We start from the raw sequence: 144179 nt of genomic DNA, 5'->3' as shown, positions 1-144179 counted from the left end.
GTATTGCGCATCAATCTAACCTGCACATGTCTGGACTGTGGGAGGGAACTGGAGCACGTGGAGAAAACCCGTGCAGACATGGGAAGAATGTGCAAACTTCACACAGACAGTTTCCCAAGGCTGGAATCGAACCTGGGTCCCTGGCGCTATGGGATAGCAGTACTAACCACTGTGCCACCATGCCACTATTCTCATAAGTCTACTCATTAATCATTCATTCATGGCTTAGTCATGTAACATCATTCTCAGTCTCAGGTTTTTAAAAGCAAAGAATGTTACTGTAGAATTATATGTTTAGGACTTAGCCAAGTGCTGTGTTAGCAAACTAAAAATGTCTGATTTGCAAATTTGTTCCTTATCAAAAGTAGTTCTCGCAGATGTGGCAGCTGTAGCATCAAACTCAAAAACCTGGATTTTCACAGACCTTTGAAAATGACGGGCAGGACCCAGCTGCGGATCTTCATGTTCACACATTTTCAACAGTTATTTCTTAACATTTCCCTCAGGACGCTTTATCAGTGCATGGCTGATTTCTAACAGCTATAATTATCTCAGCAGGGTGGTTCTGAACTCACAATTAGATTGACAGATAAAGAGTCTGTTGAAGCATTGGTTGCCTTTGCCATGGGCTTTGTTTGCTTTTATAGAAGATTTGACATTTGAAATTTTTAAACCTGCTTTGAATGGACTTTCATGAATAGGAAGTTATTTTACTATCAAATCAGTGTGATGAAGTCTGCACCAGCTTTTTAGAAGTTTATTTTATTTCAATACCACATGACTCCTGAGTTCTGCCCAGGGTGGATGCTGAATGAGTTGCCTTGAGTTGGCATGGAGGTATAAGGGACTATAAGTGTAGGTGGTGGCTTGAGTTAGCTTAAGTTGGAATGGGGTGTAAAGGGCCAAATGTGGGTAGGATGCATGAATTGGCATGGTTTGTTATGGAGAGTTAAAGACATCTTGGGGTGGGAGAGGTGAGTAGAATTTGTCGGGGCATGAGGTATGAGGGCTAGAAGACATAAAATCTTATAGCATAACTAGGACAAAGTCCCAGAGAATCAAGGATAAGCCTTCTAAACAACATGCCTCAGAACTGTTCTGCCTCTGTGGTCACTTATGTTCTGCTTCCAGGGTTGGCAGGGACAACTCTATCCTGCACATGACCCCTGAAGTGAAGGTCGTGATGTTTGAAAGGGTCTTTTTTCCTAAGGTAGGTACCACAAGTGTCCAACCAGAGCTATTGCCATTGATAATATGTTTTATTGAGCTTGTTAATTCTGTAGCATTTCACGGTGGCTCAGATCAGGTGAATCAGTTCTATTTGGAACAGTGTTTACAGATTAGAATGAATAGAAAGAAGTCATTTCTACATTTGTGCTGCTTATTCAAAACAAATCTCATCTCAGTGCCTCATTGTCTCCCCACAAGTCTGGACCCCCACAGTTCCCCTATTGAAAATATTTATATTATTTTTCCTTAAAAGATGCAATGGCCATTGCCTCAACCCCTCCTTATCACAAAATATTCCATGAATTAACAACCTATAAAGGAACTCTTAAACTCCCTCTTCACCCTCTCATTCAAATCAATGGCCCCTTCTCACTTCTGGCCAGAGAAGTGGTATTTCTCTATTCAATCTGATTTTAAAATCTACTATTAAACTTACCTTATCCTTTTTGACTCCAATGGAAATAATGCCAATATTGCTGGTCTCTTCCTATAAATATAATTTTTCACCCCTAGTATCATTCTGATTAATATATATTCTAGAATCTTTTTGGTTTAAATATTTGGGTACAGTGGCACAGTAGTTAGCATTGCTGCCTCACAGCACCAGGGAGTTCAAATTCGGTCTTGGGTAATTATTTGTGAGAAGTTTGCGCGTTCTCCCCTTGTCTGCATGGGTTTCCTCCGGGTTCTCTCGCTTCAGGTTTTATAAAGATGTGCAGGTTAGGTTGATTAGCCATACTCAGTTTTCCCTTGGTGTCAGGGAGATTAGCAGGGTAAATATGTGGGGTTACAGGGGTAGGATGGGATTGTGGTTGGTTCAGGCCTCTGCACTGTGGGATTCTATGATTCTATTATTTCAATATTATGGTGCCCAAAACTGTACATAGGACTTTGATTGTGGTTTAATTGTGGGTAATCATTTGCCTTATGTGTCTTCATCATTATTTCTTCACTCTTGTGCACTCTTCTGCCTCCAATTTTAAACATGGACTGCTTTTGAATTTTTCTGAAGGTTTTAGCTACCTAGTCGATGTTTTCAGGCAATGTTTTCTTTGAACCCATTGGGAAAATTTTAGAAAAGCTCTAAAAGTGGGCAGATAGAAGGCAAAAGTGTTAAAATTATGAGGCCTGAGCCCAACACACACACTTCTGAGCTTTAATGAGGGTGGGTTGGGGTAAGGGTGGTGGGAAGAGGGTATGAGTTACCAATTCATTCTCAGGTTGACATTGCTTTGTTGCCTCAATTTTATTCTTAACCCATGGAGCTTGGGTTTTCCATGGTTCTGCAACCAGGTGTACCAGTTTCCTCCCACAGTCTGAAAGATATATTGGTTAGGTGCATTGGCCATGCTCAATGGTCCCTGTCATTGTCCCGAACAGGCACCGGAGTTTGACGGTTAGGGGATTTTCGCAATAACTTCATTGCAGTGTTATTGTAAGCCTATTTATGACACTAATAAATAAACTTAAACATAAACACCAATAAGCAGCAACAATTAGGATTTAGATAGTGTCTTTAATACAGTAAAACATGACAAAGAGCATCACAGGGATATTGCAAAACAAGATTTGATGCCGGCATATGAAGATTTATTAGAAAAGTTGACTGAAAGGAAGCTGAAAGCGGACAGAGGAGGAAAGTGAGGTAGAGAAGTGGCAATGTTTCAGGTGGAAATTCCAGAGCTCAAGATAAGGCTGTTACTAGTGAAGTGAGTAAAATTGGGATGAGCAAGGAGCCAAAATTTGAGGAATGCGGATATCTCAGAGGAGTGTGGGATTATTACAGATTAAAGATATGGATAGACAAAGTCATGAAGGGAATTGTAAACAAGGGCGAAATGTTTAAATTGAGGCAGTTTCATGACCCATGTACAATGGGTCAGTGAGCACATGGATGACGGGTGAAAGGGATTTAGTATGAGCTATTACAGGGACAGCAAAGTTTTGGTTGACCTCAAGTTTACAGAGAGTTGAATATGTGAAAAGAGGCCTTGTAGTGCAAAGGGTAGCATCCCTCCCCTCTAAGCCAGAAATTTTGGACCTGAGTCCCAAAACATGGTTGGATAAGTTGATTATCAACCTGCCATTCATTGCATTATGCCTACGGCAGGCAATAAAAGCAGGCAAGTCTCCTGACAAACTAGAATCTGCAGAAGGCAAAGGCAAACCACTATGGCACCATGCAAAGGGACACGAATCGCAAATTCCATGGTCACCTACAGGCTCTTAGATCACAGTACCTAAAAGAAGACAGCGCATCTAACCTTGGGATAGATTAAGGCGAGGAGTTGAGGGGGGGAGGGGGGTGGGGAGGCTATAGAAGGGCAGAGAACTCAAAGGAAAGAGAATCTGATAAACAGATGTAGAGATTGAAATATGCGAGGATGAGAAATCACACAGTTCACAAGCTGAGGAAAAATTCAGTGATATTTTGATGAGAAAACTTTTATGGCACTTGGATAGGTGGTAAAGAATGAGATTTTTAAAATGGGAGGTGCAGGTTTAAAACAAGGTTAGATGCTCATTGGAGGAATAGGAGGATAAGTCAAGCTGTGATTTTATGTTGGCTATATCACCATGGCAATGGCCATGTCAGGACAAGTGGTGGGAGGTATAGTCAAGCATGGAGACTTAATCTATTGGGATAGATGTCATCACCTCTCAGCCAAGTTTCCATTAAGGCCATAATATTGATGCGATCGTTCTCAATAGGCACACAGATGACAAGGACTTTGTCTATAAGTGAATAGACTTTCTAGACGAAGTCTCTGAAAATAAAATATGACAAGCAAAGCAAAATCCCTGAAATAAATGCATTGTTTATGGGCCAGGGAAAGCAGATGTGTTTCCCACCGGCCCACCAGCTTATCTATTTACTTATCCCACCATCAAACCTCATGATGTGCCATCTCTGACTGTTCCCCAGTCAGGGACTGCTAAATACACCCCACACCCTGTGATCTCTGATGCCCTCGACCTGCCATTTCTGACTGCTAAAACCTCTCTCTGATATCTCACATTATCCAACAGCTAAACCACCCCCCATGGTCTCTGACTGATAAATACCCCACAATCTCTGACACCATCAGCCCTTCACCTTCTCCACTGTCAACCTGCCCCTGTGATCACTGACTGCTCACTTATCCATGATCTCTGACCACCACCTCACTCCTGTAGTCTCCCACTGCCCACACCTGTAATCTCTGGTTCCTCCCACCTACACCATTACCTCCAGATTGACACAGATCCCCACGCTCACCAACACGCCCCACTATCTTCGTGACTCACTAATGACCTGGCTTCTACTCCATGGCTTCTTTCATGCCCAAGAGGCAGTCAGCCTGTGGGGCAGAAATCCTTTTGAGAATTTTAAAAAGATGTTCTGCAGTCTCTTTCAGTAGAAGATCAGGGAAATCTATTCTTCCAGGCTTCCCATCCACAGATCTTCCACCTCATAGAATCCCTGCAATACAGGAGAAGACCGTTTGGCCTATTGAGTCTGTACTGACCACATCCTACCCAGGCCCTGTTCCCCTAACCCCAGCCATTTACCCTAGCTAGTCCTCTTGACACTAAGGGGCGATTTAGCATGGCCAATCAACCTAACTCGCACATCTTTGAACTGTAGGAGGAAACCGGAACACCCAAAGGAAACCCAGGCAGACAGAGAGAGATTGTGCAAACTCCACACAGACAGTAACTCGAGGCCGGAATTGAATCTGGGTCCATGGTGCTATGAGGCAGCAGTGCTAACCATTGTGCCACCTGTCCCCTTCAAGAGATTGGTGGATAGGTTTATGGACGAAAAGGGATTGGTTTAGATTAGTGGGTCAATGTTTTTTTTTAAAAATAAGACTGGTCGGCGCAACATTGTGGGCCGAAGGGCCTGTTCCGCGCTGTAATGTTCTATGTTCTATGTTCACTGTCCTGAGTAAATATTGGATCCGATGTCTTTTCCAAAATTATATGATCTTATATCTCCACATCAAATTGTGTCTTCCACCTGTTTGTCTATTCTACTAATGGGCGGCACAGTGGCACAGTGATAGCACTGCTGTCTCACAGCGCCAGAGGCCCAGGTTCGATTCCAGGTCATTGTCTGTGTGGAATTTGCACATTCTCCCGTTTCTACATGCCTCTGGATGCTCCGGTTTCCTCCCACACTCCAAACATGTGCGGGTTAGGTGGGATTGACTGTGCTAAATTGCCCCTTAGTGTCAGGGGGCTAGCTCAGGTCAATCCATGGAGTTATGGGGATGGGGCCTGGATGAGATTGTGGTCGGTGCAGACTCAATGGGCCGAATGGCCTCCTTCTGCAATGTAGGATTCTATGATTCAATAATCTATGTCTCTTGGAGTCTTTTATATTCTTCCTCACTATTTGTAAAATAACCTACTTCTGTCCCGGCAATATAATTTTATATAATGCTTCCTAAGTCTAAGTCTAAATCATTTCTAGATTCTAACAATACAAGTGGTTCCAGCACTGACCTGTGAGAAATACCACTTCCAACCCTACAGCAACAGCAGTTGCTATTTAGGGTCACACAGGATTAGATTTTGCACTGAGTGGGCTTCCGAAACCCCAGTATAAATGTCAGGGGTCAACCTGCCTCCAATTGGCCACCTAGCCCTGTTTTAATTTTTCAGGTGATGGCCCTTTAATGAGAGTTAGGCAGGACTTCCATCCATATTCAGGAGGGTGTCCCACCGCATAGAACTGGACAAAGAGAGGCCAGCAGCTCGGCACACTAGCGGGATTTTGCAGCCTCACTCCTCCCAAAACCATAAAATCCCACCCGAGGTCAATGGATGTTTCCATGGTCTGCCCCTTGCCTGCTCCAATTCCCATGGCAGGCAGGCCAATAAAATTCCAGCCTAGGAATGCTGGCACGAGAAGTGGGCACAGCTGGTAGACCAAGGAGGCAGGGTACAGCTGTGGACCCAGAGGATTTCACTGGGGCCTGACCTGATGAGGGGAGTGGAAGGGGGGGCAAATTAGACAAGGCAAGGGGGAAGGTGGACTCGGAGATGCAAAACTGTGGGGAGGGATATCAGGCTGACACTGAGGACCCAGCAAGAGGCCCCCCCCCCCCCCACTATGTGTTAGAGCAGAGAATTTAATATCAATAGATCCGTAGCCAAACTGCCCTTCGGGGGGGGGGGGGGAAACTGGAGGAGGGGAGAAACCAGTAGCTATTGAATCATGTTGACTACATGTTTAAAACAATCAACAATAAAGATTAATTGAAATTTAAAAGCATGTATAGGAAGGTTACTTTATTGTGCAGAATAAAATTGCTCATTAGAGGATTTTACTGGACATATGACCCCTTTTTCAAATAAGTAAAGAAGGCACCTGGTAATAAACTGTCGACTTTTTCCTATCCCCACGTCCGGTACTTTCAGATAATACGCTTTTTGCAGATTCCAGATCTTAGTTATCTCTCATTCTCTATAATCCCACTACTCATTTGGAATTAGCATTTGATCAAAACAACATAAAAAGCAAATCCCTTCCCCCACTCGAGTGAGGGATTTGTGGGCACTCATCTTCCCTTTCCCACAGCTAGCTGAACTGGCCTGACCACTTCTGCCTTTAGCCACTCTTCTTTAACTATTACCAATTAACATTGGCTTTCCCCTGTCATCAGATTAAAAGAATGTCGAGAGTTAAAGGATTCTTTGAGCGACTGAAGGAAACTTCACTTTGAAGCAGATTGTGGTAAAAGTACAAGAGCTGCAAACCTGATTAATCTGCACTGAGTACTGACACAAACTACTCAGAGCCTGCAGTAAGCACTGACTACAAATGCTGGTGCTAGGATTCAGAATGGAAAGCCAGAATCTACATAAATAAGGATATCTCTGAGATATTAATCCGCTTCTTAAGTCATTTGATGTTGTGACGTCCATTTATTAATGCAGTCTGTCTCTGTGCAGTTCAGTCATTTTTACCAGATCTCAATTCAGAGTGGGATACCAGTATGCGGTATTCAATCAAACTCCGCTTAGCCCTTTAATTAAATGAAAACAAACATTTGATATGCCTCATACAACAAGAGGCCAGAGTTTTACAGAAGAGAACATTTGTGCGATTGGCAGGTTCTTTGATCTTCACAGAAGTAGTCTGCAGCTTTTACCTTGCCTCCAGCTTAAAATGGAGTGACCTACGGGTGCAAGAAGAATTGGAAGTCAGGTCAAGAACAACTTTAGATTTTGTAATAAGTGACTTTCTTATTGGCATATGAGCATAATCTCACTTTCAAAGAAAGAATTTCAGTTCCTAGGGTCTAAGCTGTGTTACAGCTGAACTTTCTGAACAGAATATCATTCCAACACTTTATCCTATTATGTGCAACCTTCAGATAAAATAATATTTTTCCCCAGTGAAGTTTGGTGTATTGAATATGCATTTTGTTTTAAAAAACACATGGAAATGTAGCTTAGCATGAACCAGTGCAATGCTCTCCAAAGAGAATAGACTGGCTAAGAGTGTGAAAGCTGAGCAATGTAAATCAGAAAAAGTGCCATGTTCAATCCCAGTCTGTTCAGTTGACCTTGGCAGAAGAATTGTAGTGGGAACATTAACACCACTTTCAATGTCATGGACTAACGGGTAGCGAAATGACCCCATCGTCAAGTAACCTGCCAACAATCGCCATTACACAGACAAGGTACTGGAGGACAATCGGCTCTTGTGAAACTGTATCTCTGTATGAAACCCATGCTCTCAGAAAAGGAGAAAGAGAGGAAGTGGGTGAAAAGAAAATAGTCGAAAAAAATAAATCATCGTTTGAAAAGAGAGTCAGAGAGGAAGGGAGAAAATTGGAAGAAATGGAAAGAAAACACACATGGGTCCACTTCTTGTTAAAAAACACTAAACTAATAGACAGGTTGTTAGAATAGAAGTCATGATTTTCACTGCAAGGAACAGCTTGTATGAAGCCATCTATAAGTTGTAAAAACTTATTTAAATATTATATTCAAAAGTGGTACTTATATTAAATTACTGCACACTCAGCCATCGTTCCCATGGATCAAAAAAGAGCAAGAACAAGTCAGTTAAGTGTATTAGAATGTAAATACTGTTAATATTCTTTTTTTATTGTTCCAAACACACAAACATAGTAATTTATTTGATGTCTTGTTAACATCATCCTTGTTGTTATGACAAGTTCTAATTTAAATAAACATTAAGTAAAAGTATTTTTAACAGTGGATTATGAATTGCTTCACTCCCCAGTGAGCTGTGGAATTTTGCTTTCACAGAATATCAAAGGCTGTTGAAAGAAGCCACACCTCACATTTTTTGGCATTAATATTGCTTCCAAAAGCAGTGTTATGTCTTCTTGCATTTTAGTTTCCATATCACTTCAAACATTGCTTCAATAATATGACTGAAAAAAAGCTGTAATAGAAATATGGAAATATCATTATAATACTGTTTACACTTTCCATAAGTACAAATCTAACGTTCCAAAGCTCCTGACATTAACAAGGAAAGAGTTTAACTCTTTCCTCATATTGCTTCATGTAAGCTGATCTTCACCTACAATCTCCGACATTTCCTACCTTCCCCCACTGTCCTTTCCAGTACCATATTCAAGTTTTGTCTTTGATCAGCAAAGTTTGACTGAAAGTCAAAAAGGCCAAGTATGTATCAGATCTGAGCACATCATGTCCCTCCACTACATAGGTACACTTTCAATTGACCTCCTGGCAAAATTTCCCTCAGTTCAAACTGAGACCAATTCTAGTACATAAAATAAAGGCAAATACTGCAGAAGCTGGAATCTGAAACAAAAATAGAAATTGTTAGAAAATCACTAAGGGTCTGACAGCATCTGTGGAGAGGCCATTAAGCTAACATTTCGAGTCTGGATGACACTTTGTCAGAGCTCAAATTATTTCCAGGCCAGATTGAATGTACAGATTATGCTGGAAGATCTAAGCAGGTCTGACAGCATCTGTGGAGAGAGAATAAAGTCAACGGGCGGGATTTTACGGCCTCACTCTAGCAAGACCAGAAATTTCTGCCTGAGGTCAATGGACATTCCCGTTGTCCGCCCCTCGCCTGCTTATGGGTTGTCTCAACCTGCTGTTCTTAGAATTTAACCTTAAATTGAAATATTTATTTCACTGGTAAAAAGAAGAGATTTCCCAATTATTTATACGTCCAGCTCGGTGTCCATGTCGAGTGCAATCAATGATTCAGGTACCAATTGCACCCAAAATTGTGTTAATTTTAAGAAGTGTTTTTTGTCTCTCAGTACCAAATGTAAAATCTGCCATGAACCAACATAACTGGGCAAAGTTTTGGATGTATTTTTTATTAATTTGCATAAAAAATATTTGTCAATATGTTTAACCTTGGCGCAGTTTGATAATACAGTTGAAAATGGGTTTATCACAAAAATTGAACATTTTCACGAGAGTTTCTAGTTCATTTTAAATTTAAAATTTTGGACAGCTTTGTAGGCAGCACCAACATTTTTTAATATTAGGAACAGAGAATTTAAGAGCAGGAGTGGGCCTTTTGGTCATTCAGGCCTGCTCTGCTGTTCAATAAGATTATTACTAATCTGAGTTGGCCTCAACTCTTCCTGTCAGTCCAACATAACTCTGGACTCCATTATCAATCAAAAATTTATCTAACACAGCCTTGAATAAATTCAAAAACTCAGCTTCCACTGCTTTCTAGGGGAGATAATTCCAAATACTAAAGACCCTCTTAAAGAAAACAAAATCCTCCATCTCTGTCTTAAAAGGGAGAGCTCTTATTCTTAAACTTTGTTCCCTGGTTCTAGTCTCCCCTACAAGAGAGGTAGAAAGCATCCTTTCTGGTTGTATCAAAGCCTGGTACGGACCCCATGCATCCTGGATATAGTCTCTTCCAACTTCTTCCATCAGGGAAGATACAGAAATCTGAGGTCATGTACCAACCAACTCAAGAACAGCTTCTTCCCTGCTGCCATCAGACTTTTGAATGGACCTACCTTATATTATGTTGATCTTTGTCTACACCCTATCGGTTACTGCAACACTATATTCTGTGCCCTCTCCTTTCCTTCTCTATGAACAGTATGCTTTGTCTGTATAGTACATAAGAAACAATAATTTTCACTGTATCCCCATACATGTGACAATAATAAATCAAATCAAAGAGGCAACATCTTCTGGTATCCACCCTATTAATTTCCCTCAGGAACTAATATTTTTCAATAAGATCACCATTCATTCTTCTAAATTTCAATGGACATAGACCCAACCTGTTCCACCTTTCTTCATAAAATAAACCTTTCATCCCAGGAATTCATGCAGAAAATGGCAGAAACTCAATTGTGTTGAATGTAATTTCCGTTTAAAATTCTGCAATGTTTTACATTCTTTTGGTCAATTCCAAATTTTGTTGCAAAAATAATACAATTGAACTGAAGCTCCAGGTCCAGAAGCTTGGCTGAATAATGTATGGTTCACACTACCCCAGCAATATTGAGAAGGAAGATCATAGGATACAAAATAATAAATAGGTGCGAGAACAGCATTGAGGCAATATGAATAAACTGTTCGAGTTTCACAGTCACAGATCAATACATCATGAGAATCCCTTGGTTGAATTACTGTCTTGGATTTTCTCTGAAAGCTTATTTTAAACATACTTTACATATGCTTTTAGCAAAAATGTATAAACAGCTGCCAAAGAAACTGCACTAGTCAAGGTTACAGTGAATGAAGCCAGGAAACTGGAGCCTTTAGTCTGGGCGTGGGGTGTGGGAAAGAAACTAAACACCTGGAAAAATCTTATATCAGCCATTTTATACTGATCACCCCTGGGATCTCCCTTATCTTTCTACAAGAACATTAATGGAGGATTGAAATAAGTAATGGCAATGTGGATAATCCAATACGGCGCAACATCTGTAAAAGTGACCTTGATTCTTCCCCATTAACTGTTTTAGGATTTAAATGTGTTATTTTTTATCCCATCTACTTATCTCATATGGGTTCATATTTTTGCACACAGCACTCTTCAGCGTTTGTCAAGAACTCCATTAACTCCAAATTTTGACCAGCTTTGATTGTTTTGGCTTTAATTTGCTCAGCCTAAACAGTTGCCCCGAAGGTGACCTGCTGACTATGGTATATTAAACTTAGACTTTCAGCTAAGGAATCTGACATAAACCATAGTCGTAGGTGACGTTCATATGCAGGCTTCTGTAGGATTTGAAGTTGTCAATTTTGACAGGATAAATTAATATAGCCAGACGTGGCAAGAGGATGCAGCATTTTGAGAAAACATCCCTTTCAACGGCACAATTGAACACCTACTAGTGTTGAGGAAAAAGCAACATTGAACAGTGTCCCAAAAATGGGCAATCACCCCCTTTCTGCCATGGAGGACACTGGGAATGAGATGATTGGCAGGAGGCCCAATAAGTGTATGATGGCTGAGCTTCATTACTGTGCCTCCATTAAAAGGGGCCGGCACCATGCTGGCTCTATATTGGATGACCCACAGGCCAACCTGACCAGCAAGTCCAGGTGGGTATCAACCATGGAGTGAGGATGACTCGAGCAGCAAAAGCCCACACTCCTGTTTTTCCTTGTGGAACAGTGGTCAGTGTTCCTGCTTCAGAGGCTGGATTCAGGTCTCTTTCCAGGACTTTATGGCCAAGGAAGGTATATTCATAACGTGGACACACAAGTTGAGTATCAACGTGTCAATCCTTCCAACGTACACCAGAGCCAGCCATTAAGATCCGGAGAGATTCCTAGTCAGCCAACATGTGATGGAAAAAAAATAGGAGCCTCTATCCTTGCTACTCATAGCTCTAGACTGCAACATGATTGTAAAAATGAGTGTTGCCACAGCAACTCAAACTCCCTAGGAAGCTCATTGGCTGAATGACTGGTGTGGATCAGATTGGTGCTCAGAGCACAAAGTTTGACCCCTGTTGCAACTAGAATAGATTCAGGACCTGCCTTCTTGACCTACCCATGGTGGAGTTCATAATGATGTGGGTCCGACTTGCCTTCAGGTAAAGAACGAGCTATAATCACCAACTGGCCAACAAACTGGCTCCCATCCAAGGCACGGAACTTGTTTACATATTAAAAGAGCCCACTTCTCGTGGCAGGCTGATACTGGACTTGCCCTTTCTGGATGACATCAAGAGCAAAACACTGAGTTCTTTCTTGCAGTTTTCAGGATTCTATCACTCCATTTCCAACCAGCAGAGTAACCTCAACTTGCTGACCTTAACTATCCCACCAAAGGAAGAGGGAGAAGAGCGGTTTGCAGAATAAAGGCTATGGTAAATAAAGAAAAGTCTCACTCTTACACACTTCCTTTTATCCAGTTCCAGATTAGTAGTGAGAGCTTGCAGATCTGTGACCTGGTCAAATTTCTTAGCTGCAATATGTTGCATCCTTCAAGAATAACTCGAGAGAAGGAGAAAACAAGATGCAAGATTACTTATAAACTTAGTTATGTTATAAGTAGTCTCATTAACTATGCTTTGTGCGATAAAGTTGTTTGTTAGCATAATGAGTTTTACATACCCTCACCTGGAAGACCACTTTCCCCCTTTGGGAATTGTAGATCATTCTAATAGCATATTTGTCTATTGCTGTTTCTATTGTCCAAATGTTTCCTGCTACCCGCCACCAACCCCACCCCCCCCAGCAATTTTGATGGAAGTTTACATTTGTAAACAAGGTTTTGGTTGAAATTCCACCAAAGTGCCAGTCGTTGAGTGAGCAAGGCTCTGACAAAATTCCCAACGGGTGTAAAACTACCCACAGATAGTTCTTGGTATCTTCCAGTGATGGCAATTTTATTGCAATAAATTCATGATTGGGATTTACCTTTAATCTCCTGTTGGAGTATACTGGTAGTATCACTGTAGTTATTTTACTCCAGAGCCCTGTATTTCTCCCTTCCTTCAATTCATTCACAACTCATGTGATTGGAATCACAACTGTTTCATTCAGCCTTGGGGGAATCAATGCCCAGGAAAAAGAGTTCTTAGAAACACGAACAGGCTTAGACTTGATATCATATTCATTCCCTTTTCTTATACTGAAGGGTAACTTGGTGGGTGGTCAATTGGTAACTGATCTATTCAATTTAAAGGTTGTGGAGATTGCATTCCTAATCAGAAAGCAACATGAATGCATTGACTTTGTTGCTGTGGTTGTTTAACAATTTAAACATACATTGAGCAAAGAACTTTCGACCTGATTCAATTTAGTCAAGGCCAATTGTGCATGGGCCAATTAACGGGCAACCTGCTTAATAGATGGCAATTACACAATAATAAAATTATTAATGAAAATTTTCAGAGAGTAAAAATGACAAAGAAATGTGTCAAGAAAGGGTGTGGGATTGTCACTAGTGAGCTTTGGCAACAGCAATCCTCAGAGCTGGAGGGTTCAGAAAACAACAGCTCTGTGGAAGGAAGGACATCCTACAGGTGAGGCTGCTCGAAACGTGCTCATGTTTTGTCAAACATTTGTGCTGATCCAGACTTCTCTTTCCAGGAAAGAGCACACTAATAAACCACTAAAGGCACACAAATATAATGGGTGAAATTTTTCTAATAAAAGGTAAGGCTGGAATTTTCCAGCCATTCGCACCCTGCTGCCACTACCAGTGAGGATGGAGAATTTGGCACTCAGCCAAAACACCAATAACTGCAGCGGGACCAGAGAATCACACTGGCGTGAACAGCCAGAGAATCCTGCCCTAAGTATTTTAACAGAGAGAATACTGGAAAGGTCCACGTTGGTCCATCAGGCATGCTCTGGACCTCAATCATCCCACACATTTTTGGGACTGTGAGATGGGGAGTGCCCGCCAGTACTCCCCGTCTCACAGTGCACCGTACACTCCCCCCAGGGACATTGGAATTCCCCCCTACCCACCACCATGAGCAGAATGTTTCCCCACACCCTCTTCTACATGGATCGCTGGCACCTCGGCATTGGGACACTCCCAACGGGTCCCCTTTCATAACCCTAAACATGCCCCCTCACAATAGCTTCCCCATCATAGCCCCCTCATGTCCCAATCCATCATGACTCCCCCTTCATTTGGGATTTGAACTTGACCTCATCCCTCAAAGGTCTTTCCATAAGCAGAGAGAATACTCGCCCACCAGTGACCTGAGGACCTCTGGACCAGCCCAAGATCCTGCACCGTATAAGACCCCCCCCAACCCACACCATGGCAGTGGCTGACTTGCCCTTTTTCGCCCTGAAGGTTACTGCTAAGTGGTAATCACCTTCTCACTTGCCCTTGCAATCCATGGTGCCTGAACCACACTTCAAGGTACTAGCTGTGATTCACATCCCACCGGAGAGGTGGAAACGTTCCAGGAGGGGGGATCGATCGCGTGCCAAACTCACTAATGAGACTGAGATCCAATCAATCTCTTGCTAATCAGCCTCACCCCCTTTCTGGGGTGTGATCTGGTTCATGCCAGTAGAAGGGGACCGGGATGATTTCAAACTATTTGGTGCCGGGTGCAAAATTGATTTTTAGGCCCGCACTGTATTTTCCAGGATGGGTACGATCTGCAACATGCTCAGTAAGGTCAGAAAATCATCCCCAGTATAAGTGCCTAACTGACTATTATGTAAGAAGTCTCTTTATAAACATCCGAATCACAATGTTTGTTTTATGTGAAAAGCATGAAAAAGGACATGTCAGGGAGCCACTAATCACTGCTGAAGGCTCTCACAACATTGCCTGGGAAAGATCACAAGAACCTGTCTTCTCAGAGTCTCTTAGACAATGTTCCTTCCTAATCAATGCCATCAAACACAATTATTCAACTTTTCACTGATTTATTGTTTGCTTTGTGCAAATCAGTTGTTCTATAATCTATTCAAGCAACTGCATCTCAACAGTGTTCAGCACATTGAGATGTGTTAAGAATAGAAATATGCTACATAAATATAAGTTTGATGTTTATTTTGTTCCTGAGTGATTTTAATAATGAGATAATTTTCCAGCTAATCTATTAATACTAACAAATAATATTATTGAGGCCGAATGTACACATAATAAATGTGGCACCTCAAAAACAGCCACACACCCAGATTTCAGTCTCTTGGTGAGGTTTTAGATTAGTGCATAGGTCAAATGCAATGGTTAACAATCGTTGTTCTTCTATACGATCTTTATCATAAAATAAGAAATTCTGAGGCAAAAACAAGTCAAGCAATTATTGTACCTTTGCTAACAATATTAAGAATGTCTACCCTGGGGTGAGGAACAGCCATCACTACATCAGCTTTTCTGTTTACTGCACGTGTATCCATTCCAAATGAATGTAACTATCAAAGCAAAGTTGTACCTTCTTGGATCATTTACTTGCGGTTATTTGGTGCCAAGGGAGATTAATTAAATTAAGCTGTATTCTCAGAACTACCACCAATACACACAGCCTTGAAAACAGTGGAATGAATGGATCAAATGACTCTTTCTCATTTTAATGCTTCAGTTAGCTAGTTGTGTTTCTGTCCCCCCCAGTAAATGAGAATAAAAACTGCCAAATGGTTCAATATGTTTAAGTGTTATCATCCAGAAGTAACTGTTTACCCTTGGGCGTCTGAAGGAAAAAAATGGACCACAGTGTCATAGCCAGAATTGAACTGCAAAGAACATCAATGCTTTCTATCGATCAATAAAGCATATTAACATCATGCAAAGTTAGGAATAGAGTTGTGTTATGATTCCTCCTGCTGTGATCAAATAGTCTGCCTGGGCTAACATTCCAGGCTAAGACATAGAAAATAAATTGTAAAATTGACTGCACAGGGGTAATGTGTAGTTGTGATGGGAAAATACAGGAGACAAGGGTGAAGCACATTATAAACAATACAATTCAAGGTTAGTTAGAGAGGTTAATCTTTTAGAAATTATACCTGAAAATAACTTGCCCACGTGTCAAGACCAAAAGTATCAGTCCAATGGAACTGAATAACACTGTTCGAAAAAGCCACAAGTCTTCCGTTTTATAACACTGCGACTTTCAAATAGCTGTTTGTGCTCACTCAAATAGGATAATTGAGTTTGTCAGGACAAAAATACTGTGCTCAGGGAACACACCCCACCCAGCTCCAATGGGCCTGCTGACATTTCACACTCAATAGATTGTTGATAGGCAGCAGGCAGGCTTCTGTCTAACAACACTGCTGTGGCTAGAAGAGCTACTGCAGTGCCGTGCTGAGCCTCAGTCCTGGAACCACACCAGGAGTCCATGGATGGGAGGGAAGGGATTGCCCTGGAGCAAGCCCAGGGTTAGGATGGTGGAAGGTGGATCTCAATGTCAGGGCGTAGACTGGGGAGAGGGATTGCCAAAACTTCTAGTTCCCTGAAGGGGCCTTCAGAATGAGGCCTCTCCACCATCGCCATTTCCCTCCCAACAAGATCAAAACTAATATTTTCTACTCAGCATCCTGATCCATTCGGCATCAGCCAGCCTAAAAGTTGAGGCTGGGTGGGCAAAAACCACTTAAGGCCCTTCCTTTTTTGCAGACCATTGATTCCCTTTGAAGAAACTACAGCTTAGAGTTTATGAGAATATTGTGGTAGGAACGATAGAGGTACTTGAGATGCATTCAAGCATGAAGGGAAACGTAAATAAACACAGCTGACTCAAGGCTGAATGGAAATCCATTAATCTGTTAATGGAGGCCTTTTTCAAAGCACTGAATATTGAAATTAACTGAGATCAAATGTTTTAAATGCAATAGAGTTACAAAGGTTTTGGCTTGCTAGGAAGGCTGAGACTTCAAATCAAAGCTGTGTGAATACATTAATCTCACAACACCAGGTTAAAGTCCAACAGGTTTATTTGGTAGCAAAAACCAGTAGCTTTCGGAGTGCTTGCTGCTCCTTCATCAGGTGAGTCAGCAAGGAGCAGAAGGGGCAGCCAGCGTTCCGAAAGCTAGTGGCTTTTGCTACCAAATAAACCTGTTGGACTTTAACCTGGTGTTGTGAGACTTCTTACTGTGTTTACCCCAGTCCAATGCCAGCATCTCCCCAGCATGAATACATTAGGGCAGAGCACAGAGCTGTGGAGAATGGAACCCCCTCCCTCCCCCAACATGAAATTGACATGTCCTCTCTGCCAGAAGACTTCAAAGAGTTCTGCTCACACCCATAGCTTCTGACAGGAAAATGCCCACTACAGAATGGAGTGGTGCAGTGATTTAAAATCCTGCCACATGACCAGAAGGTACGGAGTCAAAGTGACCTGGTCACATCAAAATTTCCAAAGCTGACAGGCAGAAATGCAGATGTTGATCACAGGGTTACCAGAAATCAGCATACCAGGGGCGATCTTTAGGTCTGCCAGAGTTAAAAGGGTCAGTCCAGAGGCCCTCATTCCAAGGGGGAGAGGCGAGTTCTACCTCTTACCCTCAGCCTGGGTCTACTCAAATCCGAGGACCTTCGAGGGACCCTTCCTCTGCAGCCTGGGAGTGGCGGGGGGGAGGGGGGTGCAAATGGCCAGTGGACGTAGCTTCTTGACTCCCCACAGAGTCCAAGTCACCAGGCCAGAGTGTCAGTGCTGGGTGTCAGGGGGCAGCGCACTCCTGGCGTTGCCAAGACACATGGCCTGAAAGGGGCCTTAGTGGGAGTCTGTGGGTAGTGGGGGCCAACGTATGGGGGTTGTGGTCAAGGAGGCATAAATGTTCCCACGGTTTTATTTCAAAAAGGAAGGGTGTTCTTTGATGTACAGGTAAGTCAAGGCCTATGGAGCGCAGGCAGCAAAGTGGAGTTAAGAGCATAATCATTCCACAATGTGATCTTATTGAATAGTGTAGCAGGCTTGAGGGACCAAATGGCCTACTCCTGTTCTTACACTTCTTATGTGCTCTCTACTGTACCAGTCAGTACTTATCCCTCAATCAAACACATATTATCTGGTCATTATCACACTATCCACATCACATTTATGTCCATATTTATGTCTAGCTCCTTCTGTCAGTCTCAGTTCTGTACTGAAGCGTCTGGAATAAGGATTAGAATCCACTGCCCTCAGACTCAGGTTGTGATCAACCTATTACAGAGCTAAAATTGACACTGAGGCTGGATAGTATAGAGTGCCATTATCGCCATGCTAGTCCCTCACCAATGCCAATTAAAACTGAAAATCCACAATTTCTATTGGTCATGGGGCCTTGTTGAGCACAATTGATTGATGTGTTTTCCACAATACAATCGTGAATTGATGTCATTCACTCTTAAGTGTTATGGACTATAAAGTCCTAAGGTCACAGAAGGTGCTATATAAATGTAGGCCTTTCATATTTGCTTATTTTGAAATAAAACTATTAAACATATACATTCTAACTGATCGGTAATTTCTAAGCTAATTTGTTTTGCTCTGATTTTGCACTCTATTTGGCTGACAACTTAAATTACATGACCAGGTCTATTGTAGATATTTTCCAGATTTTTGCCGATTGCATGTGATGTTAGAATGATGTAAATAAAAGTATAGAATTAAATGTATAGTAAAATGTGACACTAATATTTTACCATGCATTGTTATGGAGTGGTTAAAATGCAGTGGGAGATAGGTTATTCATTGAGCAGGAAATTTTGCAATTGGACTTGAATCATAGAATCCCTACAGTGCAGAAGGAGGCCTTTCAGTCCATTGAGCCAACACCGACAACATTCCCACCTAGGCTCTATCCCTGTAAACCTCTCTATTTACCCTGTTAATCCCCCTGACTCTAGTGCACAATTTAGCATGGCCAATCAACCTAACCCACATAGCTTTGGACTGTGGGAGGAAACCAGAGCACACAAAGGAAACCCAAGCAGACATGGGGAGAATATGCAAACTCCACATAGACAGTGACCCAAGCTGGGAATTGGACCTGTGTCCCTGGCACTATGAGACAGCCGTGCTAACCACTGTGCCAACATGCTGCCCCAAACTGGACTTGCTTGGGTTCTGTTGCTGCTCTTGGGTTTATTCCCACAATCTCAATTGCTATAGTTTTACTTGGTGAAGTCAAGGATAATGTTACTCCATGACAGTTGTCTGTATGCTTGGTATGTTTAAGGTGATAGATGGGTTGCAGACTGAGTGGTTCGATTTGTCCTGCATGGTGTTGAGCTTCTTTAGTGTTGTTGGAGTTGCACTCAAGTGGACAGTATTCTATCACACTCCTAAATTGTGCCTTAAATAGTAGTGGACATGATAGAATCATCAGCATGAACATCATCAGATAGGAGAGGAACCAGGAAAAAGTGTGCTTTTATTTTAAAAGACTTCTGGGAGCAGGGAGCACTTAAGACTTCTGTTAGTGCTTCATTGAAAAATTATTTATACAGTATTTATGAAGTTTTGTGGATTGACATTACCTACATTTGTCTCATCATCAATATTTTAATGTCACCCAGTTGTGCTAAGCCCTGAGGAAGGTCTGCACATAATAGAATGTGCCTGTTTAACAAAAGGGAAGAAAGTCACTCAAGCTCCAGTATAAATGAGCAATCTTCCCTCTCAGATGTTTCTTTTGACATTCTTCCTAGGTAATGCATAACATCTTTTAAGGAAAAACAATGAAAAGTGCCCTTGATTCCCAGATTATGCCTGAAGTTCTGGATTACTTGGAAAATTGGATTGTCTGGTACAAAGCTATATCAGTGGCAAAACTAAATCTGTGTCAGTGCACCATTCCACAATCAATTATATCTTTCCTACTTAAATAAAAGGTGATAATAAACTGGCTGCCTTTAACACTGAGTTATTCCCGGCATGGTAAACAATCTCACAGCTGCTTTTCTTCAGGCATGTACCAGCTAAAATCGCACCAGAGTCTGTGTTATAATTGAACAGGTAACATGATACTGCCAGCTTTAAATTGTACTGAAGAAAAAGAAATAAATAAGAAGCAAATGGCCAAAAGTGAAAGATGCTAATTGATATTTACATGAACACAATACTGATCAATGGACAGTGAATTTACTTCAGATGTTGTGAATCACATAACACTGTGTAAATGGTTTCAACAATGTCAAATGAAAACAATGGTTAAGGTTATGTACTTTAAACACTGCTGTCATAAACTAAATTTTAGAATTGAAGACACCAGCCTCAAACTGGGGCTTGAAATTTTCATGGAGGATGTGACATAAGGGTAAAAAGAGCTTAAATTGAAAGGAAAAAAGTGGTCAGTCATCCTTTTTTAAACATTTCTTTAGCTTGATTTCCACCTTTTCTCCCTTCCGCTCTTTTGAAGGTCTGTGTTTATTTTTCTTGATGTAAAACTATATCTTTTACCTAGCCTTGGGCGATGGCCTAGTAGTATTATTGCTAGACTATTAATCCAGAAACTCAGCTAATATTCTGGGGGCCTGGGTTCGAATCCCACTACAGCAGAAAATATCTGGAATTAATAATCTAATGATGACCATGAAACAATTGTCAATTGTTGGAAAAACTCATCTAGTTCACTAATGTCCTTTAGGGAAGGAAATCTGCCGTCCTTACCTGGCCTGGCCTACATGTGATTCCAGAGCCACAGCAATATTTTTGACTCTCAAATTCCCTCCAAGAGCAACTAGGGATGGGCAATAAATACTGGCAACCAGTGACGTCGCTGAACAGCGAACATTAGGGATATAACAACCTTGTTCACTAACCAGGGATCTCTAATCCAAAATTTGCAAGTAAGGACAGAATAGGGATTGCCCCCAGAATCAAATCCCTGATAGAAACTCTCTCCCTAGGCTCTCACAATAGAGCATACTGTTGGCTTGGTAAGTACATCCTGGATTTTATGGAAGAGATTGTCAGCCAAGGAATTGCACTTGATCATTATACACTTTCTGGAGTCATGGAAACCTGTTTACCTGTAATATCCAGCAACTGGACAGCCTTCTGACACACACTGTCAAACTCATACACAAATAATGGCAACTGAATGTAGTGCCAGGTAATGACCTAACACCATGGAGCTTGATTTCAGCAAGGATTCAACAACTTTAGGAAAGGAAGGGAGGGCGGAAACAAGTAGCATTTCAGCAATAAAATGATTGTTACTATGGAACTTTGTTGGTAACTTGTACCATCATCACTTGAGTGACAAATAGTTGGAACCGATCACCTACATACTATAGACTCAAGTGATTTTCATTTCCATTGAGTTCAATGAAATTCAGATTAGCTGTGGTGCAATCTTAGCCAGATGATCTACTCAAAAGATGAAGATGAAAATGATACCCCATCTTTCAGCGTGGGTTTAATCTTTGCCAAGGGAGGGAATGAAAGTGAAGTGGTGGGGGGCGGGGGGGGGGGGGTACTCAAAGCCATTACATCGAGCCTCTGGAAAATATTCATTTATTTCAGAAGCTTGATATAATGGCTACGAATTTAGAAAATATTATTAATATTGAATAGAAAACCATCAGTATGAAATGGTGTGGGTTAATTGTAACATTGGCTGCAATGTTCATAAGTGGTATCCCAATAATACCAAATGCTTGGAATGTATTGTTTTGCCTTCTCTTACACTTGGAGCACTATTAACTCAAAGCTGACATCAATCTTGCATACACCAGCTGAACAACTGAACTAACAGAGCTTAAAAACAATCCAAACTTCAACAGTGAGTGTTTTTCATTTGTTCATGAGAGATGTGTATCATTGGCTGGGCCAGCATTTATTGCCCATCCCTGGGGCATTTGAGAGTCAATTACATTGCTGTGGGTCTGGAGTTGCATGTAGGCCAGACTGCGTAAGGGCAACAGATTTCCTTCCCCAAAGAATGTTAGTGAACCAGATGGGTTTGTATGACAATTGATATAGTGGCATTGTGGACAGTGAAGAAGGTTATCTAGGATTGCAATGGGATCTTGATCAGTTGGGCCTTTAGGCTGATGATGGCAGATGGAGTTGAATTTAGATAAATGTGAGATGATACATTTTGGTCAATCAAACCAGGGCAGGACTTAATCAGTTAATGGTAGGGCATTGGGGAGAGTTTTAGAACAAAGAGATCTAGGGGTACAGGCTCATAGTTCCTTAAAAGTGGAGTTACAGGTGGACAGAGTGGTAAAGAAGGCATTCGGCATGCTTGGTTTCATTTTTCAGAACACTGAATACAGGAGGTGGGATATCTTGTTGAAGTTGTACAAGACATTGGTAAGGCAACACTTGGAATATTGTGTACAGTTCTGGTCACTCTATTATAGAAAGGATATTATTAATCTAGAAAGAATGCAGAAAAGATTTACTAGGATTCTACCGGGACTTGATGGTTTGAGTTATAAAGAGATAGACTGGGACTTCTTTCCCTGGAGTGCAGGAGGCTTGGTAAAAACTGGGCAACATGGACAAGTTGGGCCAAAGGGCCTGTTTTCATGCTATAATCCTCTATAATTCTATGACTCTAATGGTTGCATTGTCATTAGATTTTTAATTCCAGATATTTAATAAATTCAAATTTCAACATCTGCCATGGTGGGATTTGAACTGGGGTCCCAATTGCTTTGAAAGCCATGATTGAAGCTGCCTTCATTATATCTGCAGTGCATTCAGATTGTAATCTTTCACCACATAAAGAAGTTTCCTCATGTCACCTTTGGTTCCTTGGCCAATCACCTTAAATCAATGTCCCCTGGTTCTCAACTCTTCAGCCAATGGAGACAATTTTCTCTGTATGCTTTGGCAAGCTCCTTCATGATTCGAACATGTCAAATCTCTTCCAACCTTCTCTTTAGAGAGAATAATTTGACCTTCTCCAGTCTATCCACGTCATTGAAGTCCTTCACTCTTTTACCATTCATATAAATCTTTCTGCATCCTCCATCAAGACTTTGCATCCTTCCTAAAGTATGGTGCCCAGAAATGAACACAATTCTCCAGTTGAGGGTGAATCAGCATTTTATAAAGATTCATCATTACTTCCTTATTTTTGTACTCCATGCTTCTATTCATAAACTGCAGCATTCCAATGTCTGTGTAACCAGTTTCTCAGTCTGCCATGCCACCTACAGTGAATTGTGCACATTTACCCCAGATCTTTCTGTTCCTGCATCCCCACTAAAATTGTGCCCTCTATGATACTTCTCCTCATTCTTTCTACCAAAATATATCAGTATAGTCTTCCCTGAATTAAATTTCATGTTATGTGTCCATCCACTCCACCAATCTGTCTCTGTCTTCTTGAAGTCTATCTTTCTCACAGTTCACAATACTTCCTAGTTTTGTGCCGTCTGGAAATGTTGAAGTTGTGCCCTGTATGCCCAGGTCTAGTCATTAATGTAGATTAAGAAAAGCAGTGCTTCTAGTACCAGCCCCTTGGGAATGTCACTGCATACCTTCCTCCAGTCACAAAATAACTATTACTGCCTGTTTCCTGGCACTCAGCCAATTTTGTATCTGTGCTACTATTTTCCCTCTTATTCCACAGTCTTCAACTTTGCTGGCAAGTCTTCCGCTTGGCACTTTATCAAACAGCTTTTGGAAGTCCATGTATTCCACATCAACCATATTTGCCTCTGTCACCTCATCAAAAAATTAATCAAGTTAGTTGAAAATGATTTGCCATGACGAGGTGAAGGGCTAGTGGTATTATCACTAGACAGTTAATCCAGAAACTCAGCTAATGTTCTAGGGACCCGGGTTTGAATCCCCCCATGGCAGATGGGGTTTAAATTCAATAAAAAAATCTGGAATTAAGAACCTACTGATGACCATGAAACCCTTGTCGACTGTTGGAAAAACCCATCTGGTTCACTAATGTCCTTCAGGGAAGGAAATCTGCCATTCTTACCTGGTCTGGCCTATATGAGACTCCAGAGCCACAGCAACTGCCCTGCCAACTAGGGATTGGGCAATAAATGCTGGTCAGTCAGCAATGCCCATGTCCCATGAATCAATAAAGAAAAATGTTAGTTTTCCAAGTGACTATAAAGTTTGTCTCAGATCATTTCCCAACACCTAGGTTTTTTTTAGAACGAGAACAATTACAATTCTCCAGTCATCTTGCACCACCACAGCATCTAAAGAGGATTTGAAGATAATGGCCATTTCCCCTGCAATTTTTATCTGTGCTCCCTTCAACATGCTTGAAAGCATTCTATCTGGTACTGGTGACTTATAGCCCAGCCTTTTTATTACTTTCTCAATTCTTAGCCCATCCAGTAACTCAACTGACTCCTCTTTCATTTTGACTTTGGTGGCATCTTCTTCCTTGGCAAAGACAGGCGCAAAGTGTTCATTTAGTCCCTCAGCCACCATGCATAGATCCTTATTTTAGCCCTTAAGTGGTGCCACCCCTGTTATTACTGTCTATATGGCTGTAAAAGACTTTAACATTCCCTTTTATGTTAATTGCCAGTCTCTTCTGACATTCTCTTTTTGTCTCTCTTCTTTCCCTTTTCACATCCTTTCTGAAATTTTTTATAGTCAGTTAAGTTCTCATTTTTCATGTTTGGTTTTATTTTTTGAAGTTCGTAGAACCATACAATCCAGAATGCAGAAGGAGGCCACTCGGCTCATCGAGTCTGCACTGACCATAATCCTACCCAGGGCCTATCCCCGTAACCCCATGCATTTACCTTAGCTAGTCCCTCCGACACTAAGGGGTAATTTAGCATGGCCAGTCAACCTAACCCACACATCTTTGGACTGCGGGAGGAAACCCACACAGACATGGGGATAATGTGCAAACTCCACACAGACAGTCACCCAAGCCAGGAATCAAACCCAGGTCCTTGGCACTGTGAGGTAGCTTGGAGGACCAAAATGCTAACCACTGTGCCACCATGAAGCCCATTCATGAATATGACCATTCATTCAGGCAGTTTTCATCTGTTTCAATTACTGCCTTGTATCACACGGCACTTTAAACCTACCATTAATCCTCTTGGCCAACCAGCTTTTAAAACCAAAACTAAACAGGGTCATTTTTACGTAGGAAGGTGGTAATTTTCAACATATTACTTGTATAAAAATGTATTTAGCTTTAATTATAATTATATTTGCATTCAATTTTATAAAGAGGATGGTTAGCTAAACTTGGCCTTTTATATATGACTGGAAAGGTTGTTCTCTATTTCTTCACCTAGTTTTCACATTTTTTTAAACAAAAAACCCCTTTCTTTTAACTTCCAGTTGGAAAATTTGTGTTACCACTTTAATGGGTACAGGGTTAAACATTTATCTCTGAAGTTTCTGAATTTGCATGTTTTTGTTCATCATAATATATAAAATATTGTAAATATGCCAGAAGTAAATATTATTAAAAAGGTGTGTGGTAGGCTTAGTACACACAATTAACCACATGAAATCCCATTCAATGATTCACCACAGATAGCTGTTTGTTCAGTCTAAACCTCCAACTCTTTTGAAATCTCTGACTCTCTTCCTCCAAGGTATTCAACTATCCACTTCAAAACCCTTCTCTTTCACTGCATCTTTGGGTGCCCCCACATCTTTCTCTTTCTGTTTTCCTTTTATCCAGTGAGTCAGATATACACACCTTAATTTGAAATGTTTCGTGACATCCGTACAAGGGAGGAATGTTACAGCAATAAGAGTTATTGTTGTTAAAACACCATTATTATAAATAAATTCTAATATATACAGCCAACTTTAAGAAAACATATCTGATCTCCGTTTTTTAAAAAGTAGGATTAAATAAATTGTTACACTGACCTTTCTTCTGGGTTTCCATTTATCTGAGACCACTGGAATGAAAGTCTATATTGTGTAGTACAAAGAACAAAGAACAGTACAGCACAGGAACAGGCTCTTCAACCTCCAAGCTTGTGCCTACCACATTGTCCTCTATAAAATATCTTTCAGCAATCTCAACACTGTTTCGACAGACTGTCAATTGATAGTAAATTGATGTCTCACTCCAAGAAGGCAGGCGATGGTCAGTATGGGAAGTGGAAAAAGCACTGTGGTGCAGTGGGGGAATGCTTCCCAGGTTGGGACTAGCTCACAAGGCCTGAAATTACACGTCAGATACTAATTTAGAAGGCCTTAATTCCATCCAAATAGCAGGAAGAAGCCAAGGGCATTTGTGTTGGAAGAGTCATGTGCTACAGAACAAGTTCAAGATCATACATATTAGGAATTTCCTTAAAGGTTCTCACAACCAGCTATTTTATACAGAAACCGTTCATTTTCCACCAAAGTTACTGCAGCCAATAAGGAGAACATACAAAACATATTCTTGTGATAGTTACATACGAAGTACAAGAGTTATACCTTTGTTTTGGAATAGTTGATGCTAATATTGGGTATGCAAGTTGGGAAACAATACAGGATTGATATTCATCATTTGTCTTTGAACTCATGGAAGGAATTGGTTCTGTTGAGTTGGGTGGGTTATTGTGTATGAGAGGAGAACAACCAGCCGGCAGCATAATCTACAGAAGCTTATTGGGTCAAGTTAGATGACAGGAAGTTCCTACATTTGGAAGACATCTACAGTTATGCAAGTTAAACGGATGGATGGATAGTGGTATCAGTCACCTCCTGAGCACTTGTCGCAGAAGAGGAGAAATTCCCTGGAACTTCTTCTTAAATTAGCTGAAGGATTTTTATTTGGTTCTTCCAGGTAATTGGACTGAGAGTATGGGTTTGGGGAAGGCTGAATTAGATGATGGATGGACAGACCTTGTGGACTGGCTGGCCTTTACCTGATTTTGTTTTCTGTTTGCACGGGCATAAAACATACTGTGAGAAATTTGTTAGCCCTCACCCAGTTAGATTGGAACATTCTGACCATCAGAAGTTTGAAATTTGAACTTTTAACTTGCTGGCTTACGAGTATTCATTTTTCTAGTTCTAAAGCCAATGGATTATTTGCAATGTTAATAGTTCAATTGCGTTAAACACAGCTTCTATCCCCCATTCCGCTACCAGAGACTGTCCCACCCAGTCCTGCCAAAAAAGAAATGATTTTACGATACACATCATTGGGTTTATTTGTTTGCTGTTCCTGCAGGAATGCATGTATTATACTGAATTCCATTCTAGGCTTGTTTGGAACAGTTCCACAGTGAAACTTATACAGTGTGGGACATACTTTAACAATGGAGTTGAAGACATGCCAGAATCAGCACAAACTGTTTCTCAGGAAAGCTGAGAAAGGGAATGAGGAGATAGGTTTACCAAGTTTTTTCGTGTGTGGGCAAAAGCAATGTGAAATAAAAGGATTATGTTTCTCCATTGGGAAAAAAAATCACCTTCTTTAAAGTAAAGCTTCCTCTCCCCTTGAGAGTCGGAATTTGAAGGCAAACTGAAGAATAGCCAATTGCTTTTCCTACAATATTATTACCGTCTGATACCTGTTTAATATGGAAGTTTCTAAATGACTCATAGAACCCTACAGTGCAGAAAGAGGCCATTCACCCCATTGAGTCTGCTCCAACCACAATCCCACTCAGGCCCTATCCCCATAACCCCATGCACTTACCTTAGTTAGTCCCCCTGACATTAAAGAACAATTAAATATGAGCAATCCACCTAACCCATTTTTGGACTGTGGCAGGAAACCAGAGCACCTGGAGGAAACCAACACAAACATGGGGAGAATGTGCAAACTCCACACAGACAGTGATCCAAGCCAGGTATTGAACCTGGGTGCCTGATGCTGTGAGGCTAACCATTGTGTCACCGTACCATCCCTACATAATGTGGTCCTACTGATTGCTACTGAGAGACCGCTGAGATTTCTGTATTTTTTGACCCACAGAGGAAATTTCCATTGCTGTACTCCAGTTAAAATGTTTGCTCTGATAGCATTGTTTGTCTTTGGGTCTCTGACAGAGTTCCTAGGAGTTTTTAAAGAGCTGAATGCAAAAATTTCCCCAAACAGTCAAAGGCTTCTGAAATAGTGATGAAAAGTTGACCCCTGAGCTTGGAATTGGTGATTCCATTACACTGACATTTTCCAACAGAGAAAAGATCAAAGACCTGAAACATTGAAAAGAATTTTCCATTTTTGAGAGCAAGGGTGGGATTTTACTTCTTCGTTCATCCCAAAACCATAAAATCCCACCCAAGGTCAACAGACTTCTCCATGGTCCACCCCTCGCCTGCTCTTTTTCCCATGGCAGGTAATTTAACATGACCAATCCAGCTAACCAACAGGTATTTGGACAGTGGGAGGAAACCAGAGGACCCAGAGAAAAGCCACACAGTTACAGGGAGAACGTGCAAACTCCACACAGACAGTAACTCAAGACAGGAATTGAACCCGGGTTCCTGGCGCTGTGAGGCAGCAGTGCTAACCATTGTGCCACTCTTTAACCTTTATAAATCAAGATCCAGGCTTCATACCAACCCCACCCAAACGCATACATCTCACTGTGTCCAGCCCACCAATCTCCAGGAGACCGTTAGAAATGTCTATGAATGAACAGATGGCAGGCGCAGGCCAAGAGAAAATGGCAGCACTTGCTTCACCCATTAAGCCCTGGGGACCTTGATTGGAGTGGTGCATCAGTATATACTCTATCCCAGGGGCAGCTCCAGAAAGCACATCAGTCTCATCCCTCTGACCTGTCCAGCCTCACAGAGCCCCCTGTGACACCATCACTCCAGCTGCTCAGGCCAAGGATGGTGCATCTGTCCTGAGCAGGTGATCCTTATGAGGCCAGGGCCCCAAACTGCCTCTACGTCTGCTGCGGATGCTGGGCCAGCACCCAGGCATATTGGTAGTTTAGGAAAACTAACATCTTAGTGACATAAGTTCATAAGATTTAGGAGCAGAATTAGGTCATTTGGCCAACAGGTCTGCTCCGCCATTCAATAATGGCTGACATGCTCCTCATTCCTATTTTCCTGCCTCCTCCCCATAACCCCACAACCCATTACCATTAAAAATCTGTCTAACTCCTCCTTAAATTTAGTCTCTGTCCCAGCATTCACTGCACTTTGGGGTAGCAAATTCCACAAATTCACAATCCTTTGGGAAAAACTCTGTTTTAAATTTGCTTCCCCTTATCCTTATCGTCCTGGAATGCCCCACAAGAGGAATTATCTGTTCCATGTCTACTTTATCCATACCTTTCATCATCTTGAATACCTCAATTTGATCTCCTTTCGTTCTTCTAAATTCCAGAGAGTGTAGGCCTAAACTGTTTAATCTCTCTTCATACAACAAACCCCTCATCTCTGGAATCAATCTAGTGAACCTCCTCTGAACTACCTCCAATGACACTATGCCTTTCCTCAAATAAGGGGACCAAAACTGTGCATAATACTCAGTCTCACCAATGTTTTGTATAGTTGCAACAATACTTTCTTACCTTCCTTTAGCAATAAATGCCAATATTCCATTGGCTTTCTTTGTTATCTGCTATACCTGCATACTAGTTTTCTGTGACTCATGACTGAGAACACCCAGATCCCACTGCACTATAGCACCCCGGGTGTGCTACCACTATAAAAATATTGAACTTCTGTAGCTACATTTGAAGTTTCTGTGAATGTCTTGGTTGTCTGAAGTCATTATGATTGCGTGCATTCGAATCTTCTTATTTCAAGGTTTATCCATCCTCCTACTCAGTAATAGTCTGACGATGATGTGATTAAGATGATGTGATTAAACCTCACTCAAGATAATTCCTGCACCCTTGTGTGATAGAAAGAAATCCCACAACACCAGTTTTCTTTCTGTTTTACCCCAATCCAAAGCCGGCATCTCCACATCATGACTGCCCTTGTGTGATGTCATGGAGATTTGTTAAAAATCTTTATTAGAAGTGTGTGATGTATGACCTCTAACCCTTCTTCCTCACGAAAGACAATTGTGTGAGGGCAGCTGATGGAGCTTGGTGTGACTAGTGGCAGCTGGCTTCTCAGTGGCAGTGACAAAGAACAAGACATGGATAGGAGGAGATCCCTAGCCATGTCCCCATCTTACTGGTCACTGTAGTTTCACCATTATGTGGCGGACACTGCTTCATGTCGGTCTTCACATCACTTGTTGTTCAGTGGACTCTGACCTCCCAGAGTGAGTGCATACATAGGGTACTGTGGACCTTTGCAGAGATCATGGCTTGGTGAATCATAAGACCAGAACACAGAAGTGTGAATGCTGGACTTGTTTCTGATGTGAATGGTTGGGCATTCCTTGAGATGAAAGGGAGTGGCATTGAGGGGTGCGAGAATTGTGGCCATCTCCCCTTTCTTCTTCTGGAACCTGTGTCACAGACAGTTCTGTCACATCTTGCTTCCTCCATGGTGCCATCATGTTCAAACTGACCCTCATCACCTTCTTGAGGTTTCTGCACCTCTGGATCTTCATCCTCTGATGAGATTGCATCCTCCTCCATTTCACTCTCTGGTGAGGGGTGATTCACCACTTCATAGTGCCAGATTGTGAAGGGAACAACACATGGTGATGGCCAGGAATGTGTTGCAGTGAGCCAGCTGAGTGGCCCAGGTACCTGAAGCACATCTTCAGAGGCCCTAATAGGGAGCATGTGGTGCTGTGAGCAGCATTGTCCCTTTCCTCCATATTACTCTGGGAGCAACACACTGGTATAATCAGCCAGTGTTTCAGTGGGTAGTCCTTATCCCCACACAGACCTACTGAACCCTTAAAAATCTCAACACTGTGAGTGACTCAGGATGTAGGAGACATGGCAACCCCCTGGGTACCGTGCACACATGTGCTTCCAATGATCACACACCAGTTGGACATTGATGGAGTGGTAGCCTTTACGATTTATAAATATTAGAGGCTGCTACCATGGACATGTATAGCCACATGGATGTAGTTGATTGCTGCACCCTCAGGAAGCCTGGGATGGCGGTGAAGCTGGTGAATCTCACAGCCTATCTTTGTCCAGAGCAAAGCTCACATACTGATTCATGATTTGGATGAGAATTTAGGAGGCATGGTTGGTAAGTTTGCAGATGACACCAAGATTGGTGGCATAGTGGAAAGTGAAGAAGGTTATCTAGGATTGCAATGGGATCTTGACCAATTGGGCCAGTGGGCTGACGAATGGCAGATGTAGTTTAATTTAGAGAAATGCAAGGTGATTCTTTTTGTTAGACCCAAGACAGAACTTACTCAGTTAATGGTAGGGTGTTGGGGAGAGTTATAGAACAAAGAGATCTAGGGGTACAGGTTCATAGCTCCTTGAAAGTGGAACCACAGATGGACAAAGTGGTGAAGAAGGCATTCGGCATGCTTGGTTTCATTGGTCAAAACATTGAATACAGGAGTTGGGATGACTTGTTGAAGTTTGTACAAGACATAGGTGAGGTCACACTTGGAATACTGTGTACAGTTCTGGTCATCCTATTATTAAACTAGAAAGAGTGCAGAGTAGAGTTACTAGGATGCTTACTGGGACTTGATGGTTTGAGTTATAAGGGAGGCTGGATAGACTAGGACTTTATTTCCTGGAGTGTAGGAGGCTGAGGGGTGATCTTATAAAGGTCTATAAAATAATGAGGAGCACAGATCAGCTAGATAGTCAATATCTTTTCCCAAAGGTAAGGGAGTCTAAAACTAGAGGGCATAGGTTTAATGTGAGAGAGGAGAGATACAGAAGTGTCCAAAGAAGCAATTTTTCATACAGAGGGTAGTGACTGTCTGGAACAAGCTGCCAGAGGTCGTAGTAGAGGCGGATCCAGTTTTGTCTTTTAAAAAGCATTTAGACAGTTACATGGGTAACTTTGGTATAGAAGGATATGGGTCAAACATAAGCAATTGGGACTGGATTAATGATTTAAAAAAGGGCAGCATGAAAAAGTTAGGCTGAAAGGCCTGTTTCCATGCTGTAAACCTCCATGATGTACCTTCCTGTAAAGGGCATCTGTGACCTCCTTTATACATCAAAGTGTTGCAGACTGAGAGATTCCACAGAGGTCCCTGTTGATCCCTAGAAAGACCCAAAGGCAAAGAAGTTGAATGTCACAATCACTTTCAAAGTTACTGGAAGGAAAGCCTCCAACCCCTTGGGGTATCAAGTCTTCATGAAGAATGCAATAGATATGATCTACCAGAGCTCGGGACAAGCACCGATGATCTTAATTTTCATTTAAATTAATTTGATTTCTCATTTTATATAACTTTCCTTCACCATTTATTCTATTTTCCATTCATTCATTTATTTATTTTTGTTCAACAATTCCCCTGTTCCTATCATTAAAAAATTTTGGAACAATTCTCTTTTCCTTCTCAGAGAGCACCATTGGCCTTGAATTCCCAGATTGCCGCTGCAACAGTGGAAGTGTGATTGGTGTGGAACACGCAGGCGTACAGATGTCACCCCAAGTACAGGGACAGAAACAGCGCAGGCAGCCACACTTGTGAGGTCACATCGAAGGCACATTTCTCCAGTGTGATCCAGGAAACTCAAAAAGGTACCATGATCATCCTGAGAATGAACGCAGGGCCCAGTCAAAGCTGAAGGGAAATCTTGTAAAAGTGCTGAGAGGGAAATGCATTGCCATTCCTTCTGGGCTAGATTATCTCTTCCTAGCCCATTGTCGCATCTTTTATACTGCATGAAACAAAATTTTACTCCCCCTCATTAGAATTTCTAGACCAGAAACCTGCCGCCCTAAATTCCATCCCCAGTCAAACAACCTGCTCAAATTCTGCACTGGCATCTAAGTCATAACATTCATGACATTCCAACAATCTCATAATAATACAAAATAAAATGAAATTTGACCTGTTGGCTCAGCATTTATCAGTAGTGTTGATAATGTAGATTTACAAAGGACAGTATATCCTCTGATTCGCCACAAGCAATGACATAACATGTCTGCTAGCTCACATGTATAAACTTAGGTTACAGGGCGGTATACCCCTGCAACATTATTTCATTTTGATGCATTTTGGCTGAGCCACAGGCTGTTCCTTTAATTACATAAATGTTTTTAACATTGCAGATATATATCTTGTTTTCCAATAGGCTCCAGGGTGCTCAGTATGTGATATAATGAAAAATAGCTTCCATTACTTAACAATGAATGTAACAGGACAATCCAAATTATTTACCCAATGAATGTATAAAGATACTGAACCAACCACATTAAACAGAGCATTGTGTGTTTTATCTCCCTCGTTGCACATAGTAGCTGCTTTGTTGAAACAAGCTCTTATCTGCAAATGAATCCTTCTGGCAGATCTGGAATTGAGAAGTTCCAGAAAACTCCTTACCAGTCTCCACGGAAACATTTATGGGGCTGAAATTTGCCCTTCTGATAAAGATTGCCAGTGATGCGAGAAAAGCATTGTGTCCGGATGGGGGATGGAGAACTAAGTGACTGCCCAGTTTAAAGGAAAACATTGAATCAGCAGTCTTTTTTTAAATGTTTGGAGAAAGATGTCATCATGAGACGCTATGTGCACAAGGTAAAATCTGTTGTTGTGTTGTCTGGATTGGCTGAGGATAATTTGAGCGCACTGATTACTTTTTTGGCCCTGTCTGTAATAGTTTAATACATTTGAAAATGAATGGCTAACCTTTTGTAGTATTCTATTAGTGTTCTCTGGTTGCTTTCAGATAGTTAAGATGCTCAAATCGGAAAATGGCTCTCAGGCTGATTTTGTGTCTTCCATTGACCGAATGTATATTTTAAGTATCTGGATAATTCACTTACCAGACTTTGCAGCACGGTGGCACAGTGGTTAGCACTGTTGCCTCACACAAGCAAGGATTCGGTTCCATTCTGGCCTTGGGTGACTGTCGGTGTGAGTTTGCGCATTCTCCCCATGTCTGTGTGGGTTTCCTCCAGGTGCTCTGGTTTCCTCGCACAGTCTAAAGATATATGGGTTATTGTCCCTTAGTGTCAGGGAGGTTAGGAATGTAAATATGTGGGGTTGCAGGGATGGGACATGGGTGCAGGCTCAATGGCCCAAATTGTCTCTTTCTGCACAGTAGATTCTATGATTCTATGAATTGATATTACTTTTCAATGTCCTCACAATGTGGATATTAAAAGTTATGTGCATGTTACTTCTAGGTATACCTTTGAAGTGGTGAATAATGAAGGCAATAATTACTCTGAGCATAACAGTCTGAGATTTGATGAGAAAATTATACATTTACATTGACATTTCCACCTTGTTAATTATATTGCTTTATATCCGCACACTGAGCAGTTAAAGACATGCAGCATGCTCTGGATATTCTTCATTTTGTTACCCAGTGACAAACTGAGTTTTATGAGAGAGGTTACAGCCCTGCTGCTGGGGCTGCAAGTGAGATGCGAATCCACTTCGGCTAGCAGCAGGACCCAGGGAGGCACATTCCCAGTGACGGCCAATTAAATGGCTGTTGCTGGGCCTCCCGTCTCTATTAAGCCTGTCTCCAAAAGGTGCCATCCAATCAAAGGGCCAGCATTACGGCAGCGCCACCGCCAGCATTGGTTGCTGCTAGGAGTGCAGCTGCAAGGAGAAGGCGCATCAATGGTTGTGTGCCCTCAAAAGCAGTTAACTGGGGGCTGCAGTCAGTCAGGTAGGCCCTAGTTACTGACGGTAGGAGAGGGGGTGAGCTCATTCAGAGCAGAAAGGATTCCTACACCCCTTCCACACACTCCTACTCCTCCATCCACGTCCAACCCTCAGAGCCAACTGGGATGCCAGCAGATTTTACTGATGGTCAGTCCATGTGACAGCGGCTTCCACCTTTACTCTGTTTCTTGTCACTCAGCCAACTTGGTTCTATGTTGTCAATATTGACCCTCTTGTTCCATGGGTTTCAACCTTCCTGGAGTATCTGCTATCTGGCATTTTATCAAGCACCTTTTGGAAGTTGATGCACATCATACACACTACCGTTGTCAACCCCTATGTGAGCTCATCAAAAACTTCTCAGAACAGGTGTAATATTTGCAATTCTCCAATCCTGTGGCACCATGCCTGTGTCTAAGAAGAATTGGAAGATTATGGTTGGTACCTCCACAATTCCCTCCCTTACTTACCTTCACATAGTTGAATGTGTACCATCCAGTCCTGGTGACTTATCAGCTTTTATACAGCCGGCCTTTCTAATAACATTTCTTTCTCAATTTTTAGCTCATTCAACTACTCAGTGATAATGTTCTTGGCCTTGTTACACTAAGACGGACTGTTTACTAAGTCTGCTGAGTTAAGGAAGCGTGAGGTGGAATTCTCCATGTCCTCCCATCAGTAGGAACCTCCGTTACTGCCAAAGTGAATGGACTTTTGAATGGTGCACTACATTTTACAGCCTGAGTCCTGCTCCCAATGCAACCGGGCTGTAAAATTTCACCCCTTAATTTTATTAAGAAGCATTCTACAGTGGCTTATGCCTTGCTACAAAAGAGGTCTACAAAAGAGTAACATCATAAGATATTGTATCACTTCCTGGGATGATATATACTCTCATTATCATATTACATAGAATTAACCCCTTATACTACATCAACTACCTCCTCCTTAACAATGACTTCGATAACAGCTTGCTTGGTAATGGCAGATTCATTTAAATGCTCAACCATGTCCTCTATCTTCATAAATGATGGGATTGTGGCCCAAGGATTTTTAGACCCATTGTTCAGTGCAAGCTTGTGAAAAAGGGATTGCATGCATTCTCCTGTGGAGTCCCAAAGAAAATGTGGACATGCTTAACAAATCATCAATTTGAAACGATCCAGGTTTTGCAATGATGTGCGTAACACAATGGATGACAGCTAACTAGACAGTGTAGTGCAAACATGCACATCTCAAGTTCTGCTAATAATATTTATTTCAGCAAAGTCTGGAATTCAGTTAGGTTCCATAACCCTATCAAATGTTTTGAAATCAATATATTTTCTATTATAACACTGAGTCCAGGAGGAACCTCTTTCCCTTCTTGAAACATAAGCTCAGATCACGTACATTGTAGCGTTATTTCAGCAAGAACTATTATAAAATGAAATAAATGCACAGATCGACTGAAAATCAATGTAGCACTGGGGGGAGCTATCTAACCAGTTCACGTTGCTGATGTTTCAAAATAAAGCACCTTGCCATAGTAATTGCTATAAAGGAAATCTAGCTGTGAATACAGATATAGATGAGGCTCCATGTGAAAATGGACCATAGTTCCCAGATTTTGAACCAAAGAAACATGAGGACCTAAACATGGCAGCAAAACCCCATTTGCACAGCGATCAGGGCAGCATGCTGAAAAGGGCATCCCGATCAGAAGAGGAATGAACTGCCCACCCAGCTCTCAGGCAACTGTGCCCATGAGTATCTTTGTTCAGGATCTTTTCAGGCTGGAGCAGGAAACATCTGTACTATTCTCCAGTTCTAAAATTAAACTTTATTTATTAGTATCACAAGTAGGGGCTTCCATTGACACTGCAATGAAGTTACTGTGAAAATCCCCTAGTTGCCACATTCCAGTACTGATTCGGGTAAACTGAGGGAGAATTTAGCACGGCCAATGCAGCTACCCAACACGTCTTTCGGACTGTGGAAGGAAACTGGATGAAAATAGTGTTGTCAGCCACTGCTGGGCAGGAGGCAGGGTTAAGACATCATGTAATGACCTGATTCACAATTCCCGCCTCAAAGATGAAAATCTGGGTCATGGAGTGGATGACGTGAATAGTATGGATGTATTGAAGGGAACATTAAATAAGTACATGAGGAAGAAAAGAATAAAAAGGATAATTAATTGAGTGAAGTAAAGCCATGTTGGAGGAGGTTTGTATGATCGCTTGGGCTGAATGACTTGTTGCATAACAAATGCTTATATTTGGTGCAGATAAACTATATAATTTATAGTATAATTTAGAAATTAATTGCAAGTTCATTTCTAAATTATAGAGGAAACCCACGCAGACAAGGGGAGAATGTGCAACCTCCATAAGGCAATGACCCAGGCCAGGAATTGAACCCGGGTTCCTAGTGCAGTGATATAGCAGTGCTAACCACTGTGCCACTATGCTGGCCATCCATTCACCGGACATTGCTGCATAAGAGAGGCTTTAAACTCGGGAGGAGTGTTCACTGTGTTCTCTCTGGTAACGCTCATTACCCTGGCAGCAGTCAAGATGCTATTATTCTGCAGCAGTCCTCTGTTTCTGCGGTATCTGAGATAGCATATCAATCCAAAGGCTAGTTTTTGGGCCAGAGGTGTTATCCACTTAATACCAGGCTCATGGCTCCATGTCACATCACACAATAAGAACCATGCTTCCACAAGAAACATCATAGAGCAGACCATTCATGTGCTGGTGCAACAGTTCCACTAACTGGCCTGCACTGGACGTGGCCTGCAAGAGCTCAGCGCAGTGTGTGTCTAGATTGCTGATGGCTCTGTTATATCCTACACAATCCTGTCACCATGAGGGCACAGCTCTTTGCACCAGGGATATTGTGTGAATCTCAGGTTAAAGTCCAACAGGTTTATTTGGTAGCACGAGCTTTCAGAGTGTTGCCCCTTCATCAGGTGGACTTACCTGATGAAGGGGCAGCACTCAGAAAGCTCGTGTTTTCAAATAAACCTGTTGGACTTTAACCTGGCGTTGTGAAACTGCATACTGTGTTTACCGTAGTCCAACGCCGGCAACTCCGCAAAATGAGTCACCTGTCATGAGCAGGGGGGAAAAGAATAGGAGCACGAGGAAGGCAACCAATCATATCCTTTATTGAACTGAAATCTCCATCTTTCTGTCATGTGACTATGGTTCCACTGATCCAACCCCAAATCCCCACTCTAAAACAATCCCACATCTTACGTTCCCTCTGTTTTGGACCAATACAGTGTCATCTTGTTCACAATACTGAAATAAAAGTCACACCAATGCAACTATTACAAACCAACATTATCACTCAAACCATTCACTGTGCCTTAAAAAGGACAACCAATCACCAATGTGCATTCCGTTCATTCCTGTCTTGCGGGTGCCTGTCCTGCAGCACGGTGGCTGGAAAACCCCTGATTTTTCAGTGTGCCAGACCACAGGAGATGTCCTTGCAGGATGAATCGAGCAGCTCTGGGCCTGGAAGATCTGGCTTCTGATTGCACCTTTGAATTGCACAGGCAGTCTGGGCTGGCTGGCTGGCTGGCACCTGCAGTGGCACTGACAGGAGAGAACAGTGCGTTCATGTGCTGCAGGGCCACTGCTGCTCCTCCAGGGTGACACCTCAGCACTCCGAATAAACTGCTGGAACACACTTCGTCAGCCTGTTGTGAGGGTCTGAAAGCCCCTTTGAATATTAATATGTGCAGCCATGCCGTCAGCACCCTGGGCCTGCCTGACAACAAACTGACATTTCATGACCTCAGTTTGCGCTTCTACTGCCACACTCGGCTGTTGGGTAGCTTCTACCTGAGCGGCATTGGAAGCTGAGACATTGCCCATCATGGTTATGTCCACAAGTATTCACATGAAGACAGTCACCACTTCTGTGATAGAATGGATGTATTCCAAGTTCTGCACTGTGCCCTGTATCAAGTTGGTGCTGCATTTTCTCATGCCCCTCGTCAGTGGCAACAGGCTCTGTGGCCTGCCTGCCGATGCACTGTGCATTTCCTCATCCATTTCCACAAGCGTCTTCCTGTACACCAACACTTCAATGTCCTTATCCAAGTCTCTGCAGCAGAACTCATGTGTAACCTTATCTTCCAGGGACCTGGAATACCCAATGCCCCATCCCCAGCCTGACTGCAACAAACTCCTGACCAGTGACTCACCATTCGCAGGTCCACCTCTCCTCTACCCTCTAAAGTAGGTGCAGTGCCAACCTTTGCGGCGGTGGCTTCAAGTGTGAGGTCAAACGGCAGTGCTGCTTTTTTTATCCATTTCTATTCCTCATGGTCATCATGTTTCTTCAGCAATGCTTGAATGGGTGTCTGAAATGCACAGGGATATAGTTAGGAAGGGGGAAGTGAGGGAAGGCAAGCGGTGCATTCTTACACCATCTGCAGATAGTAATTCAGCAGAGATCATGAGATGAGAACAAAGTGGGATGTGAGAAGATGGATTAGTTGCAAGCGTGCCATCAGGTCAATGGCTTCAACCCCACTATTGGTCATAGCCTCAGTTGCAGCCACTGTACTGTCCTAGACCATTTCCACCATATGGGGCCGTGGGGTGGGGGGGTGGTGTGTTGTGTAAGGGCATGCAACTCCACCTGGCCCCAGCAGTTAGATGTTGCTGCCTACAGTTATGGGCCACCGCAAGAGAGAGGCAAGTGTGTCAGTGAAATGCAGTATAATGTGTTAGGGTGGTCCTTCTGTCACTGAGGTAATCTTAAATTCAGGAGGAGCTTGACAATGTCAATGCTGAGAGGATAGTTCCTCTAATTGAGGAATCTAGAACTGGGGCACAGTTTAAAAATGAAGCATTTCCATTTAAGACCAAGAGGAGTTCCTTCTCTCAAAGGGCTATGAGTCTTTGGAGTTCTTTTCCATAGAAAGCAGTGGAGGCTGGGTCACTGAATACATTGAATGTTGAGTCAGACAGATTTTGGATTGACAAGGTGCCAAGGATTCTATAACTCAAGCAGGAAAATGGAGTTAAGGTTAGAATCATTCCAGCCATGATCTTATTGTATGGCAGAGCAGGCTCGATGGGCCAAATGGCCTACTGCTACTCCTATTTCTTATGATATTATGGTTGACTAGCTGGCTACGTATGCAAGAGAAACACACTGGATGTGATGTTCAGCAGTGCTAATTGTGTGAGGGTGAAGTGAGGCTATGGATATAAGATCTGAGTCATGATTGATTAAGATTGTTAGTAGCTAAGTGAAGAAGATATGATGAGTGGAACAGTGTGTGAGGTTCATGGTACATGGTGCTCAAGCCCGAAAATAACAGTCAGCATCCAATTGCTAGTTAAATGTTAATACTTGTACAGGGATGATGGGTAAGATGATTCCCTGCTAATATTAAATTGATTAAAAATAATATTTAAGAGGTTAACAGCTCTTATGGATTACAAGAAATCTTCTTAAAATTTTACTTCACATTAAGTGCAGTGATATTGATGTTTAACCTAAAATTAACTTAATTAAGTTGCACTGTGCAGTTTGCACTAAGGTGGAGTTAGAACCCCTTTATATTGAAACACCAGAACTGCCCCAACTTCACAATGCTCAAGTTTACAAAAGTGGGGAGGAAAATACTGCAGGAGTTGTTGGTAACAATACAACGGTTAGATGGTCATGGGAATAAAAGAATAGAAAAAAAACCTTGATTGCAGATTCAGAATTCTCAATTAATACCTTATCTCAATTCAATTTACAACTATCAATAATCGTTAGGAATTTTAAATTGTAGCAACCAACTTTGCTGTAACAAAATACTGAAATAATTAATCAACAACTCTGACATCTGGAGTAATAAATCAAATAATATAAAATTTGTTTGTGTTAGGGAACCAAATGCCTGAAAAAATAGATAAGTCCATGACCAGACATTTATCAGAATTTCTATAAATTACAATTTATTTATTAATCAATTGATTACTTGCTACATTCTAAATGCTCTCACTAATATTTGTTACAAATCTTTGTTAAAAAGAATTACCCTGTTCATCCATACACTATATAATACATTTGTTAATCCATTTCAAGTTAATAAATATATTGAAACAGTACATGGAGTTTTTTTAAAGAAACCATCACCACTTTCATTACACTGCAGAATGTCATATCATCCCATTTCATCCAAAACTCATTTCTGACAAAACGTGCCCAGTTTCTTTGAAATTGCTTTCTGGCATTTCATAAAGGGGAAGATAAAGATAAAGTTTTTTTTAATGATAATCCCCAAATCAAAGTCAATATAGGTAGCAACATTTTCTACAAAGACTTGAAAGTGGAGGGAAGGAGGAGCTTGCAGGCAGTTTTTAAGGGATGCCAAACATCTTTCCATTGCTTGTTTATTTCTGTAATTTCCAGAAAATTACAACCATTTTTTAACACATGTGGATCCAGGAAACAAAGTGAGGCATTGCTAATTGCTCAGGAACCAGCAAGATGGGAAAAGCAGAGGAAATGCAAGGAATGGCAATTCTTCCTATTTTAGTTCATGGCTATAATACTGCTGTCAGGAAGGGATTTCTAATTAGAAAAGTGAGTGCAGATGGCGGTCCGGAGTACACTGAGAACATTTGCTCAATGATTAGCTGAAGGTTAGACTTAGTGGGTGGGCAGTACTGGCTCTCACTGGGCTTTCAAAGCATGGCCATTCATGGCCAATCTCAGACAGTAACCAGTTTATTTATTTAAATAACAAACATCCAGCCCTGAAACAAGTGCAGAAGCAGAGGGCACATCCTGAATAGGATGAGACTGTGTCTTTACTGCCGCCCACCCACATAGCCTCAGACATGTCTCATAGGTGACTTGCAACAAGGAAATGCCAGTATGCATTCACACATCAACCCAAAAAAAGTCACAAAATGGTTGTTATACCACAGTCAGTTCCTGTTCACTGAATGTCCACAATGTTTTATTCACTTGTAATAAATATTCACTTCAAAGGAATTCACACTAAAAAAAATTGTGTGTTCCCTAGTAGTCTAATCTTCTTTGCTTCTTTTTAGCAATCTTTTCTCCTTTTCATGAGTTCATTCCCAAGGTCCGTCTTACCCACCCTGTCAGGTAAAACACATAAACTTGTCATATTTCCAATGCCGAGCTTTGGCTGAACAACCAAAAGCTTAGCAGAAGCAGTGTTGGAGAGACCCTGCATCACGCCAGATACATTTTCCATCTGCACATAGGATAGGGTGAAGCACCATCTCTAAGAGAATAGAAGTGTGAATATTGTACAAGATTGCAATTAACTAGAGCTTTTTTAAAATTACAGTCCACTCTGGAATTTTAACAAATGCTTATTTTTAATGATCATCCATATAAAAGAATACATTGAAATAAACTGTCAGTGCTGAAGCATTATTAGTGTCCAATTTAACTCAACATCATCTTTGCATGTCACTTTAAGAGCCATTATGTAGTATCTGGCCATCGTAATATTCTCCCATGTTTTCTTCCCTCTTGATGGTGGTAACTGAGGCCAGTGTATGGTTCTATATGCACCTTGCCAAGTGTACATTTCTTAAGTTGCAAATCAACATGGTAAGTGTAGTCAGGATATTTGACTACAGGGAACAATTCGGAGGCTTGAGGGGGTTGGCAGGGTGGGGGTGGCATGGTGTGCTGGTAGACGTCCATCCCCAGGGTTCTTGATCACAGGGAAAACCTGCTATTGGTCATTTAAGTTCCTAATGACCACTTCATTTTATGGGTCTTCCTGACAGGTGGCAACACAGGGCCGCTGCCAGCTCTTTAACTGGTGGGTGGCTGTGTTAAATATCACCATCAATGCACACATGCACATACTTTGGCCAGGGCTGCTGAACAATGGTCAGGAAATAGGATCACCAGTTTATTTTTCTCATCCCTAACCCATAGACAAGGAGCCAATTGTAACACAGACCAGGAAGTGAGCCTGGCAAGCTTCCTGATCTACATAGCTCAGTTCCAAATGTGAAGGTGTCTTTGCCAAAAAAGGCTTTGCTTAGCCCTTAAGCTCAATGAGTGAGGTCCCAATGGGATTCTCCCAAACCCAACTATAACTTTGATGGGAACGAGTCACAGAAACCCCAGGAAAACACCATTCCTCCCATTTTGCATCGGTGGTTTCATGTCCACAGGCATAGCACTTTAACTTGAAAGGGGCATTTAAATGGGTTGGTTGCTACCATAACAGTGGTAGCATCTGATTCTGAGGGTAGGATTTTCAGGCCGTGCTCACCCCAAAGCAGGCAATTCCTGCCTGAGGTCAATAGACCTTTGTATGGTCAATGTCCCACCCACTATGATTCTCGTGGCAGGCAGGATGGGAAAATTCTCACTGAAATCTGATGGACCTCCCTTGCCAGCTTGGGAAAAGAGCATGATCTAGATAGTATGCAAGAGGAGAGGAAACACTGATACTTCCAGTTGCAGTGAAGAACCAGATGGCAGTTATGCATCAGATCAAGGTCATGGTAGATCTAAAGTTGACTCAGGAGTCCTCAAATGCACGTATGGTAGATATGGAAACAGGAGTTGATGTTATCGAACAGGAAGATCAAGAGTTGTGATCAGTCGGTGAGCCAGAGAAACAGCACGTGGAAAATTAGAGCAATAGGGTTGAAAATGTAATTCCAGCACCCACAATAGAAAGTCAGAGATTCACAACTTTCATCATCATCGATACATTTGCACTCGTGTCCATTATCGCAGAAAGAGGGTAGAAGAGGTCGCTAAGTAACATTCTCTTACACAAAACTGGTGTGAAACTGACCGGTTTTTTCAGCAACAGCATTTTAGTATTATGGTGAAGTTAGTGTTGAGATGGAATGCAAAGATGCATCCTATTAATTGCCACTGGTAGTAGTGGTAGTAGAATAGAATCATAAAATACCTACAGCGCAGAAGGAGGCCATTCGGCACATCAAGTCTGCACCAACCACAATCCCACCCATGCCCTGTTCCCCTAACCCCACATATTTACCCTGCTAATCTTCCGACACTAGGGTCAATTTAGCATGGCCAATCAACCTAACACATCTTTGGACTGAGGGAGGAAACCGGAGCACCTCGAGGAAACCCACGCAGACATAGGGAGAATGTGCAAACTCCACACAGACAGTGACCAGAAACCAGAACTGAACTGATCCCTGGCACTGTGAAGCAGCAGTGCTAACCATTGTACCACTGTAGGAGGAAACAAATTCTCACTAATGGGAAGGAATTGGCTGAAGAAAATGTGGTTAAACTGGGTTGGACGATTTACAATAGGGAATCAGTAAAAGTACGCCTAACATTGAGGAAGTGCTAAGAGAGCACAAGATGGTCTTTGAGAAAAGGCAACCAAATGATAAAATTAGCCATCAATATGATATTAAATACCACACAGGTCACCTGGTCATGCAAATAAGGATCTTCTTTCAAAATTTCCCATGTCTGATTTATTCTTAGCCTCTGAGTTAGCTGTGAATTACTTTGCATTCACAAATGACATGCCAGTGCCTACCAGAGTACTCAGTGGAGAAACTCAGCAACAATGTGGTGCTCAGTAAAGTGTTTGATCGCATCATGAATGATTGGTCTAAAGAAATTGATGATGAGAAATTGCAGGAATATTTCACATGTAGAAATGAAGTGAATGTAGATAAAGACTGACTCCGATGACTTTTAAGAGTAATTGTTCTGCCAGAGGGAGATTGTTAGAGGAACTTCATCAGGAGCACAATGGATAGTCCACAGCATGGTGGCACAGTGATGGTCAGTGCCAAGGCCTCCGGTGACTGTGTGGAGTTTGCACGTTCTTCCCATGTCTGCATGGATTTCCTCCAGATGCTCTGGTTTCCTGCCACAGTTCAAAGATGGGCAGGTTAGGTTCATTGGCCATGGTAAATTGCCCCATTGTGTCATGGGACTAATGTGGGGTTAGGGGGAAAGGACCTGACTGGATTGTGGTTGGTGCAGACTCAGTGGGCTGAATGACCTCCTGTAGGGATTCTATGATACTGTAGGGATTCTATGATTCTATGAAAGCAGTAAAATAATCTATGCTTGGAACCTAAAGGTAGATGGAGATAGTGAAAATTTGAGAAGTGTATTGCATAACAAGAAATGTTGCAACCAATGTTCCTTCCATTCTGTGGCCAAACACAGATAAACTGTGGGAATAAGTGCATGTTGATTTTTTTTTAAGTGAACCAAAACTAGTCACAGCAAGTGGATAAATGTTGAGTCTATGCTCAGTACCACAAATGCCAAAACTACTGAGGCTTTGAGAAGTCGGGGTATGATTTATGGATTGCCAAAGGTTTTTGGTGTCAGATATTAGCCCAATGAATATATAGGAAGAGCTTTTAATATTTCTAAGCAAGAATGGAGTCAAACACATCACCACGTCATCCAGCATTGCCAGGGGGGAGGTGGGGGTGCTGCAGAAATAATTATACAAATAGTGAAGAGATCTTTGCAGAGGTATTTGCTAGGTGACAAGTCAAGCACTAATTTCCATGCTTAATATGGACTTTTTTTGTTCCCTTACAGAATAATCCCAAAGTTGACAAGAGATTATTCGTCAAATTTGTGTTTAAATATACTCCGAGGAAAGGGTTTAGTTTCTGTAAGCTTTTCTCTTATTTTGCCAAAGTGCTGATAAGCCATGATGGACGAGGCATGAAATGTAGAGAGTTTTGTGCTGGGCAGAAGGTCATGGTGAAAATACATCAAGGTGATAAGGAGAAATATGTGATTTGAGTTGTTATAAAGAGACTAGGTGTACTTACATATCTAGCGAAGACTGGAGCAAATCTCTGTCAGTGTCATTTGCTTTGAAAGGTGAAATCTGACAAGAGAGAGCATGACAAATCTCCTACAGTCTAAATTCCAGGCAAAAGAGAAAGTCGGAAAGAAAGTGTAAGTTTGCCGTATGACAGAATCTACCAGCAGAGAGAAGTGAGCCAAGATCCTTCATTAAGACAAATCAATCAATGTCATAGTCTCAACCATTAAATGGAGTTGTTCATCAAATTTCAGGCTTGGCACAGTCAATGATATGCAGAGTCAAGCCAGTAGAACTGGAAACAGATACTCAGACAGAAAGGGAATGAAGCCAGATTGGTGAATTGAAATTATTTAGGAAGGAAGAAGGGAATTATTTGCTTCATTATTTCTTGTCAAATTATGAGGTTTTTTTTAAAGATGTAAAGAAAAACAAAGCTTTTTTCAAACATGTAAATTAATTAAATAATGGCTACCGCAGCTGGACATGTGTCAGTCTTATTCAGTGGAATACTCAACGGGAGTTAAAACAGATGATCAGGAGAATCCCAAAGGAAAATTCATCCCTCATGTTATCACCCAAGGATGAGAATTTAAAATATTTTAAATAATATTTTTTCTTTAAGCACAGATGTATTTTCTGTTGCTCGCTGTTATTTATAGATGACAATATGTTGCACGTTATTCTGATATTATACAATTTAAAAATGCTTTTTTTGAATGCTTGTTCTGTTGTGCTAATGCTGACAGATTTGCCACCATGTGGTAAAGATAAACAAAACAACACTTCTGCCTCCAAAGGATTTAAGATTAAGAGGTGCTGGCCCCATTTGCAATATAATCAGCAAAAAATAAGTCAATATGTCAATAAGGAATGAAACCGGACAGGTTACCCAGCACTGACCTAGGCATTGGAAATGACAACATCAAACTCAGCCCTGTTGACCCTGAAAGATCCTCCTTAATAACATCTGGGGTCTTGTGCCAGAATTGGGAGAGCTTTCTGACAGACTAATCAAGTTATAGCCTGATATAGCCATACTCATGGAACCATACCTTAAGGACAGTGTCCCAGACACCACCATCCTTGGATATGTCGGCCTTTCACGCCCTGCTGCTGCTGCAAGCAAGGATGGAGAATTTGACGCTCCGCCAAATTTCCATTCACTGCAGCGGAACCGGAGAATCCTGCCTGCATGAACGGCCGGAAAATTCCAGCCACCATGTCCCGGCACATTGGTATATAGTCAGCAAGGAGTTGTAATGGGAATCCTCAACTATAACTTTGGACTCCATGAAGTCTCTTGGCATCAGGTCAAACATGGGCAAGGAAACCTGCTGATTTCAGCCTCCTCTAGAGGTCCCAGAATCACAGATGTCAGTCTTCAGCCATTTCAATTCACTTCACAAGATGTAGAATCATAGAATCCTACAGTGCAGAAGGAGGCCATTCAGCCCATCCAGTCTGCACCAACCACAATCCCCACCCAGGTCCTATCCCCATAATCCCATGCATTTACCCTAGCTAGTCCCCCGACACTAAGGGGCAATTTATCGTGGCCAATCCAACTAACCTGCACATCTTTGGATTGTGGGAGAAAACTGGAGCATCCAGAGGAAACCACACAGACATGGGGAGAATATGCAAATGCCACACAGACAGTGACCCAAGCCAGGAATCGGACCTGGGTCTCTGGAGCTGTGAGGCAGCAGCGCTAACCACTGTGCCACCACAACACCCCAAGGGACAGGTGAAAGTGCTGGAAACGGCAAAGGCTATGGGCCCTGACAATATTCCAAAAATAATACTGAAGACTTGAGCTCCAAAATTAGATGCACCCCAGCTGTCCCAGTACAACTACAACACTGCCATCTTTGCGGCAATATGGAAAATTACCCAGGTATGTCCCATATACAAAAAGTAGGACAAATCCAACCTGGCCAATTACCACCCCATAGTCTACTGCCAATCATCAATAAAGGGTGGATGGGATCAACAACAGCGCTATCAAGTGGCGCTTGCTTAGCAATAAATTGCTCACGGACAGTTTGGGTACTGCTAGGGTCACTCACCTCTTGACCTCATTACAACTTTGGTTCAAACATGGACAAAAGAGATGAAGTCCAGAGGTGAGATGAGAGTGGATGTACCTATACCACATGAACTGCAATGTTTCAAGAAGGCAACTCACCACCATCTTCTCAAGAGCAATTAGGGATGGATAATAAATATTGACCTTGTCAGCAACATCCGCAGCCCATGAATGATTTTTTAAAAAGCTGTCAGAAATGGAGGCTGCCAATATTACCCTCAGTTTTACAGGCGGGCAAACCAGTTTTGTACTTGTTGTCCTATGTATATTCTTTCCAGCATTCAGTAACCAGGGGCAAATTGCAAGTTTTAAAACCACATGTACAGATATTCCATCGTTTTGGCTGATGTGGAATCTATTTTGTAATATAAGGGGGCAGATTTCCACAGTACCTGGCCCTTCAGTTAATTCAGTTAACTAATGCTGCTGCCAGTTGACACCTAGCTAAAGGCAATTCGGAATCATTTGATGAATAAAGAAAGGTGACAATTTCATTGCATTAAGGTCAAACTCTCCCCCTAAAGCCTGCTATGGCAAAACATTTCAAAGTCCAGCAACTCTGTTTAGAGAAACTTCTCCAAACCCTTCTGACTCTGTTAGTGACAAACTTAAATTGATGAACCCTTGTCACTGCCTTCCCCAGCCTGTCAAAACCCTTATTCATTTTAAAAACCCCTATTAAATTGTCCCTTTTCAGCTGTAGCAGAAATTGTTTCATTTCTAATTTAGTAAGCAGTGACACTGAAAGTTAGGAGTCTATAAAGGGCAGAAACAAGGCCAACATGCTGCCAAGGAGCTTGAGGTGGGAACTGGGTTTGCTGGTTGTTTTACTCCATTCATAGCATGCGCTGTACTTGAGGAGGGGGTATTGAGAAGGGGGGGGGCTGCATGTTGGTGGTATGAGCTAATCTTCTGTCTGTCCTCCTTACACCAAGGACAGGTCTGGGCAAGTTCCTGAGATCCACGAGTGGACTTTCCAGCCAATATGCTTTCACAAGGCTCAATGTAATTCATGTGAGGTAAGAGCCGATGTGAATTCTGTTGAGGGTCAGTGAAGGCCCCAGGACTCTACAAGAGAAAGATACTCAATATCAGAGGGAATTGATATGATTTCCAACAGTGATCTTTAGGAACATAAAAACATTTGCCAAGGTTTCTCTTTGGCCTTCTCTAGTCTTCATTCCACAACTGGAATTTCCTGACAGCAATTTGGGATGTTTTCTGGAAACGCACACACCATCCACTCCACTGATGTTGACTCCATCCCTGTGATTTGAAAATTAAGGCTGCATGTTTCTTGTATATTTCCGAGTACAAAGTAAACGAAAGGTTTGTTAGTATCTTAACCCACAGCAGCAAAAAGAAATTCTCTTTGGACAAAGAAACAATAAATTGAAGCAAGTTTTTTTCTCAGTACACATCTGTTTAGCCCCAGTGCTTCCTAATGGCAATGTGTATTTGCTGTGTTCTATTTCCTAAGGGGCAGCGTGGTGGCACAGTGGTTAGCAGTGCTGCCTCTTAGTGCCAGGGACCTGGGTTCAATTCCTAGCTTATGCAAAATCTGCACATTCTCCCCGTGTCTGCATGGGTTTCCTCCAAGTGCTTGTTAGGTGCATTGGCCATGCTAAATTCTCCCTCAGTGTACCCAAACAAGCGCAGAGTATGGCGACAAGGGGATTTTCACAGTACCTTCATTGCAGTGTTAATGTAAGCCTACTTGTGACACTAATGAATAAACTTAAAATTACTCTGTGCTCCTCTAAGTGATTCCCCCATCACAGAAGAAACAATGACATTAATTGAAGAGCAGGAGAGTTCCCACTGTCTCGGCCAACGTTCAAACCATTACCACCTAAACAGATTACCCAGTCAATTATCTCAAGACAGTCTGTGGGATATTCCTGTGCAACAATTATCTATGTTACAACATGACTATACCTCAATAGTTCTCCATTTGCTATAAAGGAAACCAGAGGAAACCCACACAGACACAGGGAGAACAGGCAAACTCCACACACACACCCAGGGCTGGAAATGAACCAGGGTCCTAACTCTGTGAGGCAGCAGTGCTAACCATTGTGCCACCGTGCTATATAAGCCCTTCCTTTCTTGCCAATCAATTGCAATGGTCAAGGAGGAATTTTCTGTGAAATCCTGATATTTAGTAGGAGGCGAGGCAGGTGTTGGGGAGACTGAAAATAGTCTAAGGAAAAGACAGACCCAGAGGTTCCGCTAAGCTTTAGAGAGCATCTCATTATCATTCTTGTTCCATTTGCTACACTATGAAGTTTATAAAGTTATTATGTTTTGGACAATGTCTTTAAACTTAAAATGAAGGAAGTCATGGGACTGTTACAAATTCTGCCTCACAACAAGCCCGGTTTAGTCAAGGGACTGGTTGAGTAGGGTGCAGAATTCTCGCACTTGGGATCAAAGGACAAGGGCAGCTGTGTTAACAGTAAATAGACTTGCCAGCTCCAAACTTATGGGCAGAGGGGAAGGAAGCACGAATGGTAGCACAGTGGTTAGCACTGCTGCTTCACAGCTCCAGGGACCTGGGTTCAATTCCCGGCTCCGGTCACTGTCTGTGTGGAGTTTGCACATTCTCCTCGTGTCTGTGTGGGTTTCCTCCCACAGTCCAAAGATGTGTGGGTTAGGCTGATTGGCCATGCTAAAATTGCTCCTTAGTGTCCTGAGATGCTTAGGTTAGAGGGATTAGCAGGTAAAATATGTAGGGATATGGAAGTAGGGCCTGGATGGGATTGTGGTTGATGCAGACTCGATGGGCCAAAAGGCCTCTTTCTGCGCTGTATGGTTCTATGATAGGAAAAGTACAACAGCAAGTGTGGACATCAGTGAGAAGCTGCAGCCTCCTTATAAGTTATGGAAACTGGCAGCAGAGGGAGACGGTTTCTAGTTGAAGAGCCGCGTTCCAAAGCCATCTAAGAACATCAGGAGAATTGTCCTGGTGTTGCCAGGGGGAAGAAGAGTCATCAGAGTGGGCTTTATTGACAGCACTGGATTTAGGAAATTCTCCAAAATCTGAGGGGTGTCTGGAGATGGTCATTCAACGTTACTTCTCAGTGAAATGTGAAAATATGAACAGGTTGGAAGCTGGGAGCAGCAGTAGTTTGTATTCTGTAAGGACTGTAACTTTTGTGAACAGTGCAATGTGTGATAATTTTAAAAGAGGAATACTCCTTTCTGTTGTTCAAAGTTGTTGTTTATCTCCATACTGCTTCTTACCTTTTTGGGGAATAGTGAGGGGCAGGGGGAAGGATTTCTGAGCTGATTATCAGCCCATTGAACCCATGTTGAATGCTCCTTCCGCAGTCAACAAGTCCTAGTATTATTGGACTCAAACCCAGACCTTCTGGTCCAGCGGTAGGGGCAATACTACTGCACCACAAGACTTCCTGTAGTTCAAAGTATAAATTCCTTACAAAAATAGTGTTTAGTTGATTGTCCTTTTAGCCACAGTAAAAATCTTACAACATGAAACCTTGTTGTATCACCCTTTTCAGCTATTATGAGGAAGTTTGAATTTCCTTTTAAAGTTATCGCTCTCTGTGGGAACCATGACATGTTTTCCACCAGACAGCCTTCCAAGTTGACAGCCTGGCTAGGGTCTAGCAGGCTGCAACTGAAGACCCTTCGGATTGGAACACAGTAATCAGGGACAAGATATTGCAGCATGTTCCCCATAGTTAAGTCCATATCCTCACCAACAAGACCCACTTCACCCAGGCAATACTAACATTGTAACCATGGACCATTAGCACGCAGAAGGAGGCCACTTGACCCATTGTGCTCATGCTGGCTCTTTGAAAGAGGTACCCAATTAGTCCGACTAAGCCCCTATTCCCTAGTAATGCTTATCTTTTTAAGTATTTATCAAATTCTTTTTGAAAGTAACCATTGATTTTGTTTCCACAACCCTTTCAAGTAATGGATTCTATATAACAATTCATTGCATAAAAAATTCATTGTCTCCCTTGTGATTCTTTGGCCAATTTTTTCAAATCTGTGTTCTTGGTTACCAATCCTCTTGCCAGTGGAAACAGTTTCTTCTCATGAACTCAATAAAACATTTTTTTAAGACAAGCTAGGGATCTGCTGGCCCACCATGCTTTGGCAGGCACCTGAGGTCCATTAAAGCCTATCTCCTCTCCATTGACACTCCTGAACTGTGACAGAGATGAAACTTCCTTTGCGAGCAACTGGAATCAGGAGCACAGCCATGGAGCAGGTGCAAAGTCCCTTCCGCCAAATTTGTGCCACAGAATGTCGGCTGATAGATCAAATACAGGGCTGGTTATGATATGGTGCTTAATGCCTCTGACGGTGCAGGTTTAGACCCTCTGCAGGCAGTGGAAGTTCTTGGTGTCTGCCTCATCTCGGTGATCTATTGCATTTCTGAAAGAGATAGAGGTGTATGGAGAGCCATGACTAGCAATGTTTTGACAAATGAGGATACTATAGGAATAGAGGAAGATAAATCCAATGCGGAGCTAAGTCCATCTCGGGCAGAATGAACTGGTTGGTTCTTCTTCTAAAGCGAACTTCGTTTTTCTTTATTTGTTCATGGGATGTGCACATTGCTGGCTGGGCCAGCACTTATTCCAATTGCTAATTGCCCTTAAGGTGATGGTGATGGTTCTGAACTGCTACAGTCCATGTGGTGTAGGTACACCCACAAGGCTGTTACAAAGGGAATTCCAGAATTTTGAACCAGTAACAGTGAAGGAATGGTAATATATTTCCAAGTCAGGATGGTGAGTGAATTAGAGGGGAACTTCCAGGTGGTAGTGTTCCCCGATATCTGCTGCCCCTGTCCTTCTAGTTGGTAGAGGTCATGGATTTGGAAGGTGCTGCTCCAGGAGCCTTGGTGAGTTCCGGCAGTTCACCTTTTAGATGGTATGCACAGCTGACATTGTTCACCAATGGTGGAGGGAGCAAATGTTTGTGGACGAGGTGCCTATCAAGGGGACTGCTTTATCCTAGATGGTGTCAAGCTTCTTAGGTGTTATTGAAACTGCACTTATTCAGATCACAGGATTCCTAGTCTCTGACTTGCTCTTGTAGTTACAGAATTTATGCAGCTAATCCAGTTCAGTTTCTGGTCAATGGGAACCCCCAAGGTGTTGACAGTGTGAGATTAAGCAATGGCGATGCTATTGAATGTCAAGGGGTGATGGTTAGATTCTCTCTCGTTGGAGATGGTCATTGCCTGGCACTTGTGTGGCGCAAATGTTACTTGCCAATTATCAGCCCAAGTCTGGATATTATCCAGATCTTGCTATAATTGGACGTGAAATACCTCAGTATCCAAGGATTCGTGAATGGTACTGAACATTATGCAATCAGTGAACATCCCCACTTCTGATGGAAGATCATTGATGAAACAGCTGAAGATGGTTGAGCCTAGGACACTATCCTGATCAACTCCTGTAGTGACGTCTGGAGTTGAGATGATTGACCTCCAACAACCACGACCATCCTCCTTTGTGTAGGTATGACTCCAATCAACGGAGAGTTTTCCCCTTGTTTCCCACTGATGCTAGTTTCACCAGGCTCCTTGATGCCACACTTGGTCAAATGTGACCTTGGTCTCAAGAGCAGTCACTCTCACCTCACCTGTTGTCCATTTTTGACCCAAGACCATACTGAGGTCAGGAGTTAAGTGACCCTGACAGAATCTAAACTGAACATCAGTGAGCAGGTTAGTGTTAAGCAAGTGCTGCTCGATAACATTGATTATTGACCCCTTCCATCATTTTACTGATGATTGAGAGTAGACATGTGAGGTGGAAATTGGCCAGGTTGGATTTCTCTTGTTTTTTGTGTACAAGGACATATCTGGGCAATTTTCCACATAAGCAGGTAGATGCCAGTGTTGTAACTGTACTGGAACAGCTTGGCTAAGCAGCACATCAAGTTCTGGGGGACAGGTCTTCAGTGCTAATCTCTCTGACATTAAGTGACAATTTAGCATGGCCAATCAACCTAACCCGCACATCTTTAGTCATCTGTGAACCAAATGGGTTTTTATGATAAGCAATAATTTTTTTTTAAATCAATGCAAATTCCACCATTTGCCAGGGTGGGATTCAAGCCCAGATCCTCAAACCATTAACCTAGGTCTTTGATCTACTTGTCCAGTGATAATGCAACTATGCCACTACTTCCCTTATATGATGCTGTATCATGGTTAATGTCAGCCACTGTTCTTACTTCTGTGCAAATGCAAACACTAACATTTTTATCAAATGGGTTAAAGTATCCGATTAATGGATTGTAAAATGAAGATAATATTGATGTCTCTTTCACATTGTATTGCTATTGTTTTATTTGGTATATTTGCAAGGCTTCTAGATGTTCTAACAAGTTAAAGGTAAATAGAAGCAAACACTGTGGGATTTTATTTACTAAACCTGTTCAGACAGATCAGTCCCATTATTGTCTTTGACAAGAACTAAATGCGCAGCTTAACAAGGCTGGGCAATAGATAGATCCAATGGATGTGTAGCTTAAACCAGACCTGAACACCTACTCAGTGAAGCTCAGTCTGTTGTACTGGGGGCATAGCTGGAGGATGCTTTCCTGTCTGGTAGTGTCACAGCAGCCTCTACTGGTGGAACCTATTAAACAGTCACTCTGGGCACCACTGGGTCAGTTCTGCTCTTGATATGGTGGGTATTTCTGTCTCACTGTCATTTGTGCCTTTTCCTCCTTTTATCCAACTGCTTACAACAATCAGAAATAGTGAAAGAATAAGGAATAAGCAAAAGTGACCTTTCCGTCCTCTCTACCAGACTACAAGGGTACAAACAGAGAGATAGCCACCATTGTATGGTATGACAGTGCACTGTGGCAATGGGTGTTCTGTATGCTACAAAACAGCTGCTGTTGTCTGATCTGCAGAAGTTTGCAGGAATATTTATTAGCTCTTCCAGCGCCACAGTTTAATTCATGTGATGAAAAGTGGAAATTTCAGCTGGAAGATATAAAGAAGTATTTATATTTTGTAAATGTTATATTATGTCTTTATATTATAAACAGGAATCAAAATATTGTTAGCAAAGGCAACACAGCCCAATGGCACAGTTCATATTTAAATCTGTCACTGCAATGTAAAAAGCATTAGCCCCTGGTTAACATGGAGTATGTTCACAGTAACATTGTTATTTGATTTTTCAGACACACAGGGCCATAGTTTTGAAATTACAGGCAGCATCCAAACGTGGGAGTCCAGCCCCCATTTCTGACAGATCCCATTTTTGTAGGTAGAGGAAAAGGGGTAGGGTGTGATTCACACAAGAGGAGAACCTGAATTCAGCAGGGCCATTTTAACACAGTGCTGAGTTCAAACAGAACTCCATTTTAACTGTTCCAGGGTTATTTAACAGCAGTGTGGGAGTCATGACTTTTTCCAAAAGATATAACATGCTGAAGAGTGGATAAGGTCTGTTGAACTGTTATGATTGGAAACTTTTTAAATCCCCTGCTCTTTAAAAAAACAGCTGCAGTTGTCAGTGATTATTTTAAAATCTCCACTGGACTAGGTAGATTAGCAGGCCAGCTGGTATTGCAAGTTTTCAAGCAGTTGCAATAGAATTCTATGCTGAATTTGCCAAAGGTCTATCACTATGTAACTATGAATGTTTAGCTGAGCTTCAAAAGCTACAATTATCTTAGCAGGAGGTTCTGAATTCACTGTTTGATTGATAGCCTAAAAAGGCTACAAAAGGACTTTGACCTGGGATGAGAGTAGAAGTTTGCTTGATTAATAAGATATTAACTACTTGAGACTTTGATGCTTTCACGAATGGGAATTTTTCTTTATCGTTTCTTTATACTGAGAGCAGTATTAGATTTTTAGAAGTTTATTTTCTTCATGGCTTCTGAGGATTGTTCATACTGGATGAGTTGGCATTGAGTTGTCATGGGAGGGTTTTGAGGGGCATGGGGTATGAATGGAGGGTGTAGGTTGGCACTGAGTTGGCATGGAAGGTAATAGGGCTCGAGAAGCTGAGGGATGTGAAGGTTGAGGTTTAGAATGCCTAAAGTTTTCTAAAACAAGCAAAATCCCAGAGGACTGAGGTGAGGCCTGCCTTGACATATCCTTGTGTCCTCTTGGTCTTTGTTTCTGGGGCTGGCGGGAAAATTTCAACCTTGAGTTACCACCCCAGTAGGCAAAATTCAGACCTTCCAGCAAAATGGCAACAAGCCACCTTCAAAAGAAACAACCCTCCAGCCCATGCCTGGTTTTGAAATAACATCTTTCACCAAAGTACGATGCGTCATTAAATATCAACAACATGATCTCTTGCACTTGGCAAAATATGCTTCCAACAAGTTATATTGTAGACAATCATCTGTGGTGGATTCTCTACCTCAATCCTTTGCCCCCTTCTACTTCTCATCTACTTGCCCCTTACAGAGGAGGGGCTCTGCGTACTGAAACAAGTCAACTTCATTGCCTATGCCAGAGTACAGTCTTTGAGCACTGAGGTACAAGCTGGCAGATTTAACTTGCATAATATGTGTAGTGGAACTAGGCATGTTGAGCAAAGCGGTTGTGTTCTTTCTAGACCAATTGCTCACCATGCCGGTGTGAAACAGCAACTCCATTCCCTGTCCCCCCCATGCCCCAAAAACATCCCCCCCTCACAACCCCCCCTCCCTCCCCCCAACCTATTATTGCATTTCAGGGGAGATTGTGTGGGTTGTCCTTTAATCCACAAGAACTCCCCAGATCTGGCCACCAGATTTTCTTGACTCAGAAATCAAAGGGAACAATCATGTTTTTTTTCCCTTTAAGGCTACTACTTTGATACTGGAGTGTTGTAGATTGACTATTTGTTTTTGTGCATATATTTTCACAAACTTCTGCAAACATTGCACAAATCTATATTGACATTTTTTGTGCATGCCTCCACTTAGTTGAACAACTACGTCAGTAACTACATTGAAATATTTATTGCTGGATGGTGCAATAGACAATACTGTAGACAATGAACCTTTCACTTCTGCCACTTGAATTTCAATCTAATCTGGAGTAATGAAATAAAACTTTCCTCTATTGGCTGTCTGAGCACTCATAGTTCAGTTTCTATTGCACAACACTAATCTGTCCCTAATAGTACTCACTGACACAATAGAGAAAAATGGAAGTACCACCAAACAGGTTGAGAGGGTGAGGTAAGATATGTTATCAATATTGGGTTAAGATACATTGTGGGGGCAGAGTAGATGTGGCTTTGCTTCACACCTGGCTGTGCTACACCTTTCCTGGGGGATACCTGATGCTGAATTTAATTCCCAGCAATAACATCACTCTGCTCAATAGTGACAGAAAAGACCCACATCATCTGACCAATGTCAAAATTTCAGATCTGGCTGAAAACTATCCACTTAACTGGATGCATTTGAAAAGGCCAGAACACCGACCCATGGTGCAGGAGAACTTCCTCAGTGCAGGAATCCATGCAGACAGCAGCGAAGAGAATCAGTACAGAAAACATACCTTCTTTTTACAGCAGCATACTTTACAGTAACAAAAAGGTGGTGAGGATGGTGGTGAGTGGGATGGCCAATGAAGACAGCAAACAGGGACAGCGAGAGGGACAGCTAGTGAGGCATGAAAAGTCTTTGGAAGTTTAATTGTCAATGACTTCAGCAGTGGGAGGGATTGAGTTCTTATTGCATTTATTGTCAGGAGTTAAGTGTGTATGCTATCCTAATATTAACATCAGCAATCAGGAAAACGGAGTTCTGTACATGTCTGTCAGCTCCCTCCTCAAAGAAAAATACAAATCACACCCAGACACTACCCTCACCTCAATTCAGACCTTGCCAATTGTACCTTTATCTCTGCAGATGTCAGTCTCATGAATGGTCTTGCAATAAAGCTACAGCCTAATATATTCAATGTAGATTGTATATCATGTGTCCTGAGGGATGTCAATTGCAATGATTACCCAGTTACTCCATGTGCCCTGTGCATTTGCACAGTAAGTCCTGAAGGGGAATCTATTCAGTGCATTCAGAATAATGTAACAGCTTAATACAACATACTCATATTAGGAAAAGCAGTAATTTAAAGAGATTGCCTCAGAGTTTTACAATGCAGAAGGAGGCCATTCAACCCATCAAGTCTGCATCGACCACAGACCCACCCAGGCCCTAACCCCATAACCCCATGCATTTACCCCAGCCAGTCTCCCTGATGCTAAGGATCAGTTTAGCATGACCAATCCACCCAACCTCCACAACTTTGGACTGTGGGAGGAAACTGGAGCACCCGGAGGAAACCCACACAGACATGGGGAGAACGTTCAAACTCCACACAGACAGTGACCCAGGCTGGGAATCGAACCTGGGTCCCTGGTGCTGTGAGGCAGCAATGCTAACTGCTGTACTACCATACCTCATTGAGCATATTCCACACAGCAATACAAATTGACTAATTTTTCTACTGCTAATATTAAGATCTGGTTTGATTGCAACTGCAGATTATGAAGCTTAAGCAGCCCACAAAATAAATGGAAATGACAGAATCATTTGGTTTAGTTTAGCTATTCAATCTCAAGCAATGAATTTGTGATCACACTACATCATCTAACTGGATCTTGAAGGAATTTCAAAATGATTCAAGAAATACTGTCTGATGAACCTTCACTGGCTTATTCTAATGATAGTCTTAATCGCTGTTGCCAACTGACTAGCTTTAATGTTTTATTGATTTATAAACGCAAGGAACATTTTAATGTAGAATACATCACAAGGGTCCTTTGCACTTGCCTACATAAAATGGACTCAGACAAAGTATGAGGAAGTAAAAGGAGTGAGTAAAAGTCTGCATATGGCAGTGGGTCTTAAGGAGCATGTTCAAGGAGGGAGAGATAGTTTGAGAGTGAAAGCTGAATGGAGCAAAGTTGGGGAAGGAGAGAACGCACAGTTAGTCAGAAAGCAGAGGAACAAAGTGTTGAAGGCAGATTTGCGAGACTTGATGGGGTTATAGGGTTAGGGCAGGTCGGGAGAAATTTGAAGAGTGGAACAGATGTTTAAATCGGAGGCTTTGGGGGCTTGGGAGTCAGTGCCAACCAGTAAAGATAAGGGTTTGAAGCAAATGGGACTTGGTGCAGCAGCAGAGTTTCAAATGAGTTAGAGTTGTGGGAAGTGGGGGATGAGATGCGAGTCAGGGCAACATTACAGTCACAACGTCAAGAGATGGCAAAAGCCTGAATGAGAGGTTGATCAGAGAATGAGGTAGTGGAGGTGACACTATAGGATATGAAGTAGGTATTCTTTGTTGTCATAAGGATATGGGATCAAATCCTCAGCTCAAGGCTATATAGCGTGCTGAAGTTAGAACTGGTCAGGCTCAGTCTGACAGTGGTCTTGGGAAAAGGGTGGAATCAGTGGATGTAAATTGGCGTCAACAATTTATAGCTGTGTTCAAATGGATATAATTAGTGTGGCATTAGATGGATGGTGAAATTATTGGAAACAGATTTTCAAGTCTTTCCCAGATTGAATCCTTTCGAGAAAAAACTTAAAACATCACTTATTGTCCTTGATCATAAAAATAGTAGGTCGCTGTCAATAAAGTCACTGTCAATAAAATGCAAGCAGAAATTTGACTTGAAGAATTAGCTGGCAAATTGCTTGAAATTCACTTATAATGCATTTTACTGGCTCAACGTCTAATATCTGTATAGTTGCTACTTGGAAATACAGCCATTCCTCGGCTGCTGTTCATGTGTATAAGGAAATTCCAGCAAAGCATTACATTTAAAAGCTATTATTTTCAGATGATTTTTACTTACTTCAGACTGACAGCCAATGAAAGCCAAACACAATGGGAGAATCTAAGCCTGTGGGTGTGGGGGGTGGATGAATCTGTGGAGGATGGCAAGAAAGTACATTTTTCTGAATTGGGGTCACGAGAAGGTTGAGAATATGCCCCCTTTTATACATTCTAGAAACTGCTTCAGATATAACAGACAAATTTCCTAAATGCTAGCTAACCGATACACAAGAGCACGGGTGGCCCACACTTGAACCTTGTTAACCTCCGATAAAATTCTGGGCATCTTTAATCTTTAAAGTTTAGAAAGCAGGGCCACCCACGTTGAAAAGTGCAGCCTCACCCCAATTGGACCTGTTGTATTGGAGCCCCCGAAACTGTGCCACAAATCTTTCCACAAAAACACACTAGATTTCCCAGAATAACCCTCACGAAATGCCTGTGGTGGCAGCGGGAACGGCTGTGAGAGAAGCCAGCTTGTCAGCAGTCTTCGCAGCAGACAGGTGAAGCACAATGTTAGTTGATTTAGTAACTTATAGTTGGGTGGGCACTAATGTTTATCTTCAAACACCTTCTGGAATCACTGCAAAAACTTGTTCTGAATGGAATAACTGAATGTCATCCAACTACAGTGTGGTACCAGTCTCAGAATCACATTCTGTTTTATGTGAAACTCTATTCTAGACAAGCTCCAGGCTCTGTCAACACACATCCTTACTTTAATAACCTTGGTTACAAAGCCTTATTCACACTAGCGGATTGCTGCTGATATAATGCATTAACATCAATTCACAACAGGGTCATATATATATATCGATTTCTGACACTGGATATTAGAGAAGAAGGTTCTGCAAATGTCCTAAGAAATTTTCAAAAGTACAACATCAAGTACACAAGTGCACAAACACATAACCCATTTTATTGGGGAGCTAGCTCCTTCATACTGTTTGGGGAAAGTGGGTAAACGACTAGTTACAAGTCGTCTACCCTGTAAGATAAAGGGAGAGGGCAAGTTAAAATGTAGATTAGGGTCAGGGAAGGAGGTTGTTCAGTTGCTGTTCTTTTTCCTTCTGCCCTTGGCAATGGAATTAATATCATGATTCTGCTGGTTTGTACTTGTGACTCATAGAGGGATCCAGGGGCCACCAGGGTTTGTTTTATTTGTCAAAATTGTTCCTTATTTGCAGAATGATTCCATATGCAATAATCACTTGTAATTAGAATATTTTCTATTATTCAGGTCACAAAATTTATGCCCTGGCAGATATCTTAAAATTGCTAACGGTGTAGCAAACTGTATAGAAATTAAAATAATTGCAATTACCGTTTTTTTTAAATGCAGCCAAAAATGGACATGGCGCAAACTGTGTAGTTATAAGCTTTGACACAGGGTAATGTGGACTCAATGTCAGCTCTCTTCTCTTACAGATGCTGCCAGACCTGCTGAAATTTTCCAGCATTTTATCTTTTAGTTATAGTCTTTCCTGCCTGACCTTTCTTCACATGTTCATATCATCCCACCTCTCTGAGGGATTGCAGCTGTACATTGCCAGTCATTTGGCATTCATGCTTCCTCTTCCTATCCAAACCTCTGATTAACTCGCAAATGTTACTTCCACCTGCCACAAGCTCACCACATTGGACAGCACCCTTTACATTCTGCCTGCAGCACCTCTTCAAAAAAGAGGCACCTTTGAGCAGCTCAGATTTGAAATGCTAATAACTCTCACCACAGCTATTCCAATTTCCAACTGGTGCCTGCCAGGAGCACGAGGAAGGTCAAAATCATTACTGCTCACTCTTCTTAAGTAGCTTACAACGGTATTTGCTGAGGTACCCACATTAAACGAATGAATTTTTCTGTGACTGTGCTTCATTGACACTTACTCTCCTTTTTTTTTCGCTTTTCCAATTTTCTCCCCACCCTTTCCTTCCTGAAAGCACTGATTCATTCTGAGGTTAGCTCCACTAGACACTGGCTTCCCTTAGTTACCTAGCTTAAGCTATAAACAGTGTATTTCAGCAGGCTATCGAACTGTGGGAGGTTGGGGGAGGATGTGTGTGTGTGGCGAGCGGGAGGCGGCCTCCCAGTCTGAGCCAGTCTTCCCCTTTCCTGAATGGCATATGTTCTTCGGAGGCCATCAGGTGCCTAGCCCAGGAATCCTGAGATCGATTCTACTGCCACAAACCACACCCCCCTCCCAACCACAAACATGTGCCATCCATCCATGAACAGCTAATAACACAGACCAGAAGTCAAACCTGACTCCTTCCTTATCTGTATTAAACTGGTTGGCCTTCTTGACAGTCTCATCAGGAGAACTGCTTTAATTCAAGCAGCCTTTTTAGCAATACAGCGATTTAAAAAGTAAGGCTAGGAAATATTGGAAGAGGCCAGCTCCATAACTCAGAGAACAAAGTTATAACATTTTCAAAGTTAAGTTTGTAAAAACAAAACCTCCTTCTTTGAGAGCGGTACAGTGGCACACTGGTTCGCACTGCTGCCTCATAGCACCAATGACCCAGGTTCGATTCTGGCCTTGGGTGACTGTCTATGTGGAGCATGCACGTTCTCCGTCTTGTCTGCATGGGTTTCCTCCAAGTGCTCCAGTTTCCTCCCAGAGCCCAAAGATGTGTAGGTTAGATGGACTGGCCATGCTAAATTTCTCCTTAGTTTCACGGAACTAGCAGGCTGATTACCTGAACGAACTTTAGTCCATCACTCAAACCAGTCGCCCATTCATTGACTCTCCACACTTCCCACTGCCTCGGAAAAGCAGCCAGCACAATCAAAGGCTCCATGCGTCCCGGATATATTTTCCTCCGTTGGGAAAAAGATACAAAAGTCTGAGGACACGTACCAACCGACTCAAGAACAGCTTCTTCCCTGCTGCCATCAGACTTTTGAACAAACCTACTTCGTATTAAGTTGATATTTCTCTACACCCTAGCTATGACTGTAACACTACATTCTGCTTTCTCTCCTTTCCTTCTCTATGTATGGTATGCTTTGTCTGTACAGCGCCCACTGTATACTAATACATGTGACAATAATAAATCAAATCAAATTCAATACATGGGATTACAGGGATAGGGTCTGCGTGAGATTGTTGTTGGTGCAGGCTGATGGGCTGAACGGACTCCTTTTGCACAGTGTGGATTCTATGATTCATCTTGTATCACAATCTGGTTCACACACATTAAGAAAGATCAAGTGGAAGGAGGATTTCACAAGCTTTATCCTTTGCCTTACTGTTTTGCTGATTGGAAATTTGACTGTAGACTCCTGGCAATATCCTCACTGTGTTTGGTTGGAAGCTCTGGGGCAGAGTAAACTCAAAAAGTTTTAATTTGCACTGTCAGGTTCCCTGAGCTCAGTTCCGGCTCCTAAGATTCTCCCGATTGTTCATATTATTAGCAACTCATTCCTATTCTACTGTGCAGATTGCTCAGTCATTTTTGTTTAGAAACTCCACAGCCTATTTGTGTGTCTATCAGGTATCCTGTAGATCATCAAAAAAAAACTTCTTACAATATACTCAGTAATAGAATCTGTCCCAGAGGGAAGTCTTGTACTATGTTTGCTTAGCTGCTTTCTTATTTGAATCATCACTGTCACAAATTTAAGTTTGGAAATTAAAGGTTTTCTTTTAAGATTATTAATTGATTGTAATCAAAAGAATGTTTCTTGTTAACTTTCTGAAAGAAGGAGATTGTTTCTTCATTAATTAAATTAATTCATTCATAATTAAAGTAAAGAGAGATTGTTTCTGGAAAGAAGTCAGAATAAGAAGAGATGAGTGATCTCAGTCACATCTCGGACTGCAATTATAACAGATTCGTTCTGGAGGAAAGGAAGGCCAGTGCACAGAAGAATATTGCCATCTGCTGGAAATCAGAGGTACCAGGCAGACCTTTGAGGCACTCAGATTGCCTTTTTTAAATATATTCATTCATGGGATGTGGGCATTGCTAGCTGGGCCAGCATTTATTGCCCATCCCTGAGGGCATTTAAGAGTCAACCACATTGCTGTGGGTCTGGTTGCACATGTAGGCCAGACCAGGTAAAGACGGCAGATTTCCTTCCCTAAAGTTTAAATCCAAAAGGCTGCTGAGCTGGGTGGAGTAGACCAAGTCAGAAGCTGAGTTAGAGCTGGATATCGAACAAACAAGCTGACATCAGGCACCAGGGAGATCAGGAAAAATGCTGGAGAAACCTAGTAAGAGGCTTACAAGCAGTGGGGAAAGGGACATCACCAGACTGCGATACAGCCAGAGTGAATATATTTGGAAATTTGGAGCAAGGTGGGAATTGGATGCCAAGGGGAAGAAATGATCCTTTGCTTGTTTTGCTTTCTAACTTTCTCAACTTCAGAAAGTGGTCTTGCCGTACCGCCGGAGTAGAGGTGAGTTATTTGGGAAACATCCCAGCTGCTGTCAGGAAGAAGCGAAAAAAAACAACCGTGACATCACAGCCAACTGGGTTTGACAAATGATGACAGCGCAACAGAGAGAGCTGATTGGTAGGTAGTGGGTTAGTTATGTTCCCCACTTTGAAGCTACATTCAAGAAAGGTAAGAGTTCTGGCTTTTTAGAAAAACAAATAATTTTCTACTTGGCATAAGTTTAAGGTAAGAGTTTTTTTACCAAAGTATGGCTGGGGAGCTCAGTCCCATTGTCTTTTGTACGGCCTGCAGCATGTGGGAACTCCTTGCTGTCTGGACAAACACATTTGCAGGAAGTGCCACTAGTTAGACCAGATTGCGTGCCGGGTTTCCGTACTTGAGCGTTGGCTTCAAGCATAGCGCTCTATCCATGAGGCTGAAAGGTCCATGGACAGCATATTTTTAGATATGGCCATCCCACAGCTTAAGGAAGTTCAGTCAGGGAGGGAATGGGTGACCATCAGTCTGAAGAAATGGGGCAGGCAGATAGTCAGAAAAGCCCCAGAATGCATCTCGCTCAAGAACCGTCCCTCTGTGTTATAAAATGGTGAGAGTGACGGTACCTCTGCGGAGTGCAGCCAGAGTCAGGCTCACGTATTGTGGGTGGCTTAGCTGCAAAAGGGGGATGAGTAAAAGTGGAAAATCAATAGTGATAGGAGACTTAATAGTGATGGATGTAGACAGGCGTTTCTGCAGCTGTAGATATGACTCCAGGATAGTGTGTTCCCTCCATGGTGCCAGGGGAGACAACTAGATATAGCAGGAGGGTTAGGAAAGTAAAGAAATTGTATTGCACAACATGGGCGTGGGTAATGTCAGGCATTCAGGCCTGTTGAGCACTGATATTTGTTTACATATTACTGTATTAAATCTCACTTTTGATCACCACTTTTAGGCTGCTTGATTTTTCCTGTTCACTGAATGCAGTGGCATTTTGCACCTGAGGGATGCACCCAGGCTCTCAGTGCCTCCATCTATGTGAGATGTCATCTCAGTGCATGTGTTTCCCTCGCAGAGACAGGACTCCACAATGATACAGGGAATCCACAAACCAAACCCCCAATCCCCCCGAGAGAGCATCAGGAGAGGTGACTCATTCCACACATCATCGCTCAGAAATGACCCAAGCCACAGGGAATCTGGGAGGCAGACATTTGCAGTGTCTCTGAGAAGTCTCACTGCTCTTTCCTCATTGCAAGTCATCATCATCCTCCTGCATTGAACAGGCAGCGAGCATTCGGGGACTCCCCATCACCAGCTCCCTGAGCTGTGACTTCTAGCAACAATCCCCCCTTCCAACCCCAACTCCTCCCTGAGGAACCATCCCTATAGCCTTTGGTATCCCTCAAAAAGGTTTGGGATCTGGGACTGGCCAAGGATAAAACTGTCATAGACACTCCCTGGGAAACGGACACCCACCTGCATGATGCACCGAGTGTGGTTGCAGGTCATTCAAGGAAGGAGATCCCTTGCAGTTGATGAAGGGGTCAGCCTGTTATGTAGAGCAGCACATGGGTGCAATCAATTACCCCCTGCATTGGTGGCACCCCTACAATCTTCCCAAACCTTGTGGACCATTCACCCTGGCTTGCCTGGTCCAGGTCAAAGTGAATGTAGTCTCTCACCCTGGCAAAGAGAGCATCAGGTAACCTCCCGGACGCACTTCTGTGCAGAAACCTGTGAGGTTCCAATAAGGTCCCCGCTGGAGACCTGGAAGGAGCCAGTAGCACAGAAGTTCACGACCACTGGGAGCAGGTGTCCTCCTGCACCATGGACACCCAAACCCCAAAGCAGGCAGCAAAGGTGCTTCACCATCTTCCTCAGAAGCTGGAATCTCCGGTGATGTAGGGTGTCAGAAAGTTCAATAAAGGAGAGCTTACGAAGGTACACTCTCTGTGTTAGCTACCTTCAAGTGCCCTCACCAGCTAATGAGGAATATAGATAGGGTCACAAGGAAGAAACTTTTCCCAATAGTGGAGGGGTTAATAACTAGGGGGCAGAGATATAAGGTAAGGAGCAAGAGGTTGAGAGGGGAGTTAGGAAAATCTTTTTCATCCAGAGGGTAGTGGGAGTCTGGAATTCATTGCCTGAAGGGGTGATAGAAGCAGGATCCCTCACAACATTTAAGAAGCAGTTAGATGAGCATCTGAAACACCAGAGTATACAAGGCCACGGACCAAGTGGTGGAAAATGGAATTAGATGCTTGGTGGCTGGCAGAGACAGAATGAGTCAAAAGATCTCTCTCTGTCCTATAAAAATCTATGACAATAAATCAAACACAGCTAGTTTTTTTAATTCATTCATGGGATGTGGGCATCACTGGCTGGGCCAACATTTATTCCCCAATCCTAATTGCTGTCCAACTGAGTGGCTTGAAGAGTCAACCACATTGCCATGGATTTGGAGTCTCACATGTACACATGTGGGCAGATTTCCTTCCCTAAAGAACATTAGTGAACCAGATGTTTCCATGGTCATCACTCCAGGTTTTCATTGAATTTCACCATCTGCCTTGATGGGATTTGAACCCTGGTCCCTAGAGTACTATGCTGGGTCGCTGGATTACTAGCCCAGTGGTAACACCGCCACACCACCACCTCTCCCAATCCGGCAGCTCAATTGACGAGTAATCCGAATATAAGTAGTCAGTTCTGAGATATGTTTATGTACGTGCTTTGCATTGCATCTAAACATGCAATCCCTCATTTCAGAATAATCGATGTTTAATACTGGCCCCGTGGGGGGCAATTTAAATCTGACTCACCTGCCTTTTCTTGAAATCTTCAATAGTCTCCTACTCTTCGGAGAAGGCAGGCAAGATGCCCACGAGAATCTTGCAGGGTTATTTAAATATGTAAATCAGGCTCTAATGGCATCATCGAGCTCAACAGCTATTTTAACCATGGATTTAAGTGAGGAAGCCATTTTGCCAAGTCAAGAGAAGCCAAGATAGAAGAAGTGCAAGGAGACATATCATGTTGATTATTTTTTCGCTTTTCTTACAAAGCCAAGGAAACTCCTTTGATCCCCACATACATAGTTTAGGCCTCCCAGCTGTGGGGTTACCTTCCTCACCATTCATGAGACTTGCCCACACCTTCACACTCAATCAGGCCACTGAAAATCTGAATGCTGGGATCCATCAATCAGGTTCCTGCTGGAGGTTCTTCACACTCCTGCCCACTGGCCAATTGTCACTTCCTGTTGGTTTCAGGCAGGAAACTGACCAGGAAACAAGCACAAGACCTAATAGTCATTTGCACTGCTGTCTCGCAATGCCAGGGACCCAGGTTTGATTCCAGCCTTGCATCACTGTCTGTGTGGAGTTTGCATGTAGTCCCTATGTCTGCGTGGCCTTGCTCTGGGTGTTTCGGTTTCCTCCCACAGTCCGAAGGTATGCGGGTTCGTTTGGTTGGCCATGGTAAATTGCCCCTTACTGTCTCATGATGTGTAAAGTAGGGAGATTAAGTGGGGCTATGTGGGATATGTGGAATGCTCTGTTGGAAAATCAGTGCTGACTGTATGGGCTGAATGGCCTCTTTCTGTATGAGAATGCACTGATTGAAGGTAAAATCACATGTGGCCTCACATTGTCAGAATGTTTTCCCACAAACTCAGCTCCCCCCGCCCCCCCAAACATCCCAATTCCTGCCCCAATTTACAATTGAAGGATGGGTATCTTATTCAGTGTGTTCCATTCCCATAATATCCCTCAACTTGAATAATTCACAAAATAGTTAAATCCATAGAATCCTACAGTACAGAAGGAGGCCATTCAGCCTATCAAGTCTGCACCAACCACAATCCCATCCAGGCCCTATTTCTGTAACCCCACATATTTACCCTGCTAATGCCCCTAACACTAGGGTTAATTTAGCATGACCAATCAACCTAACCCGCACATCTTTGGACTGTGGGAGGAAACTGGAGCACCCAGAGAAAACCCACGCAGACACAGGAGAACATGCAAACTCCACACACACAGCAACCTGAGGCCAGATTTGAACTGGGTTCCCTGGCACTGTGAGGCAGCAATGCTAACCACTATGCCATCGTGCCACACATCAAGGGAATCACACGAAGAAACGTGCAATCAAGCAATCTGTGCTCATCTGGAGTTAATTACTTATGTGAAGAAATGCTTCCTGATGTCAGTCTTGAACTTGCAATTTTAACAGTTTTAATCTAAAACTCCTTATCCTGTAGTGACTTGAAATAGTGAGGTGACTTGAAGTGTTCTGTTCTACTTACCGTCTTTTGTACTGCTGTAAGGTATGGTGCAACTGACCTACTGGGAAACTTTTATCAAAGCAAGCTTTATTTAAGAACATAATTAGAATATAACAAAAAGAATCAGCATAACTTTTACCAATTAAAATACTTAAACATGACAAAGTATCATTCATGATGACCAGCGATCTCTAAAGTGCCAATTAAGACACCTATCACCACTGATATATACCCTTCTTCGGAAATAGCAGAAAAAACAAGTTTGCTCACATGGTGCCAAATTTTCAGCCTTTTAAAATATCTGGACAGAGATCCGGACAGCAGTTTCTGGAAAAGGATATATCCTCTCAAACAACAGCACTTCCGAGAAGTCAACCTAGTTTCTGACAGTTCTCAGTCTCCGGATTTCAGAAGCTGAAAGCAATAAACAACAACATTCAGAAAACAATCCACTGTCACAGAGCAGAATCTTAGAGGAAGAGACTATTTCAGTGTCCAACTTCAGAGAGGGGAAAAGAAAGACACTGCTCTCTCACAATGCAAAAGCACCATCTGACTTGATTCTCCTGTGTAAGCCTTGCTCTACCCAGTCACATGACCCAACCTGTCAATCAATCTAAATACTCTGGAAAACCCCAGAGGAACCACTAAAATAACAGAACAGCATTAGTCTACATTAAACCAAACATTCTGGCAATCAGAGTCACTTATGTTGCTGCAGTAACAACAGAGGATACCAGCTATAGACCCAATGGCACTGATGATAGAAAAACTGCTGGAACAGTTTCCACACAAGAAACAAGACTAAAATATTTTTCTTAATGGCACAGTATCATCACAAATGGGTGAAATATTGAAATAAGAATGCCATCAGGAATTTAAAATGTTAAATGGGGGATTTGGTGGACAACAATTGTTCCTCTAAAAAAAATGTCATAGCATAATGTCCTGGATATAATTAAAGCTGTTGTGAAATGGTTTGCCAGACATTGCCTCTCGTTTTTCATTTACAAGATGTGGCATCACTGGCAAGGCCAGCATTTATTAACCATCCTTAATTGTCCAATCAAGTGGTCTGCTTTTTCTTGGATGGTGTCGAGCTTCTTAAGTGCTGTTGGAGTTGCACTCATCCAGACAAGTGCAGATTTTTCCATTACACTCCTAATTTGTGCTTTGTAGATGGTAGAAAGGGAGTGAAGAGATACGTTACTCACTATAGAATTTCCACCTCAAACCTGCTCTTGTTGCCACAGTATTTATATGGCCAGTCAAGTTCAATTTCTGGCCAAAGATAACCCCCAGGATGTTGATAATGGGGGATTCAGTGATGGTAATGTCATTGAATGTCAAAGGGAGATGGTTAGATTTAGTTTTGTTAGAAATGGTTATTGCTAGGGTTTTTGATAAGAGAGGGGATTAAGGGTTATGGGGAGAGGGCCGGAAAGTGGAACTGAGCCACGACAGATCAGCCATGATCTTATTGAATGGCGGGGCAGGCTCGAAGGGCCAGATGGCCTACTCCTGCTCCTATTTTTTATGTTCTTATGTTCTATGTGAGATGCGAATGTTTCTTGGCATTTATCAACCTAAGTCTGGATATACATGCCCCTGTCTAAATCAATGGGGATGAAGTAGAAAGGGTCAAGTGCTTCAAGTTTTTAGGTGTCCAGATCAACAACAACCTGTCCTGGTCCCCCCCATGCCAACACTTTAGTTAAGAAATCCCACCAACACCTCTACTTTCTCAGAAGACTAAGCAAATTTGTATGTCAGCTATGATTCTCACCAACTTTTACAGATGCACCATAGAAAGCATTCTTTCTGGTTGTATCACAGCTTGGTATGGCTCCTGCTCTGCCCAAGACTGCAAGAAACTACAAAAGGTCGTGAATATAGCTTAAACCATCACACAAACCAGCCTCCCACCCACTGAGTCTGTCTACACTTCCCGCTGCCTCGGCAAAGCAGCCAGTATAATTAAGGACCCCACGCACCCCGGATATTCTCTCTTCCACCTTCTTCCTTCGGGAAAAAGATACATGAGTCTGAGGACACATACCAACCGACTCAAGAACAGCTTCTTCTCTGCTGCCGTCAGACTTTTGAATGGACTTATCTTGCATTAAGTTGATCTTTCTCTACACCCTAGCTATGACTGTAACACTACATTCTGCACACTCTCTCCTTCTCTATGAATGATATGTTTTGTCCGTATAGCTTGGAAGAAACAATACATTTCATTGTATGTTAATACATGAGAGAATAATACATCAAGTCAAATCAAATTTTGTAGGTCGTGCTGAAAAAGGAACTGGCTGTATCAGCATCTGAGGAGTCATGAATGATGCTGAATACTGTGCAACTATCTGAAAACTCCCGAGATGTTGATGGTGGGGTGGAGTTCAGCGATGGTAAAGTCATTAAATGTTATGGCGAAATGATTAGATTCTGTCTTGTTGGAGGATTGGCATTGCCTGACATTTGTATGACATATATGATGCTTGTCACTTATCAGCTCAAGTCTGAATTTTGTCCAAGTCTTGTTGCTTATTAGCTTAGATTGTTTCATCATCTGAGGAGTTATGAATATTGTGCAAGCATAAGCAAACATCCCCACTTCTAACATTGTGATGGAGAGGAGTTTAGGTGAGGAGGGGTAGAATGAGTCGAATGTGGAGAGGTAGAATGGGAAGTGTGAGAAGAGTGGAAGTAAGACATCAACCTGGACCCATCCCAACAGAACAGTGCTATCCTGTTCCAATAGAGGTACTGTGTCCTGTGAAATAGAACTTCTCTTTCCCACACCACTTCTTCAGTCACAAATTTGCCATCCTAATCTGCTTAATCCCCACAGCAATTGGCACATGGCTTGGGTAATAACTCAGAGGATATACCACTTGAGGTTTGGCTCTTTCATTTAGTTTCTTATTCCTGGTAATCTTCAAACAGGATCTACTCCTTCCTATGTTTTGGTCCCAACATCGACCACAACGATTAGACTCTCCCTATCTTCAACATGCTTTCAAGCTGGTCCAAGATCTTCCCTCACCCTGGTACCAGGTAGGCAACATACCATGTGAGCCTCTCATCCTAATTACAAATGATACAATCTGTACCCAAATTATTGAATTCCCTATCAGTCCCACATTATGTTTCCCCTCACATCAATGCCCATCCCCCAGCACCCCTTGAGATACTTTCCTGCTCCAAGGTGCTATGATCAATACATTGGCTGTCTGGCCAACTGTCTTTATCCTTATCCTCACAGGTAACAAGTATATTGCACTTGTTGAATAGGATTTGTTTCAGCAGATCCTTGTTCTCCAACTCATCTGGGTTCCCCTTGCTCTTCAAATTCCATCTCTGGATTAGTGTTGAGGTCACATTGTGCACCACGCTGGGGCGGCATGATAGCACAGTGGTTAACACTGCTGCCTCACAGCGCCAGGGACCCAGGTTTGATTCCCGGCTTGGGTCACTGTCCGTGTGGAGTTTGCATGTTCTCCCCGTGTCTGCATGGGTTTCCTTCGGATGCTCCAGTTTCCTCCCACAGTCTGAAAGGAATGCTGGTTAGCTGCAGTAACCCAAACAGGTGTCAGACTGTGGCAACTAGAGGAATTTCACAGTAACTTGATTGCAGTGTTAATGTAAGCCTTACTTGTGACACTGATAAACTTTAAACTTAGAGGATCAGAAGGACCTTGGGGTCCAGGTCCATAGGACTCTTAAATCAGCCTCGCAGATGGAGGATGTGGTCAAGAAGGTGTATGGTGTACTAGCCTTCATCAATCAAGGGATTGAGTTTAGGAGTCAGGAGATAATGCTGCAACTTTATAAGACCCTAGTCAGACCCCACTTGGAGTACAGTGTGCAGTTCTGGTCGCCTCATTACAAGATGTGGAAGCTATTGAAAGGGTGCAGAGGAGATTTACAAGGATGTTGCCTGGATTGGGTGGCATGCTTTATGAGGATATGTTGAGGGAACTCAGTCTTTTCTCCCTGAAGAGGCGAAGGATGAGAGGCGACCTGATAGAGGTTTATAAGATGTTGAGAGGTATAGATCAGGTGGATTCTCAGAGGCTATTTCCCAGGGCTGAAATGGTCACTACAAGAGGACACAGATTTAAGGTGCTGGGGGTAGGTACAGAGGAGATGTCAGGGGTAAGTTTTTCACTCAGAGGGCGGTGGGTGAGTGGAATCGGCTGCCATCGGTGGTGGTAGAGGCGAACTCGCTGGGGTCTTTTAAGAGACTTCTGGATGAGTACATGGGATTTAATGGGATTGAGGGTTATAGGTAGGCCTAGTAGGTAGGGATATGATCAGCGCAACTTGTGGTCCGAAGGGCCTGTTTGTGCTGTAGTTTTTCTATGTTCTATGTTCTAAACTGCCTGCAGGTGTGCTGACACCCAAAGTTCTATTCTAATAATGTAGCTGCATTAAAATGACACAGGAAGATGTGCGGGAAGCTCTTGCAGCGTTTCCCAGTTGCTATCGCACTACCCCATCTCCACTCCATGCTTGCAGCTTGGGGCCTATATTTCAAAGGTCAAACTTCATTGTGTATTTGGAAGCTTGATGGAATTTACAGTAGGTTGTTAATTTTTTTTACGAGACAAATCGACATTGAAATAAACGCAGAATACTGCAGGTGCAGGAAATCTGAAGTAAAAACAGAAAGTGCTGGAAAATCTGAAGAGAGAAACAGTTAACTTTTTGAGTCCAATATGCATCTTCTTTGGAACTGAAGGGAGGCAGAAATGTGATGGGTTTTATGCTGTTGAAAAAGGAAGCGGGGCAGGTGGAGCAAAAGAGGTCAGGAATAGGCTGGAAAGATGTCATGGAAGAGAAGACAGAGAGAATGGGAATGGTAGTAGTAAAGGAACAAAGCATTGGTCCAGAGTAGCTGTTAATAGCTGAATAAAGGTCAACACTGCCTGAAAGCAGAAGAGCAGAATGTGTTAATAGCTGAATAAAGGTTAGCGCTGTCTGAAAGCAAATTATATGAACAGGATAGAGATTGGCACTGGGGGCGGGTGGAGTATAAAATGGAGGACATAAAAATACATTAAATATTGTTTTGCAAAGCTATAACTTGAATACAGTTTGGACAGTAATGGACTATTCAGCACAATGAAATAGATGAAAACAATATTCCTCTCAGTGCGGATGGTTGTTCTGTCTTCCTCTAGTATTCATCACGTGGTCCATAAATTTATTCAGAAATTTATCAGCGTGAATAATCCAGTGTGGGATCTTGCGAAGAATAAAGGCCTAAAATATAGAAAACCTGATTATAAAAGATGATCTGATAAATGAAGTGTAATTTACTGAAACACTCTTTTACTGATTACAGTACATTCCATTGCAAGATGCATTTTCACTACAATTACCAATATCTCATGGTTCAGACAGCCATGGCATCGGTCTCCAAGTAGAACACCATCCAACGAGCTCCTCACATAGTCTTCTGCTGACCGTGTCACTACCCCAGGCTCAAGACCTGACAATTTAGAAGCAATGCCATAGGGCATTAAACACTGTAAATCAGCAAAAAACAAAAGTTATTTCCATGTAGAGAACTGCTAGAAAATAATGGAAAAAGGTTTAGTCCAAAATCATGTAAATGCAAACAAGACAGAAAATACCTGGGAGTTCAAACTGGTTCACATCAAAAACACAGGCAAGTAGGAAAATATCCCTGCACCTGAATAGATGGGAACAAGGCACACCTCATATTGGTCTTCAGATACCTGAATGATGTCTCAAAAGAGCTCACCCACTGGTCTTGAAGAGCAGGCTATTGTATTGCTGCCAGCAGATCTCTTTAGCCCTTATGAGGGAACCAGAAGGGACCCAAGAGACCAGTGGTGACCAGGAGATAAGGGTAGTGATGCAATTGGGAAGGTTGACAACTTGAAGTGAGCAGTGCAGGCTTGGAAGTGGGGAACAAGAGTGGTTGCCAACAGTGGCCAACAGCTTTTCCAATACGGTCACTTCTGCTCCTCCTGGCTCTACGTTCAAACAAATATTTCTACGATACTTAAGCTTCTTGCGACTAGAAAAGTCCTTGTAGGCTGCAGATAGACATGTTGTTTTCTGAATGTAGCTGGTGCTGGCACTCTCTGCCTCAAGGAAAACTGGTCATATTTCACATCTTCACATCCCAAGAGAATGAAGGCGATATACGAAGTTCAGGGAGAGAGACTGTGAGGTTCTTGAGCAAATTGATAGAGGGAAGGACAAGGTATTGGAGGTGTCGGCAGCCTTAAAAGTGGATAAATCTCCAGGTCCAGATGAATTGTGTCCCAGACTGCTGTGAGAGGCAAGAGCGGAGGAGATTGCAAGGGCTCTGGCCCAAATTTTCAATTCCTCTCTGGCCATGGGGGAGGTGCTATACGATTGGAGAACAGCTAATGTGGTTCCACAATTTAAGAAGGGTTGTAGAGATAAACCAGGGAACTACAGACCACTGAGTCTCACATCAGTGGTAGAAAAACTATTAAAGAAACTTTTGAAGGACAGCATCTATCCCCACTTGGAGAGACAAGGCTTGGTCAGGGATAGTCAGCAGGAGGTGATCAGTAGTAGATAATGGTAGTGCATTTGATGTGGTTTATATGGATTTCAGCAAAGCCATTGACAAGGTCCCACATGGGAGACTTGTAAAGAAGATAAATTCACATGGGACCCAGGATAATTTGATAAAGTGGATTCAAAATTGGCTCAGTTGTGGAAGACAAAGGGTGATGGCAAAACGCTGCTTTAGTGACTGGAAGCCGGTGTACAGTGGCATACCACAAGGATCTATTATTTGTCATTTATATAAATAACATTGATGGCTATGTGGCGGGTAGGATTAGCCAATTTGTGGATGACACAAAGATTGGCTGGGTGAGGCAGAGTGTCTTGGGCTGCAAGAAGATATAGATGGAATGATCAAATGGGCAGCTAAGTGGCAGATGGAATTTAACCTGAAAAGTGGGAGGTGATGCACTTTGGAAGGAGTAATTTGACAAGTACAAAATTAATGGCAGCACACCAGGACGTTCTGTGGAACAAAGGGACCGTCGCGTGTTTGTCCACAGACTTCTGAAAGCAGAAGGGCACGTTAATAGGGTGGTAAAAAAGGCATATGGGATACTTGTCTTTATCAATCGAGGCACAGATTACAAAAGCAGGGAGGTCATGTTGGAGTTTTATAGAACTTTGGTGAGGCCACAGCTAGAGTACTGTGTGCAGTTCTGGTCGCCACATTATCAGAAGGATGTGATTAGACTGGAGGAGGCGCAGAGGAGATTCACCAAGGCGCTGCCTGGGATGGAACATTTAAGTTATGAAGAGAGGTTGCGCAGTCTTGGGTTTTTGTTGGAACAGACTGAGGGGTGACCTGGGCGAGGTGTACAAGATTATGAGAGACGTGGACAGAGTGGATAAGGAGCAACTGTTCCCCTTAGTTGAAGAGTCAGTCACAAGGGGACATAGGTTTAAGGTGAGGGGCAGGAGGTTTAGGGGAATGTGAGGAAAAACTTTTTTAAGCAGGGGAGGGTGGTGACAGTCTGGAATGCACTGCCTGGGACAGTGGTGGAGGTGGGTTACCTCATGTCCTTTAAAAAGTATCTGGATGAGCACTTGGCACATTATAACATTCAGGGCTATGGGGCATGTGCTGGCAGATGGGATTAGGTGGGTGTTCAGGTGTTTCTAATGTGTTAGTGCAGACCCGATGGGCCAAAAGGCTTCTTCTGCACTGTATGATTCTAAGATTCTATGATTCAGGCTGGCTGGCCTACCCGTGACTTGTCAGTGCCAAGTTTCTTGTATTCCTTCTGATTGCCAGTACCCAAGATGTACCCGTATTGGTGCAAAGTAACCAGCAAGGTATTCCAGTACAACAAACCCTGCCCAAGATTCATATGGGCTGAACAGAAGATGTCAGCAGTTTCTACTCCTCACGCCTGATAGAGGGCCAATGCCTACTGCATGGCAGAAGGGGTAATGGGAAGACCAAGTCTTGGAGCCAACAGGATTAGGAAGGGGTGGCACAGCAGCAGAGTGGATAGCATTGCTGCCTCACAGCGACAGAGACCCAGGTTCGACTCCTAGCTTGGGTCACTGTCTGTGCAGATTCTGCACATTTTCCCCATGTCTGCATGGGTTTCCTCCGGGTGTTCTGGTTTCCTCCCACAGTCCGAAAGACCTGCTGGTTAGGTGCATTGGCCTTGGTAAATTCTCCCTCAGTGTACCCAAACAGGCGCCGGAGTGTGGTGACTAGGGGATTTTCACAGTAACTTCACCGCAGTATTAGTGTAAGCCTACTTGTGCCACAAATGAATAAACTTTAAAATTAGACTGGGGCAAGGGAGTATTCCCATGGTGTTGGGGAGAGGAAGAAGGTGGAGCAGGGCTGGGGTGGGTGATGGGGAAGCTGCACCAAACTCCTTAAACCATGGAAGCAAGATGTAGAAACAGGGTAGAGAAGGTTTAGAAGCTGGGAAGAAAAAAGTAAAACAGGGTTAAAGCCTCAAGGAGGTACCAGAAGGTAGAAAGGCAAAGAGGGTAGTGGAAAGAGGAATGTAGATATGTGGAGTATTGCAAAAGGCTGCAGACAAGTTAGAGGCCTGGAGAGGAGAGAATAGAGTAGTGCTGAAAAACAGAGCACCAACAGTCCAGAGGAAGGGAGATAGAGTGGGAAGAATAAGAGCTCAACAAGGGGAGGTACAGTAAGAGTGGACATAGAAATTCATAAAATCATGAATTGACAGGAAATGTGTCCACAACCATGATTTTAATTTATCACTAGTCCCTCCATTATTATGTTATACACTGGAAATCAGATGATGGGCATGATTCTCCAGCCTGGTGTGCTTCTCAAACAGCGCAGCGGGCTGGACGATGTCAGCAGAGGCCATTTTTTGGGGGCTTCTGTCTGGGTGCCATGGCTTCCAGAGTCTCCGAGGCTAAGATTTCCAACATAATCAGCAGTGTGCTGGAAATCAGGGTGAAGCTGATTACAATTTGCAAATATCTATTTATGTTTCATTAGTAGGCCTGGGACTGAAGCCTCTCGGCCTGCTAGCATCTATCCACCATCCCCCCCTCCCTCAACCCTCCAGAAGTGGTTCACTCCAGCGGGATTTACTCCTGGTCCCCACTATCGGGGAACAGGCACCCTGGCCCAGCTAGAGAGAAGAGAGTTCATTGAAGCCTCCCCGAAAATCTGTGAGGTCGGGGATAAGGGGGATCGTGCCCTTGTGTAGTGCCAGGTGTCAAGCTGGCACTGCCCAAGAGGCAAACTGGCACTGCCCACTGGGCATTGGATAGTGCCAAGGGGTGGGCCAGAGGGGACAGGGCCTATTGGGGGGTGTGGCCAGATCGGTAGGGGGTTAGGGACCCCTGCTTGCCACCCTGCCTTGGGATGATGGGAGAGGGAGGGAAGGGGTGATCTAGGCTGGCCATCTGGGTGAGGGGGTGGTCTCGGGGCTGTCAAGGCTGTTGGTGTGCAGGGGGGGGTCAGGACTGCCTGGGGGTGGGGGTGGGGGCAATCAGGACATCAGAGCTTGTGGGAGTTCCGGGGGCCCACGATTGAGGGTTTTGGGGATCGGAAGACCAGCAATGGAGGGTCGCAGGGCTGGTGAGCAATTGGGAGGCTTGCAATGGGGTGCCCACTGCACATGATCTCCAATCCGACAGATTGGCACATGCACAGTGGCCTCTCCAGCTGGGATAGGCCCCGCCCATGATTTCCAGAGTGAACCCCACTGGGCCACTATGTGATGCACAAAGTGTCAGCAATTCATTCTAGAAATCATGCCAAAAATCCGGCAGGAGTTACTCCCGTGTAGAATTTTTTTTGGGAGAATGCCAGCCGATTCATTGTTTCATAAGAACAGGGGGATTAGATAGAACATAATATAGCCCTAATTTTAACTTTGAACCTGAGCTGGAGTTACCAAGATTTGCCACAATCAAAAGTTCCTGTAAATCTGAAATGAAAACTGAAGGTGTTGGAAATACTTGATTACTGATGAACTCCCCTCCCTCTTGCATTGTAAATTGGATGACCTGTTCTCAGGACTCCCAATGCCCGCTGAACATTTGGTTGTACCATTGGAAAAGGGAGTGTGCATTCCTTGTCTGGACTTTGCATCAGACAATTCTCAAACAAATGGGGTAGGATTTTGTAGCTTGTCCTGAAACTGCTCGAGGTCAACGGACCTTCCCATTGTCCATCCCCCACCTGCTCCAAAGATGTGCAGGTTAGGTTGATTGGCCATGATCAATTGGCCCTAGTGTCAGGGGGTTAGCAGGGTAAATGGGGATTAGGGGAATAGGGCTTGGGTGGGATTGTGGTTAGTGCAGACTTGATGGGCCGAATGGCATCTTTCTGCACTGTAGGAATTCCATTCCATGATTCCATGAGACTCCTGCATGACAAATTACCACAAAAAACAGTGAGCAACCTTATGGCTGCCTCATCACTCATTACATCCCTCCGAGGCACCGACTCGCACTCCTGCAGTAGCAAGTGAGCTAAATGGGTCAATGTGTACCCTGATATCAGTCAATGAGCAGCAGCAGTTACTGATGGCAGAAGACATGGTTGAGCTCAGCAGAGGGTGACATCGTCTCCCAGTTCTGCTGAGCAGGACCAAGTTGACACTTCATGGGCTGTGAAAAACTGGTCCCACGTAATAACCACACGATGTATTGGAAAATATGCCAAGGAGTTTTGAAACTGCAGTTGACGGCGTGCAGGAGTCTGCTTCCACCCTCTTATCTTCGAATCCGTACTGTGCAAAAGGAGGTCTTTCGGCACATTGAGTCTGCACGGGCTCTCCAACAGAGCATCTTACACAGAACACCCGGAGGAAACCCATGCAGACACTGGGAGAATGTGAAAACTCCATAGACATTGGCCAGCGTTGAACCTGGGCCGCTGGCACTGATAGGCAGCAATGCTAACCACTGTGTCACTTACTCAGCACTCTGCAGCGGAGAGTGTGGTCAATTCCTGTAACGCTGCAGCCTGACAACTAAATCACTGAAAGACTACAATGCTGATTTGAGCTATATTCTGATTTTTCTCTGGCTAAAATGATTGGGGCCTTTAACAACAACTTGCTGTTTCAACCCTAACCTATTCAATCCTGTGAATAGCCCTGGAGACATGTAAAGTAACATTTTTTAAATAAGAGGCATGGACTTTGAAACTTTAATTGAATAGGAATGTTTGAAGTTGATACAATGTACGTTGAAAAATAACACTGGAACTTCTGATCAGAGACTCTCAGACTAGGCCATCACTGTCTCTGGATATTCATGGAGCTATTTCAACTTCCCACAAAGACACAACTAAAAATGTAAAATCAGAAACACAACCCTAACCAATCCCCAGCATGGCCACTTCTGGGTTTACTACAGGCAGTTGGGGAGAGCGGGCAACTAACTTGCTTACCCAAGATCTGAAGATCCCTAGCCTTTCCCCAGCCTCTCCTCCCTCTCTCCCATTCCTGGCCTTTCCTCCCTCTCCCTCTCCTACTCCCAGCCTCTCCTCCCTCTCCTATTCCCGGCCTCTCCTCCCTCTCCTATTCCCAGCCTTTCCTCCCTCTCCCTCTCCTATTCCCAGCCTTTCCTCCCTCTCCCTCTCCTACTCCCAGCCTCTCCTCCCTCTCCCTCTCCTATTCCCGGCCTCTCCTCCCTCTCCTATTCCCAGCCTTTCCTCCCTCTCCCTCTTCTATTCCCAGCCTTTCCTCCCTCTCCCTGTCCTATTCCCAGCCTTTCCTCCCTCTCCCTGTCCTATTCCCAGCCTTTCCTCCCTCTCCCTGTCCTATTCCCAGCCTTTCCTCCCTCTCCCTCTCCTATTCCCGGCCTCTCCTCCCTCTCCTATTCCCAGCCTTTCCTCCCTCTCCCTCTTCTATTCCCAGCCTTTCCTCCCTCTCCCTGTCCTATTCCCAGCCTTTCCTCCCTCTCCCTGTCCTATTCCCAGCCTTTCCTCCCTCTCCCTGTCCTATTCCCAGCCTTTCCTCCCTCTCCCTGTCCTATTCCCAGCCTTTCCTCCCTCTCCCTCTTCTATTCCCAGCCTTTCCTCCCTCTCCCTGTCCTATTCCCAGCCTTTCCTCCCTCTCCCTCTCCTATTCCCAGCCTTTCCTCCCTCTCCCTCTCCTATTCCCGGCCTCTCCTCCCTCTCCTCCTCCTATTCTTGACCTTTCCTCCCCCTCTCTCTCCATTTCCCTGTCTTTTCTCTCCCTCATCTCCCCAGCCTTTCCTCCCTCTTTCCTTTCCCTACTTTTCTTCCCTCTGTCTCTCCTCTCTCCAGCCTTTCCTCCCTCACTCTCTCCTCTCCCTAGCCTTTCCTCTCTCTCTCCTCTCCTCTGCCTTTTTTCCCTCTCCTTTCCCTGGCCTTTCCTTCCTCACTCTCTCCTATTCCCAGCCTTTCCTCCCTCCCATCTCCCCTTTCCAGTTCTGGCTTTGTGCTGCAGGCCTTTGCACTTTGCACTTGAGCCAAACAGCCTCGTGTTCAAGATCAAAATTCAGCTAAGTTCATGTTGACAAATCCATCAGGACTAGCACATGCCCCGCATTTCCAGGCTTCGGATCACCAGTCCCTACCCCAGTAAGTACTCCGCTCTCCTCTCCTGATGTCGAGGACTGGGCCATTATGGTTAGGGTGACCAGACATCCTCCTTCAGCTGGGACAGTCCAGGTTTTTAACCAAATTGCCCAAATGTCTGGATTCCCAGCTCCGTTAAGCCCTTCCTGCGTCCCACCCCCACCGTGCATTTACTTACACATGGTTTGCCCTACAGTGCCCTGATGGGCCATTCTGTCAAAACACTAAAAGAACAAAGAACAGTACAGCACAAGAGCAAGCTCTTTGGCCCACCAAATTTGTGCTGACACAGATGCCTCTCTAATATTTTCTTGTCTCCGCATGGTCGATATCCTTCTATGCCCTACCCATTCATGTATCGATCCAGGTGTCTCTCAAATGTTGTTATAGAATCTGCTTCCACCACCTCCTCTGGCAGCGCATCCCAGGTATTCACCACCCTCTCTGTGAAAAACTTGCCCCTTACATCTCTTTTAACTTTCCCCCTCTCACTTGCAACATATAGCCCCACATAATTGACTCTCCACCTCTGAGAAAAAGACTAACTATCCACTCTATCCAAGCCTGTCATAATCTTGTAAACCTCAATTCTTGAGAGAAGGGATTCACTCAGTCATCCAGCCCGCTGACACACCAGTATGCTCACACTGATCAGACACCTGTAAGAAAACTGACGCTCCAATGAAAACAATCCAAGTTTGTTCAACTTCCTTCATAGTCCATATCCTCCAATTCAGGCAACATCCTGGTCAATCTTTTCTGCACCCTTTCCACTGCATCAACATCCTTCCGGTAGTGTTTGAGAGTTTATTTATTAGTGTCACAAGTAAGCATACATTAACACTGCAATGAAGTTACTGTGAAAATCCCCTAGTTGCCACACGGCGCCCATCTGGGTACATGGAGGGAGAATTTAGCATGGCTGATGCACCTAACGAGCACGTCTTTTGGATTGTGGGAGGGAACTGGACCATCAGGAGGAAACACAGACACGGGGAGAATGTGCAGACTCCGCACAGACAGTGACCCAAGGTGGAAATCGAACCCAGGTCCCTGGTGCTGTGAGGCAGCACTGCTAGCCACTGTGTCATCGTGCCACCCATGTGACATCTGGAATTCCACCCAATACTCCAATGCAGCAAACCAAAGTCTTATCCAACTGCAACATGATTTTCCAATTCCTATATTCAATGCCCCGATGAAGGCCAGCCTGCCATACACTTTCTTGACCACCTTGTCTACTTGAGTTGCCACCTTCCGGGATCTGCATGCCTAGATCCCTCTGTATCCTAATATTTCGAAGGGTTCCATCATTTGTTGTATGCTTTCCTTTTAGACCTTCCAAATCACATCACCTCACATTTGTCTGGGTTAAATTCCACCTGCCTTCTTTCACCCCAGGTCTCCAGCTGTTTTATATCCTGCTATGTCCTCTGACAATCCTCCTCACTATCCGCTACTCCCCCAATTTTTATATCATCTGCAAATTTACTAATCAGACCACCTACATTTTCCTCCAAATCATTTATATATTATGAACAACAGAGTCTCCAGCACTGATCCTTGTGGAATATGGCTTGTCACTGACCTCCAGATAGAAAAATGCTCTCTGCTTGCTATGCCCAATAAGAAGTCTCACAACTACAGGTTAAAGTCCGACAGGTCTATTTTGCAGCACCAGCTTTCAGAGTCTCAGGTTCCTTCATCAGGATGTGCTTACCCCAGCCCAACACTGACATCTCCACTTCTATGCCCAAGCCAGTTCAGTATCCATCTTACCAGCTCACCTTGGATCCCATATGACTTCACCTTCTGTATCAGCCCGCCATGAGGAACCTTATCGAAGACTTTACTAAAGTCCTTGTATGAAACATTCACTGTCCTGCCTTGGTCAATCTTTCTTCTCACTTCCTCAAAGAACTCAATCAAGTTTGTGAGACATGATCTCCCCTCACAAAATCATGCTGCCTATTGCTAATAAGCTGTTCTCTTCCAGACATGAGTACACCCTTTTCTTAAGAATCTTCTCCAATAATTTCCCCTCCACTGATGTAAGGCTCACAGGCCTGTATTTTCCTAGATTGTCTCTTCTGTCTTTCTTAAACAGAGGGAAAATGTTAGCTACTCTCCAATCCTCTGGTACCTTGCCCTTAGCTAAAAAGAATACAAGGACTTTGGCTAAGACCTCAGCAATTTCTTCCCTCACTTCTCTTGGCATTCTGGGATAAACCCTATCTAGCCTGGAGACTTGCCCACCTTAATGTTTTTCAAAACTTCAATATCTCCTCTCTTTTTATCTCAATGTGTCCTAGAATGTCAACATCCTCCTTCCTACTCACCATTCACTACATCCTTCTCCTTGTGAATACAAGGACCTCACCCCCCTCATCTGGCTCCACACACAAATTCCCTCCACTGTCTTTGAGTGGACCTGTCCTTTCCTTAACTATCCTCTTTCTCCTTATATATGCATAAAAAGCCTTGTGATTCTCCTTAATCCTGCCTGCCAAGAATCAGACTGCCCAATCAGGGACCCATGGAAGAGGCCATTGGACAGAGTGAGGGGCCAGTGGGAGTGAGCGGGAGGCCAGTGAGAGTGAGCGGGAGGCCAGTGAGAGTGAGCAGGAGGCCAGTGAGAGTGAGCAGGAGGCCAGTGGGAGTGAGCAGGAGGCGAGTGGGAGTGAGCAGGAGGCCAGTGGGAGTGAGCGGGAGGCCAGTGAGAGTGGTCAAGTGGACAGTAGGAAAATGCAAAGCCGAAGTGAGTGAGTTTGAGGCCAGTGGGAGTGAACGGGAGGCCAGCGGGGAGACACTGATTTATGGTGGTTACTGACGTTAATTTCGAGGGGGCAATGCAGGTAGTTTTACCCTGTGACCTCCTGTAGTGTAATCCCATGACCAATAGAGATCCAGGAGGGAATCAGCCTCTGGGTGATGACAGCTGCGTCCACCAAACATGAGTCAAACTTTAAAGGGTAAACCATCAAATGTTATTCTGTTGTTATGTTACCAGAATGATAGGGATTGAGATAGCTTGATCTTGGGTTTGGACATAGCTCGGCACAATATTGAGGGCCAATGGGCCTGTACTGTGCTGTACTATTCTATGTTTCTATGTTATGCCCAGAGGTGTAGAACAGAAACACTGACAATGGGCTACATTTTACAGCATAAAGCCTGTTTTCGGAAGGGGTGGGAAATGTAAAATATGTTGGGTGGGTAGACCAGTTCCTTGCTGTCAACCCAATTATCACCCACCTGAGGTCCTCAGCTCACCACCATAACATGCTGGGCAGTGAAAGGTGCTCAAGAGTGAGAAGGCCATTTTTCCAACAAATTTGGTGGAAGGGTTGGAGGGAAACTTTGGGACAGTGCCCTATGTATATCAGAGGCAATTTCCCCCCAACAACCCATTGTTTCTCCCTGACTGGTCTTCAAAACCCACCCCGAATTCCCCCACCCTAGCATTTCCCAAACCCTCACGGCCCAAAATGCCTTGAACTTAAATGTGTCCGTTGACCATTTTCAATCTTTGTGCACCTGCTTGCCGATTTGGCAATGCCCACCACTGAGGCTTGGCGCTGCTGGAACTGCAACAGCTGCCAACCAATCAGGTTAGGGAAGCAGATAGGTGAGTTCAGTGTTGTGGCAGAGACCACCTAAAACTTAAAATCCTAAAAGTGAATGGTTTTCCACACTTCCAAAAGGCTTTGGGCGGGACGTCCTGGCTAATCCCAATAGCAGGATCTTCTGGTCCCACAGGCAGCAACTTCCTGCTGCAAGTTCCTCAGCAATGGAGGGTGCGATCAATGGGAAACCCGGCAGGATCCTGTCGATGGCCAATGGTGGGCCATCTTCGCTGCCACAAAACATGTCATGGGGGTTGGGGTGGGAAATCCTGTCCTTCATTTATAAAATGTAGCACAGTTTGGTATCTGCTGCATAAATCTGGGTGGTATGGCGGCACAATGGATAGCACTGCTGCCTCACAGCACCAGGGACCCGGGTTCAATTCCAGCCTTGGGTGACTGTCGGTCTGGAGTTTGTGCGTTTTCCCTGTGTCTGCTTGGGTTTTCTCCGGATGCTCCGGTTTCCTCCCACACTCCAAAGAAATGTGGGTTAGGTTGATTGGCTATGGTAAAATTGCCCCTTAAGATTCAGGAGGATTGACAGGGTAAATACCCGGGGTTACAGGATAGGACCTGGGTGGGATTGTTATCGGTGTAAGCTCGATGGGCTAAATGGTTTCCTTCTGCATTGTAGGGATTCTATAATTCTATCTTCAAGCTTAATTTTACAAATGCACTGTGCTAATTTTACATGCTGCACTGAGAGTGAAGTTTACCACAATTTACCACGTTGTCACTACTATGTGGTAAAATATCCGATTTCTTTAGTAATCCTCTGAGAGATAATTCTGGGGAAAAATCAATTCAGTTCTGCCATAAGTTAAAAAAAACACCCCAAGTGTTTTCACCCTTTCTGCATTTTAACTAAACCCTTCAATCCTGGTATAATTCCAGTATCTCAATATCTAGTAATCCACCCTCAGAATTATTTTAAATTCATTCTAAGTGTGGACTTCACTGGCTAGACCAGTATTCATTGTCCATCTCTAATTACTACTCAGACAGTGGTGATGAGGTGCCACTTTGAATTGCTGCAGTCCGTGAAGTGTAGGCATACCCACAGTGCTGTTAGGGAGGGTGTTCCAGGATCTTGATCGAGCAACAGTTAAGAAATGAAGATATATTTCCAAGTCAGGATGGTGAGTGACTTGGAGACGAACCTCCCAGTGGTGGCATTCCCAGGTGTCTGCTGCTCTTATCCTTCTAGATGGTAGCGGCCATGAGTTTGGAAGGTACTGTCCAAGGAGATTTAATGAGTTCCTGCAGTATATCTTGTGGATGGTACACAATATTGCCGCTGTGCATTGGTGGTGGAGAGAGTGAAAGTTTGTGGAAGGGTTGCCAATCACGTGGGCTTTGTTGTCCTGGATGGTGTCAAGCTTCTTGAATGCTGTGGGAGCTGCACTCAGCCAGGAAAGTGGAGACTATTCTATCACACACCTGCCCTGTGTCTTGCAAATGGTGGACAGGTTTTGTGGAGACAGGCAGTGAGTTAATCACCACAGGATTCCAAGCCTCTGACCTACATTTGTAGCCACAGTATTGATATGGCCAGCCCAGCTCAGTTTCTGGTCAATGATAACCCCCAGGGATTTTGATAGTGAGGGATCCAGTGATGGTAGTGTAATTGAATGCCAAGGGCTGTTGGATAGATTCTCATTGTTGAAGATGATCATTGCCTGGCAATGTGTAATGTGAATGTTATTTGCTAGTCCAAGCCTGAATACTGTCCAGGTCTTGTTGCATTTGGACATGGAACACTTCAGAATCTGAACATCCTCATTTCTGACCTTATGATGGAAGGAAGATCGTTGATGAGGCAGCTGAATATGATTAGGCCTGGGACACTACACTGAAGAACTCTGCAGTGATGTCCTGGAACTGAGATGATTAACTTCCAACAACTACAGCCATCTTCCTTTGTGCTAGGTATGATTCCAAGCAGAGGAGAGTTTCCCCTGATTCTTATTGACACCAGTTTTTCCAGGGCTCCTTGATGCCACACTCAGTCAAATGTAGCCTTGATATGGAGAGTATTCACCCTCACCTTACCTCTTGAGTTCAGCTCTTTTGCTCATTTTTGACCAAGGTTGTAATGAGGTCGGGGGCTGTTGAGACGTAAACTGAGCATCAGTGAAGTTATGCTGAGTAAGTGACACTGGCTAGAACTATTGATGACTCCTACCATCGTGTTGCTGATGATGGAAAGCAGACTGATGGGGTGGAAATTGGCCGGGTTGGATTTGTCCTGCCTTTTGTGTACAGGAAGTACCTCGGCAATTCTCCAAATTGCCAGTAGGTGCCAGTGTTGCAACTGTACTGAAACAGCTTGTCTACGGGCACAGCAAGTTCTGGAGCATAAGTCTTAAGAACATAAGAACATAAGAAATAGGAGCAAGAGTAGGCCATCTAGCCCTTCAAGCCTGCCCCGCCATTCAGTAAGATCATGGCTGATCTGCAGTGGATCAGTTCCACTTTCCCACTTTCTCCCCATAACTCTTAATTCCCCTGTCTATCAAAAATCTATCTACCCGTGACTTAAATATATTCAGCGAGGTAACCTCCACCACTTCAATGGGCAGAGAATTCCAGAGATTCACCACCCTTTGAGTGAAGAAGTTCCTCCTCAACTCTGATCTAAACTGCGCCCCCCCCCCCCCCCCCCCCCCCTTATTTTGAGGCTGTGCCCTCTAGTTTTGCTATCCTTTCTAAGCGGGAAGAATCTCTGCCTCTACCCTATCTAGCCCCTTCATTATCTTGTAAGTCTCTGTAAGATCCCCCCTCAGCGTTCTAAACACTAACGAGTACAGACCCTGTCTATTCAATCTCTCTTCATAAGCTAACCTCCTCATCTCCGGTATCAGCCTGGTGAACCTTCTCTATACTCCCTCCAAGGCCAATATATCCTTTCACAAATGCAGGGACCAAAACTGCACACAGTACTCCAGCTGCAGCCTCACCAGTGCCCTGTACAATTGCAGCAAGACCTCCCTGCTTTTATATTCTATCCCCCTCGCTATAAAGGCCAACATTCCATTCGCCTTCCTGATCACCTGCTGCATCTGCAGACTGGGTTTTTGCGATTCGTGCACAAGGACCCCCAGGTCCCTCTGCACCATAGCAATGCTACAGCTTTTTACCCTTTAAATAACAATCCCTCCTACTATTATTTCTGCCAAAGTGGATAACCTCACATTTGCTAACGTTATACTCCATCTGCCAGGTCCTCGCCCACTTCAAGGCTATTCCCGAATATTGTCTTTGCAGTATCCAGTACCTTTAAACTTAACATTTAGCATATATTTACGAATGTATACCAGCAATGGTCACACCTGCCACTCAAAAAGCTGACCATACAATGCTACATAAGGTCAAGTAACTTAAAAATAAATTCTTTGTCCTCCAAGCACTGTGCATATACACGGAAGCACAAATACAACTCAAAAGGCAACAGAAAAAATCATTAAAGGGAAGTAGTCACTTAAGTTTGCAATGGCCACATTGGGGAATGAGATCTAAGTCATAAATATTTAATACGTTTCAATTTAAATAAAATGTTTATAATCTTTCCAAAGCTACTACATATAAGTCACGCCAGAAGCAATCCAATGTCATGATACAAAGTAGAGCAGTGTATCATGACACCTTGTTTAATGGTTGGTGATGTGAATATGTTTCTGCATGTTGGCACTGTCCTATTCCTCACAGATCCATGACCAGGTGAGTATTTTGGGTGTTGACCTCCTGCAGTCCCTTTCAGGATCATCTGTTCGTGCGCATGCAAATCCTGTTTTCCATTCAGGGCAAACCAACTTTGCAAAAGACAAATTCAAATTGCTCCCTCATTTACTTGCATATGTGATGAGTCCGACACCTGCTTCAGAGTCTAGACATAAAATATGGTAAACAAATGCAACAAGACCTGGATAGTATTCAGGCTTGGGCTAGCAAATAACATTCACATTACGCATTGCCAGGCAGTGATCATCTGCAACAATGAGAATCTATCCAAAGGTACTGGATACTGCAAAGACAATATTCAGCCTTGAAGACTTATGCTTCAGAACTTGCTGTGCCCCTAGACAAGCTGTTTCAGTACAGTTGCAACACTGGCACCTACCAGCAATGTTGTCTGCCCACATTGACCACTTTGATGCCCATTATACAGATGTGCACAATGAGCTCCCAAACCACGTTTTCGTGCCATCACTGAAACTGTCACTGCAATGCCATCTAATTCTGCCCTTCTGACAACTCACCTATTGCTGAAACCCTCATGCGTGCCTTTGTTACCTCAACTCCTGACTATTCAAATGTACTCTTGGCTGACCTCCCATGTTCCATACTCCATAGGCTTGAGGCTCTCGTAAACTCTGCAGCTAGTCTCCTAACTCGCACCAATTCCAGCTCAGCCATCTCTGGTGCCCTTATTGATCCATGCTGGTTCCATTTCAAAATTATTACCCTTGCTTTTAAATCCCTTTATGCCCTTTCCTCTCCCTGTTTCCATTGCGCCCTCCAGCTGTGCAACCCTGCAGGTATCTGTGCTCCCCCAGTGCTGCTCTCTTAGGCATCCCAAATTAAAACTTCTCCACAATTGATGGCCACATCTTCAGATCCTAAGCCAAGGTCCTAAGCTCTGAAATTTCCTCCCAAAGTCTCTCTTTTCCCATTTAAGATGCTCAATAAAACTTATCTCATGAACGAAGCTTTCCTTCATATGTTCTAACAACTCCTTGTGTGGCTTGGTGTCAAATTTTAGTTGAAAGCTCTTGGAAAAGGGCCTTGGACCATTTTATTACACGTAGACACTAGCATATCTACAGAGGCCATTCAGCCCATTGAGTACTCACTGACTACAATCCCACCCAGGCCCCATCCCTGTAACCCCACATTATTTGCCCTGCTAATCTCCCTGACGCTAAGGGGCAATTTATCATGGCCAATCCACTTAACCCACACATTTTTGGATGAAACCGGGGCACCTGGAGGAAACCCTCACAGACACAGGAAGAATGTGCAAACTCCACACAGATAGTGACCCGAGGCTGGATTTGAACCCAGGTCCCTAGCACTGTGAAGCAGCAGTGCTAACCACTGTACCACCGCCCTATGTTGTAGATGCAAATACAGTTTGTTGCTATACATCACCAGTCCAAAATGAATAATTTCACAAGAGAATTATAATGCCTGAAATTTAATACTTCAGCAAACATTGGATAAAATTCTCACGAAAAACCAAACTGAAAGCATTACGATGAGACTTGAATTCAGCCAATAGCATGTGAATTATGTAGCAGAATTATGGATAAAATACACAAAGAACAGATTTTGTTTCTGGATGAGACAAAAACTGCTGCACAGAACGCGGAAATGGAAAATGCTCAAAAACAAACAACTCTGAGACAAAATATAACTTTAAATGATATCGAACACTGCTTCATTTTTTTCCTCAATATTATCTTTCCCCAGCTTTCTAACATAATAAATAATTGTGGACTCTAACCTTGAAGATTTGACAACCCAATCTAAGTCTGCACTTGCAGTACAGACATTGAGTGGAGTTGTGCCATATGTACAGGACAATAGTGATGCCATATTCAACTTGATCAGTTCAGCAGGACTGTAGTTGGCACACTGGGATGTTATTGAAGCAATGCTCATAAGGATGGCTGCACAATAATGTCCCACACTGAGCCACGTTGTGTGCTCTGATGGTTAAATAACGTTCCAACTGCAATAGAGCATCATGGATCGATATAATCAGAACCTGTTCACTGGCAGCAATTTGAAATAATACCAGCACCTCAGATGTGCTTTAAAAAAAGGAGTGGGCAGCAAAGCTGTCTGTTGACAAAAAAAAAATCACAACTCAAGCCCGAAGTATCTACTGCTTCCAGAGATTGTGTAATAATTGTCAAACCACACAGCAAGTAGTCAACAAAACCCATCTCTCATAGTTAGATAGCAGCTTGGAAGCCAACCTTCACATACTCTCTTGTAAGGTGTTGGGCATAGCTCAGTAGGTGTCAATGAGGTATTCATAGTCATAGGTAGTTGAATAGTAAACACCTATTAACTACTAGATACTACATTTATAAATAGATAGAGATCCAAGCTAGGAGCTGTCTCCATGCTTGCTTTTACACATGGCTCTTTCCAGCACTACTAGATGTGGGGTCATGTGTTCTTTTGCATCACTGCATGGATGTTACTGTACTCAGGCCCACATTAACTCTTGTTGTGCCAGACCCCAATACTGTATACTTATGTTATTATAATTAAAGCAAAAGTACTGTTGAGAAATCTAAAGGGTGAATTTCCCTGACAAGAAGTGACGGCCCAGTGGTATATTCACTAGATTATTACTCCAGAAACTCAGCTAATGTTCTGGGGACCCAGATTTGAATCCTACCATGGCAGATGGTGGAATTCAAATTCAATTGAAAAAATATGGAATTAAGAATCTACTGATGACCATGAAACCATTGTCAAAAAAACCCATATAGTTAGCTAATGTCCTTTAAGAAAGAAAATCTGTTGTCCTCACAGTGTAGCCTACATGTGACTCCAGAACCACAGCAATGTGGTTGATTCTCAACATCCCTCAGGCAACTAGGGATGGGTAATAAATACCAGCTAGCGAGAGACGCCCATGTCCCATAAATGAATAAAAAATAATATTTGTCTTAACTGCAGAAGGACCACAGGAACCCCTGACACAGTATGGTGTCTGGAATCCAGTCAAGAGACAAGGTGAAAAATATTGGATATTCTGTCTTTGGAAATTAACAGACTCTGAAGTGATTGCCTTAAAAATTTCATGTTTAAAAAAGAACAGGTCAAATGACCCAGGCTATTCTTCATCATCATAAATGATTCCAATACCAAAAGATTGAGGTTAAAAATGAGGAAGCTAGGGTTAAGAAGTTATAAAGCCTTTCTTTGCTCAAAGGAAAAGAGTTCTTAGTGGAAAAACTATTTAAAATCCTCAATAAATGGCAAAAGAGAAAATTAGATGCAGGTCCAGAGAAAGGATTGAAGGAACATAGGTGTTTAGTCATGAAAAAGAGAAAATGTCTTCAAAGTTCTTGTGCTCTAATTCACCACGTGAGCAGGACAGGTCAGTCAATGCGTCTAGATAAGATCAGGCAATCTGAGCAGGCACGGTCAAGCAATGTGAGAAGGTCAGGCAATATGACTAGATCAGGCAATGTGAGTAGGTAAGGTCAGGCAATGTGAGTGGGTAAGGTCAGGCAATGTGAGTAGATCAGGCAATGTGAGTAGGTAAGGTCAGGCAATGTGAGTGGGTAAGGTCAGGCAATGTGAGTAGATCAGGCAATGTGAGTAGGCAAGGTCAGGCAATGTGAGAAGATCAGGCAATGTGAGTAGGCAAGGTCAGGCAATGTGAGTAGGTAAGGTCAGGCAATGTGAGAAGGTCAGGCAATATGACTAGATCAGGCAATGTGAGTGGGTAAGGTCAGGTAATGTGAGTGGGTAAGGTCAGGCAATGTCAATGGGTAAGGTCAGGCAATGTGAGTGGGTAAGGTCAGGCAATGTCAATGGGTAAGGTCAGGCAATGTGAGTGGGTAGGGTCAGGCAATGTGAGTAGATCAGGCAATGTGAGTGGGTAAGGTCAGGCAATGTGAGTAGATCAGGCAATGTGAGTGGGTAAAGTCAGGCAATGTGAGTGGGTAAGGTCAGGCAATGTCAATGGGTAAGGTCAGGCAATGTGAGTGGGTAAGGTCAGGCAATGTGAGTGGGTAAGGTCAGGCAATGTCAATGGGTAAGGTCAGGCAATGTGAGTGGGTAAGGTCAGGCAATGTGAGTAGGTAAGGTCAGGCAACGTGAGAAGGTCAGGCAATATGACTAGATCAGGCAATGTGAGTGGGTAAGGTCAGGTAATGTGAGTGGGTAAGGTCAGGCAATGTCAATGGGTAAGGTCAGGCAATGTGAGTGGGTAAGGTCAGGCAATGTGAGTAGGTAAGGTCAGGCAATGTGAGAAGGTCAGGCAATATGACTAGATCAGGCAATGTGAGTGGGTAAGGTCAGGTAATGTGAGTGGGTAAGGTCAGGCAATGTCAATGGGTAAGGTCAGGCAATGTGAGTGGGTAAGGTCAGGCAATGTCAATGGGTAAGGTCAGGTAATGTGAGTGGGTAAGGTCAGGCAATGTGAGTGGGTAAGGTCAGGCAATGTCAATGGGTAAGGTCAGGCAATGTGAGTGGGTAAGGTCAGGCAATGTGAATGGGTAAGGTCAGGCAATGTGAGGGGGTAAAGTCAGGCAATGTGAGTAGATCAGGCAATGTGAGTAGGCAAGGTCAGGCAATGTGAGTGGGTAAGGTCAGGCAATGTGAGTAGATCAGGCAATGTGAGTAGGTAAGGTCAGGCAATGTGAGTGGGTAAGGTCAGGCAATGTGAGCAGATCAGGCAATGTCAGTAGGTACGGTCAGGCAATGTCAGTAGGTAATGTCAGGTAATGTGAGTGGGTAAGGTCAGGTAATGTGAGTGGGTAAGGTCAGGTAATGTGAGGGGGTAAGGTCAGGCAATGTGAGTGGGTAAGGTCAGGCAATGTGAGTGGGAAGGTCAGGTAATGTGAGTAGGTAATGTCAGGTAATGTGAGTGGGTAAGGTCAGGCAATGTGAGTGGGTAAGGTCAGGTAATGTGAGTAGGTAATGTCAGGTAATGTGAGTGGGTAAGGTCAGGCAATGTGAGTGGGTAATGTCAGGCAATGTGAGTGGGTAAGGTCAGGTAATGTGAGTGGGGTAAGGTCAGGTAATGTGAGTAGGTAATGTCAGGTAATGTGAGTGGGTAAGGTCAGGTAATGTGAGTGGGTAAGGTCAGGCAATGTGAGTGGGTAAGGTCAGGCAATGTGAGTGGGTAAGGTCAGGCAATGTGAGTGGGTAAGGTCAGGCAATGTGAGTAGGTAATGTCAGGTAATGTGAGTGGGTAAGGTCAGGTAATGTGAGTGGGTAAGGTCAGGCAATGTGAGTGGGTAAGGTCAGGCAATGTGAGTGGGTAAGGTCAGGCAATGTGAGTGGGTAAGGTCAGGTAACGTGAGTGGGTAAGGTCAGGTAACGTGAGTGGGTAAGGTCAGGCAATGTGAGTGGGTAAGGTCAGGCAATGTGAGTGGGTAAGGTCAGGCAATGTGAGTAGGTAAGGTCAGGTAATGTGAGTGGGTAAGGTCAGGCAATGTGAGTGGGTAAGGTCAGGCAATGTGAGTGGGTAAGGTCAGGCAATGTGAGTGGGTAAGGTCAGGTAATGTGAGGGGGTTAGGTCAGGTAATGTGAGTGGGTAAGGTCAGGCAATGTGAGGGGGTAAGGTCAGGTAATGTCAATGGGTAAGGTCAGGTAATGTGAGTGGGTAAGGTCAGGCAATGTGAGTGGGTAAGGTCAGGCAATGTCAATGGGTAAGGTCAGGTAATGTGAGTGGGTAAGGTCAGGCAATGTGAGTGGGTAAGGTCAGGTAACGTGAGTGGGTAAGGTCAGGCAATGTGAGTGGGTAAGGTCAGGCAATGTCAATGGGTAAGGTCAGGTAATGTGAGTGGGTAAGGTCAGGCAATGTGAGTGGGTAAGGTCAGGCAATGTCAATGGGTAAGGTCAGGTAATGTGAGTGGGTAAGGTCAGGCAATGTGAGTGGGTAAGGTCAAGTAATGTGAGGGGGTTAGGTCAGGTAATGTGAGTAGGTAAGGTCAGGTAATGTGAGTGGGTAAGGTCAGGCAATGTGAGTGGGTAAGGTCAGGCAATGTCAATGGGTAAGGTCAGGCAATGTGAGTGGGTAAGGTCAGGTAATGTGAGTGGGTAATGTCAGGCAACGTGAGTCGGTAATGTCAGGCAATGTGAGGGGGTAAGGTCAGGCAATGTGAGTGGGTAAGGTCAGGCAATGTGAGTGGGTAAGGTCAGGTAATGTGAGTGGGTAAGGTCAGGCAATGTGAGTAGGTAATGTCAGGCAATGTGAGGGGGTAAGGTCAGGCAATGTGAGTGGGTAAGGTCAGGTAATGTGAGTGGGTAAGGTCAGGCAATGTGAGTGGGTAAGGTCAGGTAATGTGAGTGGGTAAGGTCAGGTAATGTGAGTGGGTAAGGTCAGGTAATGTGAGGGGGTAAGGTCAGGCAACGTGAGTCGGTAATGTCAGGCAATGTGAGGGGGTAAGGTCAGGCAATGTGAGTGGGTAAGGTCAGGTAATGTGAGGGGGTAAGGTCAGGCAATGTGAGTGGGTAAGGTCAGGTAATGTGAGTGGGTAAGGTCAGGTAATGTGAGGGGGTAAGGTCAGGCAATGTGAGTGGGTAAGGTCAGGCAATGTGAGTGGGTAAGGTCAGGTAATGTGAGTGGGTAAGGTCAGGTAATGTGAGTGGGTAAGGTCAGGTAATGTGAGGGGGTAAGGTCAGGCAATGTGAGTGGGTAAGGTCAGGCAATGTGAGTGGGTAAGGTCAGGTAATGTGAGTGGGTAAGGTCAGGCAATGTGAGTGGGTAAGGTCAGGTAATGTGAGTTGGTAAGGTCAGGCAATGTGAGGGGGTAAGGTCAGGCAATGTGAGTGGGTAAGATAATCAGCCATAGTCCACAAAGAAGCAGAGATATCTCTCGCTGGTACAGAGAGACAAGTGGATAAACAGTTTGAGGGTCACCGCTCTACATTAGATGTGGGGTAAGGCAAGGTGGCAACCTTCCATGAATGGCCACAGCAAGCACTGGGAGTGAAACAAATCAGCAACATTCTGGAGCACAGTATCGAACCAACTGAGCTAACCAACCCCTACACAAAGCTAGTGTATTAATGCAATATGAACAGAACTTTAAAACTGACTATATTCGATATATAATTGACTATTCTGCTTTAAAATGTTTGCTACAAAGTTTATCTCAAATACTGTACTGTAGCAATAGAGCAGAAATACACAGCACAATCTCCATCTCTTCCCATTTACCACATGATCCTTACAGAGATAGTCCATCTTTACCTGTATGATAATTCCCTTTGAACCATATTCTGCTTGGCAGCCTCTGGAGAATCGTTCAACGAAGATCTAGCAAATAATTTAGTGAAAAAAACAGAGTTAATGCTTTTTAAAATTGGTCAGAAAAAGATAAGCAAAAATTTATTTGAAAGGTCTCAATTTGTGAGGATGATATTGGGCTGCATTTTACCAATCGTTTGGGGACAGTTTGGGAGTTGGGAAGGCCCATAAAATGGCACAGCAAGGTGGCAGGTGGAGCAGCCGTCACCCTCTCACCACTGAGCCAACTGGCCAGGAACAGAAAGGTGGCAAATAGCCCTCCCACCCAGAGTCTCAATAATCACTCGACTGACCAGCTGGGGGTCCTTCATACCTCCGTTGTCATTTAACCAGAAGCAGTGGTGTCTCTGCCACAAAGGATGACTGCTAGGTAACCTCTTTGATGCACTGCTGAGCTAAGAATTGGGAAATCCCACACATGTCCTGCAATAGATCCTTGGAACGAGCCACAGGCACTGAAATCAACTGAGAGTCACAATGATTAGCAAAGTGACCGACATTCAGTGTCCACCAAAGTCCATGAGCCTCAGTTCATCCTGCAAGATGCTGCACAGGCCAATGATGAGCTCCATGGAGAGCCACATTCTTCATTGACACTGCCCCTCAGATATTTAGTTCAGCCTCAGGAGGAACACTCCATCCTGGGGATTGTCTTACCCCTCTGCGTATGGCTGTTGGTGCGCCCATCTTTTGAAACAGTGCCCATCCAGAGGCTGGTGCTTTTGCTGCTCCTGAGATTATGCCCCAACCGATGGCTGAACCTGCCTCCCTCTGAGCTGCCCCGTCTCCCTAACCGACCATGAGGCCTACATGAATGGTCTTTACGGCAGGTGACTTCACTGTGAATCCTAGACCATCTATCAGGATGGTTCCCACTAGACTCCAAATTCTCCATATACACCTGACACCTTCTCCCCCTCATCTGCTAACTTTTTAAATTTGTTCATGACTGACAGCATCACCGGCTAGGCTAGCATTTATTATCCATCACTAGTTGCCCTTGAGAAGGTCATGGTGAGTGGCCTTCTTGAACTACTGCAGTTTATGTGGTGTATGAGCACCCACAGTGCAGTTAGGAAAGGAGTTCCAAGATTTTGACCCAGCGACAGTGAAGCTATGGTGATATATTTCCAAGCCAGGATAGTGAGTGGCTTGGAGGGAAACTTGCAGGTGGTGTTGTTCCAGTGAGTCTGCTGCTCTTGTCCTGCTGAAGGTCATGGAATTGGAAAGTGTTGTTGAAGAAGGTTGGTGGGTTGCTGCTTTGCATCTTGTAGATGGTGAACACTGTTGCCACTGTGTGTCGATGTCGATGGAGGAGGAAGTAAGTGTTGAAGGTAGTAGATGGGGTGCCAATCAAGTGGGCTGCTTTGTGCTAGATGGTGTCAAGTTTTTTGAATATTGGTGGAGTCGCACTCATCCAGGCAAGGGGTGAGTATTCCATCACACTCCTGACTTGTGCCTTGTAGATGGTGGACATGCTCTGGGGAGTCAGGAGGTGAGTTACTCTCCAGAGAATTCCTAGCCCCCGACTAACTCTTGTAGCCACAGTACTTACATGGCTGGTCCATGTTAGTTTTTGGTCAATGATAACCCCCCATGATGTTGACAGTGGGGGAGTTCAGTGATGGTAATGATCTTGAATGTCAGTTGCAAATAGTTAGATTCTCTCTTGTCAGAGAAGGTCATTGCTTGGCACTTGTGTGGCATGAATGTTAATTTTAATTATTAGTCCAAATTATCTAGATCTTGCTGCCTTGTTTTACCAGACAGGGCTCTGAAGCCCCATGATCCCTGTGCACCACTAATAAAATCCAAATCAACCTGTAAAATTTCAGTTGATTGGCCTTTAACCACCTCAATTGTGTCCCACTGCCTCAAAATCAGAGGATCACCCTCTATTGTTGCTGCAGATTGTAAAATCTGACCGTTTGGTCAGGCCTGCAGTCAATACTGTCCACTTCCATTTTCAGTGCAGTTTTAGTTTAGAAGGGAGTGATCATCAGATTGGAAAGCAGTGTTTCTCTCTCCCTGGTTTTGTAAATTCTGCTGTTCGCTCAAAGTAAGGTTCCTGGCCTTCCTGGAGTAGAAAATCTGCTATTGGTGTTGTCTTGACCAGAATCTCCCTGGTGTTCTGGAAAGTTGCTTTAACTCCAAGCTTGTCCACGTGTGCATCAAGAGAACAGCAGCATTCAACCAAAGGACTAAATTACAGATTCACGTAGCACTAGTCTTTGTTGTGTTAAACCTATGAAAAGGGTTTTGTTTATGGAACTTGTTTGCTTGGAACATTTCCTATATTCATTAAGGATTATAGCGTCATAGAGATTTACAGCATGGAAACAGGCCCTTTAGCCCAACTTGTCCATGCCGCCCTTTTTTAAAACCCCTAAGCTAATCCCAATTGCCCATATTTGGCCCATATCCTTGTATACCCATCGTATCCATGTAACTATCTAAATGCTTTTTAAAAGACAAAATTGTATCCGCCTCTACTACTACTTCTGGCAGCTTGTTCCAGACAATCACAGCCCTCTGTGTGAAAAAATTGCCCCTCTGGACAATTTTGTATGTCTCCCCTCTCACCTTAAACCAATGCCCTCTAGAACATAGAACATAGAACATTACAGCGCAGAACAGGCCCTTCGGCCCACGATGTTGCGCCGACCAGTTAAAAAGCAATGACCCTCTAACCTAAACCAAACCCTTTCCATCCATAAACCTATCCATGGATCTCTTAAACACCCCCAAACTAGGCGCATTTACAACCGCAGCAGGCAGGGCATTCCAATCCCTCACCACCCTCTGGGTAAAGAACCTACCCCTGACATCCGTCCTATAACTACCACCCCTTAATTTAAAGCTATGCCCCCTCGTGCTAGCTTTCTCCATCCGAGGAAAAAGGCTATCACTATCCACCCTATCTAAACCTCATCATCTTATATGTTTCAATAAGGTCCCCTCGCAGCCGCCTTCTTTCTAATGAAAACAACCTCAAATCCCTCAGTCTCTCCCCATAGGACCTCCCCTCCATACCAGGCAACATCCTGGTAAACCTCCTCTGCACCCTCTCCAATGCCTCCACATCCTTCCTATAATGTGGGGACCAGAACTGCACACAATACTCCAAGTGCGGACGCACCAGAGTTTTGTACAGTTGCAACATGACGCTGCGGCTCCTAAATTCAATCCCCCTACCAATAAACGCCAAGACACCGTATGCCTTCCTGACAACCCTATCTACTTGATTCCCAACTTTCAGGGATCTATGTACACATACACCTAGATCCCTCTGCTCATCCACACTATTCAGAGTCCTACCGTTAGCCCTATACTCTACACATCCATTATTCCTGCCAAAGTGAATTACCTCACACTTTTCTGCATTAAACTCCATCCTCCACCTCTCGGCTCAGCTCTGCAACTTGTCCAAGTCTCCCTGTAGACTAAGACACCCTTCCTCACTATCTACCACACCTCCGGCTTTGGTGTCATCAGCAAATTTACTAATCCACCCAACTATACCCTCATCCAGATCATTTATAAAAATTACAAACAGCAGTGGCCCCAAAACAGATCCCTGAGGCACACCACTCGTAACTGAACTCCATGTCGAATACTTACCATCAACCACCACCCTCTGTCTCCTATCCGCCAGCCAATTCCTAATCCAATTTCCTAAATCACCCTCAATCCCATACATCTGCAATTTCTGCAGAAGGCTTCCATGGTGAACCTTATCAAACACCTTACTAAAGTCCATATATACCACGTCAACTGCCTTACCCCCATCCACCTCTTTGGTCACTTTCTCAAGTTTTAAACTCCTACCTTTGTGAAAAGATATTGACTATCTACCTGATCTGTGCCCCTCATTATTTTATAAACCTCTATAAGATCACCCCTCAGCCTCCTACGCTCCAGAGAAAAAGTTCCAGCCTATCCAGCCTCTCCTTATAACTCACTCCATCAAGTCCCATAGCATCCTAGTAAATCTTTTCTGCACCCTAGTTTAATAATATCCTTTCTATAATAGGATGACCAGAATTGCCCCCTTACCAATGTCTTGTACAACTTCAACAAGACGTACCAACTCCTATCTTCAATGTTCTGACCTATGAAACCAAGCATGCCGAATGCCTTCTTCACCACTCTCTCCACCTGTCACTCCACTTTCAAGGAGCTATGAGCATGTACCCCCAGAACTCTTTGTTCTGTAATTTTCCCCAATGCCCTACCATTAACCGAGTAAGTCCTGCCCTGGTTCAATCTACCAAAATGCATCACCTCACATTTGTCTAAATTAAATTCCATCTGCCATTCGTCAGCCCACTAGCTAACTGATCAAGATCCCGTTGCAATTGGAGATAACTTTCTTCACTGTCCACTATGCCACCAATCTTAGTGTCATCTGCAAACTTACTAACCATGCTTCCTATATTCTCATCCAAATCATTAATATAAATGATAAATAACATTGGACCCAGCACTGATCCCCGAGACACACCACTGGTCACAGGCCTCCCGTTTGAAAAACAATTCTCTACAACCATCTTCTGGCTTCTGTCAAGAAGCCAATTTTGTATTGATTTAGATACCTCGTTCTGGATCCTGTGAGATTTAACCTTATGCAACAACCTACCATGCAGTACCTTGTCAAAGGCCTTGCTAAAGTCCATGTAGACAGCATCAACTGCACTGCCCTCATCTATTTTCCCCTTCGAAAAACTCAATCAAATTTGTGAGACATGATTTTCCACTCACAAGGCCATGCTGACTGTCCCTAATCAGTCCTTGTGTCTCTAAATGCCTGTAGATCCTGTCTCTCAGAATACCTTCCAACAATTTACCCACCACAGATGTGAGGCTCACTGGCCTGTAGTTCCCAGGCTTTTCCCGGCAGCCCTTTTTAAAGAAAGCCAGAACGTCAACATCAATATCAATCAACAATATAATGTCTTTTTTCCTTGTTTATGATTGGTAAAAGTTATTGTTAATGCTAAACTTAAATAAATTTTGTTTGATTAAAAAGCTCCTTAGTGGGTCAATTGAATCAAACCTGAAGTGAAATGTCTCAAGCTTACGCCAGCCGAATTCAAATTGCAAAACTTATGATCCAGGCGGACTTCATAAAACACTTTGGAGTTTCTGACCTGAGTTAGAATATTAGAAAATAATTTATTTCAAGGATACTGTTATCAAGTTTTGTTTTGACAAGAGGTTCAATTGTGAGAGCTGACAACCTCATACGCTATAGAGGCATTGCTGCTTTACACATGAAACATTAAATTGATGTTCTGTCTGTTTTCTAAACAGGACATAAAGATCTCTTGAAACAATTTCAAGGAAGACTAGGATAATTAGCCCTGGCCTCTACTTATCCCTTAACCTACATCACAAAAGCAAATTATTTAGTTATTAAGCCATTGCTGTTTCTGGGGGCTTCCTGGGCAAAAATGTCCTGCCAGATTTAAAGTTTATTTATTAATGTCACAAGTAGGCTTGCATTAACACTGCAATGAAGTTACTGTGAGAATCCGCTAGTCGCCACACTCCAGCACCTTTGGGTACACTGAGGGAGAATTTAGCATGGCCAATGCATCCAACCAGCATGTTTTTCAGGCTGTGGGAAGAAACTAGAGCACCCGGAGGAAACCCATGCAAACACAGGGAGGATGTGCAGACTCCGCACAGAAATTGACCCAAGCTGGGAATTGAACCCAGGGCCCTGGTGCTGTGAACAGCAGTGCTAAACACTGCGCTTGCAACAGTGACTTCCAGAAGTGGTTGTAAAGAACTTTGGGATGTACTGTTATAAGTGCAATTTTTTTCTTTATTTCACTTAATGTAGAGTTAGAGCAGTGCAGCAGGCCAAGGGTAGTGATATTAGCATGAGAACAAGGTGGTGAACTGAAACTGCACACAATCAGGAAGGTCAGGGTCAGGCTAGTGAGCAGTGGTGTTCTGCAAAGGTGGAAGTTGTGAAAGGTAATGAACACAAGCATTTCTTTCTTTTGCTTTTGGTTTAGACTTAAGGATAACCTGATAGAGATTCATAAAATAATAAAAGAGCTGGATAGAATTCTCAATGAGAGATTATTCCCATTTCTCAGACAGGAAAGACATGTTAGGCTGTTCTTTTCCCAAAGACTTGAAATATATGATATGCCCTGTCTGTGTAGCGCACAAGAAACAATACTTTTCACTCTGTGCTAATACATGTGACAATACTAAATCAAATCAAATATATTACTAACTGCTCAGGTGAGTGCTGACTCAGCACGTCTTAGAGAGAGAATTGGATTGGTTCCAAACTCGGGCAGAAGTCGTCTAACATCGAAGGGAGCTAAGGCTTAGAGTGGTTTCAATTGCCCACGAAGGGGGGATGTCACAGAGGTATTTTATGGACTACTTTTTCCCTCTCATTGACCCTGGATATTTTTTGACCTGTCCCATAAAATTATATGGCTGCTGAGATGAGTATGAGGTGTGGGGGGAGGAATTGGAAAGTTTTGCCGGCCATTAGCAGTTATTTGATTCTATTTCCACAATGAGAGGATCTAAAACATTAGAAATCAAAACGGTAAGACTTCTGAGAAAGAAAAATAATGAATTTTGGAAAACAGGAACTAGGAATCAATGAGTTGAATTTCCAAAACACTTGCTGGATATTTTTCTGAACAGTAAGTCCAGAAATTAGAGGTTTAAGCCAGGAATTTTTGCAGTGCTGCTCCTGCTACACTGTTGTAAAATCACTGGGAATGCAGCTGAAATCCCATTTATGTGTTGCACTGGGATTTCCAGTGCAATTTCCAGTGACAGCCTTATTGTTGATTCTATAGTTTTATTCAGTTGTCACAGAGAAGTACAAAAAAGTACAGTTTTCAGAAAAATTAGCCTACTTGAGTTAATAGTCTATTTACTTAATAATAAATGGAATAATAGTCTATTTATTTAAAACAACGCACCTTAGAGGAAGAATATAAACAGTACAGTGGGGTCGGAGAACTAGCCACACCAGATGAAATGTTCAGGATCAAACCCTTCCGTCTGAAAATACAATTTTGTTTTATACAAAAGATCAAAATATATATTACAGGTAACCTGCATTTTCTTTCCAAAGAGAAAACAGACTAGATTAGATCTAAAATATTTAATTATTTGGTTTGGGCATTTCACTCTTCAACCACCATGCCCCATTCTCTGGAACTCCGTTTCTATGCCTGCCCACAGATACTCTTAAGCTTCTTTAAAATTTTTCGCAAAGCCCATCCTTTCAAACAAAGTTTTAGTCACTTTCGCATAAGTGGTACTCACACCTTAAGCGTTACGGTGAGTGAGCGGGTAAGTGGAGCTGAGTCCACAAAAAGATCAGCCATGATCTTATTGAATGGCAGAGCAGGCTCGAGGGGCCAGATGGCCTACTCCTGCTCCTAGTTCTTATGTTCTTTATGAAAAATAATGTGCCAGGAATCTGGCAGCACAACTATTATCCACCTTTTTAACCACAGAGTCATTACATCATGTCCCTAATGCATTTATCATTTGCATTTAACAGAAGACAAGTTCTGGGATTGGGAACGGGTTTTCTATGAATATATTTCTACAGCAACTTCAGCTCAAGTCCTTGAAAGGAATTTTCCAATATTTTCCAGGATCTAGCCACCTAATGAGTCTGCAGCATACCAAGCACGGAATGCTCCAGAGGCATGCAATCAGTTACAATTATCTCTTATCAGTACAAGTTAGTCTAGACCAAAATGGGAAGAAAATATTCACAGATATGTTTCAAGAAGACCAGATGTAGCATGTAGCAACTAACTTCTGTAAGAGAGACAAAGTAGCCTTTTTTTTTGATTTGTTTTATACCTTGGCATCCCTCTGCACCAAGGGACTCCATGTACTGCTGGCATAATTGGTCCTTGTCACTACTTGTTACCACTTCAGAGTAGCTGAGCCCCGTATTTAGCAATGGCAGCAACTGCATGGGAACAGCTGCCTGGACCCCCCTCCTGCTGTACCACATTGACCCCTAAAAGTTTCTATCCCACCAGTGCCACAGTGCTGCCCCCTGAAACACTCTGCAAGCTCGGCACCTCTCTGCCAATTCTACCATTTATGCAGCATCGTGAACAGCTCCCTCCCACTGCTGCCAAGTCATCTTTTTGACTGGGCTGTGGGCCCAGCTCGTGTTCAATGCAACATCTCAAAAATCTAAATCACCTCTCAAGTGGCTCATCAACTGGCTCAGTTGATTGCGTCCCAGCCTCCTCCACTTCCCACCCCCCCACCCCCCAACTCCCCCCATCCCACCACCAACCTCTCAGGCTGATTGTCGGGACTCGAGAGAAGATGCTTCCATTGCCTTCACTAAAGTTCACTAAATTCGCTGGGAGGGGAGAATGGGATGGCTATTTTCCCAGCATGTTTGCCACCAAACCCACCACGGGATAAAACCCAGCCCAGGAGCTCTTTCCTTCTCCACGTATTACTAGACTTGCTGACTATGTCCACCATTGTTTTGTTTTTATTTCAGATTTCGAGCATACACAGTATTTGTTTTTGAAAAATATTGGTAAAAGTCATCTGATATCGACATTATTTATGCCCTTCATGCTTCTTAGTCAGGGACGACCATAAAAGTCATGTGTGGAACTTCAATCCCAGTAGTCTAGAATCACAGAAATGAGCTTTAATATTTCACCAACAAAGATAGGTTACCAATTACCATTACATTCAACTTGATACAGATCTTGAAGTTGGCTCAAAATCATTAAATCAATTCATTTGGCCTTCAATTTTTAAAAATTCATATGTACAAAATAATTGCACTGGCACTTGAATCAATGAAGCTTTTCTGAGGCTTTCTCTTTGCCCATAATGTCAAGGCCATGAGTGCACAGGCAGCTCACCAGTTCTCAAGCCTGTTAGTGACCTGAGCCAGACTCCTTGGCACATCATTTATGAAGAGGTCAGTAGATGCTACGTGTTCAGCCATGTCACATTCAGCCTTGAGAATACAAATCACATCCAATAAAGATTGTTTCTGACACAGGTCAAGTGTCCCTCAGTCCCTACACTGAGCAACAAATGCCAAACATAACACATGCCAGTGCAATAAGCTGCCTGAAGAAGCACGTCACTAAAATGTGCACAATACTCAAGTGAACAAAATATATTATGAATGTATATAGACATATATATTTAATATGCATAACATAACAATGTCTCAACACCCATGCCACCACTGTGCCCTTAATATTTCTTCATCTTTTTTTTACAATCACTATATGTTGATACAACATCAACATTAGTAGTTGAAAGCGATACTCCACTGTGTTCAATGAGGCAGCTGGCCTCTGATGGCCTAAAGCCTGAGACTCCCGAACTGCTGGGATTCTCCTGCTTTGAGGCAGGGGCACCTTCCTCAGCCTTACCTGCTGTCGCTCTAGGTCATTAGCAGAGGATGAGGTGAACTCACTGACCCTAGGAATGTCCCAAGAGTGTTCCCCCACAGTGATTCCTGCTTCCTCCCAGTGTGCAAAGGCACCTCCCTGTGTCCCTGACGGGAAGGGGTACTGACAGGGAGATCCAGTTGGCTCATTCCCCTTTCACAGTGTCACAGCTGTGCTGAGCCCATGGCTAGAGTACAGAGTGCAGCTTTTCGTGCGCATGGGTTGTGTAATAAAGCTGGCTCCCCACAACGGTCACAAAATTCTCTGTGAAGGAAGTTATCCGCTCATAATCCAGAGCTATGGTGGAAGCCAAGGCTTGGCCCAACTCCTCCGCCATCCACGCAAGGTTCTGCATCGTCTCTGAAACCAACACCAGATGTTTCCCTGCCTGTCTCTGCATCTCCAGCTGTCTTACTGTGGCTGAGAACAGGGGCCGAGCATCAGCCTGGGGCTCAGCACGGGCCTGATCCCAAACAGTCCTCCTCCCACAATTCAGGAGCCTCAGTTATCACAGCTTCCTTCAGCTGCTGGGATGTGTCTGTGAAGTGGTCAAGAGTATGTATCCCTGATCCTAGACACAAACCTTTGGAAAGCCACATGAGTGTAACTATACAGCTGGGGGAGAAGCAGATGGCAGTGCATCCTCCAGAGGTTCTTCACCTTAATCAGAAGTGGAGCTGTTTGTTAGCACTATTGGCTTTTGCTTTTTCAGAATGTGGTGATGTCCTGTAGTGGTGAACAGCAAAAAGACATTTAACAAAAAGCTCAAACTATCAGGAAACGACAGTTTCATTTGTGTCTCTAACATGTTGACACGTCAACACCAGCTTGTGGCATTCTCATTCTGCTGGTTGGCTAGTCCAGCACTGCTGACTACAACCTAGCACCCTTCCCTTTCTCCAGCTATCTACCAGCCCTCCAGCTCCAAAGACATAATCACCTCCTCTGCCAGGCTGCCTTAGTTATGCAGGAGGGCCTCCTGTTCCCATCTGGCCTTTCCTGGATGGCCAGGGAGAGAACTTGAAGGAAGCATCGCTATACCATCAGGCTGTTCTTTATGGTGAGACATTCTCATGAATGGGAGGGGGTAGTATTGATGGGAGTCCAAGAACATAAATGAATTAACAGATGAATGGGATAACATTGGGGGTTAACTTATAGAGGGCATCAAGAGAGGTTGGAGGTTTGGAGCTATGTAGAAATTTCCCAGTTGGCCCTCATTACAGCCATACTACCACAGCAATATTGTAACTCTTTCAAGACACTTCAAAAGACTGAAATTCAAAGTGGCTTCTGAATACATCAGATACTTTAATAGATTACAAAATGTTATCCCACTTCCAGAGATAAAAGAGGAACCTCCTTCTGATATTGACTCAGTGTTTGCCAGCCAAGAGATAAACAAAACCCCAATGACACTGTCATTGTAAAAATGTGAATTCTCCTTTTCTAACACAAAAAGCTTCAGAAACCACAGATGGATTTCTGTTAGTTCCTTTGGAAAAGTTTTAAACTAGTATGGAAGGGGAATGGGAACCAAAAGGTAGGCTTAGATGGGTCAGATTCAGGTAAGGAAGTGGGAGGTAGAACTTTAGTTACTGACAGTAAGAAGTCCCAAAACAATAGGTTAAAGTCCAACAGGTTTATTTGGTGTCATGAGCTTTTGGAGCGCTGCTCCATTGTTGGCTTCACAGACACGGCATATATAGACACAGACTCAATTACAAGATCATTGGAAAGCAAGTTTTTGATTAGTGATGTGGTCAGCAACTTGGAAAGACAACAAAAATGAAGACTGAAAAACATCCAGCAAAGGAAATTGACTGGGTTGAGCAGTTTATACTTCAATGCAAGGAGTATCACAAACAAGGCAGATAAACTAAGGGCACAGATAGACACATGGCAGCGTGATGTTATTATAAGGAGGGCTAAAGGAGGGGAAAAATTGGCAGCTCAATAAACCTGGATATGGAGTTTTCAGCTGGATAGGGTGGGTGACAAAAAAGGAGGGGATGGCATTATTGGTTAAAGAATCAATTACAGTTGTGAGCAGGGATGATGTACTAAATGGGTTAACAAATGAGGCTTTATGGGTTGAACTTAGGGATAAAAAAGGAGTATATACAGGCCCCCAAAATAATGAGAGGGAGATAGAAAACATATACGTAGACATATTTCCACCTGTAGGAATAAGTGGGCAATCATAATAGGAGACTTTAACTATTCCAATATCAACTGAGTTTCAAATACCTGAGTCCTCAACCTCTTGCAGATCTCTGCAGTAGCCTTTGTAGCCACAGAGAAATCCCTACTTTACAAATTTACTTCCAGCCAAAACACCAACTCAACCAAGAAACATTGAGCCCACAACAGAGACTCAATAAATTCTATTTTTATAGTTACTGTCTTACCTTCAATTATATCTAGTTTTTGTGTGTGTATGTGATAGCATGGATGATTCATGTGAGTGGGATATCAGGCTTTAGTTTAACCTTCAAGGCAAGTGCGTGTGAGAAATAAAGTAACTTTCTTCATTTTTAATACACAAAAGCTTGTGCTGAGTTGTTTAAATTGACTCAATCACCCCAAGGGTAAGAAAATCCACAACCACATACAAATATATTTGATCATGGGCAATAAAAGGTAACATTTTAAAATTGTCTATGACACACTGCAGGTGGATAATTACTTCTCCCAATCAGCACCAATTCTCCCTGCCTGCAGAAACTCCTTCCTGCTTTGTTGCTTTTCATTTGATTGCTAAAATAAAGTTTTAAAAGTGAAACCTTGTGCAATCATTTCCTCCACTGGGATTGTTTGGGACGTTCAATTGCTTCGTGCTATTGGTCTCCACAACAATATACACAAAAAAACAGCTGCTAAGTACAAATAACGTTCAGTGATGTCTGCCTTAACTACCATTAACTTTTGTTGTTAGTTTAACTGTACGGATATATAATGTCAAATTCATTATAAAACAAAATGATTTCTGCTACTGACTAATTAGACATCACAGATTATCAAAAAAGTTCAAATTCCTTACCTCTGTTTCATCTTTGGCAGAGCAAGTCGAGTCATCTGCAAATGATTGCAAGAGACTAATGCGCCAAGATATACTTTATAAATCTTTTTAAATATGTATGTCTTTTGACAGTGTTCAACTGTGCTAAAATCATACCACAAAATTGAATTGTGAACCTTGATATGAAAGCATATCTAGTCCCCAGTGCCCAGTAGAATGAGAGATATTTTAGCTCATTGGGGGTTAAAGGTGTCTGCTTCCTGTTTCCACATTGGCTGCAACAGACTGATGCATATCTATCACCATAGAAAATTCCTCCAGCTGATACACTATCACATTGTTTGGCAGGGCCTCTAGTGACTGTACTAGATGTTCAGAAATGATCTGAACATGATTCAAATTCATCAGCCAAGGATGGATACAGGCAACAGATTCCCTTCCTTCTCCTGTACTACAACTTTTTAATGTTGATTACCTTCTTGAATCCCCTTTTAAAATTTATAAACTTCAGATTTAAACTAAAAACAGGCAAAGCTTCATTTTCATATCAATCCACTTTTTCAAACTTGCAATAGGCTCATTTACAATGACTTTGCCATTGTGGTATAAGAATCCACATTTATCTAGGTATTAGAATGCAAATTATTGTATTTGCGTAACATGACATACTAAGACACCTGTTTAATGATAGCAATTTAACAATTACAAATGTTTTTTGTTTGTAGATTTTAGCCATGACATAATCAAGAACAGACCCAAAAACTTGAAATAATAACCATCAAATGTCAACTTTAACTACCTGGTGTCACGCACGTCTGGGAGAAGATAAGCAAATTGTAAACACTAGACTACATACCTTGGCAACAGATACCATATTAACAGCGATCATATCATCGATGGTCTAATGTACAGACACAGAAAGATCAGAAAGTGATACATTAGGATTAGAATCAGCACTAGGACAAGTCTTAACACACACTAACATTTTCATATAGCAAATTATAATTCAGGTTTTCTCACAAAATTAAAATTAATAATACAAAACATTTGAAACTGTCTTCTCCACAGTCAAATGACAATATTGGGCGGATTCTCCAACCGTTCATGCCAGCGGGATTCTCCGGTCCTGCTGCTGTGAATGCCAGATTCTCCATCCTCTCTGGCAGCGGCGGTGGGACACAGATGGCCGAAGGACTCCAGCCTTAATTTACCATTGAGCAGTGATGGAAGTAGGGAGGTTAATCCAGCCCATTGGAGTGTTAACCCTGAAGCTACCAAGCAGGAAACTTCAAAACAGTTAATCACCAATGTACATCTATCTAACGGTGCAACTACAATTAAAAAACAATCATGCAAGTATTACAGCTGTAGAAACATATCAATGATTATTCCACTTCAGAATTGTGTCGAATTACGTTGAAATCCACCCCCCACCATCCCCAACTTCCCCACCCCACCACCACCTTTCCAAAAACCACAGATTCTGGCTGGGTTAAAGGCATCAACACTTCTCATCCAAGTATTCTTCCTATGTCAAGAAGCAGTAGGTTTGGACAACAGAAAATGAATGGGAGTAGGGTAGGACTACCAGATTCCCAGTCTTGCCAGTACCACCACAAACCAGCAGGAATCTTCCTCCAATCCATTCACAGCAGCCCTCAGCTACCGTGTCACATATACATAATAGTGGGTTCAAAATGTCCTGCCAATTTCTCTGCTTCTCGCCTCAACTACCACTTGACCCAAGGATCATGAAAAAGAAGTGGTGGTAGATTGTAAAGCAATACCAACAAATACAAAATGTAACTGCTCGAGGAAGGGATATAATCTGTCCACCTCTTCAGGCCCATTACCATTGCACAGAGGGTTCTAACTGAACAACTGCTTCTTTTTAAATTGCATGAGTTTCAGGGGCAGGCCCACCCTGCCCATCCCAATCAGGTATAGTTTGGATGTAATTAGCGGGCTTGAAGCCTAAGTCAAAGCCCTTCTGCCATTCACTCGCCTCTGGGATCTGCACTGGGCAGGCTTTGGTGCTGGTGATGAGCATCATGGACTTTGCGCTTGGACCCTGATGAGGGTCAAGGAGATAAGTGTAGTGCCTAAGTGCTCCTCTGCTGCTGCCAGTCTGCAGAAGAAGGGTCCCCCAAAGATCCAGGAGTTAACCTTGGCACTCTCCTCAAGGATGGGGATCTTATGGCTAGACCACCCCTTCTAGCCCTGGAAAATCTGGAAATCTTGGTGTAGTGATTTCAGGCATCTCTCTGATCAAAGTCTTCATTCTGGTCGGTGTACTGTGAAAACTTTGAAGTGGCCTGGTCACTTTAATCTCCTTGTCCCCTGGCTACTTGGCAAGCTTCCAAACCACAGCACTACTTCATTCTGCAGAAGGTATTCTCCTTTCTCTCTCACGGAAGTCAGCATACTGGGTCTGTCTGTCAGCATACTGGGTGCCTCAATCTCTGAACAGCTGGGCTGGCGGGGGTGTTCCCCATGATGCATAAGGCTGGGAGAATCCCACTCACAGCTGCTGCTAACAGCAGAGGGAAACACTCCAGTTAGATTCAAAGTGGGTATTGAAAAGTCTGGCAGAGAGCAGCATTTATACCCCACAAGGTAAGCGAGGAAGCATCAGGGGCACACTTCGATAGTTCTGACAAAGAAAATCTGCTATGTAGTCTTGACAAAGCTGGACAAACATTTTATGATAAAACTTAACAGAGATATGATTTCAAATCAATAACGTAATCTTTTTTCAAAGTATTAGCAAATGTATGACAGGAACCCACCACATGCCTCAGGATTTTTATACTTTAGCAATTCTCTAAAAGCAACTTTTTTCCTTAAATAGCCAGAAAATGTTTAACTTAAGTATCACAAAACCACTTATGGAGCCATATACATACTGAGTGGGATTCTGCCCCTCCCCATCCCCCCACCAGCCACAGCATGTATTGCAGCAGTGGAGGAGTCCCACCATTTGGTCCTGCTGCTGTCAACAGGGTTTCACATTGTTCACATCCTCCATCACTGGGGAACCTGTGGCGATGGTCAGTCGGCAGGACCAGAAGATCCTGATGGTGGGAATGGTGGCATAGTGGTTAGCACTGCTGACTCACAGCACTAGGGTCCCGAGTTCGAATCACTCTCTGTTTGGAGTTTGCACGTTCTCCCTGTGTCTGCGTGGGTTTCCTCCCAGTGCTCCGGTTTCCTCCCACACTCCAAAGATGTGTGGGTTTGGTGGATTGGCCATGCTAAGCTATCCCTTACTGTCAGGGAGACTGGCTGGGGTAAATGCATGGGGTTATGGGGCTAGGGTCTGAATGGGATTGTGATTTGTACAGACTCAACGGCCTCCTTCTGCAGTGTAGATTCTATGAACAATCGGAAGATCCTGACAACGGGAACGAGTGGAAGATTCCAACAGTGGGAACGGCTAGGAAATCCCACCGACTGTCACATGTGGTGATGAATCTATCGCACATTAAAGGATTGCTTTCACAAATAACTGCGAGATTCCGGCATTAAAAGATGAAAAGAGATATACCTTGTCAACGTCGGTCATTTCAAGGAATCGGCAAGGATTTGGGATTTGCAGCATTCCAACATTATTCACTGCAAGAAAAATGAAAGTTAGTTGTATTTATTTTTACAATATTAAAAAAGTGATGCAAGTTTTTATATACAGTCATTGATCAATTCAACACCCAAATGATGAAAAAGAATCCAACTCAAATCGAGTGAAAACAGCTTTGCACAGTTCTCAAATTCAATTTATAATCCCAAAAGACTGAAAAAACATTCTTGGGAGGGGGCTCAGAGACCACTGTCACCTCCGGATGGCCAGGAACATGGCTGGGCTGTGTCCTGGCATTGCCAGGGTACTGGAGGCACTGCCAAGCAGGCAGATCTGATGTGGTGGCCTCTGAAAGGGATGGTTCTGAAGGCAGTAGGGCATGAAGGGGGACTGTCTGTGAGAGCCCCAATGCCCCGAAGCCAGAAATCTATGTTCGCTGTGGGGTGGGGAGATCAGACCAGTAAACTATGTTTGGGGAGGGGAAAGGCGGGAGGGTATGAGGGTGGGGGAGAGTATCAGGTTGGTGATCTAAGTTGGGGAAGGTGGGGGTAGGGAAACGTGCTATCAATGAGGAAAGGGAGGAGGTGATCTGATATCTATGAGGGACGGAGCGGGATCTTCAATTTCCCTTTGAGTTTAAAAACAGCACCAATCTCTATGAAGCAAGGCTTGCCAGCGTGTTTAGACCAAACTCCTCTCAGAACGAGTGCAAAACTCACCCCCCTTCCCAAAAAGTGACCAATTGAGTGATGATTGCAATCCAATTTGCATTTGTTTTCTCACATGATCAGGAATCCTCCGACCTAAGCCACAGCTGGGATTCTCCGGTCCCACTACGGTTAATGGGGATTTGGCCAAGGACCAAAATCCCCATTCTTCCAGGCAGTGGTGGCAGGATGAATGATGTCGGAGAATCCTGACCTTAGTCATTTTTTGGGAAAATTCTGTCCAAAAGCTGAAACACTCTGTATAACGCTTAAATCTACAAATCTGATTGCATTTTCATGTTGTAGCCATAACAGAGTGTGAAACCCAGCTCCAAACATCCAATGATAATACTCCCTGTTTGAGACAACTGTTTATCTTGCTTGACCAAGTTTCTTGTGGAAATTGTTGTTTGGATTTTGGTCACGGCCAACTGATAATTGAAAACAAGCTTTGAAAGAGATAGCAATGTGGTGGGAGAGTTCAAATCGATTCCTGACAATGTTGGCAGCTGTGGTGGCAGAGGCTATTTATCACTGCTTTCTTGTGGTGAGTCCGGTCAGTTATAGGTGGCAGCAGCCACAGTCTCAGGTTGATGATTGCATTGAGAACTTCACTGAAGTCGTCTTGTTGAAATCGAAATTGGCTCAGTCTAAAGTAGTGTAAATCCTCTCTGGACAGTTTACAAATTACTGTGTTTACCCCAATCCAACACCGGCATCTCCACATCATCTCTTTACAAATGGCAAGGTCATTATTATTTGTTTCAGGCATAACAGTAATTTGTGCCAGAGGATTCCACAACTTAAGTACCCAAAAACACATATTTTTAATTATTTGTATACATTTCTTCAATTTGTGCTCGTCCATTTTGTTTCGGTCTTCACGGAGGAGGACGTGAATAATTTGCCGGGTGTTAGAGATGGAAAGGTGGTAGGACTGGAGGGTCTCAATGACATTATTGTTACTAGAGAGGCGGTGCTCGACAGACTGGAGGGGCTGATTGTGGACAAGTCCCCAGGACCGGATGGAATGCATCCGAAGGTTCTGAAAGAAATGGCGGAGGTGATAGTGGATGCCTTGGTGGTTATTTTCCAGACGTCGCTGGATTCCGGGGAAGCGCCGGAAGATTGGGAAGCGGCTAATGTTACGCCGTTGTTTAAGAAGGGTGCCAGGCAAAAGGCAGGGAATTATAGGCCGGTTAGTTTAACGTCTGTTGTAGGTAAAATGTTAGAATCCGTCATCAAGGAGGAAATAGCGAGGCATCTTGAGGGGAATTGCTTGATAGAGCAGACGCAGCACGGTTTTGTTAAGGGAGAGTCGTGTCTGACAAATTTACTGGAGTTCTATGAGGATGTGTCTAGGGCGGTGGATAGAGGAGAGCCGGTGGATGTGGTCTTTCTTGATTTTCAGAAGGCGTTTGACAAGGTGCCTCACAAGAGGTTATTGCAGAAGGTCAGGGGACATGGAGTTGGGGGTAGGGTGTTAGCGTGGATAGAGGACTGGTTGTCAAATAGGAGGCAGAGAGTGGGGGTCAATGGGTGCTATTCGGATTGGCGGTTGGTGACTAGTGGAGTGCCCCAGGGGTCGGTGCTGGGGCCTCAGCTATTTACCATTTATATAGATGATCTGGAGGAGGGAACCGAGTGTATGGTGTCGAAATTTGCTGATGACGCCAAGATTGGTGGAACGGCAAATTACGCGGAGGGTGTGGAGAGTCTGCAGAAGGATCTAGATGGGCCAGGAACTGGCAAATGGAATTTAATGTTGGCAAGTGCGAGGTGGTCCACTTTGGTAGGAATAATGGTAGGAAGGATTATTACTTACATGGCGAAAAACTGCAGCAGGCGACGGTGCAGAGGGACCTCGGGGTCCTTGTGCATGAGTCGCAAAAACCCAGCTTGCAGGTGCAGCAGGTGGTCAGGAAGGCGAATGGGATGCTGGCCTTCATAGCGAGGGGGATTGAATATAAAAGTAGGGAGGTCTTGCTGCGGCTGTATAGGGCACTGGTGAGGCCGCAGCTGGAGTACTGTGTGCAGTTTTGAGCGCCGTACTTACGCAAGGATATTTTGGCCTTGGAGGGAGTGCAGAGGAGGTTTACTAGGCTGATGCCGGAGTTGAGGGGGTTGAGCTATGAGGAGAGGCTGAATAAACTAGGCTTGTACTCGTTAGAGTTTAGAAGAATGAGGGGAGATCTCATTGAGACATATAAGATGATGAATGGGATGGATAGGATAGAGGTGGAAAGACTCTTCCCGCTCAAAAAAGACAGTAGGACTAGGGGGCACAGCCTCAAGATAAAGGGGGGGCGGTTTAGAACGGAGTTGAGGAAGAACTTCTTCACTCAAAGGGTGGTGAATCTCTGGAATTCTCTGCCCGTTGAAGTGGTGGAGGCTGCCCTGCTAAATATTTTTAAGACGCGGGTTGATGGGTTTTTGATAAGAGAGGGGATTAAGGGTTATGGGGAGAGGGCGGGAAAGTGGAACTGAGCCACGACAGATCAGCCATGATCTTATTGAATGGCGGGGCAGGCTCGAAGGGCTAGATGGCCTACTCCTGCTCCTATTTCTTATGTTCTTATTACCCTCTCAGAGACTGCCAGGGAAAAAAATATCACTATTGACCCCATCATATTTCTAATCTTCAAGGTCTTCATCATTACTTCTTCACAATCTCAACTCAATGTGAACAGCTCAAACCACTCAGAGAATCATAGAATCTTACAGTGCAGAAACAGGCCATTCGGCCCATGAGTTCGCAATGAACACAATCCACTCGGGCCCTATACTTATAACCCCATGCATTTACCCTAGCTAGTTCCCCTGACACTAAGCGGCAATTTAGCTGGCCAATCTACCTAACCCGCACATCTTTGAACTCAAATCTCTTTTCATAACTGTGAACTACGATAACATCTGAAGTTCAATACATGATGCAAAATGTAAGACCAATTTTGCATGCTATATAACATATGTGTTATATAGAACAGAATTTGATTATTTCAAACCTAATTTCTGATGTCCAAGGCAGTTGTGGCCAGAATCGGCTCCCATAATCATCGAGTGAACTGGTATGTCGATCTACATAGGATTTCACTTACTTACCCAGGACCCCAATTTCAAGTCCTTTCAGATTTTCTTCAATGTGCTCATAAATGTCCCTTTTAGTAAAGTTAGCCTGAACTGCCTTTACTTTCCTTCCTGTGGCATGTTCTGTCAATATACAAAAAAGAATGTAATGTTACATATTAAAAATATACACCATTCAGCATTCAACTGAACTTTACAACAAAAAAAGTTGCAAAAGTATCTCAACTAATTTCCTGGGTATGACTGATTTAGTAATTTCAGGATTATACACCTTAATGTTTCTAACTTGTATGTTATAATTACATTGGAGCTTCTATCTACTGAAATTCTTCCCCAGCATTAGTTGACCTTCACAAATACATTTCCTTTTTTTTCTCATTTTAATCAGTATTCCCTGTTATCTAATGCTCTGCTGCTCTAGCACTAAAACACCTCTATTTAGACTAGAGAGAGGCTTCCATGGCTGATCTGTATTATTTTCTACAGTTGATGAGACTTCGGTCTCATTTTCACACTATCAGTAATGCTGCACATTTCCACTTCCAACATTGTTCAACTCTCCCCCTGTCTCAGCTCATCTGCTGCTGCAATCCTCATCCTTGCTTTCATTACCTCTAAACACAACTATTCCAAGACAGTCCTGGCAGGTCTCCCATATCCTATCCTTCATAAATTTGAGGTTAGCCAAAACTATGATGCCCTTGTCTTACTTCACAGCAAATCACGTTCCCTTATCAGTCCTGCTGACCTACATTGGCTTCCAGTCCAACAGTGTTGCAATTTTAATATTTCCATCCTTGTTTTCAAGTCTCCCCATGGTCTTGCTCGTTCCATCCCTGCAAACTCCTCCAGAACCCCAACCCTCCAAGATATCTAATTCTGGTTTATTTTGCATTCCCAATTATAATTGCTCCACCATTAATGTTCAAGCTTCAGTTGCTGAGGTGCCAAGTCTGAAATACTTTTTGTTGCACCTCTCTTTCTCTCTACATCACTTTCATTTTTTAAGGCACCCCTTAAAACCTACCTTGATCAAGCTTTTGATCATCTGACCTATTATCTCATTATGTGGCATGGTGCTTTATAATGCTTCTGTGAAGAGCCTTGGGATGTTGTTAAAGGTGTTATACTATATATAAGTTGTTGCTGGACCCTTGCCCAATAAAAATGATAGATTCAGTCTTGAAAATTTCAATTGATCCAGTGCCCATAGCTTCTTTCATCTCATATTGATTCTTCTTTGTGTGCCAATGCACTTCCCAATTTCACTCTTGATTGGCCCAGTGCTGAGATTGTGCCTGTTTGTCCTGCCGTATAACTCCCACCACCTCACTGCCACTGCATGCCCGAGAACGTTATCAAACGCCATATGGAATTCCATTTAGACAACATACAAAATAGACATTTCCACATTCATCTTGTCAGTAATATCCTCAAAGGTTTCACCAAGATTTGTCAGGCAAAATCCACCTTTCACAAATTTATGTTAAATTCTCTAATCAGCTTATTTTGTTCAACTACTCCTTGAAAATTGATTCCACCAACTTTCCCACAACACAGGTCTATAGTTTTCTGTTCCCCCCACTCTATTCTTAAGTAATCCTGCATTCCACTTACCATTATCACGTACTCCCCTCCTTTAGTTCCTCCTACATATCCAATTTCTGCTTGTTCACAAATTGTTCTGTCCTTTCCCCTATCACATGAAAATCCCAAAGGAATAATCCATGACCCTCAACTCTCCCTCAGTTACATGGTGATATCAGATATGGGGTCAGATTTCATATGCACAGAGCTAATACCCAGTTCGCTCTCTTCAGTATCTCTCTTTACTGTTTCTGTACTTGGCTGACATGAATCATCCAGCTTGATATCAGGAAGACTCATCCCCAGTTTTAACTCCATTTGGCAGAAATTGGGAGAGGGGGTGGGAGAGTTAAACTGCATGCAAAAACATATCCCCTCTGACAGCAAAACTTTTCCACTGCATCAGAACATTAATCGAAAATTTTGATCAGACAAGCGGGGACACCCATAGGATAGCTGGGAGGTCCCATTTCAAATGAAAAGTCAGGATTCAATTGGTAATCTTAATTGGAGACCCAAGAAAATTGTTTTGGCTTCCCAGTCCAGCCTGACCTGCCAGGAAGATCATAGTGGGCCAAAAGAGACAGTCAGATTTTCAGGCCTGATGAAAGTCTTCGACGTCCTTACTTGTCTCAAGCACACACACACTCACACACACCAATCCCCCACCCCTCCACCCCTCAGCTCTTCCTTAAGTCCAGAGGCCCTGGCTGCTGAATCCCACTCCTGCTTTGGTTCAGGCAGGCTAGAAGGGAGGTTTCTGGAAATGATCATTAGATCAGCAGAGCCTCCACATTCCCAGACTCCCCACCTCTGCCACCTGCTTCATGGCTCACATGCATTGTACCATGCATCCCTTTAAAATCAGAGTCATCGGACAGGATTTTCCATTCCTGTTGATGTTAGATCGGTTCGGCAATGAGAATGGAAAATATCGCAAGAAGCACAAAGTCACATTTTGTGCCAACATGAAAGCCTGCCACAATTGGCCCCACCCTCACCCACCCCATTCAGCTTTCCAGTATCGCTCCTCCCATTAAAAATAATACAAATAGATGAGACTTAAACATTGTTCGAGTAAGAGAACTTTTTAATTATAAAAAGTGTACAGAAAAAGGAAATGGAAAACACTACTATAATTTTTTTTGTCTGTTTGTGTCTATTGCAAATAAACAATTATAATTTTGTGGTTTCATTCTTCAACACAACAAAAATGTTCTCAGGGTATCTGTCAGTATTCCTGAGAGGCCAAAAGGGTCGGGAAGGCTTGGGAAACATTGACTTATATAGTTTATGCAGTTTTCTGTCAATCTCACACCAAAGTTATGGGGGAAAAGCATTAAAGAAATTCTCAATGGTGACATTTAGTTGCAAAAAAATAAGTTTAGAGGAGAAAATGGGCATCTTACCAATTTCATCTGCAACCTTTATTAGCTTATCCTTAGTTCTGCTGATAAGGACAATATTAAAACCACGTTTGGCAAACTGTGGAGAAAAGAAATACTGGATAGCATCATGTGGCTTTAAAACAGTTACAAACTGACCCAGTTCCTCCCTGATCAATACTTTCAGCACTCAGTTCAGAAGTAATCTCACTCAGAAAATTATTACAGGACCAGCTACAGACCTAGGTGGACCTGGATGCAAGTCTGTGGTGGGAAAGGCAATTTACAGGTAAATTAGATATAAAATGTAATGACTTCAATTAGGCCATTGAGGTTGGCCTATGGAAATATGAACAACCTGATTAAGGAGTCACTTGATGGGCCAACCAGGAAGTTATTTCCCTGTGTTTAACAGGGAGAGCCAGTTTTTCTGGCACTCCTGGGGGGTAGACTGTTGAATGATTGGACTCTGTGTACTGCTGTTAGGAATTGTAAATAAAAGGATTCTGGTGAAGGTACTTCTGCCTCCAAAAATTTACTATGTAAAGAAAAGGAATCAATTAGATTGGAGTGTCACAATAGGAAGCTAAAAGCTCAGGAAGCTTTTAGAAAGCCAGAAAAGCATTTTGAAACTTAAGCCAAGGCTAACAGCAGGAGATATAAAACTGCTACAACATACTATGATACCATTCCCAGGATGGGGAGACAGTGGCACAGTGGTATTGTCATTGGACAAGTAAACCAAAGACCCTGGGCAGATGGTGGAATTTTAATTCAATAAAAATTTGGCATTAAAAGTCTCGCGATCACCATGAAACCATTATCAGCTGCTGTAAAAACCCATCTGGTTCCTTTAGGGAAGAAAATTTACACTCGTAATTGCCCTCTGAAATGGCCTAACAAGTGACTCCGCTCAAAGGCATGAGCAATAAATGCTGACCTTGCCGGCTATGCCACTATGTTTTGAAAAAATTTTAAAAACAACCATCATTGCAGCATACCTGCAAAACGATACAGCCAAGTTTCAAACCCTAACTGATTGTGGTGATCTTTTTATGCTATCTTTAGGTGTCCCTGCAGAAAATGGCCAAACTTTAAGCTGCATGTTTTTCATTGTTGGCTCTGATCCCAAGCAGATATCTGATCTGTGGGTATTTGAACAGTTGAGACCAAGCAAAGAATTGTTAATGAAAACTAAACAAGAGTACAAATAGAAGTCAGCAATGTACTCACCTACATGATAAATTTAGGAAGGACAAGAAGCTATGGACTCAGAATCAAATGTTCAAATGTCCAGTATCAATGTTCTTGTTTTAGTTAAAGATAGTGACAAATCAGAACGTACAGATATCAATTGGGGTTTTACATGCACCACTTGAAACTACTGGTCTAAAATGATTTGTTGTGTCTAATTTCAGGGCAGTGACTCAGTAAATGACTCAGTAAATCAAATGCAAAACCAGTTTTTAACCCATCAACAACAATGTGATCACTCAGTACCAGAATAATTATTCTCTTCAGAAAACACACCTGGAAATTCTTGATATGCAAACAATTGCAACTTAAATAATATCAAAAGATACTCAAAGGAAGCAACTAGGAGTTCCGTAACTTATGCAAAATGAAGAAATCATGGTGAGGACTCACCTCGAATGCATATGCTTTTCCAATGCCATCTGTACTACCAGTGATGACTGAAAATAAATAGAATTAAGTGGTAACATAACATAGCACATCAAATAAAATTGTGAATAAAAACTTTTATCTCAAAAAGCAAATAAAATAGGGATCATGGACTGCAGGGATAAATTTATGCATTGTGCCTTTGGGGCAGCACAGTGACACAGTTGTTAGCATTGTTGCCTCACAGCACCAGTGACCTGAGTTCAATTCTGGCCTTGGGTCACTGTCTATGTGGAGTTTCCAAGTTCTCCCCGTGTCTCCATGGGTTTCCTTCGGGTGCTCTGGTTTCCTCCCACAGTCCAAAGATGTGTAGGTTAGGTTGGTTGGCCATGCTAAATTGTCCCTTTGTGTCAGGGAGATTAGCAGAGTAAATACCTGTGGTTACAGGGATAGGGCCTGAGTGGGATTGTTGTTGGTGCAAGCTCAATGGGCCAAATGGCCTCTTTATGCACGGTAGGGAATCTATGACTCTAACTATTATTCATTCCTGGAAATAGCTGCACTCACCAAGTTACACATCGGAAACTCAAGCATGCTAAAAATGATCTGAAAATTATGGGCTTTCCACAAACTCCACAAACTTTTAAACCTTTACATGAGAGGTGTGTGATCATTTATTGTCAATGACAATTTCATTTTCTGCAGATATACAACAGTGCTGGTTGTATAAATCATGAGACTGGTTTCTCAACAATTGTCATATATTTAAGTGGTTGCATGATTGCTTTAAAAGGTCACATGACTTGATTATGAGGTCATTGAGATGTTTCACAGGCTTCTGTCTTAGTTTTTTTTTGTTCTATGCAGAGAACATCCCTCTCAATAAACCTGCTATGTGTTACTTTGAACTTTTGTGTACAAACCATATCTTATTAAGTAAGAGCAGGAGTAAATCATTCAGTCCCTTGAGCCTGCTCAGGAAGTCAATAAGACTTGTTAATTTGTTAAATGTGTCCAGGAAGGTTTTCTGGAACAACATGTAGATAGTCTGACTAGAGAGAGGGCTTTTCTGGACCTGATCCTAGGGAATACACTCAGCCAGGTCATCAAAGTTACAAATGGGGAACATGTGGTGAACAGTGATCACATTCTGTATGTTTCTGGATATTCATGGAAAAGGCCAAGTGTTGTCCTAGGGTTAAGGCATTAAATTGGGGAAGGGCTAACTATAGATTAGGCAGGATTTGGAGGCTAGTGTTTAGAAGGAGCTGTTTGAGGGTAAATCTACATCTGGCATGTGGGAGTCTTTCAGGAAGCAGATAACTGGAGTGCAGGACAGACATGTGCCTATGAAAATGACGGACAGGAAAGGCAGGATTGGGAACCATGGATGACTAGAGAAATTGCAAGCCCAATCAAAAAGAAAAAGGACGCATACATAAGGTCTAGGCAACTAAAAGCAGTTGAAGCACTTGAAGAATACAGGGAAAGTAGAAAAGAACTCAAACAGGGAGGGCAAAAAGGGGTCACGAAATGTCCTTGACAGACAGGATTAAGGAGAATCCCAAGGCATTATATATATAAGAGCAAGAGGATAGCTAGTGAAAGAGCTGCTCCACTCAAGGACAAAGGAAAGCAATTATGCATAGAACCAAAGAAAGTAGGTAAAATCCTTAATGAGTGGGACATGTTGATTGATGGTGTCTCGGAGAGGTATGTAAACCCTCGAGAGCAAGTCATCATTACGAAGGGACAAGTGTTAGATGTATGAGAAAGCATTAAGGCAAACAAATTCCCAGGGCTAGATATCAGCTATCCCAGCTTACTGAGAGAGACAAGAGAGGAAATTACTGGGTCTCTAACAGAAATCTTTGTTTCCCCATTGGTCATTCATGACATCCCAAAGGATTGGAGGATACCCAATGTTGTCACGTTGTGTAAGAAGGATAGCAAGGATAACCCAGGTAATTATAGGCCAGTGAGCTTGATGTCAGCGATAGTGAAATTGTTGGAGATGATTCTTAACATTAGGATCTATGCACATTTGGAACTCAATGGTCTTATTAGCAACAGATACCATGGCTTTGTATGAAAGAGATCATGTCTCACTAATTTGAGTTTTTTGAGGAGGTGACAAAAATGATTGATGAGGGAATGGCTGTGGAGGTGATCTACATGGACTTTAGTAAAACATTTGACAAGGTATCATATGGCAGGCTGGTGCAAAAGTTTAAATCACACAGGATCAAGGGTGAATTAGCTAGCTAGATTCAGAAGTGGCTTGGCCATAGAAGACAGAGGATAGTGGTGGAAGGATGATTTATGAATGGAAATCTGTAACTAATGGTGTTCACAGGGATCAGTGTTGGGACCTCTGTTGTTAGTAATATATATAAATGACTTGGAAGAAAACATAACTAATCTGATTAGCAAGTTTGCGGATCATGCTAAGATTGCTGGAGTTGCAGATAGTGATGAAAACTGTCAGAGAATACAGCAGGATATAGATAGGCTGGAAAATTGGACAGAGAAATGGCAGATGGAATTTAATATGGACAAATTGGATGGTAGATTCAATTCAGGTAGGAGCTATAAAATAAATGGCAGAACCTTCAGGAGCATAGACACACAGAGAGATCTGGGAGCACAGGTCCCCAGATCCTCAAAATGGCAACGCAGGTGGAAAAGGTGATGAAAAAAGCAGATATAGCATGCTTGCCTTCATCGGCCAGAGCATCAAGTGTAAAAGTTGGCAAAATATGTTACAGTTGTATGAAACATTGGTTCAGGCACATTTGGAATTCTGTGTTCAATTCTGGTCGTCACACTACCAGAAGAGCATGGAGGCTTTGGAGAGAGTACAGAGAAGGTTTACCAGGATGTTGCTTCATATGGAAGGTAGTAGCTATGAGGACAGTCATAAAGTCATAGAGGTTTACAGCATGGAAACAGGCCCTTCGGCCCATGCTGCCCTTTTTTTAACAACTAAGCTGGTCCCAGTTCCTGTGTTGGGCCATATCCCTCGATAGTCATCTTACTCATGTAACTGTCTAAGTGCTTTTTAAAAAAACAAAATTGTACCCGCCTCAACTATTACCTCTGGCAGCTTGTTCCAGACACTCACCACTCTTTGTGTAAAAAAATTGCCTCTCTAGACCCTTTTGTATCTCTCCCCTCTCACCTTAAACCTATGCCCTCTAGTTTTAGAGTCCCATGCCTTTGGGAAAAGATATTGACTATCTTGCTGATCTGTGCCCCTCATTATTTTATAGACCTCTATAAGATCACCCCTACGCCTCCTACGTTCCAGAGAAAAAAGTCCCAGTCTATTCAGCCTCTCCTTATAAATCAAACTATTAAATCCTAGTAGCATCCTGGTAGAGACTAAATAGACTGGGATTGTTCTCCCTGGAAAGATGGGAATAGAGGGATATAGGTTGTTGGTCCAGATAGGACAAGGTGATCAGTGCAGCCTTGGCGGGCCGAAGGGCCTGTCCCTGTGCTATATTGTTCATTGTTAATTAAGATCATGGCTGATCTAATTTTAACCTCAACTTCACATTCCTGCCGATCCCCCAGTAAACATTCATCCCCTGGCTCATAACTCTGCCTTAAAGATATTCAAAGACTCCATCTCAACCAGCTTTTGAGGAAGAGAATTTTGAAGTCTCACAACCCTCGAAGAGAAAAATATTTTCCTCATTTCTGCCTTAAATGAGCAACCCATTTATCCTCTCAACATTCACCCTGTCAACTCCCTTCAGGATCTTTTATGTTTGAATCAAGTTGCCTTTTACTCTTCTAAACTCCAGTGGATATAAGGATAACTTGTCCAACCATTCCCATAAAACAACCCTTCCATTTTAGGTACTGATCCAGTAAGCCTTCTTTGGACTGCTTCCCATGTATTTACATCTTTTTCTGAATAAGAAAATGAAAATTGTACACAGTATTCTAGATGTCGTTTCACCAATACCCTGTATAGTTAAAACATAACCTCCCTACTCTTGTATTCAATTCCTCTTGCAATAAATGATAACATTCTCTTAGCTTTGCTAATTATTTGCTAAGCCTGCTTACTAACCTCTTTCTATACATGCACCAGGGCACCCAAACCCCTCTGCATCTCAGAGCTCTGCAATCTCTCTCCATTTAGATAGAAACAAGAAAATAGGAAGAATGGACCATTCAGCCTTTCAAGTCTGCTCTGCCATTTTTAATATGATCATGGATGATCCCCTATCTCAATGCCATACTCCAGCATTCACCCATAAGAATTAGCCTGCTGAATCTTTGCTGCACTCCCTCTATAGCAAGCATATCCTTTCTTAAATAAGGAGACAAAACTGCACACAATACTCACCATTCTCTCATCAAGGCCCTGTAGAGCTACAGTAGGACATTCTTGCTCCTGTACTCAAGTCCTCTTGCCATGAAGGCCAACATAACACTTCCTTCCTAATTGTTTGTTGCACGTACATGTTGCTTTCAGTGACTGGTGTACAAGCACATCCTTTGCACGTCAACATTTCCCACTCTATTGCCATTTAAATAATACTATGCCATTCTGTTTCTCCATCCAGATTAGATAACTTCACATTTATCCATGTTATACTGCATCTGCCATGTATTTTCCCAAATCTCTCAACTTATCTAAATTACCTTGAAGCTTCTTAATATCCTGCTCACCATTCACCTTCCCATGACGTTGCATGTCATCAGGAAACTTAGAAATATTACCTTTGGTTCCTTCATCCAAATCATTGATATATATTGTGAATTGCAGAGTACCAAGCACTGATTGCTGTGGGACCCCACTAGTCGCTGTCTAGCACTTCAAAAAAGACCCATTTATTCCTACTCTCTGTTTCCTGTCTAACTAATTCTCAATCCATGCCAATACTACCCCCAATATTACCCAGAATTCATATTACACCCCCCCCCTCAATCCCATGTGCTTTAATTTTGCACACTAACCTCTTATGTGGGACCTTTCAAAAGCTTTCTGAAAATCCAAATGCATCACATCCAGTGGTACACCCTTATCTATTCCCCTAGCTATGTCCTCAAAAAACTGTAGGTTTGTCAAACATGATTTCCCTGTCATAAATGCATGCTAACTTTGTCTAATCCTACTGATATTTTCTAAGTGTCTTGATATTACATCCTTTATAATAGAGTCTAGCATTTTCCCTTTTACTGATGTTAGATTAACTGGTCTGCAACTCCCTGTTTTCTCCCTCTCTCCTTTGCCACCCTCCAATCTGTCAGGACTATTCCACAGAATTTTGGAAGATGACAACCAACTCATCCACTTTTTCTATGGCTCCCACCTTTAGTATCCCGGATTATTAGCCCTGGGGATTTATCAGCTTTCAGTTCCTTTAATTTCTCCAGCACTATTTTCCTAGTAACAATCATAGAGTCACAGAATCCCTACAGTGCAGAAGGAGGCCATTCAGCCCATCAAGTCTGCACTGACCACAATCCCATCTAGCCCTATTCCCATAACCCTACATATTTACCCTGCTAATCCCCTGACACTATGGTCAATTTAGAATGGCCTATCAACCTAACCTGCGCACCTTTGGACTGAGGGAGGAAATCGGAGTACCCAGAGCAAACCAACACAGACATGGGGAAGATGTGCAAATTTCACAAGCCAGTGACCTGAGGCTGGAATTAAACCTGGGTCCCTGGCGCTATGGGGCAGCAACTAACCACTGTGCCACCTACTCAGCACTAATTTCCTTCCTTCTCACTGGACCACTGATTCCTTATCATTTCTGGGAAATTATTTGTGTCTTCCTCTGTGAAGACAGAACTCAAGTAGTTGTATAATTGCTCTACCATTTCCTTGTTCTCTACTATAAATTCTCCTGTGTCAGACTGTAGGAAACCTACTTTTGTCTTCATTAATCTATTTCTTTTTATATACTTATAGAAACTTTTGCAGTCTGCTGTTATATTCCTTGCAAGTTAATCTCATACTCTATTTTCCCCTTTTAATTTTTTTATCCCCTGTACTTTTCCCAATCCTCAGGATTGTTACTTTTTCTAGCAACTTTATATAAATCCTCTGCGGATCTAATACTATGTTTAATTTCTTGCACAAGCCATGGTTGGGCAGCTTTTGGCTCCAAAAGGAATGTACGACTGTTGCAATGCATACACTTGTTCCTTAAATATTAGCCATTTGCCTACATGCTGTCATTCCTTTTAATGAAGTTCCCCAATCTATCTTAACCAACTCATGCCTCATACCTCCATTGGCTGGGAGGAGAGGGATTTGGAAGGACAGGGAGGCAATTGATTGGGGAGAGAGTGTGATGAACTGGGATGGAGGTTGAAGAGAATGAGAAGTCTTTCAGTGAAAAAGCTGAGGGAGGGAAGCAGTGGAGATCTGAGAAAGTTTTTATGGTATTTGGATGTACAACACAGCTATAAGGCAAGACAAGTGGAACAAGACAAGTTGCTCAAAAGGAGGAAAGACCACAGGAACAGGAGACAGACTATAAAAATCGTGGCCTTTACTTCCAATTTCCAATGACTGTCACACTGGTCTTTCTACTTTGTTTTGCTACTGGGGGTCTTGTTCAGAAATTCAGACTCCTGAGGCACAGTCCATTCTGCCACTGCTTCTAGTTCTTCATGACCTTAAGTTTCACCTCCATTTATCCAGCTGACAACTGATTCTTCATGTTCATGGCTCTTTAGTTCCACGGAGATATCTCCAACAGTGCAACCTTCAAACCTCTATGCTTTAATGAGCTTCTGAACTCTCCTGCTCTCTGCACATGTCTTTGAATCTAGACATCAGCTTGTTCAACGCTCATAGCTGACTATTATCAATGTGTCAACTTTATCTCACCATGGTATGTAACTTTCCATTCTAAACTATTAATAGAGCATATTTATTCTTATGTTGCCATACCAATGCTCCCAATGTCCATTCACAAGTACAACTTGGTTGTTACTCCAGACCCAAGTCCATGAATTCTATTTGTCTCCTAAACCAATCCTCTGCTGTCTTTTTCTTCCTCCTTTCCTTCCATTTCTCCCCACTCAAGCACTTTAATTCCCTACCCCAGCTCTCTGCAAATCCTAAGGCCATGCTGCAATCCCAGAGTTGGCATCCTGCTTGACAAACTTACTAATTTCCTCTGTGCCTCACATGCCATCTTCCAAAAAGCCCACAAGGAGCTAACTCATCAGCATCTCTTAACGAGCAACAACCCCAATTCCCACTCTCACTGGCCTTCCCATCTGGCTCACCTACCGGTGTTAATCCTGCCAAGATTGTAATTCCACTCATGCCTCTCAGTGCCGAGTTTACAGGCATTGCCAGCAGATCAAGCATTCTTCTCTGACTCCAAAAGACCCTTCTCATACATGAGCTAATTGAAGATGACTACGTCAATATTATGACATTGATAGAAGTTTTGCTGATGGATGATGACATCTTCCATTGTACTAAAACTTCCCATTTGGTACACCCTCCATCACTTGCCCCACACATACCACCACAATATTTAACAAAATCACACTTTGTCTCCCTCTCACTACTCAAACAATCTCAACTTCCATCTCAATACATCAAAGCTTTCTTTCAAGTTTACTATCCTTCTATCCACCATGCTAAGATATTGGCCTTTATTCAGCAGCTCTTTCTGACTTGGTCTCTACCCCCATCATGTTAAAAATAGATCAGGTCATTAGAAAAGCAAAATACTGTGGATCCAAAATAACGCCAGAAAGTGCTAGCAATACTCAGCCTGACTGGGAGCAGCTGAAGAAAGAGAAACAGAGTTAATGGGCAGAATTTTATCAGCCATGATGGTGGATTGGGATGGGATCAGGGTGGATTTTTTGAACAGGGCATACTGTTTTTGAACTGGTCAGTGTTCTATGCCACTTCCAACCAATGTTGCCAGAGGTAGATGAGTAATGGTAGCAACTGCCTGCCCAGCAACAGCAGGTAGTCAATCAGTGCCAATTAGCCAGCCAATTGGGATTGAGGAAGTCACCAGGATCGCATACCAATCCCAAGCTGTGGTGACTCCAATGGGTTCCTGACAACAGCATCCTGAGATAGGCCAAGGATGTCAACAAAGCCTTTTATTTATATTATTTATATTTATTTATATATATACAACCCCTCTCCTTTCAACATGGAACCACTTCTGTCACAAGGCATTTATATCTTCAGAAAGTAATCTCATCTTGTAAAACCTTCGCTTTCTCCTGCCTGATGTGACAGCACTCACCTTTCCTCGTCCTACCAGCAGGACAATGTAACAAGCCCTCCCATTGGCCCAAATGGGTACATGTGCTGCCCGCCATCTATAATTGGACAGCTCTCCCAGAGGCAGCATCTTCAATGGAAAAATGGGGAAATGTTTCCTATTGCCAACAATCTTGAATCTAACTATCAACCTTTCTGACATTGGAGACAGTTTCCCTTCATTCACTCTATCAAAATCCTGCATGATTTTGAATGTTTCCACCATTCAGAACAATGTCTCATCTCAACATGTACCTGAAGTCTTTCTTCCAATCCAGCGAAATCTCCTTTGCCTTTTGACAACCTTCTCCAAATGTGGTGGACAAAATTGGTCATATACATCAGTTGGAGATGACCAGTATTTTATAAAGGATTCGGATAACTAAATCACCAAACATCCTACCTACCAAAACCTTCCAGCACCAGTCTGCAGTTCAGACATTGGACATACTCACCATTTTGAAAGGAACCAAGTCGGAGTGGAAGCAACTCATCCTCAAACGCAAGAGGGAGGAGATAAGCAGTATGGCTTGTAACCACACTGCATTGTCTGAACCCATTTAGACTTCCCTACAACCCTGACCTCTCCATTATTTAGAAATATGGCTTCATTGCTGATTGTGATGTTGATAACATTGGAACCAAAGTCAAAATAAGCCAGTAAACTACCAAGAGCACTGCTGACAAACTGGGGGGAGGGGAGGGTTGAGAGGAGCCAGAGGGGGAGAGAAGTAGAGGAAGAAACTGGGAAAGTCAGGATTCATGTCAGTCTGTGATGTGCACTATTATGTAATTTTGTTTTCAAGTATTAGATAGCTTAAGTGACTCACTGAGGAATGGCTCTGATCTTCCTGAAACTGTAATGCAATGGTGAGATATAAGTTTGTTTTTATTATTTTTATAATTTGCTGTATATTGCAAAAAGTCAAAGAATTGTACAAAAATTTTCACTGGAAGCTATTTATGTCAATTAGGTACTTACTAAATGAGAAAAAAAAAAGCTCTGCAGCCTCCAAACATCCCAAAGCACTTAACAGACAACTTTTGTGTGCGTTGTTTGCAAAATGGATCCCAATTCATGCGGGAGAACTAACTTTGGGCAGATCCAAACGGAGACGTTTCTGTCATTAATGGATTGCAACATCTGGGGAGAACCAGTGTCTTCTGGACAGGTAAGTGCTGCACAAAGCCAACAGATCCCTCTAACACTATGTGGTATCCGCACTCGGCTATGCAAACTCGGTCTAATGTCACATACAAGACAACCACGTCTGTGAGCCAGTCTTTTCAATTGTTGAACACACATCTGTCAAAGGATGGGAGTGAAGTAGGGAAAGGGTTAATGGATTTTGTACCTAGAATATGTCACAAACATAACCCTTCATCATGGCTGATCTTTCCAGGCTTATATTGATCCTGGCAGTAATATAAGTTATTTGTTCATGCTTTCATTCTCATTTTTACAAAGACAGATAGTCTAATGTGGCTGTTATTTTTGTGGACTTTGCAAATCTTACCTATTACTGTTGGACATTGTTACGCAAGCGGTAGATTACGATATTGGCCTCAGGCAGCTGCTGATGGCAGATTACAATACCGGCTTTTGAAGAAAGAATCTTGCTGGGACAGCCACAATGGCACAAGTAAAAAGCAGGAAGCTCTTGCTACAATTGTACAAAGTACTGGTGAGACCGCAGCTGGAGTACTGTGTGCAATTTTGGTCCCCTTATTTCCAAAAGGCTATATTGGCTTTGGAGGGAGTGCAGAGGAGGTTCACCAGGTTGATTCTGGAGATGAGGGGGTAAGCTTATGAAGAGAGATTGAGTAGATTGGGCCTGTACTCGTTGGAGTTTAGAAGGCTGAGGGGAGATCTTATTGAGAAATATAAGATAATGAAGGGGCTAGACAGGGTAGAAGCAGAGAGATTATTTCCACTTAGAAAGGAAACAAGAACTAGAGGGCACAGCCTCAAAATATGGGGGAGTCAATTTAGAACAGAGTTGAGGAGGAATTTCTTCTCCCAGAGAGTAGTGAATCATTGGAATTCTCTGCCCATTGAAGCAGTGGAGGCTACCTCGCTAAATGTGTTTAAGTCACAGGTAGATTTTTGACCAATAAGGGAATTAAGGGTTATGGGGAGCAGGCGGGTAAGTGGAACTGAACCACTATCAGATCAGCCATGATCTTATTGAATGGCGGGGCAGGCTCGAGGGGCTAGATGGCCTACTCCTGCTCCTATTTCTTATGTTCTTATGTAACTTCAAAGACAGGGATGCCGGTACTGCTGCAGAGGGGTTTTGAATCATGACCGGATTGAAGATTGTGAATTGATTGTTTAATTTTGACAAATAAAGGGTAATGGAAATAAAGTCTGTATGGGTTTTGTGTTTCAAAGAGGGATGTATTGAAACATATAGTCAGTTTACAACATAGCCATTTGAACGTGAGGCAATGTTACAAAGTAATATCTGTTTGTTTTGTAACTTCCCTATATTGAGTAACTGTTATAAGAACATAAGAACATAAGAAATAGGAGCAGGAGTAGGCCATCTAGCCCTTCGAGCCTGCCCCGCCATTCAATAAGATCATGGCTGATCTGTCGTGGCTCAGTTCCACATTCCCGCCCTCTCCCCATAACCCTTAATCCCCTCTCTTATCAAAAACCCATCGACCCGCGTCTTAAAAATATTTAGCGAGGCAGCATCCACCACTTCAACGGGCAGAGAATTCCAGAGATTCACCACCCTTTGAGTGAAGAAGTTCTTCCTCAACTCCGTTCTAAACCGCCCCTCCTTTATCTTGAGGCTATGCCCCCTAGTCCTACTGTCCTTTCTGAGCGGGAAGAGTCTCTCCACCTCTATCCTATCCATCCCATTCATCATCTTATACGTCACAATGAGATCTCCCCTCATTCTTCTAAACTCTAACGAGTACAAGCCTAGTTCATTCAGCCTCTCCTCATAGCTCAACCCCCTCAACTCCGGTATCAGCCTAGTAAACCTCCTCTGCACTCCCTCCAAGGCCAAAATATCCTTGCGTAAGTACGGCGCCCAAAACTGCACACAGTACTCCAGCTGCGGCCTCACCAATGCCCTATACAGCTGCAGCAAGACCTCCCTACTTCTATATTCAATCCCCCTCGCTATGAAGGCCAGCATCCCATTTGCCTTCCTGACCACCTGCTGTACCTGCAAGCTGGGTTTTTGCGACTCATGCACAAGGACCCCGAGGTCCCTCTGCACTGTCGCCTGCTGCAGTTTTTCGCCACGTAAGTAATAATCACTTGCCAACATTAAATTCCATTTGCCAGTTCCTGGCCCATTCGCCCAGCCTATCTAGATCCTTCTGCAGACTCTCCACACCCTCCGCGCAATTTGCCGTTCCACCAATCTTGGTGTCATCAGCAAATTTCGACACCCTACACTCGGTTCCCTCCTCCAGATCATCTATATAAATGGTAAAAAGCTGAGGCCCCAACACCGACCCCTGGGGCACTCCACTAGTCACCAGCCGCCAATCCGAATAGCACCCATTGACCCCCACTCTCTGCCTCCTATTTGACAACCAACCCTCTATCCACGCTAACACCCTACCCCCAACTCCATGCCCCCTGACCTTCTGCAATAACCTCTTGTGAGGCACCTTGTCAAACGCCTTCTGAAAATCAAGAAAGACCACATCCACCGGCTCTCCTCTATCCACTGCCCTAGACACATCCTCATAGAACTCCAGTAAATTTGTCAGACACGACTTCCCCTTAACGAAACCGTGCTGCGTCAGCTCTATCAAGCAATTCCCCTCAAGAAGCCTCGCTATTTCCTCCTTGATGACGGATTCTAACATTTTACCCACAACAGATGTTAAACTAACTGGCCTATAATTCCCTGCCTTCTGCCTGGCACCCTTCTTAAACAACGGCGTAACATTAGCCATTTTCCAATCTTCTGGCACTTCCCCGGAATCCAGCGACGTTTGGAAAATAACCACCAAGGCATCCACTATCACCTCCGCCATTTCTTTCAGAACCCTCGGATGCATTCCATCCGGTCCTGGGGATTTGTCCACCATCAGTCCCTCCAGTCTGTCGAGCACCGCCTCTCTAGTAACAACAATGTCATCGAGACCCTCCAGTCCTACCACCTTTCCATCGCTAACACCCGGCAAATTATTCACGTCCTCCTCCGTGAAGACAGAAACAAAAAAGTTATTCAAGACCTCAGCCATTTCCCCATCCCCTACCACTAAGTCCCCCTTCTCATCCTCTAAGGGTCCAACGTTCACCCTAGCCAGCCTCTTCCTTTTTATATATTTATAAAAACTCTTGCTATCCTTTTTTATATTAAGCGCTAGCCCAGCTTCATAGTTTCTCCTACCCTTCTTTATCAACTTCTTTGTCAATCTTTGTTGACATTTAAACCTCTCCCAATCCTCTTCTTGCCCACTACTCTTAGCTACTCTAAATGCCTCCGCTTTTAATTTAACACTTTCCTTCACCTTCTTCGTTATCCACAGCTTATTACCTCTCCTCCTACGGTCCTTTTTGACCATCGGAATAAATTTCTGCTGAGCACCAAGAAAGATCTCCTTAAAGATCCTCCACTGCTCCTCAGCAGAACTACCTTCCAACGTGCTCCCCCAGTCCACATTCGCCAATTCTTCTCTCATCCTACCGTACTCCCCTCTGTTCAAACAAAGGACGCGTGTCCGGGAACCCACTTTCTCCTCCTCCATCTGCACCAGAAACTCCACCATACAATGATCACTCTCCCCAAGAGGATCCTTCACCGCAAGATCCCTAATTCTACCCGCCTCATTACATAACACCAGATCCAAGACAGCTCGCTCCCTCGTCGGCTCCAACACACACTGTTCAAGGAAACTATCCCGGCAGCATTCCAAGAACTCCTCCTCGAGCCCACCGCGTCCAACATGGGTCGACCAATCAATATGCAGATTGAAATCCCCCATAACTACGGCCGTCCCATTCCTGCACGCCGCACTTATTTGCATGTTAACAGCCCGCCGCACCTCCAGATCATTATTCGGGGGCCTATAGACGACACCTACCAGCGTCTTCCTCCCTTTGCTATTCCTAATCTCTACCCACAACGATTCCACTTTCTGCTCCTTGGCTCCAATATCATCCCTTGCTACCACCCTGATGCTATCCTTAATCAGCAGAGCTACGCACCCCCCTTTTCCCTCCCGCCTATCCTTCCTAAACACTTGATACCCCTGGACATTCAGCTCCCAGTCCCTGTCACCTTGCAGCCACGTCTCTGTAATGGCCACCAGATCATATCCATTAGTGCTGATCTGCGCCACCAGCTCATCCACTTTATTCCGAATGCTTCATGCATTCAGATAAAGTGCCTTCATCCCAGCCTTCACCTGGACCCTATTTGCCGGAACGCCACCAACCATACTCACGCCCCCTACTCCCTTTATTATTGGGACATCCTCGGCCTCTTCGCTTACCTGTACCCTCTCCTTAACTTTAGACCCCGTAATGTCACCTACCCTCGCACCCTCCCCCCCCAATTAGTTTAAAGCCCTGTCTACAGTCCTCTTTACACAATTCGCCAGGACTCTGGTCCCAGCACGGTTCAGACCAACCCCATCCTGCCCGAACAGGCCCCACCTACCCCAATACTGATGCCAATGCCCCATAAATTCAAACCCATTCCTCCCACACCAATCCCTGAGCCACCCATTCACTTCCTTAATCCTATCAACCCTACGCCCGTCTGCACTTGGTTCAGGCAGTAGCCCAGGGATAACCACCTTGTCGGTTCTACTTTTTAATTCCATTCCCAGCTTTTCATACTCCCTCCCCAGATCCTCAGTTTGCATTTTGCCTACGTCATTGGCACCCACATGTACCACAACGACCGGATTCTCACCCTCCCATTCCAGGTTCCTCTGCAGCCCAGATGTGACATCCTGGACCCGAGCACCAGGCAGTCAACACACCCTTCTGTGCACTTTGTCATTGCGACAAAGGACAGTGTCAATACCCTTCACCCCACTATCCCCAATTACTACTACGTTCCTTTTCACCTTCTCCTTGCCTATATCCTGCGTCTGCATCACTGTACTGTGTGCAGTTTGCCCACCGACCTCACCTCCCTCGTTCTTGTCCAGACTGGAAGCAAGAGCCTCAAACCTGTTATGCAGATTGAGAGGCTGAGGCCTCCGCTCCCCACCCCACTTCCTCCTCTCCCCACCCCCCTTCCACCTCTCAGCAGCCCCCTCTTGTTCCTGACCCTTAGAGTTAGCCAGTCTAGGGGGGGGTGGATGTCTCTTGCACCCCATTGACAATGGCACCTTCTCTCCCCCTGATGAGCCTCAGTGTCTGTAGCTCAGAGGCCAGCTCTTCTACTTTGAGCTGGAGCTCCTCTAGCAACCTGCACTTACTGCAGACGTGGTTACCATCTGTGGTAAACCTCATGTTCACATGTAAAGATTGTCGAATCGATATATGTAAATGCTAAGATGTTGTGAGTTAATTTTTCTGAAAAGCTGAGGGCTCTGGACAGTGTAAATGACTTTATAACAGATTACGGGATTTTTCCTAGTTAGTTATTTGGGCTTATAAGAGTTAAAATGCTTAAAGGGGAACAAATCAACCATTTGTGCAAATTATGTTATTCATAAACAAATTGATAAAATAGACCGAATGATGAAGGAGTTTCTGTTTCCTCTATAGTTTGTTAAACTGATGGAAAACATTTGAATTACTTTTAGCTTGTGGTTACATTGTGTTAATTGGGTCAAAGACGAACATAGTATGTGTATGCCAGAGGTGATAGATGTTGAACTGTGACTATGGAAGATTAAATCTAAAATGGTAACTGTGATAAAATGTGTTTATTATGCAAATTTGGATCATTTTTAAATGACAAATACTTTGGAGAGTTAAAACTACCTCTTCAACACTTCTGGGTGCAAATTTGAATGTTATTTCCTTTTGCTTTTGTATCAATGATTTATTATTATCCTGTGCATAATTCTGAACCTAAAATGGTGTTTGGAATATGTGACTATTTGTATTTCTAGTGTGTTGTTGTCTGTAGCTTCTGGAATATATTGTGAGGATGTATTATTACTATGCATGCCAATGTCTGGGCCTTGCTTGACTGTTGAGTGATTGTGGAACTCCTGACAGACACTGGTCCTGAGTTTTGATCCGTCATGCTTCGTGTTCAGGATGAAAGGGAGATATGTGACTTGTGCCTCCAATGTCTACAGACATGGCTGATACCCAGAGATCAATGTGGCAGCACCTGACTGGACTCTTATCAATAAGGGGAATCAAGTCCTGATTGATTGATTGGCAATGACCAAAAGGGGCGTGAAATCTAACCAAGAACGTTACAACAATGGTGACCATCGCCAGCGATGACCAGCAGTTGGAGAGCCATCACACCCGAGAAGGAAGGAAAACCAAAGCCAGAGTGCCAAGCCAGACCAAAGAACTATAATACGCAGAGGATGACCGAGACTGATGCACAGATAAAGGCCAGTGTTTGCTTGAGTACTTGCCGGTCACACAAGGTTAAGTCAAGGTCTTGTATTGGACTTGAACTTTGGTATTTTCCTGTACAATAACTTATTGTTTGTTGAGTGGGTGTTTATTGAATGTGTGGGCACAAAGAACCCCAAGGTGACTTTTGTTTTTTTAACTAGGGGTGGGCCCATATGCTGGTAACATTTGGCTTTGGATTGGTCATGGGGCCATGCTTGGGCCTGGCCCAGACCAAAAGGGGAAAGTGAAGTAGGGAAAGGGTTAATGGATTTTGTACCTAGAATATGTCACAAACATAACCCTTCATCATGGCTGATCTTCCCAGGCTTATATTGATCCTGGCAGTAATATAAGTTATTTGTTCATGTATTACATGCTTTCACTCTCATTTTTTATAAAGATGGATAGTTTAATGTGGCCACTATTTTGTAGACTTTAAAATCATACCTATTTGTGTTAGTTGGACATCGTTACACAGATGGTAGATTATGATACTGGCTTTTGACAGCTGCTGATGCTAAGTTACAATACCTGCTTTTAACAGGAAGAGTCCTGTTGGGGCAAGTAACTTCAAAGACAGGGATGCCGGTACTGCTGCAGAAGGGTTTTGAATTGTGACTGGATTGAAGACTGTGTCGTGACTGCAGGACTGTAATTCCTGATTAAATCTGGGGCTGAATCACGACCAAGGAAGGAAGACCTGGAGTTCTGTCTGGAATTGGAACTTTGAATCATGATTACTGCTGGGGCTCATAAAGTATAAAAGCCCATTTGTGTTTGTGTTCTATGAGGAGTCTGGTGGTCCCTGCTTCTCCCAAAGCTCTTGGATAAAGGCCAGAGCCTTGAAACAGAAACCTCTGTATTTTGATTCACTAACAGTCTAAGAGGTATTATTTTACCTACAACACGGGAATCCAACATCAGTATAGGGAATGCACTCAAAAATTTGCACACAGCAACGATAAGGACCAGGTCACCAATGTGTCGGCGCTGATGGGATAAATATAAACCAAGACCTGGGGGAAAACATCCCGCCCTTCTGTGCAAGAGTATCCAGATTTTTTGCGATCCATGCATATCTTGTGACTGCATCTGGTTCCACCACAATTTGATCTAGATTTCAGAACAATTAAGAGACGGGCGTAGCTCAAATTCCGATCCATTATAATAGCGCTCTTCCAAAAACAGTACCCAATTTCGGGAATTGTAAGTCTAGATCTCTCCCAACGCTTCCCTACGCTTGTGCCGTCTTCCTCCCACCCCACTGTGAAATGCAAATAATTTAAAAAAAACTTAAGCATGACGTTAAAAGTTGACAATATCATTCCCTTTGAGTTTTGAAACTTTTACCTACAGAATAAAAAACTGAGCACAATCTAGTACCGCAAAGACGTATGCAACTAAATTCACGCCAGGTTGTAAATTCGAAACTTATTACTATACATCAGCACGTCTGTTCTGAACATTGCCGAGAATAGCGCAAAACGACGGTATGATACCTGCCCATTCGCCCAAGGAATTGAAGAAGGAACTCGGCACTCCAAACCACTTGGTAAGTACAAGATACCTCAAGCACTGCGCTACTTTTAGAAAAAATATAAAAGTAGTAAATATGCCAAACAAAACAAATGCATCCTCCAAGAGTATTTCCATTGCTTCCGTATCTCTGACTACTTTAAACAATAACGGTAGCCAGTGATGAGACTGCCTTGGGCTGAGTGCAACATTTCATGTAACCCAAACCACCTGTCAATCACATACCGTTGCTACAGGAACCGCGAAAAAGACTACCAATCAAAATTGGTGTGGAGACGCCAGCGTTGGACTGGGTTGGGCGCGGTGAGAAGTCGCCCAACATCAGGTTCAAGTCTTAACAAGTTTACTTAAATTAAAATTGAGCTCTGCTTTCACAACATTCGAAAGGAGATGTGTTGTCAATTCGATTGAGATGACAGTTTAACTGGTCTATTTCTGTGTGTGAGGGGGTGAAATCACCTTTAAACTTCAATTCACTGCCAATCGTGAACAGGTAAAATCTCCCATCTCAGGACAGAGTCAATATTCCTCAGAACACGACCCCAGCTGCTAAGGCAGCACCGTGTTCTCCCATACCCTCCAGTGCCAACTCCATCAGGGTTCGCACGGCAAATGGGTGGACAGCTCTTTGAGAATAGTAGGCAGAAAGTCCAGTAAGTGCTTACGGATGCACAGATTGTGCATGAGTTGCATGTTCAATTTTAAGCAGTGGAATTAGGACATCTCTCCCTTTCTACGCATTGGGGATTTATCTGCCTTCTATCCCACCAACTTTCACCGCACCATTTCTCTACTAAAATTGATCTCCCTCATTTTGCCAACTTGAATTTGGTACTTTTTTCCCTAAAATTCAAACTTATAGGTTCTTGGTAGCTTTAAATTGATTGGCCAAAATTTAAACAAAAACAGATTGTCTTGTCAAGACTATCGCTTGACTTTTTGATACAAGTGTTTCAGCTCGGACTCTGGATGTAGTTTGCATTTTAAACCTCCAAGCACTGAAACAAAGCACCAGCTTTTAAGGGGACCAGGCAATGCTTTTTCTCCCTAGCATTTTTTTCACATCTTTACCAACATCAAATTCCAACTTCAGAAACTCAACTTCACAACGTTTGAATGATAGGAGTTTGGATGCTTTAAAATGGCAGAGATTTGGGAGAAAAGGTTCACAAGATAAAGATAACTGCATTTCAAGGCACCCAAGCCATGGAAAACTTGAAAGAAATGGGTTTAGTGGCAAGAAATAAAGAACAAGTGAGTCAAGCTGAGAGGTAAGATTCTTACCTTGATGCATCTCGTGGGATCAGTGAAGATGTGGAGATGCTGGTGTTGGACTGGGGTAAAAACAGAAAGAAGTCTCACAACACCAGCTTAAAGTCCAACAGGTTTATTGGTAGCAAATGCCACAAGCTTTCGGAGTTCCGAAAGCTTGTGATGTTTGCTACAAATAAACCTGTTGGACGTTAAGCTGATTTGCGAGACTTCTTTCAGGGTCAGTGAAATCATTATCCTTAGCAACTGAGAGTTAGCAGTTACTGAAAGTTTCATTCATCCCAGAGTCTCTGGCTCTGTTCACCATTAACCATTGGAGACTTGGAGTATTTCTAATATTTAGCATGTACATGACTGGAGAAAGGGAACCTAGACTTGAGAGATCATGGGGGCGATTCTCCAATCCCATTGCGCTAATTTTCTAGCACAGAGGACCAGGAGATTTCCATGTCAGCCGATTCGTGGGGTTCTTGCGAGCGTTCATGCCCTGTTTGTGTCTCCCAACCCAAGTTTTTTTGATGGAACCACACCAAAAATCAGCATAACCGTCACTTGCATGCTTTTACATCCCTTAGCATCTGATTAGCGAGTCTGAGGCAGCAATCTCCGCCCTCATTAGCATCTCCTCTCTCTCTGGCATGATGTCACTCTAGCGCAGTTTACACTGGGTATATAAAAGTCGGGAGTTGGCGTGGCAGCGTTGAACAGGTATAAGGAGGTAAGTTTGATGGTGCTGCAGCCCCCCAAATTCTGGGGAGGTTGGAGGCTGGGCCTGGAGTTTTGCTGCTCTCTGTGTGAAGCTTCCTGCAGATGTTCAGGTTCTGTGCCCTGACCCTGTGGGGTGGAGTGGGGCTCTTAGTGGAGTGCTGGCCAGGCTGCCTTCTGCAGCCACTGTGCTGTTCCTTTGTTCTGGTTGTGGTGTGTGGTGAGGGACTGGACTGAGTGCTGGGAATTGAAGGAGGGTGGGTGGGGAGTGCACCATGTGCTGCTTGAGGGCTCATCAGTTCAAGCAGCCGGTGTTCCAAGCAGGGCTGCTCAGGTTAACATAGCCACATGTACTCTGCAGTGAATGGGAGCCCATCTTGCGTCTGCACACCAACCTGCACACTCTCCCCGCCAGGCATGTTCACGATGCCAATGACAGGCAACAAAATCAGATGACAAATGGCACCACAGATTGTGTTGAGTTGCCAGCACCCTTAAGGAGGGGTACTGGACCCAGTGAGGGATTGGAGGGGTGGGGGTGGTGCTGGGGTAGATACAAGCAATGACATGAATCTATCAATTTTTCTGTCTCTAACCCCTACTGTGCAGAATGTATCTGCAGAATGCAGATTGATTTCAAGCTGGCCATCATGGTGGCGGCTAAGGAGGAGGAGCAGCAGCAGCTCACAAGGTGGAAGACACAGGAAGGCCACTGCAGGAGGAACCAGTGGCAAGTGCTCAGGAAGGAGGTCGGGGGCGCCCGCTGAAGGCCAGGAGGTGGGAGAGCAGTCTCCCAAAAGGATGTCCAGAAGAAGGAGGATGCGGAGGCCAAGCATTTATTTGAGGGGCTATTAGAGGTTATATGCTGTCGCCAAGTTAGACTATCCAAGGACAAGGTCTGGCTCCTTTGTGGCACCTGGCACCTGAGGGAGGGGCGCCACCCGATCGCAGTAGAAGTTATGGTGATGGCGGCCCTTAATGTCTACACAACAGGGCCATTTCAGGTACCCAGTGTGGTGACCTCTGTGGATTATCCCAGGCCTCTGTCCACAGATGTGTCTGCCAGGTCACAGATGTCTTATATGCCTGGGCAGGACACCTGGACAGGACTGGGACTAAAGTCCTGGGGGACTGTTTGTTAAAGTGGTTGGGAAGGGTTTAAACTAATACGCCAGGAGGATGGGAACCTATGTAAGGAATCAGAGAAGGAGGGAGAAAGGACAAAAACAAAAGTTAGAAAAGGGAGTAAGAAAAATGATAGAGAAACCAAGGACAAACTTCAAACATAGCTATAGAAAAAATGTTGGAAGCAAGGCAAACAAATGTTAAAAAGGCAAACTTAAAAGCTCTGTGCCTTAATGCTTGAAGCATGTGCAATAAAGTGATGAACTAATTGCACAGATAGATGTGAACATGTATTATAATTGGGATTACGGAGACATGGCAGCAGAGTGACCAGGCATGGCAATTGAATGTTCCAGGCTATTCAAAATATAAAGGAAAAGGTGGTGGAGTGGGACTGCTGGTTAAAGAGGAAATTAACACAATAGTGAGAAAGGATATTAGCTCTGACAACATGGAATCTGTATTGCTGGAGTTGAGAGATACCAAGGGGCAAAAAACATTAGTGGGTGTCATATATAGACCCCCAAAGTGGTGATGTTGGGAATGGCATTAAACACAAAATTAGAGATGCATGTGATAAGGGAGTATCAGTGATTGTGGGTGATTTTAATGTGGTAAGAAGTCACCTGCAAATTTTGAAATGTTACATTTTGTTCCTTCATCCAAATCATTAATAGGTATTGTGAATAGCTGGGGTCCCAGCACCCCACCAGTTACTGCCTGCCAATTTGGAAAGCACCCGTTAATTCCTACTCTTTGTTTCCTCTATACCAACCCGTTGTCTGTCCATCTCAATACACTTCCCCCAATCCCATGCACTTTAATCTTGCATGATAATGTCTTGAACAAGACTTTGTCAAACGCTTTCTGAAAGTCCAAATATACCACATCTACTGGTTCCCCTTTGTCAACTCTACTAGTCACATCTTCAAAGAATTCCAACAGATTTGTCAAGTATGATTTCCCCTTCATAAATCCATGCTGACTCTGTCTGATCCTACCACTGCTTTCTAAAAGCTCTGCTATAAATCCTTGAAAATGGATTTGATAATTTTCCCCACTACTGATGTTAAGCTTACTGGTCTATAATTTCCTGTCTTCTCTCTACCTCCCTTTTTGAATATTGCAGTGACATTAGCTACTTTCCAATCTGCTAAGACTGTTCCAGAGTTTATAAAATCCTGGAAGATGACCACCAATGCATCCACTATTTCTAGAGTCACTTCCTTAAGAACTCTGCGATGTAGATTACCAGGCCCTGGGGATTTATCCGCCTCCCATCCCATCAATTTTTCCAGCACCATTTCTCAACTGATATTGATCTCCCTCAGGTCTTCCCTCTCACTAAATCTTGCATACTCCAACATTTCTGGCATTTGATTTGTGTCCTCTTTTGTGAAGACAGAATTAAAGTATGTATTCAGTTACTCGGCCATTTCTTTGTTCTCTATTATACTTTCCCCCGATTCTGTCTATACGGGATCGAAATTTGTCTTCACCAATCTCTGTCTCTTCACATACGGTATCTATAGAAACTCTTAGTGTCAGTCTTTAAGTTCCCTGCAAGCTTACTTTCGTACTGCATTTTCCCCCTCTTAATCAATCCTTTGGTCCTTCTTTGTTGAATTTTAAACTGTTCCCAATCCTCAGACCTATTATTTTTCTTGGCCTATCTATGTGCTTCTTCCTTAGATCAGATACTCTGTCTAATTTCCTTTGTAAGCCATGGATTGGCCTTCTTACCCATTTTGCTTTTGTGCCAGACAGAAATAAAAGGTTGCTGCAGTTCCCCCATGTGTTCCTTGAATGTTTGCCATTGCTCATCCACTGTCATCCTTTTAAGTAACACTCCACGATCTATCAAAGTCAATCCCCGCCTCATATCCTCGTAGTTTCCTTTATTAAGATTCAGCACCCTAGTCTCCGAATCAACTATTTCACTCTCCATCTTGATAAAAAAATTCTATCATGTTATGGTCACTCATCCCCAAGGAGTCTCATGCAGCTGAATTGGCAATAATTCCCTTCTCATTTCACAGTACCCAGTCTAAGATGGCCTGCTGTCTAGTTGGCTCCTCCACATATTGGTCAAGAAAACCATCCCGTATACACACCAGGGTTTCCTCCTCTGTGGCATTGTGGCTAATTTAATTTGCCCAACCTATGTGCAGATTAAGATCATGATGTGAAGATGCCGGGGTTGGACTGGGGTAAACACAGTAAGATCATCCATGATTGTAATGAACGGCAGAGCAAGCTCGAAGGGCCAAATGGCCTCCTCCTGCTCCTATCTTCTATGTTTCTATCACAAGTTATAGAAAATGCTTAATGCTTTATATATTAATAGATCTATTGTCAACTTCTAATGGTAAAAACAAAAGAAATATTTACATTTTGGATGCAGAGAACATAAGAACATAAGAAATAGGAGCAGGAGTAGGCCATCTAGCCCTTCGAGCCTGCCCCGCCATTCAATAAGATCATGGCTGATCTGTCGTGGCTCAGTTCCACATTCCTGCCCTCTCCCCATAACCCTTAATCCCCTCGCTTATCAAAAACCCATCAACCCAAGGACTATTACTTACGTGGCGAAAAACTGCAGCAGGCGACGGTGCAGAGGGACCTCGGGGTCCTTGTGCATGAGTCGCAAAAACCCAGCCTGCAGGTGCAGCAGGTGGTCAGGAAGGCGAATGGGATGCTGGCCTTCATAGCGAGGGGGATTGAATATAAAAGTAGGGAGGTCTTGCTGCAGCTGTATAGGACATTGGTGAGGCTGCAGCTGGAGTACTGTATGCAGTTTTGGTTGCCGCACTTACGCAAGGATATTTTGGCCTTGGAGGGAGTGCAGAGGAGGTTTACTAGGCTGATGCCAGAGTTGAGGGGGTTGAGCTATGAGGAGAGGCTGAATAAACTAGGCTTGTACTCGTTAGAGTTTAGAAGAATGAGGGGCGATCTCATTGAGACATATAAGATGATGAATGGGATGGATAGGATAGAGGTGGAGAGACTCTTCCCGCTCAGAAAGGACAGTAGGACTAGGGGGCACAGCCTCAAGATAAAGGGGGGGTGGTTTAGAACGGAGTTGAGGAGGAACTTCTTCACTCAAAGGGTGGTGAATCTCTGGAATTCTCTGCCCGTTGAAGTGGTGGAGGCTACCTCGCTAACGCATTGCTCTCAAAGTCAGTGCTGTGTGCAGTCAGCACACATCTCACTTCACCTGTCCTTGCTTTACATGGTAAAAAAAACTACATGGAGGTAAATCAACGGAATGTGGCAACCCAGGCACTTGGGCAATAGCCAACAAAATATCTCGTGGGCTGCACTCAGAACCCAAGCAGGCCACATGTGATCCCATGCCATAGGCTGCCCATCAATGATCTCGAGAGACTAGTAAAGCTGGAGCTGCTCTCCAAAGAACAATAAAGTTTAAGGGAAAATTTAAGAGACATTCAAATTCACGAAGGACTGAATTTTAAAATGGGGAGAGGAGTTACTGCTTACTGCCCCTCCAAAAGAAATGTCAGATGCCCTGATGTGCACTGGGCTCCTCCTAAAGAACATACCCCAGCTTCCAATAAATCTAGTTTAAAAATATGGCCTGCATACTTCCACCTTCCTGCCTTGCCACCCATACTATGGCATGAGCAGCATAATATTTGGGTTAACCTAACCTGTTAACAAGCGCAATTACCCATAATTATCTTTTTGAAACTGGCAGACAGGCTACCGATTTCAGCAACTGTCCATTTGCTGTTTTCTGGAGAATAGATTGAGTTGGGGTCACGTGAGGAGGAAGGTGGTGGGTCAGCTCTAAGACAATAAGACCATAAGATATAGGAGCAGAATTAGACCATTCAGTCCATCGAGTCTGCTCCACCATTCAATCATGACTGATAAGTTTCCAACCCCATTCTCCCACTTTTTTTCCAT

At 43.3% G+C, this 144179-nt stretch overlaps 1 protein-coding gene across 1 annotated transcript; it reads right to left on the bottom strand.

Moving 5' to 3' along the window:
* Positions 1–72266: 72266 nt before the first annotated feature.
* On the bottom strand, positions 72267–137278 carry hsd17b3 (hydroxysteroid (17-beta) dehydrogenase 3). Its single transcript, XM_080189677.1, has 11 exons — positions 137111–137278; positions 119824–119870; positions 118201–118276; positions 115220–115327; positions 111381–111448; positions 108690–108734; positions 107855–107889; positions 102325–102406; positions 95303–95368; positions 73503–73649; positions 72267–73383 (listed from the first exon to the last, which is right to left on the bottom strand). The coding sequence occupies exons 1-11, from the start codon at positions 137262–137264 to the stop codon at positions 73270–73272; spliced, it is 942 nt and encodes a 313-aa protein (XP_080045803.1). The 5' UTR covers positions 137265–137278; the 3' UTR covers positions 72267–73269.
* Positions 137279–144179: the final 6901 nt, after the last annotated feature.

Source organism: Carcharhinus amblyrhynchos, chromosome 5 (assembly GCF_965287045.1).
Source record: "Carcharhinus amblyrhynchos chromosome 5, sCarAmb.v2.hapA, whole genome shotgun sequence".
NCBI lineage: Eukaryota > Metazoa > Chordata > Chondrichthyes > Carcharhiniformes > Carcharhinidae > Carcharhinus > Carcharhinus amblyrhynchos.
Note: the sequence above shows the minus strand (reverse complement) of the source record. Positions and strands in the feature narration are given on the sequence as shown.

Excerpts from the sequence above, each read along its gene's own strand:
- hsd17b3 (XM_080189677.1), bottom strand. The coding sequence starts at position 137,264 with ATGGAAATACTCTTGGAGGATGCATTTGTTTTGTTTGGCATATTTACT. Across the intron at positions 111,449-115,219 it reads ACTTGAAATTGGGGTCCTGG|TGAATAATGTTGGAATGCTG; the intron begins GTAAGTAAGTGA and ends TTTTTCTTGCAG. Across the intron at positions 73,650-95,302 it reads CAAAGGGAATTATCATACAG|TGTTTAATGCCCTATGGCAT; the intron begins GTAAAGATGGAC and ends GCTGATTTACAG.